The following is a 137,393-nucleotide window of genomic DNA, read 5'->3' on the forward strand; positions in this document are numbered from 1 at the left end:
AATAAAATGTGATGGTCATATGGACAACTATACCATGTGGGCAACTATTGGCATCTCTACCATGTGGGCAACTATTGGCATCTCTACCATGTGGGCAACTATTGCCACCTCTACCATGTGGGCAACTATTGCCACCTCTACCATGTGGGCAACTATTGCCACCTCTACCATGTGGGCAACTATTGCCACCTCTACCATGTGGGCAACTATTGCCACCTCTACCATGTGGGCAACTATTGCCACCTCTACCATGTGGGCAACTATTGCCACCTCTACCATGTGGGCAACTATTGCCACCTCTACCATGTGGGCAACTATTGCCACCTCTACCATGTGGGCAACTATTGCCACCTCTACCATGTGGGCAACTATTGCCACCTCTACCATGTGGGCAACTATTGCCACCTCTACCATGTGGGCAACTATTGCCACCTCTACCATGTGGTTAACTATTGACACCTCTACCATGTGGGCAACTATTGACACCTCTACCATGTGGGCAACTATTGACACCTCTACCATGTGGGCAACTATTGACACCTCTACCATGTGGGCAACTATTGACACCTCTACCATGTGGGCAACTATTGACACCTCTACCATGTGGGCAACTATTGACACCTCTACCATGTGGTTAACTATTGACACCTCTACCATGTGGGCAACTATTGACACCCCTACCATGTGGGCAACTATTGACACCTCTACCATGTGGGCAACTATTGACACCCCTACCATGTGGGCAACTATTGACACCCCTACCACGTGGGCAATTATTGACATCTCTAAAACCTAGTGCCGTATGCCTAGTAGATCGTTCACTCATCCTCTAAGTGCTGGTTAGTGTCTGAGGCGAAACTAAAATTAATTTAATTAAAACCTGAATTAATCTAACCACCTCTGATGTATAATGGGATTCAACACAGACCTAGGCATCTGAAGTGGTAACTTGAGGTGAAAACATCTCAATGAGTGACAGCATGCACAAGTCAACTGCATTAGCCTGCAAGTCCAATTTACCCCGGCAAGTAATAAAGCAATGCTCAGAACAAAAAAAAGGAACAAAATAATTTGAGGACAAAGAAAAGGATCCATGCTCTGGAGCTGGAGAAATGTCACAGAATAACATGTTTGGAATATAGTCTATTATACATGCATTGAAACCAACAATATGTGATGTCAACAGATTGAAATGTATATCTGTTTCAGTTGAATAGCCCAGTATAAACCAAATAAAGGAGGAAACATGACAACCAGGGAAGGTAGTGGTTATAATTCAAATATAATAATCATAATACAATTTTAATATGCAGATAATCAAAACAAATATTACATTCAATGGAATCAAAGGCTATTTATTGATAGATTAAAATAGCCTACTAATATAAAGCAGACTAATCCTGAATAAATTATTTTGTAATTGGATATGACTCCACATTGACTGCCTCTTTGTCAGTTTCCAGCTGTTAGATAGATTCTGTTTTGATAGATTGCCTTGCCATTGATTGCCTCAATTGACAAAATATGCAATCAATCAAAACAAAGGGATACAAGCCTGTGCGTGTCATAGGGAGAAATGTCGCACACAACCTCGATGTAGAGCGCGCACACATTTATCTCCCAGAGGTTTCTCTGGCAACCCTGCCTCCCCTTTGTCTCCATGGCAATGGTTCGCCAGTTTACATCCCGACGAACCGATGCTTTTCTAGAGACATGCAGAGGCCATTTGTCTAGCAATAAGCCATTAGCGCACGAGCTTCCAAAACAAATGGTCTGCTCACGTCATCACTTGGCATGGACCAACCCTGTGTATGATTAGGGTGTGATGTTGAGAGCTTGGCAAATGCAAACTCGCGTAAAAGGTGCAAGAAAGAACAACAGGGGGACATTTCAACTGGATGCCAGTGACATTGTTGTTCACTGCCATCACGTTAAAGCGACAGCACGACCATTCTTCATGTAGGTTGACCAATGCTTATTGTAATGCACTACACTGTTTTATTTTTGTAGTGGTTTTTGGTTTTATACGAATGAATTATTATTTACAGAAATGGTTTAAATAATGAAACCAATAAATAGAATACAGTATGTGCGTAATAATTAGGTTATAACATGTGCTAATTGTAGATGGCTACAGGTCGGGTCTAAAACGAGTCCAGCTAGACACATCTATGGTGTTATGACGCGCCATTCAGTAGCTGGCCTAACTATTGTTTTCCGAAATCTCAAAGGGCGAGCAGAGGATGTGTGGGAGATGAATGAGCGCACGGTCGCTTTAAACCAGTGATTTAGGGGCAGCAATCTGTGCATTGCAAGGCTTGCCTCTTACCCTTGGAAGCATCCTTATCTTCTTTTGGCTTCGCCACTTTTCCGCTCATAGATCCCAGTTTGGACGTGTAATTCCCGATTTAGACAAGAATGGAAATACTTTCAATCGCTTGCAGACCGTTTCTTCAATTAAATCCTTTCCAAAGGTACCAGGTGCTGAGATAAGGGTTCTGTTAGACAATTGGAAAACAGGGCAATTCGTCTTTTTAAGATTCCATTTTGATGAAACATGTTTTATCAAGAGAGGACTACAAACAAAGCAAACCTGTGATGCTATTATGATTCCATGTTTGGCGCAGGCTATCAATGGATGTATCCAGTTATTGATACATTCTAATCACATAGCCTACACAATTGAGTTCACAAAAGCGCATCTGGAAAATTGGAAAAGAAACGCCGTTGTATCCCTGGACCATTAGCATCGTAAAAGCGTTTCAATCATTTGAATACTATCTTTTCTTACCTTATCTCCTCCACGTTTTCTGCTACATCAATGCACATTGATAAAGAAAAACGCTTCCAACCGGAATACCGCTATGCTGCATGCGAAAATAACCACCTCGTCGGCTGTGACAAAGGAACTGACCAAAAAACTACGAAAATAAATGCAAGGCTTCAAAGCGCGTGTCAGTCGACGTCAGAGACAAACCGAATGGGCATCAAATTAAGATTACCTCTAATGAGCAATCGTCTACACATCGAGTATCCGCAAATTCCATCCACTACAACCGACGAAACCTGGCTTTCTAGAAGCCTGTAGTGACTATTCTATTCAACACGAGCTCTTCTAAGGCATCTAACACGCGGGCAAATAGCACACAGATCAACAGGATCCACAAAGTGAGCGCTGTATTCCATCCCTAACGCACATGCACCGTCGATTATGTTAAGTTTAGCTCTATGCGTTTTATAAAAGCAATGCGTTTAGGGCATGGAAATCAATTGTTTAAAGTCCGCTTTCGATCCACGGTTGCACTAAACGCGCGCGTTGGAGTAGCGGTGTTGATCAGCTCGAGGCGTCAAGTAGCCTACTGTAGTTTCAAGAAGAGCGGCCGGGCGGCAGATTAAACAGCATTGACAATAACCATCTATTCAATTGTTCGCTTGTTGTATGCTAGTGTTTACTTATAAAACAGTCTGAAGGAAACCAGTAGCCAAAATAAGCGCGTTGTTTTTTAGCCTACACAGAGCCTAACCAACTTTCACGATTTAAATACATTACATGATATTATGGTTAGCCACATGCTATTGGAATCATGTATAACATTAGAAACAATTCAGCGACCAAGAAAGTAAATAAGCTTTGGCGAAACATTATGTTATTTAGGCTAGAACTTTACGCACAAGTGCCAATTACCGAAACAACAGCCCGCAACAGACGTTCTTCATGTAAAATATCGTTGACATACATTGTTACAGACCAGCCAATTAAGCTGATAACTTACAGTATTAGATGTCTAGTCAAAAGTAGTCCAAGCAAGCATATTGCCTATAAGTAGGAGTCCACGGAAAGTGGAACAAGTCTCAAGCCACTAAAATAAATAACTCACCTTGATACGCGAGATGGCGAAGTAGAAACTGTTGAATCGACAACGAATGTCAGATGACTTGCCCACACAATATGTCTGAAGTGAATGCGTAAATTAAGTGAATGCGTAAACATTCACCCAAAGTTACAGATGTTAACGGATAAATAAATAGTAACGGCTGCATGCAAGATATTGCTTCAATAGGTTATTCCATTTCAAAATTGGTGCCTTTAAAAACCTTTACGTTTTGCTGCGCTGACAGAAACACAGGGGAAGGCAAACATTAGCCAATAGGCCTAGTGTACATGACGATATCTGAGAGAAATAGTTTTTAGGAGAGATGCCAATGCACGCATAATTATAATTGGCTGCACCTTGATTCGCATAAACATGAACGAGTCCTGTGAAGTTATAATTATATTTAGTTGTCTCGTTGATTAATTTGATCAATCATTTAGCAGCAGGTGCAACGAAAAAAATGTACAATCATAATCAATAAAAAAATAGTAGACAAATAAGCCTACACAAACAACTTCCGGAAGCACATATTTTACGCAACACAAACATGAATGGACACTCGTTGGTACACAGACCCCAAGCAACGGAACGATCTAGGCTGAAACCCTCACTACGAATGTATACATCCACAATATATATATATATATATATATATATATATAAGACAGTGGACTAACTAACGGAATTATGGAAATACATGTTTGTTATGGCTGGTGTATGTACACAGTCGTCAACCTTCACATTCCTGTCACTGGGCCAATTACGCAGCGCAAAAACTTCAACACAAAACCAAAAGCCATGGTAATGTGGCTGTCTACAATTTGAAATGTTTAATTTCATAACAAAGATTACATGTACTGATACGGTATAAATTGAGTTTATTAGACTATGTTGCTTGTTTTTAATGTTTAAGATTTGCAAAAAACTCAACAACACCTCATTTATGATTATCTCATTGGGGTTTATAAAACATTTTGCAAAAAGGTAGCCTTACTACCTATAGCTGTAATCACGATACAGTCTACCTGCCAAAATATTTAGGCTGTAATTAGGCCTACATAATTTAAGTGACATTTTGTTATAAAGTGGGAGAGTTTTGTCTTGAATTAGATGAGAACAGTCATCATGCAGAAACTGCGTCCTTACTCACCTTAAACTGAAAGTGAATTGTAGCCTTTGCGGTGGAATATGAGAAAATCAACATAGAAACAGTTACGGTCAGCGTTCACACATAATTTAACACGTGTAAAATGTGTATTCAGTCCTCCTAGACAGACGACCAATGTGTGTTCATCAAATCGAAAGCTCTAGACGCAAAATCCCGAACTGTTCGATAAACAAACCGAGCAACATTGGCTCGTAACACTAACTTGTCCCGCTCTAGCTTGTGTCAAGACGTAGAACTACGAAGTACGGTCCTAGGTCGACCCCTGCATGCGTTGTGTCACATCACCTGGCCTGGCAGAAAAAAGGCTGCGGTTGACGATTACAATATCTATAGGTTTTTTTAAGTGTGTGGAAACTGGACACCTTTTCAGCTTTCTTTTCTCATCCTCAAGTCTGTCAAGTTATTTAAAGTACTACCAACTGTAGATGCCGATGTCGACCTGAGCTTCCCTTCTGCCTCGGGGAGGGAGGAATATGTCGACCTGAGCTTCCCTTCTGCCTCGGGGAGGGAGGAATAGCACTAACTGGCCAATATAGACCTGCGAAATGTAAATAGTGGAATATATGTGTTTTCCCACACGTCATTCTTTCATCATTACATTGTTTTTAGTTGACATCTAAAATAACTCAAATAAAAAAAAACATTCAAGCTGAACATTAACCTTTAGAGTACTCTAAACAATAAAGAGCAGTCTAGACAAAAGGCAAATAAGATCAGAAAATACTGTGTGGAAATGGCTTTAAAAAAAACATTATTTTAGCCAGCTCTTGTTGTTTATAGACATGGCCTTCTGTTTGAGGATGGTTTGTGATTGGGTTTGGGCCATTTTTCTCTATCCTTTTACTTCTTGCAAAACCCCAGCCAAGATATTACTTGCTGCCATAAGTGGGTTTTTTTATGTCACAGGCTTCTCCCCATCAGGAAGCTGAAAAGCAGACCACCAGCTCAGTTGCATGACGCACAGCACAGGTTGTGATGAGGTTAAGTCCACTGAGTAACTGCTCTCTGCTCCCTGACTCAAAGGCCATGAGAAGTTCCATACAGTATCACACCTGTCAGATGAAGTAATACTAATAGTTTTGTTGGAGAGGAAGTGCAGTGCACACTTGTTTAGCTCTGTCTTGATACCCAATATCAATGTTTGTTTATGATACATGAGCCTTCCCCTGTGTGTCACAATTCCCCAAATGAATCCTCAGCATGCTGGGTCACGGTTTCCAGAAACTAACCTAATTCACATTGATCCATAATAGGACTCTCTTCAGGGGAGACCAGGGAAAAGCCTAACATCCCAGGCCAACAGTGTGGACCAGATGAGCATAGTGGGAGTGTTATTAACCTAGTACTTGAAGGTAGCAGTGGTGATGAGATACCTGTTGTCCTGCCCATCAGAATATGGCCCCTCGGAGGTTTGATACACCTAGTTCCTTATTAGTATTCACTGAAACAGAGAGAGGGGTCATACCTAGGGTGAGTATTCACCCATCCTGACTGTCTGAGCAGAGACACAGAGATGGTGGAGACTCGGGATCAACAGGATCTACCCACACTCCGTTAGCCAGGGGTAAGAGAGGTTACCGTGGTCCTGAACAATGCCATGAGGTCAACGACTGGATGTGTCAATACAGGAAACCACTACTACTCAGTTAACCCACAGCCTAGGGCCCTGGACAAATACATGTCTCTACAGGACAACAGGACCATCGGTTACCTAGTACAATACAACACCCCTAACTAGTTGAAAATGATGAACCTTCAACCTGTCATCTTTGTCGATAGTCACATGCATCTCCAACGTTACCCTTTCACAGTCTGTTTGGTGATACAAAATGGTGGCGCAATTGAAGAATGAGAGAGAACATATAATAATGTGTCTGCAGGTTAGTGAAATCCCTCAAGTGCGTCTTTGGCTCTGCAGGTTCCTACTGTATCACTTCTTCCTCAAGTCCAAACATAGGCTTTCACACATTCCCTACCCACAGGACTAGCACACAGCTGCTCCCATTTAACCAACAAAGACAGGGGTCCCAGAACTCAGGCGCATGAGAACACTGTGATGCTGATGATCTAACCCAGAGCCGTGTTCGAGGGACTGTGGATGATGTTCTGTAATTATGTTATCCAGACAGCCACTAACTTCTATGTCTAGGATTTAGACCTATTTTAGGTTGGACTCTGGCCAGCTACCACCAAAGAGGTTATTTCTAATAACCCAAATACAGATGGTGAACTGAGGGGGGGGGGGTGTAAGTGGAACGATTTAATGTCAGTGGTAAACGTTTTAAAGTCAATTATACATCATTTATAACATACTTCTGTCTAGTCACGCTACTCTGTTACACTATCCCATCTGTATAACCAGTTAATGACCCCGGAGAAACTGTAGTGAGCCTTTTAGTAGGAGTCAATAAGTAGTTGGTGACATGGAGTGCTTACTCAGCAGCCTACAGCCTTTGTTCCTGTGCTTGTAAATGTCACTGGGTGGTGTTCGTGCTGTGTCCATGAGCTGTGCTGCCTGGCTGCACGCCCTCTGACCTTTTAGAGCGACGCCTCTCTCCTTCTCCTCTCTCTGTCCCTGTGTAGAGGGGAGACTCCGTCAGAACCATTAAACACTACATTATATACAGTCGCTCATGTGTTCACTCATGTCACTGTCACGTGTCCCTTCCAAGCCATAGTGTTTGTTCACCCATACTCAAGCGTCATGCTAGGTTTTTGTTCCATTGTGTCAGCTTGTGTCAGGAAAATGCACTGTCAACCATGAGCCAAAACACCCACCCCTACACACACACACACACACACACACACACACAGCCAGCCCTTGTCGTCTGTCACTAACCCGTCCTACACGGGGACCTTCCGGTTAGAGCCCAATTGGAGTGAGTGAAGATTACAGTATAACACTGTTATTAGATTGGTCAGTTTATTAAGGTGTGTCCAGGAGTGAATGCCCTTGGAGCGCCGCCTGTCCTTGCTGAAGGGATGGGCAGATGGTGTTCCAGAGAGCGACAGTTATTCATGTGTTGATGTAAAGCCCTTCCCTGACCTCCACCCACTAACCATCATAGTATTCCATGACATGCCATTTCAGGGATTCACAAGTTCAAATGAAAGCGCCGCCCCCGTTAACATCGTAAAGTGTCATGGTCTTATCTGGTTTCCATTAAGAAATAAAAAGCATTCCAACTCCCAGTGTGTGTGTGTGCGTGCACGCTTACATGCATGTGTGTGTTCCTATTGCCCTTGGATTGGTCAGTGTTAACCCCTTCCACCTCACAGTGCTTATACACCACAGCAGTCAATTCAAAATCTATTTCCCATCCCCAGGACAACAGCTCATCTGCACACAGAGCACAGATATGCAGTACATCTGATGGACAGAATAACATGGAGCAAAGCTTGGCTGAGGGCGGCCAGGGAGAGAAGGGTCTGAGGAGAGGGAGAGAAGGGTCTGAGGAGAGAGAGGGGTCTGAGGAGAGGGAGAGAAGGGTCTGAGGAGAGGGAGAGAAGGGTCTGAGGAGAGGGAGAGAAGGGTCTGAGGAGAGGGAGAGAAGGGTCTGAGGAGAGGGAGAGAAGGGTCTGAGGAGAGGGAGAGAAGGGTCTGAGGAGAGGGAGAGAAGGGTCTGAGGAGAGGGAGAGAAGGGTCTGAGGAGAGGGAGAGAAGGGTCTGAGGAGAGGGAGAGAAGGGTCTGAGGAGAGGGAGAGAAGGGTCTGAGGAGAGGGAGAGAAGGGTCTGAGGAGAGGGAGAGAAGGGTCTGAGGAGAGAGAGAGAAGGGGCTGAGGAGAGGGAGAGAAGGGGGGCTGAGGAGAGGGAGAGAGAGGGTCTGAGGAGAGGGAGAGAAGGGTCTGAGGAGAGGGAGAGAAGGGTCTGAGGAGAGGGAGAGAAGGGTCTGAGGAGAGGGAGAGAAGGGTCTGAGGAGAGGGAGAGAAGGGTCTGAGGAGAGGGAGAGAAGGGGCTGAGGAGAGGGAGAGAAGGGGCTGAGGAGAGGGAGAGAAGGGTCTGAGGAGAGGGAGAGAAGGGTCTGAGGAGAGGGAGAGAAGGGTCTGAGGAGAGAAGGGTCTGAGGAGAGAAGGGTCTGAGGAGAGGGAGAGAAGGGTCTGAGGAGAGGGAGAGAAGGGTCTGAGGAGAGGGAGAGAAGGGTCTGAGGAGAGGGAGAGAAGGGTCTGAGGAGAGGGAGAGAAGGGTCTGAGGAGAGAAGGGTCTGAGGAGAGAAGGGTCTGAGGAGAGAAGGGTCTGAGGAGAGAAGGGTCTGAGGAGAGAAGGGTCTGAGGAGAGAAGGGTCTGAGGAGAGAAGGGTCTGAGGAGAGGGAGAGAAGGGTCTGAGGAGAGGGAGAGAAGGGTCTGAGGAGAGGGAGAGAAGGGTCTGAGAGGAGAGGGAGAGAAGGGTCTGAGGAGAGGGAGAGAAGGGTCTGAGGAGAGGGAGAGAAGGGTCTGAGGAGAGGGAGAGAAGGGTCTGAGGAGAGGGAGAGAAGGGTCTGAGGAGAGGGAGAGAAGGGTCTGAGGAGAGGGAGAGAAGGGTCTGAGGAGAGGGAGAGAAGGGTCTGAGGAGAGGGAGAGAAGGGTCTGAGGAGAGGGAGAGAAGGGTCTGAGGAGAGGGAGAGAAGGGTCTGAGGAGAGGGAGAGAAGGGTCTGAGGAGAGGGAGAGAAGGGTCTGAGGAGAGGGAGAGAAGGGTCTGAGGAGAGGGAGAGAGAGGGTCTGAGGAGAGGGAGAGAAGGGGCTGAGGAGAGGGAGAGAAGGGTCTGAGGAGAGGGAGAGAAGGGGCTGAGGAGAGGGAGAGAAGGGGCTGAGGAGAGGGAGAGAAGGGTCTGAGGAGAGGGAGAGAAGGGGCTGAGGAGAGGGAGAGAAGGGTCTGAGGAGAGGGAGAGAAGGGTCTGAGGAGAGGGAGAGAAGGGTCTGAGGAGAGGGAGAGAAGGGTCTGAGGAGAGGGAGAGAAGGGTCTGAGGAGAGGGAGAGAAGGGTCTGAGGAGAGGGAGAGAAGGGTCTGAGGAGAGGGAGAGAAGGGTCTGAGGAGAGGGAGAGAAGGGTCTGAGGAGAGGGAGAGAAGGGTCTGAGGAGAGGGAGAGAAGGGTCTGAGGAGAGGGAGAGAAGGGTCTGAGGAGAGGGAGAGAAGGGTCTGAGGAGAGGGAGAGAAGGGTCTGAGGAGAGGGAGAGAAGGGTCTGAGGAGAGGGAGAGAAGGGGCTGAGGAGAGGGAGAGAAGGGTCTGAGGAGAGGGAGAGAAGGGTCTGAGGAGAGGGGCTGAGGAGGGCAGAGGAGAGGGAGTGGGTTACGCACTGAAACTCACTCATGGTGACGTTGGGGGAGACAGTATTAGAGCTGTCAGGGATTCTTCTTAAAATATATTTCTGGAACAGTCAGGGAGAGAAGAGAGAGAGAGGAGATGGGGGGGAGATTTATGCCCCGGCGTTGCACTGCACTGGGGTGTTTCGTCAGATGCCTTTGTTTGCCGCTGTTGATTTGAGCTGTGCTCTGGGGAAGGCTGATAAGAAAAGTACAACCGCGTTTCTATTACGCTGACACTGATGATGTCAACACATGTCTACGACTGTGTTTAATCTGTGCATATACTTTGGGTGGGCTTTTGTTCCAGAGCAAACTGTGTACTACAGTATACTGTGTTATGTTGTACTGTACGGTAGGCTAGAGCGAGGCTAAGGCACAAGTAAAAGACTTTCTTTTTTTTGCAGCCGTTGCAATAGAGTTCATGGAGTATTTCCTTGTGGCCAGAAGACACAGGCTCAATCAGTTTACTGTGCTTTAGAAATGGAGCTCAGATAATCTTCTGGAATGTACCGCTCTACTTCCAGAACACCCCATACATGTAACGTTATTCCACCTGTTAGTATATATCTGACCCCATGCAGCGCATCACATGAGCAGGGCAACTGACCCCCCTCCTATAGGTCACCGCCGGGTCACCAGTTGTTTCTGCCACTAGAGGTTGGGGTCAAAGTGCGTGAAATGACACTGCATTTCTGTCACATCACCACCATCACATCAAATGACTCCACAGCCGCTCCGGATTACATCTTCAAGCCTCCTGTGTCAGGGAACTAGATATTCTGGCCCCAGGGAATGGGATCTATAGGCATTTGGTGTACAGAAATCACAGAGGATGACAGGCTCCCATTTACCTCTGGTGATGAAGTCTTCGTCAGGCCTGGCTGTCCACACTGAAGTGAGTTACGACCCCTTTAGACCTTCTTTAACTGGTTTACTAGAGGATTTGGGCCGGTCTTGTGGAGGACTATGCTTAGAGCGTCTCTACCTCTCAATGTGACCTTTTATACTGTGTCTAACAAGCCAAATTGTTACACATAAGTAAACATTTTAACGATATCTGATTGTTCCATTCCAATCCATGTGATTGGTTTTGTGCTTTGTTGATGATGCTGTGGCTAATAGATAGACTAATAGTACGGTTTAAAATTATACAAACATGGCTATTTTTTTACATCTGATTCAAACATCAAATTGTTTTAAGATGAAATTGTCTTGAACCCAAATTTGGGAACCTAGGATTTCGTCTCCAGGGAAAGAAGGCACTCAGTGACTCAGATCCACTCTACCTCATTTCTCTCCTCTCTCTCGATCCTCCCTCCATCTCTCAGACACTCTCTCTGTCTTTGAGCTCCTAATAGCTATTTTATTACCTCACCCAAAGGGCCCTTTCACTACCTCACCGACACAGAGTTACCTAAGTACAGTGCATTCGGAAAGTATTCAGTCCCCTTGACTTGTCACATAGTTACAGCCTTATTCTAAAATTGATTAAATCGCTTCCCCCCTCCCTCATCAACCTACACACAATACCCCATAATGACAAAAGCAAAAACAGGTTTTTAGAAATTGTTGCAAATGTATAAAAATCATATCACATTTACATAATTTTTTTGAAGCACCTTTGGCAATGATTAAAGCCTTGAGTCTTCTTGGGTATGACGCTACAAGCTTGGCACACCTGTATTAGGGGAGTTTCTCCCGTTACCTCAAGCTCTGTCAGGTTCGATCGGGAGTATCGCTGCACAGGTATTTTCAGCTCTCTCCATAGATGTTTGATCTGTTCAAGTTCAGGCTCTGGCTCGGCCACTCAAGGACATTCAGAGACTTGTCCCGAAGCCACACCTGCATTGTCTTGGCTGTGTGATTAGGGTCGTTGTCCTTTTAGAAGGTGAACATTTGCCCCAGCGCTCTGGAGCAGGTTTTCATCTAGGATCTATTTACTTTTCTCAGTACATCTTTCATTCGATCCTGACTAGTCTCCCAGTCCCTCCTGCTGAAAAACATCCCCACAACATGATGTTTCCACCACCATGCTTCACCGTAGGGATGGTGCCAGGTTTCTTTCAGATGTAACGTTTGGCATCAGGCCAAAGAGTTCAATCTTGGTTTCATCAGACCAGAGAATATTGTTTCTAATGGTCTGAGAGTCCTTTAGGCTCCTTTTGGCAAACTCCAAGCAGGCTGTCATGTGCCTTTTATTGAGGAGTGGCCACTCTACCATAAAGGCCTGATTGGTGGAGTGCTGCAGAGATGCTTGTCCTTCTGAAAGGTTCTCCCATCTCCACAGAGGAACTGACCATGGGGTTCTTGGTCACCTTCCTGACCAAGGCCCTTCTCCCCCGATTGCTCAGTTCGGCCAGCTCTAGGAAGAGTCTTGGTAGTTCCAAACTTCTTCCATTTAAGAATGATGGAGGCCACTTTGTTCTTGGGGACCATCAATGCTTCAGAAATGTTTTGGTACCCTTCCCCAGATCTGTGCCTAAACAGAATCCTGTCTCGGAGCTCTATGGACAATTCCTTCAACCTCATGGCTTGGTTTTTGCTCTGACATGCTCTGACAACTGTGGGACCTTATATAGACAGATGTGGGCCTTTCCAAATCATGTCCAATCAATTGAATATACCTCAAATGGACTCCAATCAAGTTGTAGAAACATCTCAAGGATGATCAATAGAAACAGGATGCAACTGAGCTCAATTTCGCATCTCAGAGCAAAGGGTCTAAATATTTATGTAAATAAGGCATTTCTGTTTCTTATGTTTAATACATTTACTTTGTCATTATGGGGTATTGTGTGTATATTGATGTTTTTTTCAGATATCATTTTTAGAATAATGCTGGGAACGTAACAAAATGTGTGAAAATGGGTCTGAAAACTTTCTGAATGCACTTTATACATTCCTCAACCATGTCCATGCTATATGTCCTCTCTATGCAAGTCCCCTCTATTTCTCCCTCATCTCCCATCCCTGCCTCTTGCAGCTTTTAGCCGACACATGTCTGACATTCAGTGAGCAAACATTGGGCTTTTCAGCTAGTTCTGTCCAGGAGCGCTAAGAGCTCCAGTTTTAGTTAACCGTGGCTGAACATCGCTGCCCGAGAGCTTCTGTCAGTCCATCCACATCACGAGTCAGCACATGGGGAGGAGAGGGGGCGGGGAGAGTTCTGATATTTCGTCTCTCTTGTTTCTTCTTATCTATTTTTCTTGGGATTATTTGTGTATTAGTATTATTATTAGATATTAGTTGTGTTAGACACTTACCGCACTGCTGGGGCTAGAAACAAGCATTTCGCTGCACCTGCTTTAACATCTGCTAATCTGTGTACGCGAATAAACTTTGAATTGATTGAGATTTTGGGTTGGATTGGATTTGGATTTTGAGCACTTCATTGTAGGCTGTAATTGTTTAATTCCTGTTTTAACAGTAGACCTAAAATCGGACTGAGGAAATCTTGACCATACAATTCCCACACAGCTCTTATGAAATAGAGGTATTATTCTTTTTCATTGTGCCCCTCCTGACCATACGAATAGCTTTCTTAATGGAGGATCTCAGCATTAATGAAGACATTTTCACATTTGAGTCATTTAGCAGACGCTCTTATCCAGGGCGACATCCATTGGAGCATTAATCTTCAGATAGCGAGGTGAGACAGCACCACATCACAATTGTAGCAAGTACGTTTGCTCTCGACCAAGTACTTGTCAGCAAAGTCACTGCTGGTTGGAAAAAACAAGTGCATTTTTTTTTCTTAACGGAGGACCTCAGCATTAATGAAGACTGTAACTTATCCGCATACAGACAGCCTCTGTGCTGGCAGAACTTCCCTCAGAAAACATTTCAACAGGGACTATTCAAGTCAAATGGATTGTGATCACTGTTGTGAGCCAGTTAGAGCGAGTGTTCCTTTTTTCTGTCTTTGGCAAAATATCAAGCAGCTTGTTTAAATGTCAGAGTGTTGGGTTTGGCAGAGACAGGGGTAGGGGGGTGGAGAGAGGGGATGTGGGTGTGAAACATTACCCTTTCAGTCTCAAGAATGACTGTGGCTAATTAACAGAGCGATTCTTTCTCAAATATCACATTAATGTCAATGACCTTATCCAGGGGGCTGGGGTAGAGGGAGGGGACTGAGATTTGAAGGTTGTACAGGCATATAGTGTGTCCTTTGCAAAGATGGTTACTTACTGGTCTATGCTGAACAGTACGTTCCAAACCCAATAATCATATACAACCACAGCCCTGGTGAATCAGTCATGTATGGTAGCAAGTGGGCAGTACCAAACTGTTACAGTCCAAAACTGTGAAAGTACGTGGTTTTCAATACTTTTGGGGTGACAGAACCCTAAATTGCTCCACTGAAAGGCATCTGTTACTTCCCTTGTCGTTGAAGGGAGGAAAAAACTACTTTGTGGAAGATCGAGGACTTTTCACTCTTAAGACCTGAGAAACAAAATGAAGGTTGTTCTCACAGTACTTGCTATTCAGGCTGAGTGATGTAGACTTCTCCCTCCACACCCGCTCGGCTCTGATGTTAATTTCATCCCGCTCTGTGAGGACTGCAGTCGGCCTTTGACTGACCTTGCAGTGGGTTTCCTCATTTTCCTCTACCTGAGGAGTGAGAGTGTGTCATACTGTCGTCTCGCTCCAGACCCCCAAACACAGCTCCAGTGATAAATACACTACAGAAGCTATCGCCACCAAGCAGTACAGCAGAGCAGAGTACTATCCCTCCCTACTCTCCCCCACTCAGAGAGCTGCCTTAATACACACTGACAGGCATTACCTCATCATCTCGACTGTCCTCCTGGGCTGCTTATGTAAGGCCTGTCTGACTGGCTGACGAGGGAGGATGGTGATCAGCAGTGGAAACTAACCTAAAAAGGCTGTGTCCTTGGGATTGACTATATTTCAAGAGCCCCAGGCAGAGTAATGTTAGGCAGGCATTATGATCCAGAGTTGTCCCTAAAGTTCATCCTGGCTATTTCCCTCATGGGAATCTCGGTCCTATGCAATTCCCAATGGCAACCAGAAGCCCATTAAATGTCATTCAATGCCACCCTTGTCCAATGTCAATACAGTCCTCTTGCCCTTAAGTCCATAACTTTGGCACCAAGGCAAAGCTCGGATTCCTTCTACACCAGTCAGATGAGGACAGAGAAGTAATGTGTAGATATCATATATAAAGCTATGCTATCAATGGGATTGTAGATGGAGGCATTACCTCAGAGATGCGTATCCCCACTCAAATTAGTACTCCAATACAGAGAGAGGAGAGCGCTGCGAGGAGCTCCAGAGATGAGAAGTTACACCTAGACAGACAAAGTGAGAGATTCGGCACAGCTTTGCTGCTAAGACCTTTCTGCTGAAAGGAGATTCTGTAGAGGAGCCTTGGGAAGAGCAATTCACTTTCCTCAGTCTCTGCCCTAATCGACACAGACATAGCCAACAGGGCAGCCATGATGGATCGTACAGGGCTACCAGGGCTCTAGGGTTACTTCAGCGAGGCTCCAACCCCTGACTCCTGGCTTCCCCAAGTTAGCGCCCCTCTCCAGGGTGATATGGCTCAATAGGCAGGTAGACACACGAGACATACTGCCTACCTCCGACAGGAACGGTCGTTACTCCTCCCTCCTGGTGGTGGTTCTCAGTCACTGATCAGATCCCGCTACATCAGCAGAACAACATGGGTCTTGATTTCGATCTTGGAAATGCAACTTAAAACAATTAATACTCTTTGATGGTGTTACTTTAGTTTAGTCGCTTGGCCTTGGTCTCTCTATAATTATAACAAATCTGTTGCCTGTTGTAATAGAGCTGCACCCTACAGATCTGTTGACTGTTGTAATAGAGCTGCAACCTACAGATCGGTTGACTGTTGTAATAGAGCTGCAACCTACAGATCGGTTGACTATTGTAATAGAGCTGCACCCTACAGATCGTTTGACTGTTGTAATAGAGCTGCACCCTAGAGATCTGTTGACTGTTGTAATAGAGCTGCACCCTACAGATCTGTTGACTGTTGAAATAGAACTGCACCCTACAGATCTTTTGACTGTTGTAATAGAACTGCACCCTACAGATCTTTTGACTGTTGTAATAGAACTGCACCCTACAGATCTGTTGACTGTTGTAATAGAACTGCACCCTACAGATCTGTTGACTGTTGTAATAGAACTGCACCCTACAGATCTGTTGACTGTTGTAATAGAACTGCACCCTACAGATCTTTTGACTGTTGTAATGGCGCTAGATGAGTGTGTCAACATTCTGAAAGCATTAGCTAATGCTATGTTTGTATACAACTGAATTCCTTGGAAACCATTCAGAGTATATCGAGACATACTACTCCAAGTGTAGATATAACAGGCTCTACTGGAATGGTCTGTAGAGGCACTTCGATTCACAGCCAGCCAGAGGGATGTTTTAACACTTCAAAAATAACCCCTCTACAAATTAGAATCCTTCCCTGCAGCCAATGAAAAGACAACAACATGGGCGTGGGTTGTGTGTGGAATCTATAAAGATACAACCTCAGAGTGCCACATCACTCCTCCCAAGCCAGCATTGCCTTCCCAAAGAGCTACTGTACAATCGATGACACTGAGCAGGCATCAGGGAGTTTATTACATGCTGGGCCCGGCACTGATCCACTATTGTAGCAGATCATCTAATTGAAGCCGGCAACCAATTCCCTGCTGTACTCTGGACGTGTGGCAGCCAGGTGTGAGATACACATCAAGGAACTCAATGGCTTTGGCTTTATACATCCTACTGCTTTTGTCTCCTCCCATCCTAGATTCCTGCGGTCCATCTAACACAGCCTTGTTTAGATGTCAACTAAGCATGCTGAACAGGGCAGTAAGTCAGAGGGCTATAGGACAGACGGAGTAGGTCTATCCACTGTTGAGAAATGACGTTATGCACGGTATGAGTTTCCATGCTTTCGTAGTAATGGGTTGACGCTGTCTTTGGCAGGAGATGCCTGCTTCATCTCAGGGCTGAGGTGATCACATGGAGATATACAGGAGTGCAACCACAGTGCATGAATAAGGTTGTGGAAAGAAGGTGTAGCTGCTGATGGCTATCAAAACAAAGTCAGCATGTTGACTGCACTCGCCCTAACCTCTTTCTCATAAAACCCGGTGCTAATTACTGAAGTATGAATTATTTAGCCGTTTAACGACTCAATGAAATATAAATGGTCTGGATCAATAGGGCGCTCCATCAGAGCACCCCGGGGACTCCCCACAGGGAGGGGGATATGACCAGGGAAGGGCTCCTATTCTCCAGGCCAGACCACATAGTGACACTGGGGTTGGACCACAGACACTGACCCTCAGCAGTATGCTGCATCAGCGCTATCCTCACAGCACCCAGGAGAGCTGCATTAGCCTAGCAATTCACTGGTGTATGGTTAACCTTAGGACCAGGGGCCTCATTTATCAACAGTGCATGAGCACACAAAAAATATTATCCTTGCATGAGGGACTTTTCCCGCAAAGGTTGGCATTTAACTAATCTTAAACTTGACATTAAAGTGTGCATTTCTCCAATAATATTTCAGACCATTTCTAGTGGTTGAAGAACTGTATTACAAGCAAACGGTGTAATTTTGAGGGAAATTGAAGTGTTTGACGAACAGGAATTATAATAATTGTAGGCTAGTAAAAGCATTACAACGTAGGCTACTGATAAAACAAATGCGTTTGCCGTTGGTAAGGTGATCTCATAACAGCATGTAGAGTAAAGTGTTTCTTTGACTTTTATTATCAGGGCCCAAATCATAATAATATTTTCTGACAACATTTTTACTCCCGTTACACAACAAATATTAGGCTACCATTTATCCACCACTCATTTGATAGCCAAGCATGCTCGAAAGTAAATAGACCGGTAACCTACAGTATAGAAGCGGCAATATTGCTGTGACTGAGATAGGAGCGCGACATTATAGCCTCTTTAATCTCAGAGCCTCTACCAAGACAGGAGATAAAAACACAATCATCTATTGACAAACAAAATATTGAACAACCATTATTCTTTTTGCATAGTGTGAGCTGTAGCATTTACTTTTAAATTGTTTGAAAAGGCAATCAATTGTGCATAATGCACAGCCAGTGTTTGGCACTCGGTGTAGGCGATTAGTTTGCTTTTTAGTTTGAAAAAGTCCCTGCAAAAGATCGAAACATTCTGCCCACAACTCTACAGAAATGTGATAAAGTGTGCTATTGCACTTTCCAACATTTCCAAATCATAAAGCAAATGAGGGTGTTTATGTTTTTGTAGCGCTCGTTCACCAGCACACACATATAATATATTATGGATCTGATTTATCAATGAAAACATGCGTATGTTGCGTGCGACAGTTTGATAAATCCCAATCATTTTTGGCGCACACAAATCCTAGAATTTCCACGTACGCCAGAATTTAGTGAGACATTTACGCACGGTTGATAAATTAGGTCCCTGGGGTTTGTACTGGTAATGTGAGCTGGTCAGGGAAACTGCTAACCCCTAGCCATTTCATCTCAGTGGGTGTGTGCGTACAGTATGACGTGAAGTTCAATCAAAGCATTGATCGACATTGTTTAATATACATGTGCGCCATCTAGTGGTATTTTACCTGAAATGCATGTTTTGTTGAAGACGGGGGTTCTCTCCGTTTCTGATTGCAGTCCAAACCTAGAGGAACACCTCAGAGAACGACGAAAAAAATCAGTCATCACAGAGAAAAAAACAAACATGTAAAAACAATCCGTTCACAAAAGGATGTACACGGATACTTACACCAGCCAGCCAACCCATCATTACAAATAAGAAGCTGTTCTTAATTGACCTGCCTGGTCAAAAAGTACAAATAGAAAATTATAAATCCACCACAGTATGTCAATGTTTTGCCTCTAAACAAACTAACAGCAAACATACCCTGCCACTGTGGTTCAAGAGTAAACAGACAGCTGTACTTTGGAGCGGGTGAGAGTGTGTCCATGGTGTGTGTGTGTTTCTCTGCATTGGGCATTGTGATACCAGAGTATCAGATCAGACAGGGATGGCAACAGTTTACCTAATCCTCCTCCTGTGTGTGATGCTGCTCGACTGCCGGCTGGGCTGGGGAGGTAAGTCCTGCTCTGACTGCTGATGGTTTCAGTAGGTTTCTCACGACTAACAATATTACTCTGTCAGTTATGCACCAGCCATGACTGTAACAGCCTTACCATCTCCCTCTGGCCCTCCAGCCCCAGTGTTCCTGTCAGGCCAGGCAGCAGACAGTGTGCTGAGGAGACAGAGGCGCCACAACACAGGGGTGTTCGAGGAGCTGTTATGGGGGAACCTGGAGAGAGAGTGTCTGGAGGAGAGGTGTGACCTGGAGGAGGCCAGGGAAGCATTTGAGAATGAAGAGAAGACGGTGTGTGTGTGTGTGTGTGTGTGTGTGGTGGGGTTAGACTCCACCATGAATCCGGTACTGTGTAATGAATGGGTTAACTTGTGATATTCTGAAGATTCTGTATTTATTTTTCAGATGGAGTTTTGGGTCGCTTATGAAGGTGACTTTGCTTAATGATTAACTGTTGTGTTGGCACAAACAGAGGGGATTAAGCTGTGACTCAGAGCTGTGTGTGCTGTGTGGGTTTAGCAGTGTTTGTGTTTGTATTTATTATGGATCCTCTTCCTGGGGTCCAGCAAAATGAAGGCAGTTTATACAATTTTAAAAACATTACAATATATTCACAGATTTCACAACACACTGTGTGCCCTCAGGCCCCGACTCCACCACTACCACATATCTATAGTACTAAATCCATGTGTATGTATAGTGCATATAGTGCGTATGTGTATGTTATCGTGTGTGTGTGTTTATGAAACTTGGTGTAACGTAAATTGCATCAATAATACTCTGTTATGTATCAGATGGGGACCAGTGTAAGTCGTCCCCCTGTCTAAACCAGGGCTCCTGTAAAGACCAGAAAGGATCCTACTCCTGCATCTGTCTACGAGGCTTCACTGGGACGAACTGTGAGATAGGTACAGTAATAACATCGTAATGGCTTACTTGACTTAAGCCATTGGCTCCTATAAGGGGCATAGGCCTTGACAAATGTCCTCCATTTCAGTCAGTTCGGGGCAGGTTGGTCCAGCTTAAACCAGTTGAGGACGCTCTATGTAAAACTCTGCCTGGACGTCACTCCTATAACATTGCGATAACACGGTTGTAAAACCACCTTGGCCATAACAATCGCAACCATACTTACTTCTATTTGCTATATTATTTAACATGCCTCATCTCTTTAGATGTGGGTAATTGAAGTAGGTTTCTCCCCACAGTAACAGTTAGACAGTGTGCGGTGAATAATGGAGAATGTATGCACTTCTGCGAGAACCTGGACACCTATGGGGCAGAGTGTAGCTGTGCAGAGGGCTACAAGCTGGCGCAGGATCGAGTCAACTGCAATCCTGAAGGTAGCCACAACATTCACACGTCTTGTTATACCTTTACCATAATCTTGCTAAAGTACTGTGTAGCAACATGTCAATGCAGTAGTGTGATTACAACGTTACATCATTGGTGTAGAGTAACTTGATGTAGAGTTACCATCCAGCCCTCCTTAATTTGGATTTGTATACCACCAGTGGAATTTCCTTGTGGCAGAGACAGGCGAACTGTGATCACGGACATGTCTAGATCATTACTCTCCCTTAAGAACACAAGATCAGATGCCAACGTTACTACAACCCCCTCCCTCACCCCAGCCAATACCACCAAGCCCCCTGTCGGAGACCTCAACGTCAGAATACGTATTGTAGGTGGCGACACAGTCACCCCTGGAGATATCCCATGGCAGGTAAGAGAGGGGAAAATACCAATATGCATTATGCACTGGTGAATGTATGTCTAAGCATCTCTGGGTCCTTGAAAAGAGCTACATACAACCCATATATATTATTACCATGTAAGGGCCGATATACAGTACCAGTCAAAAGTTTGGACACACCTATACATTAAAAGGTTTTTATTTTTACTATTTTCTACATTGTAGAATAATAGTGACGACATCAAAACCATAAAATAAAACATATGGAATCCTGTGGTAACCAAAAAAATGGATAAACAAATCAAAATATATTTGAAATTTGAGATTCTTCAAAGTAGCCACCCTTTGCCTTGATGACAGCTTTGCACACTCTTGGCATTCTCTCAACCAGCTTCATGAAGTAGTCACCTGAATTGCATTTCAATTAACAGGTGTGCCTTGTTAAAAGTTAATTTGTGGAATTTCTTTCCTTAATGTGTTTGAGCCAATCAGTTGTGTTGTGCTCATGAAACTGCTTCTCATGAGGACCGCCACAGGAAAGGAAGACCCAGAGTTACCTCTGCTCCAGAGGATAAGTTCATTAGAGTTACCAGCCTCAGAAATGGCATCCCAAATAAATTCTTCAGAGTTCAAGTAACAGACACATCTCAACATCAACTGTTCAGAGGAGACTGCTTGAATCAGGCCTTCATGGTCAAATTGCTGCAAAGAAACCACTACTAAAGGACACCAATAATAAGAAGAGACTTGCTTGGGCCAAGAAACACGAACAATGGACATTAAACCAGTGAAAATCTCTCCTTTGGTCTGATGAGTCCAAATTTGAGATTTATGGTTCCAACCGCCATGTCTTTGTGAGACGCAGAGTAGGTGAACTGATGATATCCGCATGTGTGGTTCCCACCGTAAAGCTTGGAAGAGGTGTGATGGTGCTTTGCTGGTGACACTGTCAGTGATTTATTTAGAATTCAAGGCACACTTAACCAGCATGGATACCACAGCATTCTGCAGCGATACGCCATCCCATCTGGTTTGCGCTTGTCCTCCAGATGCAGGACTACCATTTGTTTTTTAACAGGACAATGACCCAAAACACACCTCCAGGCTATTTGACCAAGGCGGCGAATGATGGAGAGCTGCATCAGATGCCCTGGCCTCCAAAATCACCCAACTTCAACCCAAATTTAGGTGGTTTAGGATGAGATGGACTGCAGAGTGAAGGAAAAGCAGCCAACAAGTGCTCAGCATATGTGGGAACTCCAAGACTGTAGGAAAAGCATTCAAGGTGAAGCTGGTTGAGAGAATGCCAAGAGTGTGCAAAGCTGTCATCAAGGCAAAGGATGGCTACTTTGAAGAATCTCAAATTTCAAATATATTTTGATTTGTTAACACTTTTTGGTTACTACATGATTTCTTTGGTGTTATTTCATAGTTGTGATGTATTTATTCACTATCATTCTACAATGTAGAAAATAGTTAAAATTAAGAAAAACTCTCGAGTAGGTGTCCAAACTTTAGACTGGTACTGTATGTAACGGGCTCTCCCTACTCTCTACTCCCCCAGGCTGCTCTGGTGCAGAGGCCCAGTGGTCAGGTTTTCTGTGGGGGCTCTATCCTCAGTCAGTTGTGGGTCATCACTGCTGCCCACTGTCTGGTGGAAGGACAGCAGGGATCTTTTTTCGTCAGAGTGGGTAAGGCACAATTCCGGTTATTTTTTTTTAGCTCAGCTACGGTACATTCTCACTACTATACACAGGAGCGTGTTCATAGGTGCATGATTTGCATCTATTTCATTGCATCTATGACTAAAACTAAAATTCTCTACTAGGACGATTCATATTGATTACAGATGGATTACTTAATTTAGTTATTGTACCTCTCCAGGGGAGCATAACATCAATGACAAAGAGGGCACGGAACAGGACCACGAGGTGTCGAAGCAGTACAAACATCCACTCTACGACTCCCAGCAGAGTCTGTACAACCACGATATCGCCCTGCTGCGCCTGCACAACCCCATCACATTCTCCTCCCACGCCAGACCCATCTGCCTGGGGCCCAAGGTCTTCACCGAGGACCTGGTGAAGGATCAGTCCCCGGCTACGGTCAGTGGCTGGGGCCGCACACGCTTCCAGGGGGCCACGTCTCACTTACTACAGAAGGTAGAGGTGCCATTTACAGAGAGGACGTCGTGTAAGGATAGCAGTAGTGCCCGTATCACCAAGTATATGTTCTGTGCCGGCTATGCTCACGTGGCTAAAGACTCGTGCCAGGGGGACAGCGGGGGTCCCCATACCAACCGTTACCATGACACCTGGTTCCTGACAGGGATAGTGAGCTGGGGGGAGGAGTGTGCCAAGGATGGGAAGTATGGGGTATACACCAGAGTGTCGCATTACTATAGATGGATACGTCACGTTATGTCAGTGACCAAGCGCATGCTGCATGACGTTCTGGATGACTAACCCCTGACCTTTGACCCTCAGGGCCCACGCTGGCTTTTTTTGTTCCAGGTCTTTTGGGGGTTGAGGAGATGTGTCTGTTTTGTATTCAAATAGAGAGTGTCTTCTTGTAGCTGGTGAAGATCAGCTTTACATGATAGAGACCTGTATGGCGAACAGATGCTTGTGCCTACTGAACATTTATTATGCTTATTCAGAAAACAAACTATAATTTACTGGCAAATGGCTGTATGCAAGCAACTAACACTGCTTTATTGTATTCTAATATAGAAAAAAAACATTAAACTCTGAGGCGCAGAAGAAACCTGTATTATTTCAATAAATACTTTATTTGGTCTATATACAATAGTGAAGCTGTATAAAAAAGCAGCCAATCAACAACGATGACTGAAGAACAATAATAAAAACCTGAAACCTGCCACGTTCGGTCAATATTCAGTTAGCCATGCTATGTTCTCTTATGAGAAACACTTAGCAACAAGCTTACAGCGCTTGTCAAAGACGCACAGCATTTTCAAGCATATTTCTGTCTCTATTTTTGAACATCACAGTTCAGTGCAAAATGTGCAGCATTTTGGAGCCCCAAAAAAAGAAAACCCAGCTAATTCTGCCATATGAGGAGAGAAACCCATTGATGCGACGCGCAGCAGTCAAGCAGGGTTCCGTTAAGGGTAGATAGACAATTTTACTGGGCTGCACAGCTGCTTACCGCCGCGAAGGAACAACTTGATAGCAAAATTAATTAATTAATTAATAAGAAGACATTAGTAGTGTGGCGCTGTGCTCCCGCTGTTTTCCTGGCTCATTTCCACATCAAACGCAGCATATGAAAGGCAGGCCTCCGACTGGGGCCTTGATTTGATGTAGTAAATTCATATAAGTCCGCAATCAATATTTAATTAAGCGTTCGACATAGCGGGTATATTTCATGTTTGCTGTATGATCCTGTTTAATGGGATGCCTAAGATTAATTGCAAGGCCGTGGAGGAGACGAGTAGAGGAAGAGAGAGTGGCACATTTCTCCCTCTCGCTCCATTTTGTGCTGTCACAGGCAGAGGGCTGCTCACACCGGGGAGACAGAGTGAAATCCTGAGGAGAATGACATCAGTCTTTGCCGGCGCCACGCGGGTAGAAGCTTTTCCCCATATCACTATAGACCTGAGGAGTACCCCTCTATCAGTCACCATCACCTCAAAAGATGTTGGAATTTACCATCCGTGACATCTTAACAACTTTATGTATATTGGTGGTGGGGGGGGGGGTCTACTTGCCATTGACACACATTGAGCTTCGGGAATAAAATGGAAAAATAATAGGTATGAATCAAGAAAATATGAAGGAGGTATTGCGTTCATGGAGAGCTCAATTTCTCTAGAGCCTTTGAAAATATAGTAAAGCTTTCCGCTTGTTTTCTTTCAGCTTGCATTTCGCTTATAAGCATTAATAAAGTGCCAGTTGAGTATAGGTCTGATGTGAGGTAGAAGCAAGACTGCGTTTGATATTGCAGAGCAAACAGTACATTTATCAAAAGAGGAGCTCCGATTCCAACATTGCAGGAATAAAAAGGCATTATGGCACGGCACGTTTTGGCATTTCAAGCTTGGAGAGCTAAGAGAAGGGTGCCTTAAGGAATAAGACAGGATGGATACCTAAACAACATGAGCATGTCGAATAAATGAACAACCACAAACAATAGACCAACATTCAAGTATACACATCCAAAATGAATGACATAGCTATATACAAAAGTATCTTTTTAAGAAATGTTTCAGGCGAAAACCCAGATTATTATGATGCATAAGAACACACATAAACGTACAAACACCAACTGCATTCTCACTGATTAGCAATGACGGTTAAGAATCCCTCAGAGAGCGAGAGTCCATGGATGTAATCCAGCTACAGCAGCCCAACAGAAAATCCCATTGGCTGGGTCTAAGAGGAGGTGGGGGATTGAATTTTAAGTCCCAAACCTTTTCACATGTCCCTTGTGCTTCACCAAACCGTGTGCCTTTGTGCTGGTAAAACCCTGTGCTGTCTAAAGTGTTTGGAGGGTAACATTCATAAAGTGTATCCACTGTCCATCGTGGTGGGCAAAAAAAACAACAGGTCCTCATGTTACTGGCCCAGAAAAATGTCAATCAAAAACCCAGACCTAAAACTCCTACATCCTTCTTAAATTGGCTAGTTGTCTCTAATCGTGGCCAATTAGAGCACTTTGAGGAAGCAGAGTTCAAGATATTCCATCGGTCATGACCTCACAATGTCTAATGGAAAACAGTCTGTCTTTTCAGTCTGTCAATCTTTGTAAAGGTCCAACAAAAGGTGTTGCTGCCTCCAATGCTCCTCCGAAGTGGGAAATACGAGGTTCCGACTAACTACTTTCACAGGTCCCGCGAGCACTTGAAGACAGCATTTTCCCTCTAAGGGGAGCTGAGCTTTCTGGCCTTCAGATTCCCTGGATCTGCATAAAAGATAGGAGACACAAATGATTCAAAGAAACCCTAACTCTAATGAGCTACATGTCAGAGAGGAGGATTGAGAGTACAAATGGCTTTAGAAACTTCTTCCTCTGTACTGTAACACTAACCTTACCTCCTAGTCTGGTGGACTGTCCTCTACTGCCGTTTCCCAGAATCATGTGCAGGTTGGGGACTGGGATGATACCCTCTTGTCTGCGACTCAGGTTCTTCACCAGCCTGGAGATGGAGTGAGGGAGGGAGGCTTTAGAGGAGTTAAAGGCCCAGTACAGTCAAAAACGTGATATTACTATTTCTCATTTAAAACAAACATTAAAAAAAAAAAGTCACACTGTGGTTTGAATATTACTGAGAAATTGTGAAAATTATGAGAAGGCCATTTTAGTGTTAGAGCTGTTTGAAAAGAAACATGACATTTCAACCTGTTTTGGTGGAATGGGAGTTTTGGCCTGCCTGGTGACAACACCAGGGGGTCAATTAGTTAATAGACCAATAAGAAATAGAGTTCCAAGCCTTTCAGTTGTCCCCTCCCCACTCAGAGCACTCTCAGACAGTCCTAGCAACATTCTTGCTTGAGAAATTGCTCACTGTTAGGAAGCAAATGTATTTCTTTGACCATCTTAATTGAAAAAAATCACAGTAATTACTGATTTAATATTGAGATACAAACAGCTGCATTGGACCTTTAAGGTGAAGGGCAGGACACACGATAATGAAATTGGCGGAGCGCCACAGTGTGCAGAAGATAACCTGCTGGGTGTTGCCGAATAGTGGCCACTCAACATGTAGAATTGTTGTGAAATGAAAATAAAATGGTAGCCGATATGACTGCCACACGCCACTTTTAACCATTCTCCTACGCTGTCTGTTTTGTCCTTAAGTCTTTACACCTGCTATATTAGGCTCCAGTCAGCCCAGAGCCCATGTCAAACCCGTGTCAAATAAGGTTCTGCCAACTTTACCACCAGACAACTGTCGACACTCACCAGTGGCCTTCGCTGTCCTCGTGCTGCAGCTGGATGACATCACCGCTCTTGATGGTGAGGTCATCTGGGCCATATCGTGAACATTCAGCCAAGGCCTTATATCTGCCTGGAGCCTGGGAGAACAGACACAATTCTGTTAAGACTAGGAGAAGGATTTGTAGAACTGTAGCCTACTAGAGTATGCCTTTTAAACGTGTAGTGTCCACTTTCAACGTAGGGAGTTTGAAGAGGTTCCTTTAACCTTTCTGATAAGCATATTTAAGGTCCTGGGTAAGGAACGAGGCCACAGTGTGTTAGTGTTTAAATATAAATGAGTGGTTGTATTGATGTTGTAGAGAACCCATCTCACCAGCTGAGCAGCGTCCTCCTCCTCGGTGTCTGAAGGCTGAGAGGGGTCCTCACCTCCACCCCACTCCTCCAGACCCTCACAGATGTCTACTGAGTGAGGTGCACCGGGCCAGCCTGGAAATGACACATTTTAGTTTTGAGTTACATTTTGCTTGTCTCTCCTTATATAGTGCCTTAATGAAGTACCAGAAATACCCGAAGTAAATACGTGGGAACTATAGCGATAAATTACAATTAAAAACGGAGTTATTGACAATCAAATTATATTTTTTCAAGGGATAGGGGGGGGGGGGATCTATACTGTAGAGTATTGCGTTATTATTTTTGCAGATTTTATATCAATACTGCCTCCCAAGTATTGACTTGCAATGTTAGCTAGTGCACTGTACCAGCGATAAAACCGTAGGATTAATCATCCTATCCTTTTCGCCATATTAGCATACAGGTGACATAAGTCAAAACACCTCAAAACAAGACATGGTATCAATAACAAAATGCAACTAGCTGAAACAAGAGACATCCTATTCCCCGCATGGCAGCCTCTTGTTGCTAGCTATCAGACCGTTTAAAAATCATAACACCACGAGACCCTGTGCCCCATTGATGCGAGTGCATCATTTTGGTGAAGTTGTCTGGCAACCAGTCTACTGTACATGCATGGGGTAGTGGTGTACTCACTGCGTCGGTTGCGTCGGTGTTGAGGGGAGTGGGACTGGGGGTCTGGACTGCTCCTCCCTGACTCAGTGTCCTCGGAGCTGATCGACGCCCTCTGCTGTTTGCTGTGGGAGAGACAACACGACACAATCAATTTGTATACATTTTATTTAACCTTTATTTAACTAGACTTAATCAATGAACGAACTCATGCTCCAGGTAGAAGCTGCCCTTAGCCACAGATCTAACCTTTACTCATTTCAGAGGAACATCTGATCCTTGATCTGTGTTTAAGGACAACTTCTCACCTCACATCACCATGATGACCTTTCAGCCTCCAGCCAAACAGCCCACAGAGCAGCAAAACAGAGTACAGCTTATAGCAACCATGTGACCAAGTGCAACCAAGTTCACACTGAGGCACATGCTGGCGCATGGAAAGATCTGGTCTCCATTTAACAAGATTCTAGTTCGTCAGTGTATTAGGAAGTCCATATTTCTTGGGTTTGAAATAACTACTATAATTTAGCGACATTTCAGTTATATTCAATCTCAAAAAGAGAACCCCATCTTAGAAGCAGTTCTGGTGCTGGAAACATGAGGAAATCAATACGTTTTTTGTTTATTTGTTTTGCATTCCATGCTAAATTGAAAATCCCATGCAAAGATGGGTGCAGTCATTTGGGGTAAGATGTCTGAGATGGAAGGCCTGTTGGGACATTGGTCTCTCAAGACATGAAAAGTCCATCTGGCGATTTATGAGCCGAATGGAGTCTGCTATTAAATGGGTTGCAGATGACGGTCAGTATGCAAACACAGCAGCCCTGTGGGTGTTTTAGGTCCCCAAGCTGGGCCATGCCGAGCCTGGCCGAGGCATGCAGAGCTGGGCTGAGTTTACCACTGAGCGTCAGGGCGGGTCAGTGGCGCTGGGGGCGGGGTCGGTTGGGGGGGCGGGGCCGGGGGCGTTGCCGGGGGCTTCGAGGGTGTGGACTCCGGGAGCGCAGACACTGAAAGACATTGGCGGACAGCGAGACAAAGTCCAGCCCCGGCAGACAGCCCTTAGGAGCCCCTCCGGACGGCCGCACACCCCTGCAGGGGGAGGGGAGGAGGGGGAGGACAGCAACCAGACAGCAAAGGAGAGAGGGGAGCATTCACACACATCTTCTCTTCACACATCAGCTCCTTAACCTTCTTCTCCTCATTTTCTATTTCCCAGCTTTATACCTGCTTGTTGATATGCTCCCCAACACCACATATCATAACCGTCTCAACAGGTCACATAACTGCCTGCCACTGCCACCTGCTGTGTCTTTTACACCCAACATACCTCTCAGACAAGGGCGGAGACAGTTGAATGTGTTCTGGCATCTGGTTGTTGACACAATGCTCATCTGAGAGAAAAAGAGAAGCAGAGAGAGGATGTCTGAAATGGTTTAAACCAACTCTTTGTTGGGTGTGTTTGGAGAGTGATGTGAGTGACATCCGAAACCTTTAAGGAGTTTCTGCTGGTTGGTGAGGATCCTTCGCAGATCATTGAGCCAAGCCATCTTAACCTCCACTGTGGGGGCCTGGGAGATAAGAATAGAACACAATCAATATATGGTAACAAAACACAATGACAAGATAGACAGAATACTTATTTTTTTGTGAAGATATTTTATTTGCATCTTACAGGCATGATTTCAAAATGGCACCACAGTAACATAACACATATTTCACTATAACAATACATAACAAATCATAACATGGCATGAAGTTGACAAAGAAGGCACAACAAAGAACAGAACAACACGCAGATGACAAACAAGTCAGTGGGTGGTGGTTATTGTCTAGAGTGCTTGTGTGGTGAACATACGCTGCTTCTGGGTGGCATGAATAATTTCAACAGTCACTTCACAGAGTAGAGGTAGTTCTTACCTGAACTAAGTACACCTCCTCCCTGCCACTGTACCAGATCTCAAACTTTTTCACATCTCCCTTGACGTTCTCTGTAATCCCCACCGCACTCATCTGTCAGGACACACACACACAGACTGTTACACACACACATACTGATTGAACCTGGGGCCTACAAGCACATGTCATGCGTCACACATCAGCCAGACGTCAGCTACACGCTACTCGGCTGGCCCGCTGGCCCAAACACCTCCGTGTGATGGCAGGAAGCTCAGGGGCTCAATAATAAATCAAGAGGAGAACATCAGGTGGTGTGACACCATCCGCCATGCCCTGTGCATATTAACACACACACTCGCCTTGACACACAAACCAAAACAAACATCCCACTGGAGACAGTTCCGAAAGGCAGCACGTGTCAGAGTTCCGCCTTCACATACACACCTTGAGACAGTGCTTGAAGCTGTAGGAGGGGGTCTTGTCTGCACCCTCTCCATGCTCCTCCCTGCGCTTGCAGAAGAGCAGGGCTCTCTCGTACAGGAACAGGTGTCTCTGCATGGGCTTGAAGCGGGCCAGCTCCTTCATACGGGTGGGGCCTTTCTTATGGCTGATCCACACACTGAAGGAGCCCTGCATCAGCACCCGGCCAAGGTCAGACAACTCTCCCTGGGTGGACAATACACAGACAGGGTCAGAGACTGGCTCATACACAATTCAACACATAGGGACTGGTTTAGTTCATGCTACACATACTGACAGAATTGTATAAATTGCCAATATACTGTATGCTATGATCAGATTCGACCACTTTGCTGTACAGTTTCAGCAGCACCAGGAGGCCCCACCTGGTAGCCCGTGATGGCGATCTGATGCATGGAGTCATTGACTGACTTGAGGAGGTCCAGCATGGCTGCTAGTGCCCCCTGTAGCTCCGAGGTCCCCTCACAGCCTCCTGGACTGTACTTTAGTAGCTCCTAGCACACACACACACCACCCACACACACACCACCCACCCACACAAATCAATGTCTGGTACACATCAATATCTGATAAAAGTTGAAATCCCAAATTCTCCAGCTGTACTATAAAATAATAGTTGCGTGTAAGATTTTCCTTATTTTGTCATTTAACAGGGACTAACACAGGAAAGAAAATTGGTAGCAGTCCCCATTAACCAGATGGGAATTCTCTGTAATTTAATCTGTAATCCCTAATGTTATGCATTCAATTCATTGAAACGAATGTCCCTCTGTAGAGCTAGGTTATGTAAGAGTGCTGTTACCATTTACAGGATTTTGGGACATTGAATTATGATAAAAGGTTCCACATGGTTTTATCTACTATAGAGACACTGTAATAGTGGCATGGTGTGCTGGGTAGAGGTGTGTGTGTCATACCTTCAGTAGTAGCTGGTACTTGGTAAGGCGTTGTACTGGTTTCAGCAGGTAAGAATCCAGGCCCAGTTTGTGTTCCAGCTTCTTCTGACACTCCTGTAGAATATGTCGAGGAGGGACAAGATTGGGAAGGCTTTAACACTGCTTTACCACAACCGTGAATCTATTTAAAGTAATATGTCATTTTGTGCCATTAAAAAAAATGGATATTATGGCTAAGTATCAATAGGGAGCAGTAGTGGGCTGACAGACAGAAACAGGCTTCACCTGGAAAAAGGCACAGTCGGAGAATTGCCTCCACAAGGACTCAGAGCGAGACTTATTCTGACAGTAACACTCATACACCTGGAAATTCTCCTTCTGGAAATACACACAAACATTTCCAATGACCAACCATCCATGTAGGTTAAGACATTGCTCAGAAACAACCACAGACATGTACACACACACACACACACTATAGACTTTCCTCACCCGCTCCAGAAAGCAGGCCCCTACTCCCTCTGGGGTCTCCAGGCAGCCCTCCAGGTCCTGCAGGAACACCCTGTCGAAGCAAGAGATCATGAGTCAGAGGTCACAGACATGTTAAGTCAATAGGTCATACCCAAACCACACACAGCAGCAACCATCACCACACAGTCAGCCTCACAGTAGGCCCCATGTCCTGCCCTCATCCATAGTTAATGACTGGGGTCACCCACACAGCTGTGCCACTGAGCCCCCTGTGTCTGCAAGTTTCCTCTCTCGTTTGCATAATCAAATGCTTGTTTGAGCAACTCACATTTAACACCAGTTAGAGAGGCTCTAATTGGCTTAGGGCCTCGTGCAGTCATTCAATTAAGCCATTCAGCCCAGCAGGGGAGCAGGACCAGCAGACAGGATATAGAGAATGCAGATCACAGGAGGCGGCTCATAATAATAATGTCCGTAATGGAGCGAATGGAATGGCATCAAACACATGGAAACCATGTCTGATGCATGATACCATTCCGCTAATTCTACTCCCGTTACTACCACGAGCCCATCCTCCCCAATTAAGGTGCCACCAACCTCCTGTGATACAGACAGAGCCACTAATAAACACTTGAACTAACTCACACAGCTGGATAGAGGAAACTGGCTTGTATACTGAACAAATTTAAACACACCATGCAACAATTTCAAAGATTTTACTGAGTTACAGTTCATATAAGGAAGTTAAATAAATAAATTAGGCTCTAATCTATGGATTTCACATGACTGGGAAAACACATACAGTTTGCATCTGTTGGTCACAGATACTTTAAGAGACATGGGCCTCACAATGGGCCTCACAATGGGCCTCACAATGGGCCTCACAATGGGCCTCACAATGGGCCTCACAATGGGCCTCACAATGGGCCTCACAATGGGCCTCACAATGGGCCTCACAATGGGCCTCACAATGGGCCTCACAATGGGCCTCACAATGGGCCTCACAATTCCATCACGGTATTTCTGTGCATTTCAATTGCCATCGATAAAATGCAATTGTGTTCGTTGTCTATAGTTTATGCCTGCCCATATCATAACCCTACCGCCACCACTCTGTTCACAATGTTGACATCAACAAACCGCTCGCCCACACGATGCCATGCACGTGGTCCGCGGTTGAGAGGCCGGTTGTACGGACTCCCAAATTCTCTAAAACGACGTTGGTGGCGGCTTATGGTAGAGAAATTAACAATCTCTGGCAGCACCTCTGGTGGACATTCCTGCAGTCAGCATGCCAATTGCAACCTCCCTCAAAGTGTGAGAAATCTGTGGCATTGTGTTGTGTGACAAAACAGCACCTGTGTAATGATCATGCTGTTTAATCAGCTTCTTGATATGCCACACCTGTTAAGTGGATGGATTATCTTGGCAAAGTAGAAATGCTCACTAACAGGGATGTAAACCAATTTGTGCACAACATTTGAGAGAAATACGCTTTTCTTGTGTGAATGGAACGTTTCTGGGATTTTTTTTATTTCAGCTCATGAAACATGGGACCAACACTTACATGTTGCATTGATATTTTTGCTCAGTGTAGCTAGTGTACAGGAGACAGGAGATCCTTCCTCTAAACCACAGGATATATGTGTGCGTGCATGTGTGTCCTTGCCTGCTGTGGAAGTTGTAGATCTCAGACATGTTTCCAAACAGGATGTCTTTCTTACTTTGCAGGATAGGAGGCAGGAGCCCTGAAAGGCCTGGATTCTCCATCTCTCCCCTGTATCCCTACACACACACACACACACATCAGCATAGAGAATTCTGAAGTAATCCAGAAATGGTGAAACGCTGCTGTGTATCTTCTCACCAGCAGCACTGACAGCAGCTCCTCCACATAGACTCTCTCTGTCTCGATTAGCTCCCTCATCACGTGACTGTTGAGGTGACAGGGCCAGAGGGCCTCATTAGTATTAGGTCTGAACATAAGGAATCAGGAAGACTGCAGAGGGATTATAAAGAGGATGAGTAGACAGACCGTTTGAGAAGGTCTGGGCTGTCCTCTCCCTCCAGGCTGGAGAGCAGGGAGCTCCTATTCTCCTGGTAGTCGTGCATCACCTCAATCTGAGACACGGGTCAAAACAGAGACAACCAGGATTAACATCCTCAGATAACAGATGAAAGAAGGAAATCCTCAAGCCTTTATGACTACCGAAAGATTACTAACTGTAATGTAAACATCACCGCTGTACTGTTGCCACGGTGACATTCATAGTGAGGTGTGTGAACTGCGGCAGCGTTTAAAGTCCTTTCTCCACTGTGGTTATTCACTTTCTTTAATTTCTCCACGTTTACGTCATCCTTTCCTCCATCTCACCTTTCTGGAGCCGGGGCTTTTCCGTGACGTTCTCTTCCCAGGAAGTGATAGATCGAAGGAGAACTTCAAACCGTCGACCCCTGCAAAAGATGACCTCTCAGCTGAAGTTGATAATGATGTACGTTTCTATGTGTTTTGATAAAACCCAAGACCTGTCTGGATAACACGTTAATAATGGTGATAAAACACAAGACCTGTCTGGATAACATGTTAATAATTGTGATAAAACACAAGACCTGTCTGGATAACACGTTAATAATGGTGATAAAACACAAGACCTGTCTGGATAACACGTTAATAATGGTGATAAAACACAAGACCTGTCTGGATAACATGTTAATAATGGTGATAAAACACAAGACCTGTCTGGATAACATGTTAATAATGGTGATAAAACACAAGACCTGTCTGGATAACATGTTAATAATGGTGATAAAACACAAGACCTGTCTGGATAACATGTTAATAATGGTGATAAAACACAAGACCTGTCTGGATAACACGCTAATAATGGTGATAAAACACAAGACCTGTCTGGATAACACGTTAATAATGGTGATAAAACACAAGACCTGTCTGGATAACATGTTAATAATGGTGATAAAACACAAGACCTGTCTGGATAACATGTTAATAATGGTGATAAAACACAAGACCTGTCTGGATAACACGTTAATAATGGTGATAAAACACAACACCTGTCTGGATAACATGTTAATAATGAGTATAGTATATGTGCTTTGATGAAGCCATGACGATACAGCAGTTGACACTACCTAACACTACATTACCCAATAGCGCCATCACTACAAAGAGCAGTTGCATGTGGCGATATGACAATGTAGTGGTTTGATAGGTCCTGTGGGACCTGGATGTCCTATCCTCACTTTTTTATTTTTTTATTTAACCTTTATTTAACTAGGCAAGTCAGTTAAGAACAAATTCTTATTTACAATGACGGCCTATGAACAGTGGGTGCACTGCCTTGTTCAGGGGCAGAACAACAGATTTTTTACCTTGTCAGCTCGGGGATTCAATCTAGCAACCTTTCGGTTACTGGCCCAACGCTCTAACCACGAGGCTACCTGCCGCCCCAGTATCCCTAAGGACTGATTATACTGCTGGGCCAAAACAAGTAGATCTTTAACTCAGGTCGAGCACAAACACTGTGGGCTTCCTCATTACTGGATCCTGTAGTTAGCTGCTTTGACTACTTCACTGCAGGGCTGGAGGGACATGTGTGAAGCCCTGGGCTGTGGACAGCTGGATGATGAAACATGTACTGTAAACCTCTCTAGCCCGAAGCAGTCAGCTATACAGTCTGATGTTGTTTAATCTACTGTGACAAATGTCCTGAATATCAAGTGCGTGTGTGTCCACTACCTCCTCTTACCATGTTTGGGGGAGAATAGTGGGGACTTGGAACGGGGTGGGTTCTCCGGCCGGGGGGCCACCAGTTGAATGGGACGGACATGTTTATCAGCCAGCTTCCTCAGACAGACCTGTCTGTTGTGGATCATCTCCTGCACTGCTGTGTGCTTCTCAAATGTCTTCCCTATCTGGACCTGTGGAGGATGAAGAAAGAAGGGGGGGGGCTTAGAGGATTTATAAGGAGCCAGAACGTGCAGTGTGTCAGCAAAACAGTGTTATAGTGGAACAGTGTTCACTAAATAGGCTTTTATAGTTATGTAATGTATTATGTGTATAGAACGCCTTATGATGGATTATACACGGATGGTTCATGAGAAGCATTAGAGGGCTTTTCTCTTTAAACCATAGAGCTGTTTGTGAATGAGAGACACTGGTTGGTGTTTAACCTGTATCTCTGGGGTGAGGACAGACTCAAACTCCACGGCCAGGAGGTCAGGTCCTGAGCTGAGGAGAGACGGAGCCCCCTCCAGGAATCTGTCTATGTCCTTCAGAGCAGCCTGGGCCCCCTCCTTAGACTGGAACTTTTCCACCAGCTGCTGGGCCAACAAGTAGGCCCCGTCGTCACACCAACTCTGGGCCTATGGTGGGGACGAGACAATGTCATGCACACTGACCAATCATAATCAGATATGCGTCAGCACTTGACAGAGAATAAAGGTAACCAAATGTATTTCAGTGCATGGTTTTGTGCCAGCACTTCATCTACGCAGATCAGCAGCTAAATACTCAAATCAAATGGTATTTGTCACATACACGTGTTTAGCAGATGTTATTGCGAGTGTAACGAAATGCTTGTTTGTGTTTGTGTGTGTTCTCACCTGTGTGTATTAGTGTAAATAAATGTGTGTGTGTCCTCTACCTGATCCAAGCGTAGCATCAGCTGGTAGGCCTGGGAGAGGTGTGTGTGTTTGGCCCTCAGAGCCTTACTGAGCGTGTCACAGCGGTGACGTAGCTCGTTGCAGCGCTGCACGATCAGGGCCATGGCGTAGTGGTGACAGGCTGCCAGCTGGTGACCATGGAGGATGATGGTCTGGGCACGGGCCATCTCCTCCTAGCAACACCCAGGACACCACTGTCAATTACATACAATAACATGCAGGAGGTCTACACACATACAGTATCACCATAGAAAATACAATTCAATCCTAGCTCCACAGCCAATGCTGTTACCAAAAGCAAGTGAGACCCAGAGAAGACGATCTCTGCCAACCACCATTTGTAGGTCAGGTCTTGAGACTGAAGTATACACTAAGTGTAGTCCTGGTGTCCTTGATCTGATGAGGGAGCGTGTAAAAGGTCAATACTGACCTGTGCGTGAGCCTCCAGGCTGTCCAGGTCCCTGAGTGTCTGTTCTGTCTGAGTCAGCGTCTCCCCTGACAACGACACCTCCCTCTCCTGGGTCGCCAGACGCTCCAGAGACAACTCCATCTGACCACAAGAGGAGAGAGAGACATTAGTTCCATACATATGCACATCCCAACTTCAAAACACCTCATCCAATATCCAATCGAGCTGTACACCCCATGGGTATCGTCAAGAGTTGCCTCTCGGCATAGGCCAATTCATCAACAATCCATCCATGACGTAAACGGTCGGTCTCACCTCCTGGAAGCTGTGTTCATATCTGAGCAGCTGGATGTACTGTTGGAGCTTTAGATGATGCTTCTCGAAGAAGCCGTCAAAGGCTGCCTCCATGTCCCTCAGCTGGGCTAGTAGCCTGAAGACCAGCGAGAGATAGGTTGTACTATATGGCCACTCTATAACATTTAGGCAGACGGTAGCATGATTATCCCTCTGAGGTTATATACCTCTGCACAGTCTCCCAGTCCAGCCTGATATCCCATAGTGAATCCTCCTCTCTCCCAGAGGCCTCCAGGCTAGCCAGCAGGTGACGACCCTCCTTTGATACAGACCATATTGCCTCCTGTACAAGACAGACAAGAAAAATGGCAATAAAACATCAGTGGGTCAATGTAGACTAGATTTCAGTTAGTCTGCCGCTGATACGAGACTGTCACACATTATCATAGAGCCTAGCGTAAAAGGTGTGTGAAACGGAGTGCTGCAGTTATACCTTGAGTTTCCTGTATTTGTCAGTGTGGGTTGAGAGGAGGTGTACAATGGCGGTGCCCTCATCTGGCAGCTCTGTCTCTGCCAGCTTTGTGCCAAACGCCTGCAGCATCTGAGCTATGTCCTTAACTGTCACCGCAAAGCTCTCTATGGCCTGGAGGGGAGCCAGAGAGCACACACAGGGACGTCATCACAGTGTTTCTACATTTATACTCTGACGTCATCACTCAGAACGGTGCAGACATACAGGCCAAGTTTGAATGTGTCTCGCCACATCAGACATGTTGTAACATTTGTGCTGGGGTTCTGAGTCGCTGCATGATTGATGGTATGTAAGTTTAAAGTATGTATGTACTGTTCTCAGGACGATCCAGTCACTGTGGCAGTAATCCAGGGTTCCACCAAACTCTGAGGTCAATTGATTCTCATCAATGTATCTCAGTAGGTCTGTCACAGAGCTCAGCATCACCACCTAATAGAGGAGAGATATAATAATGGACACATTATTGACTGCGTTTAGTACTATGTACATGTGTGGTGAAGTGTTGGATTTGGTAAATAATCTGCCGTACTGGCATCTTGAGCATGAAGTCCTCCTGGCTGAAGCGGAAGCCCAGGTCTGTGACAGTGCGCTGGAAGAAGCTGGTGGGTCTCAGCACCAGCACCAGGTGGAGGTTCCCAGGGAAGGAGGCCTGGAAACAGGGGGGGAAAGAGGGACACCATCACTGATGGACAGTGAGCCCTGATCTAGAGCTCTGACAAACCCTGGACCCTGCCTTTTACCCAAAACCAGGCCAATCTGTTCACTATGAAAGGAAGGGACTTCTGGATGCATAGCCATCATCTGTTCACCCTGAATGGACATATTGACAGCACTAACAAGCAATCCGGCTCAGGCAGACAAAGCCTCTCAGTCTGACCCACTGTCCATTAAAGGAGGAAAGCTGGACCTATCCTGCCTATCACAGGTGTATTGAAGTTGTTGTCAATAGAAAATGGCTTCACTAACCAAGAAGAGACAGTAGGTAGGCTGAATTCTATTTAGGGATGAGGCTTTGATTGAACTTCAGAGCGATTTTCAGCAGCAGACATCACAAGTAGAGCATTTAGGATGACAATCTTATTAGCTCAATTTGAAAAATAATTCACACCCATTTTTATCACATGACTGTGGTGATGCAGGTCTAGCCTTACTAACATATGGGTTTGGTATAATTCAAGATGCCAGCCGTTAAAACTTAAATATGCATAGGACATCGACATAAAACAGTGGGAAATGTTCATTATTCCACAAAGAGCTCTGATATTCATTTGACGTCGCCATCTAAATCTCGCTTTAGGTTACTTCAAACATGCACACTGCCCTTCAAGCTCAACATGCTAAATATTGCAGTCGGGTTTGCATTCACATAAGCGAGCCATCGTTCTCTGTCTTGCTGCATCAATTGCATGACTAGGCTAAAATCAGGCTCTGCACCGCAGTGCTAATGCTTCAGCTGCAGCCAGTGAGCGATGCCGCATTCACCCTGCGCCCACCCAAACTTGACCACAACTCTTTAATCAATAAATCAAACTATTTAAAAAGCGTGTTACCGGGCTCCTCCGTATCCTGGGCAATCCTCGGCGCTGGTAACTCACAGCCATTGTGTTTACAGCCATTTATACGATCATGCTATCATTCTAAATGGCGCCGTCTCGAAGCTTATTAATCGGTGCCAATGTCGGCTACTGGTTCCCTTTACTTGGCTGCGGGGCCACAGCCGCAGCATCAACGCTGCTGAGACGATGAGGGTGGCAGCGCTGTCTGCAATCTCTTCCTCTCATTGTGCGCCGTAATATAGCGTCATCAGGTAATATCCACGTAATTGAGTGCTGGCTAATGCATCTTCATTCCCTTGCCACGGTACTCAAGTTTCATACAGTGAGTACAGAACATTTTATTTGAAAACTATTCATGAGCAATAATAAACAGTGACAAAGCAACTGCAGTATTTGACAGATATCGTCACGACGAAGTATTTTAATTAATGAACTTAAGACCGAGAGACGAGACCATCACAAAACAGCAGGAACTGAGCGCTGGGCAATTCAGCACCATGGACAGCTCCCCACTGACGTCCAGTCTGTCGAGTGCTGAAATTCTGAACTGGATTTTTGTTTTTTTGCCATAGCAGCAAATCATATGTTCAATTGCTCACCGCAATTCTGGCAAGTGCTGTTTTGATTGAGGTCCAAGTATCCAGTCGTCTGTCTAAAATGATGATGAATTTTACACCTGGTTGTCGTGCTCTGCAAACACAAGCAATAAAAGTATTATTTGAACACATATACTTTTCACTTAACAAATGTATACTTTTACTAGTCAAATATAATATACTAAGTTGATTTGACAGCTAACTACAGCCAAAGACAATTTGTATTTTTTGGTGCAGAAAGAAAGCCTGCAGTGAATACATTAGATCTGTTTACAGGGATGTTCATCGACTCTGTTGACCTGAACCCAAACTCCCCTTTTGGTCCACGTCCAATGATACGATCCCTCCTCCCTAGGATATACCTGCTCTGAGCTGGCACAGAGGACATCAAAATAGATGAGGGACAAAGAGCATCTAGTGCCATATCTGCAAAGAATACTAACTCTGGACTAAAGCAGGCACACACTGCATTGCAGAGAAAGTTATGAGGCGAGAGAGGGAGGGCTAGAGAGATGAATAGTAGGAGGTAGTTTATTGTGTTGGTTCACCCACCGAGGTATAAGAGTGAGGTATGTTAAGACTTTAGCTAAAGACTCCTCCGGAATGTCGCTGAAAGCAGAGTATTCTGGGAGGGTGATAATCACGCTGGAGTCCTCACCACGCCCACCTGGGAAGAAAAACAGTTTCATATGAACTATCACACTCAACAGTGTACTAAACAATTATATTATGTTCTTTGCTGACCCCTCATTTAAGTAGTCTGTAAAATGTTGGATGAACTGAGAACAGCTTTGTCAGTGTTAGTTTCTACATGTCACTCCTACTTTTACAGGTCATAGACACCGCCTGAATCTACACAGCCAATGTTAACACAGGTCAGAGGTTATGAACCCAAAATAGATATTCCTGAGTAAAGACGTCCCACCTGACAGGTAGGCCACCTGCTTTTCAATGTAGCCGTCCACCTCCTTCATACTCATAGGGACTGACACCTCTGCGGGAAGGAGGAGAAGGAGAGAGCGATAGAAAGAGGGAGATATTAGAACAATGGAGTCAGAGGCCTCTTTGAAAGTGTCAACCCATGGTGATCTTACATAACATGATGATTTAACAGAGGGATTTACTGCCACCCAGTGGTCGTATGTAAAAACATCAACATTAGTGATAAGGTATCAGACTCTCAGCTGTGTGGTTCAAGTCAGTCAATCATTCGGAGGCGGGTCTGGACAACATCTTTCCACTGTGACATCCAGGCTAGCACAGCAGGAGGCCGTCATTATACCTCTCCACTCCCTTCTCCTGTCACCAGGGGAGAGGCAGCATGGAGTCATATACTGTATCCAGCCCGCTGTGGTGGCAGGCAGCATTACTCTCTCCTCTCATAACATTACACATTCAACACAGTTCACAGGACTAAAACACTGCCCGTAATATACTGTACATATACAATCAAATAGTGGTATGAGTGAAGCCACAGTGAAGACTGAGTTCACCTCTGTCACGTTGGCATGAAGGATCGGGAGAAAGACACAGGAATGCGTAATAGTTTTTTTATTGTACACAAATTATGGCGTGCAGTGTAAAGGCACGGGGACGAACACTATACAAAACACAGGGTTGAAACCCAAACAAAAGATTGAGAACTACCTCGAAACAATAACACACGCGCACAATGATACCACATGGGACGAGATCCGTAATTATCTGCGCAATACAAGCGGCACGAAAGCCAAAACAAAGCACAGGTACTCACATGACCAACGGACATTGGAACAATAATCGACAGCCCAATGGAAACCAAAGGGCACACTTATACAAGTACTCATCAGTGGGAACAGGGGACAGGTGTGCGTAATAAGTTCCAGAGGGATCCGTGACAACCTCGAGTAACGAGGATTACATAGCCCTAAAGTAGACATGTTAAAAGTAATTTCTAGTCATATAGAGTTCTCTGCTGTTGACAAGTTTATGCAACCGATCAACAGACCACTTGATTCCCATGAACCAACCATCCCTTATGAATAATGTACATTATCAAGATTATGAAGCGATTCCCAAACATTCCATAACAAAGCCATCACCTACAGAGAGATGAACCTGGAGAAGAGTCCCCTAAGCAAGCTGGTCCTGGGGCTCTGTTCACAAACAGCACAATTAGACCCAACAAAATCCTGAGAAAACAAAAAGATAATTACTTGACAGATTGGAAAGAAAAAAACAAAAAACTTTAGCAAACTAGAATGCTATTTGGCCCTAAACAGAGAGTACACAGTGGCAGAATACCTGATCCCTGTGACTGACCCAACTTAAGGAAAGATTTGACTATGTACAGACTCAGTGAGCATAGCCTTGCTATTGAGAAAGGCCACTGTAGACAGACCCCTCAAGAGAAGACAGGCTACAGTGTCCTTTTCCACGTTGTCGTCGGGGGTAACTGTGTCAGGCAGGGGGTCGGCGTGGGTAGCAGTAATGAGTTCCGCTGATCTCTTGTCAATATTTCATGAGTGTTACTGACACACACAGAGGCATTGGCTGGACCAAGTCAGGCTGGGCCGGGCCATTCACACGCACACAGAGATATGGGCTGGGCTGGGCCAAGCCAGGCTGGGCTGGGCCATTCACACACAGAGGCATGATCTGGGCCAAGCCAGGCTGGGCTGGGCCATTCACACACAGAGACATGGGCTGGGCCATTCACACACCGCCATCGAGTAGGGTTACTGTCAGGTACTGGTTAGTGTCAGGTTCAAAATGGATATCCTGGACTGGCTGTGTAATAATTAATGTTTCCATGGCCAGGAAAGGCCACATGTGGTATGTATAAGCAGTTTATAAATGATTGATAAGGGGTTCATAGTGTGTACTTCTGTATAAATTGTAGCTCCTGTACAGCCTACATCAACAACAACTACTAGGCTAAGTACTTTTACCTTTGTTTAACTAGGCAAGTCAGTTAAGAACAAATTCTTATTTACAATTACTGCCTACCCGGACGACGCTGGGCCAATTATGTGCCGCCCTCTGGGACAGCCAATCACGGCCGGATGTGATACAGCCTTTATAATCATTCACATTGTCATCTCTTCATCTCTCAACTATTCATGTTGACACAAGATACGATTTATTCATATTAATATACCATATTACTCCAGTGCTAGCCTGGCTTCCTGTTAAGAAGAGGGATGATTTCAACATTTTTTCTGCTAACCTACAAAGCATTACATGGACTTGCTCCTACCCATCTCTCCTATTTGGTCCTGCCCTACATACCTACATGTGTGCTACGGTCACAAGACATAGGCCTCCTTATTGTCCCTAGAAAGTAAGCAGGGCTTTCTCCTATAGAGCTCTATTTTTATGGAACGGTCTGCCTACCCATGTCAGAGACACAGACTCTGAGACCTTGAAGTATTTACTGAAGACTCATCTCTTCAGTAGGAACTATAATTGAGTGTATTCTGGCACAGGAGTACAAAGGTGAATGGCAGGGCACTGGAGCAACGAACCGCCCTTGCCGTCTCTGCCTGGCCGGCTCCCCTCTCTCCACTGGGATACTCTGCCTCTGACCATATTACGGCGGCTGAGTCACTGGCTTACTGGTGCTCTTCCATGCTGTCCCTAGGAAGGGTGCATCACATCGTGCCAAGATTTTTCACTTTACCCGACTTGAGTGTGTTGAGTCACCGATGTGATCTTGTCCTGTTTTGCGACCCCTCGGGCTTGTGCGTTGGAGGACATCTTTGTGAGCTATACTCAGCCTTGTCTCAGGGTAGTAAGTTGGTCTGTTGACATCCCTCTAGTGGTGTGGGGGCTGTGCTTTGGTAAAGTGGGTGGGGTTATATCCTGCCTTGTTGGCCCGGTCCAGTGGTATCGTCGGACAGGGCCACAGAGCCACTCCCCAGACTCTAGTTTCTATCCTCCCTACCGCACCTGCTGTCTCGTCCTCTGAATGCTCGGCTATGAAAATTCAACTGACATTTACTCCTGAGGTACTGACCTGCTGCACCCTCTACAACCACTGATTATTTGACCCTGCTGGTCATCTATGAATGTTTTAACATCTTGAAGAACTCTTTCCACCCGGCATAGCCAGAAGAGGATTGGCCACCCCTCAGAGCCTGGTTCCTCTCTAGGTTTCTTCCTCGGTTCCTGCCTTTCTAGGGAGTGTTTCCTAACAACTGTGCTTCTACATCTGCTGTTTGGGGTTTTAGGCTGGGTTTCTATATAAGTACTTTGTGACCTCTGCTGATGTAAAAAAGGGTTTTATAAATACATTTGATTTAATTTAATGAGAAAAGGGGCAATATCCGTCATCTAGATATGATGACAAGCAATCGAAACAATACAGATAAACATAACAGCAAACACACTACAGTCGCCTGTCCTGCATAACTTCAGACAGTATAGTGTTAGATCAGAGGGAGAATGCTTGTGCTGCAGGCAGGCTGAAGTGTTTTGGAAATGCGTGCTCGTCTGTGATCCCAGGAAGTATCCACCAAGGCCCCTCTCCGATTACAATCTGCATTCTGTACCACACATTACATGACGTAAATCACTCTGTCTCTGCCTGGCCTGCTAAACAAGATGCACAACACACCGAACCTACAAATTATGCTTTCTACTTGGCAGCCCCACAGATAGGAAACAATTATTCCCACTGACTCAATTCGTCAAAGCATCCAAGCACCAAAGCCTAGAGTCAGGTGAGTTCACTGAGTAGTGTTTGCTAAGCATGGCTGGGTCCTGCGATAGACTCCCAGGCAGCCAGACAGATTAAAGGCCCAGGGTAAAGCAGGGCTGGCCTTAGCAGGTGATCTGTGATAGCGTCTGTTTACTGAGCAGGGTGATAGGAGTCCTGGTGGATTAAAGCCGAAGTGAGGCAGCCATGTGTTTTTTGCTCAACATCATCATTAGCCAACCGGTTGAAGCTGGCTCAAATGCATGCAATAGTCTTCCAACAAGACTCTGGTTATTTTACTCCATGACTTCAAAAGCCTCACAGATCTTATCTTATTGCTGGAAAAAAGTGTTATGTATATACATCCTGTTTTATAATGAATTAGGAGTTCTCCATCTAATAGAACAGAGGTTTGTCTTTAAAACCAGTTGGATATAGGGGTCGCTATTTTAATTTTTGGATGAAAAACGTTCCCGTTTTAAACAAGATATTTTGTCACGAAAAGATGCTCGACTATGCATATAATTGACAGCTTTGGATAGAAAACACTGACGTTTCCAAAACTGTAAAGATATTGTCTGTGAGTGCCACAGAACTGATGTTACAGAAAAAACCCAGATAAAAATCCAATCAGGAAGTGACGCATTTTTTGAAACCGCCTCATGGCAAGGACTCCTTATATGGCTGTGGAGGAACTAGGAGTCAGCAGCATTGTGACGTATTTGTAGGCATATCATTGGAAGATTGACCATAAGAAACTACATTTACCAGGTGGTCGCGTGGTGTCCTCCGTTGCAATTATTGCGTAATCTCCAGCTGCAGTACTTTTCCGTTTGCTACTGAGGAGAAACCCAACTGCCACGAATGATTTCTCATCGAATAGATATGTGAAAAACACCTTGAGGATGATTCTAAACAACGTTTGCCATGTTTCTGTCGATATTATGGAGTTCATTTGGAAAAAAATTTGGCATTGTAGTGAATGAATTTTCTTTTGTTTCTTATCCAAAAGTGATGAACAAAACGGAGCGATTTCTCCTACACAAATAATCTTTTTGGACAAAATGAACATTTGCTATCTAACTGAGAGTCTCCTCATTGAAAACATCCGAAGTTCTTCAAAGGTAAATGATTTTATTTGAATGCTTTTCTTGTTTTTGTGAAAATGTTGCCTGCTGCCAGCACAGCCTAGCATAGCATTATGCCATGCTAAACTTACACAAATGCTTGTCTAGCGTTGGCTGTAACGCATATTTTGAAAATCTGAAATGACAGTGTTGTTAACAAAAGGCTAAGCTTGTGTTTGAATACATTTATTTCATTTCATTTGCGATTTTCATGAATAGGAACCGTTGCGTTATGGTAATGCGCTTGAGGCTATGATTACGCTCCCGGATACGGGATTGCTCGTTGCTAGAGGTTAATGGAAGCCTCTCTAATGCAAATTTGGTTGAGTGTGGTTTGATTCCAGGCTATATCACAACTGGCCATGATTGGAAGTCCCATAGGGCGGAGCACAATTGGCCCAGCGTTGTCCGGGTTAGGGTTTGGCCGGGGTCGGCAGTCATTGTAAATATGAATTTGTTCATAACTGGCTTGCCTAGTTAAATAAAATGTTTTTAAAAAAATAGGCTGGTGCTAAATATCTCAAACTAACAGCATTGTTTTTGGGACAAATCACTCACTCAATCCTAAACCATATCTAGATCTATTACTGAATAATGTGGTGATTGACATGACATGATGACTCCTTGCTGTCCCCAGTCCACCTGGCCATGCTGCTGCTCCAGTTTCAACTGTTCTGCCTTATTATTATTCGACCATGCTGGTCATTTATGAACATTTGATCATCTTGGCCATGTTCTGGTATAATCTCCACCCGGCACAGCCAGAAGAGGACTGGCCACCCCACATAGCCTGGTTCCTCTCTAGGTTTCTTCCTAGGTTTTGGCCTTTCTAGGGAGTTTTTCTAGCCACCGTGCTTCTACACCTGCATTGCGTGCTGTTTGGGGTTTTAGGCTGGGTTTCTGTACAGCACTTTGAGATATCAGCTGATGTACAAAGGGCTATATAAATACATTTGATTTGAGGAAGTTGAGGAGACTGAACTGATGGGGGATTTCTCCCTGCTCTGCTGACAAGTTCTTTTGATCCGCTCATAGAAGAGTAATAAAGGAATAGTGCACTAATTTGGTTTAAAAAAAATCTGTGTGTGTATATTTATTATTCTTTAATTGTGATTTACCAGGGGGTGCTGCAGCAGTGCTCAGGGCACTCCTTCAGCAACGGGATTGTGTCTTTTTGGGGCGAACAGTACACATTTGACTAGATAAGACCATACCAAGAAGGGTGCCACTCAACTTCGGTGATATCACACATGACTGGCACTGCCTAGATGGCAGGCTGTGGGCCTACTGGGTGGGCTGAGGAGGGTAGAAGCTTCTTCAGCCAACAGTCACTGTGATGTCTCATAGAAGCTACATTGTGTGAAGAGGGAGAGTAATATACTGCACATGGACAAATCTCTTGAGACAGGCACAGACATGCAATAATCCCACACATGCAGTCCCTCAAATTTACCTACACACATTACACAAAGGGCCATGGCTTAGACTGTTTTGAGGTCAGCAGATATTTTTACCAAACAGGGATTTCAGTGCTAAGGAGATTATAGTGGTGGGCTTGGTAGAGGCAAAGTGTTGGAGGAAATGTCACACATCTAGGCTCGTGTTCTGTGACTTGTTTACCTGATTTATAATTTGGGATGTTTCAAGCTGCTTCTTTTGAGTAGCGATGTGCAGCAAAGCTAATACATTTTTTGTGATATTCTGTTGTGATGTGGGACAGATAATGAATGTGTATAGCGCAACATCTGCAGACAGACAACTATTTCTATGAAAAACACCTCTTAGTAATTGGAGTCTGTTTGTCAGGGGTTGACAGGTTTAACTGAAGAGGTTTGGTATGGGGTCTTTAGGCTACATTTAGGGCTACATTCATTTTTTTCACTCATTTGTCTTTTGACCAATCAGATTAGCTCTGAAAAATATCTGATATGAAAAGACCTGATGTGATTGGTCGAAAGACGAATTAGTGGAATGAATATCAGAATTAGGCTGCCTGCCTACTGTGTGGCACAGAGGTCTAAGGCAGTGCATCCCAGTGCTGTAGCGTCACTACAGACTGGGGTTCGATCCCAGGCTGTGTCACAGCCAGCAGTGATAGGGAGTCCCATAGGGAGGCTCACAATTGGCCCAGCATCGGTTCGGATTAGGGTAGGGTTTGGCAGGGGGGCTCTTCCTTGGCTCATCACGCTCTAGCAACTCCTTGGGTGGGCCGGGCCACATCATTTACTGTGTAGGCCAGGGGAGGTCCATCCTCAGTGAATTTCATAAAAAGTGAAACATTATTAAAGTTATCCTTTTTAGCTAAAACTATGTTAAATATATTCACATGTAAATCATTTATTAAAACACACTGTTTTGCAATACAGTAGCCTCAGTAGCACCATGGTGTAGCTGGAGGACAGCTAGCTTCTGTCCTCCTCTGAGTACATTGACTTCAATAGAAAACCTAGGAGGCTCATGGTTCTCACCCCCTTCCATATACTTACCCAGTAATTATGACAACTTCCAGAGGAAGTTCTCTAACCTAGAGCTCTTGCAGCATGAATTGACATGTTGTCCACCCAATCAATTAAATATATATATAGTACTTAATTAAAGCATAAGCTACAGCTAGCTAGCACTGCTGTGAATACAATATGGTGAGTAGTTGACTCCAAGAAAGATAGTTGAACAGTTTTGAAAAACATTTATTCCAAAATAAGAAGCAATAGAGAGAGAGAGAGCTATACTTAGTTGTATTATTATTTTTATTTTATTTTTTAAACTGAGCTAGTGAATGCAGCTAGCTAGTTCAGCCTACTCAAACACCTGCCTCAAACAGAGAGGGGTGCTATGTTAGCTAGCTGGCTATGGTGAACCAACACTGGAACTCTTTCAAGTCAAGGTAAGTCAAGGCTTTTGGTTTTATTGATTTATTGCCATCGGGGCCCGCTGGTGTAACTGCTAAACTGCTTGCTGACTGTACTGCATGATTGTAGAGGGTTTACTAACACGTTAGTTTTAGTAGCTATGTTGACTAGGATGTGATAATGTAGGCTGTGTAGCGGTTAGGATATGAAGGTATGAAAAGGTTTCTTAAACAGAAGCAAATGGAATAAAACAAGGATAAACATACCTGAATTCATCCAATAGAAACTCTCATTTGGAACTGTTGGACTAATGATTACAGCCTATATCAGCTAGATGCAGGCAAGAGCGTACAAGGCAGTATTACTCAAAATTCTCTCAAACTGTGCACCTACGTTGTAAACTTTCATTCATAGGCTAGGTTGTAGCAACCTCATGATGGGTATAAGGAAAGAGTATAAGTTGTATAAGGAAAGAGTTGACAACTCCATTGTGTCCTCCTCCCAGAGCGCTAAGAACCTTGGCGTGATCCTGGACAACACCCTGTCGTTCTCAACTAACATCAAGGCGGTGGCCCGTTCCTGTAGGTTTATGCTCTACAACATCCGCAGAGTACGACCCTGCCTCACACAGGAAGCGGCGCAAGTCCTAATCCAGGCACTTGTCATCTCCCGTCTGGATTACTGCAACTCGCTGTTGGCTGGGCTCCCTGCCTGTGCCATTAAACCCCTACAACTCATCCAGAACGCCGCAGCCCGTCTGGTGTTCAACCTTCCCAAGTTCTCTCACGTCACCCCGCTCCTCCGCTCTCTCCACTGGCTTCCAGTTGAAGCTCGCATCCGCTACAAGACCATGGTGCTTGCCTACGGAGCTGTGAGGGGAACGGCACCGCAGTACCTCCAGGCTCTGATCAGGCCCTACACCCAAACAAGGGCACTGCGTTCATCCACCTCTGGCCTGCTCGCCTCCCTACCACTGAGGAAGTACAGTTCCCGCTCAGCCCAGTCAAAACTGTTCGCTGCTCTGGCCCCCCAATGGTGGAAAACAAACTCCCTCACGACGCCAGGACAGAGGAGTCAATCACCACCTTCCGGAGACACCTGAAACCCCACCTCTTCAAGGAATACCTAGGATAGGATAAAGTAATCCTTCTCACCCCCCCTTAAATGATTTAGATGCACTATTGTAAAGTGGCTGTTCCACTGGATGTCAGAAGGTGAATTCACCAATTTGTAAGTCGCTCTGGATAAGAGCGTCTGCTAAATGACTTAAATGTAAATGTAAAATGTATAATGTAGTAGCCTAAAACTATCGCTGTTACATTGAACTGGGTGAATGGAATATGAATGACAGTCACCCAATATGCTGTAATCGAAACAAGGCCATGCTCATAAAAAAATATATTATCCTCACTCATCTTAAAACGGCACCGACCGCCAGTGGTGTTGGCTGTGTGTAAGTTCAGGATTAACTGCAGGAAGCGTGATGGGGCTTCAAAATGACCCATTCTTCACACAACTCATAGGTAAGCAGTTTGTTAAACCCTGTCTGCCATGTTCCTTCACACACAGAGGTAAATGATATTGACAGGTCAAAATACAACCAGGTGGAGGCAGGTGAAGACTTACAGGTAACTGATCTGTAGTGTGTGTGTGTGTGTATAAAGGTTTTTCCATATACTACAGTGTCTCCTTGTTCTCTTGGCAGATCCAGCCCAACCCACGGAACGTAGCTCACATTACACACACATTATTACACTGAAACAACTCCGCCTGGTAAAAATAGAAAGTCCGGGGCAGAGCCTTTTCCCCAATGTCCCCATTACCTTCACACACAGGCCAGCCTGTGGACAGGGACAACACCCCCACACAGAGGAAGTACAAGGGCACAGGTCAGTAACCAAGGTGACAACGGAACAACAACAACAAAGCAGTGCCAAAAGTCACCAACACAATCATGTTAGTCCTCTATAGAGAAGACAATGCAATATACTAGAGCAGGTATTCCCAAACTGGGGTATCAATGCCGTCAGGAGTACACCAAATAAATATGTGATCACATTTAAAAAATATAAAAAATTCAACATATTACATTTTTTTTCTTCACCTTTTCTAACAGTCCATGCATTTTTTCCAACGGGGCTGTACATTTGGGTGAGGTTTTTCTCTCTCGCCTGAGTAGCCTCTTTTCACTGCCAAAAATAGCGAAATAATAACACAATGTCATAAATAGGCAGCCTAGTCAAATGATTAACATGAACTCACATTAACCGTTACTCTCTCACGGGAATTCAACCAAAGGGCCGTATGTAGCCAAATGTAGCTGCTGCTCATTCTGTTTGCTCAAAAATGGATAAATGGTTAAAAAAAGTAAGGCTTGTCCATAGACACATACCAGCTCTACTGGTAGTACTGCTACAACCAGCAGTACTACACCTGCACCTGGATATTATATTTTTAAAGTACTCGACAGCTTTGTGACATCAAATGGACTTTGTTGGTCAAGATGTGTTGGTATCTGTACTGATGGTGCAAAAGCCATGACAGGGAGACATAGTGGAGTGATAACACGCCTGCAAGCAGTTGCTTCCGACGCCACTTGGGTACACTGCAGCATCCACCGAGAGGCTCTTGCTGCCAGCTGTCTGACAGCTTGAAAGACGTTTTGGACACTACAGTGAAAATGGTTAACTTTGTTAAAGCAAGGCCTCTGAACTTGTGTATTTTCTGCACTATGCAATGATATGGGCAGCGACCATGTAACGCTTTTACAACATACAGAAGTGCAATGGTTATCAAGGGGCAAAGTATTGACATGTTCTTTTAAATTGAGAGACGAGTTTAAAGTTTTTACTGACCATAATTTTCTCTTATCTGACCGCTTGCATGATGACGAGTTTCTCACACGACTGGCCTATCTGGGTGACGTTTTTTCTCATCTGAACGATTGGAATCTAGAATTACAGGGACTCTCCACAACTATATTCAATGTGCGGGACAAAATTGAGGCTATGATCAAGAAGTTAGAGCTCTTCTATGTCTGCATTAACAAGGACAACACACAGGTCTTTCCATCATTGTATGATTTTTTTGTGTGCAAATGAACAAGCTTACGGACAATGTCAAATGTGATATAGCGAAGCACCTGAGTGAGTTGGGTGCTCAATTTACGCAGATACTTTTCCGAAACGGATGACACAAACTGGATTCGTTATCCCTTTCATGCCCTGCCTCCAGTCCACTTGCCGATATGTGAACAAGAGAGCCTCATCGAAATTGCAACAAGCGGTTCTGTGAAAATTGAATTTAATCAGAAGCCACTGACAGATTTCTGGATTGGCCTGCACTCAGAGTATCCTGCCTTGGCAAATCGCACTGTTAAGACACTGATGCCCTTTGTGTACCTATGTGAGAGTGGATTCTCGGCCCTCACTAGCATGAAAACTAAATACAGGCACAGACTGTGTGGAAAAGGATTTAAGACAGACTCTTTCCAATACAACCCAACATTGCTGAGTGATGTGCATCCTTTCATAACCTTCTCATTAACCTGTGCTGAGTTATTCACCAGCCATGTAAGATGGTTAAATAAAGAGCTAAATTATTTATTATTATTTGTGCTCTTTGTCACTTCCTACGATTTGGGTTGTGACAAACTCACTCATTCTTATGTTTAATAAATGGTATCGTATTGTGTGTGGCAGGCTTACAATGATGGCAAAAAATAACATTTGAGAGTGCGCTGACCCTGGTGCTAGAGGGGGTACGCAGCTGGAGGTTGAATGTTTGAAGGAGTACGGGACAATAAAACGTTTGGGAACCACTGTACTAGAGGTACAAACCACCACTGTCCAGGAGCTGTACTGTAACTGAAGTCCAATAAACTGTCGTCACAGTTGGAAATGAATCAACACTGATGAGAAACTAGCCCTTCTTCATTGGATTTGTATTTGAATCAACATTGATGAGAAACTAGCCCTTTCTTCTTCATTGGATTTGCATTTGAATCAACACTGATGAGAAACTAGCCCTTTCTTCTTCATTGGATTTGCATTTCAATCAACACTGATGAGAAACTAGCCCATTCTTCTTCTTTGGATTTGTATATGAAACAAAATAGATATTAAAAGGACAGAAGAGAATGTGTAGGGGATATGGTTTCTTGGGCACTATTTATCACATCTACTGTAGCATCTGGACCATGGCAAGGATGCAGCACTACTCCTCTTCATCATTTAATTGTCAGATCTGCCCAACTGGCTGCTCTTACAGGATTCCTATTCCTCCCCCTATAGAGGATTTATTTTTTTATCATTCAACTTGAAAAAGCTGCAAGCAACCATTCAGAACTGGACCTTGATATGTTCCCCGGGAAAGTTCTAATCAATTCAGTGTCACAAAATGTATAATAAATCTATTGTTTATTAATTTCACTGACGGAATGCTTTGTTCGGCCTTTCTCCAAACACACCCAGATGTGGCGTGTACTTACAAATATCTCCTCTACACATGATCGCTATGGATAAAAACCATCCCCGCAGGGTTTAGAAATAGCACATTAATCCCTGCATGGCTACGTCATGACCACTGCTTGAGTACAGCAGCAACCATCCCATCAATAGACCTAAAGCTACCCTGTGAGTTTTAATATTGTCCATGTATTATGACGGTGTTACGTCTCCATACAGAATATTTCACTGTGTAGGCTACCATGATATTTAAGACAGTTATGTCCCCATATGCCAGTGATTGGGCAGTACAGGAGAGGTACTTACGCTGCAGTGTGTTCTCTAGCTGAGAGCCAGCCTGCAGAAGGCTGTGGTAGCACTCCATTTCTCCCCCTGGCTCCTGCTCGGTCTCCTCCTGCAGTGAAACTGGGCCCATTCCCTTCCCCCTTATCCACATCCACAGGGCTGGACAGAACACAAGCAGGCCCGGTAGTGGGTAATGGCTGGTGTCAAGGCCTCACATCTTTATTATCTTACGGTCCTATCCCCTTCCAGGGGGGTAGAGAGGAAGCTTCAACCCACTTTTCCCTGTAGATCCAGGGACCCAGTCAGGAGGCTCCCAGGGGCTGGATCGGATCCTGAGTCACCTTGAGCCGCATGCAGAAGAACCCAGTACAGCAGAGGAGGAAGTGTGCAGTCCACACAGAAAATCAAATGGTAGGTTTTCCGGCTGCTGTGGCCAAGACAGTCCTGATTCAACGATGCACTTCTCCCTCACACTCACTAATATTCAGTCCAGTGAGGGACTATCTTGTTCTCAGCTACAGCCACTAACCCTTAATGAACACCAGTCTGCCACTTCAAAACAAACACTGCACCCTCCATCTGGCCACACTCTTTTTCCCTCTGTGCCCTCCCTTTATCCCCCTCTTGCCCTCAGTCTGGATTTTAGTGCGTCAGCTCTGCCGCTGCTGGAGGCACAGTGGCTCCCATCCTGACACACTGCCAACTCCCTCCCAACTTTTAAGACTCCTCCTTCTCTCCGCTTTCCTCTGTCTTAGTGGTCACTATTCCTGTAGCAGATTGTGGGCTGATTCCACACAGCGCTGCCTGGCTGACCTACCGCATACAGCACTGCTGGGCTATCTGACACGAGTGTTACTGCTTCCTCCTACTCAATATTCTGGGACACACACAGAGAACCGTGTGCTACACATTTAAGTGTCAATAGAGCCATTGTAAACGGTACATTATTCGCCCGTTCTTGTCTAAGCCAACAAATTGTTCTGCCCATGCAAGTGCACACACATTAACACACAACGGACACATTCAAACGAAGGCACAGGAACATGAACGAGTGTCATTGTACAAAATAGACACAGCTTCACTCATCTCCACTCCCCCAGTTACTCTGCCTACATCTCCCCTCAACCGACCAGGACTCAGACACACGTGAATCCACAGAAGGATATGAACATACATTAACACAGTGTCGGGTGGTGCTGTGGTGGCAGGTTGAGTGGCGTGCTACAGGGCCACTCAGCCAGTGGTATGTCTGAACTCTGCTGTGGAGCTCCAGCCTTCAGCAGCCCCGTTGATCCAGATAAGCCTCTCAGCCACCTCATTACCGCAGAGCATCTGCTTGGTGTGGCCAGGCGTACACGCACAGTCCACAGGCGGCTGGTGGTGCATTAATTGGGGAGGATGGGCTCATTGTAATTTCTGCAACATAATAAATGGTACCAAATACATCAAAACACATGGTTTCCCTGAGTTTGATACCATTTCATTCACTCCACCCCAGCAATTGTAATGAGCCATCCTCCTATCAGCAGCCTCCTGTGGTACACACACGTGCAGTCCTGCAAAGCCCACACTAACAGACCATGCTAAGCATAAGACACAAGTTCACTCAAGCATACCACAAGTTCATAAATAAAAACAAGACATTCATAATATTGTGATTTATTACAGAAAAACTGTGTTGAACAAACTGGTCTTAAAGTGCTACATTCAGGTCGGAGGTTCAGAGTGCCAAGGCTGGAGCCCCAGGGGCCAGATGTGGGGTGGTCCTGGGGCCAGACATGGGGTGGTCCTGGGGCCAGGGTGAGGTGCCCATTTTGTGCCCATCACCCCACGGCACCCCACCCCAGGGCCATTCTCCACATTCATCCAGCCGCTCGTGCTTTTTTTTTTTGGGACGTTTCGATTATTCTTACAAAAATGGCTGGAAAAAGGATTGCATTAAAAATACAATCATTCTTTTTTTTTTTTTGGTCAGGCAAAACACGAGAAACCAATACATTTTGTAAGCTTTTGAAAACAGCATCTGTAATGCCCCCCCCAACCCCCCTCATATAGTAAGTCCTACTCCTACCCCGACCTAGCACACAGCCCAGGCAGGTGAGAGTCCAGCGGTATCTCCACGCTAGTCTGAGCACAGCCCATACTCAGCCCCCTGATAGCTTTAGTGTTTCAAAAGGAAACGTTACATAGAGTCCTCCGTAATATCTCCATCTGGTGTACACAACCCTCTGGGCACTCCAGACCCTTGAAGTCAAGAAAAATATATACATTTCACCCATATGAAAGTATGGTAAATCACATTTGGCATGGAGGGGACACCAGGTTGCATATGCTCAGTATCATGTACAGCCAGCATGTAGATGTTACAGTATCTCCAACCACTAAGGATCTGGAATGAAGTCCATCTGAACTGAAGCTACTGAACTTAGGAACTACAGCCATCATTATCAAATATTTGATAGTTATGGCATTTTTTTAAAGGACAAGACATACCCCTCTGTGCCAGAAATACCTGAAGCTCCATTCAAAGCCTAGATATGGCTTGATTGACCTCTAACCAGTGCTCTGTAATCTGACCTGCGACCAGAACGGTGGAGGGAACAGGATATGGTGTAAGGTAGGACATACGGGTTGGCACAGGGGCACACATCTCATCTGAAGTAACGCAGGCATACTGAAATTGCACAATAAAACGAATACGTAATAAAAATATAACATTTGTGGGTAAAATTACACAGAACAATAAATATGTCAAATAGATTCTTACACGTTCCAAAACCAAAATCCTCCCGTAGTATCTAAAAGTGATTCAAATCATGGCATGTAGAAACGGAATGTATGAAGCACTAACACCAGAGGTCAGTAAGAAACCCTTCTCAGATATCCTAAATAGATATGGATGTTGATGTAAGGTCAGCAGGTGGTCACATTACCTGATGAGCAAGTCTGGAGTTGGGATCGTTACCTTTGACAAACACTAAGTGGTAATGGGACATAGATACCTCATTTTAGGCCTTTAGTGCATGTGCGTATTAGTGAATGCGGAGGTGTGTGCGCATCATGCGTGTGTTTAGGCATATGACAAAATGTGCCTTTCTGACCGCGTGCCCAAAGGAAAATCCTCAGAACTCCTGATGTCCTTTAGAGGACAGGTCATGACAACCACGTGCTAATCTACAGGGAAGCTACAGGTATTCCTATGAAAACACTGTATGTGTCTCAATGAAACACACAGGTTGCTTTTTAGGCCATGGATCCCATCCAGTACAGCTGGGTAACCAATGTATGAGAAACACATTCACACATAAACAACTTGCTCACACTCTGCAACATATTTTGCAATATTTGGACGGTGCTGGGCATGACATGCATCCCCCCAGGTCAGATACATTTTTGGCTTCAAGCACGAGGCATTCAAACAGGTTCAGATCTATAGCTACAGCACATGTAATAATTTACACAATCCAAATAGGGATTTTCTTATATTATCACCGGCCTTCTGCTTGGAAGATACATGTCACGCTCCAGACACGGAACCTGGTAGAAACGTTGGCAAGCACAAGTCATTACCGGTCATTTTGATTAACTCACATACACTTTTTGGGAAGATGGGAAAATGGAGAATTAAACCAGTAGGGGGCTGTGCCTCTAAACCCTCCCTTAACCCAGTAGGGGGCTGTGCCTCTAAACCCTCCCTTAACCCAGTAGGGGGCTGTGCCTCTAAACCCTCCCTTAACCCAGTAGGGGTGTGTCTCTAAACCCTCCCTTAACCCAGTAGGGGGCTGTGCCTCTAAACCCTCCCATTTTGTTTAAGATATTCAGTAACTCGTGTGCAGCGTCGTCTGTATTGAGCGAACATGCTTTCTTGATCCCTGGACTGGAATCATGTAACTTACAGTACCAGTCAAAAGTTTAGACACCAACTCATTCAAGGGTTTTTCTTTATTTCTTACCATTTTCTACTTTCTAGAATAATAGTGAACCCATCAAAACTATGAAATAACACATGAAATAACATAGTAACCAAAAAAAGTTACATCAAAATTAATTTTATATTCTTCAAAGTAGCCACCCTTTGCCATCATGAGGTAGTCACTTGGAATGCATTTCAATTAACAATCTGTGCCTTGTTAAACGTTAATTTATGGAATTTCTTTCCTTCTTAATGTGTTTGAGCCAATCAGTTGTGTCGTGACAAGGTAGGTGTTGGAAACAGAAGATAGCCCTATTTGGTAAAAGACCAAGTCCATATTATGGCAAGAACAGCTCAAATAAGCAAAGAGAAACAACAGTCCATCATCACTTTAAGACATGAAGGTCAGTCAATCCAGAAAATGTCAAGAACTTTGAAAGTTTCTTCAAGTGCAGTCGCAAAAACCACCAAGAGCTATGATGAAACTGGCTGTCATGAGGACCACCACAATAAAGAAAGACCCAGAGTTACCTCTGCTGCAGAGGATACGTTCATTAGAGTTAACTGCACCTCAAATGAGGGCCCAAATAAATGCTTCAGGGTTCAAGTAAGACACATCAACATCAACTGTTCAGAGGAGATTGCGTGAATCAGGCCTTCATGGTCGAATTGCTGCAAAGTAACCACTATTAAAGGACACCAATAAGAAGAGACCTGCTTGGGCCAAAAAACACGAGCAATTGACATTAGACCGCAGAAATCTGTCCTTTGGTCTGATGAGTCCAAATTTGAGATTTTTGGTTCCAACCTAGGTGAATGGATGATCTCCACATGTGTGGTTGCCACCATGAAGCTTGGAAGAGGTGTGATGGTGCTTTGCTGGTGACATGTTCTGTGATTTATTTAGAATTCAAGGCACACTTAACCAGCATGGCTACCGCAGCATTCTGCAGCGATACACCATCCCACCTGGTTTGCGTATATTGGGACGTATCATTTGTTTTTCAACCTCCAGGCTGTGTAAGGGCTATTTGACCAAGGAGAGTGATGGAGTGCTGCATCAGATGACCTGGCGTCCACAATCACTCAACCTCAACCCAATTGAGACGGTTTGGGACGAATTGGACCGCACGCAGAGTGAAGGAAAAGCAACCAACAAGTGCTCAGCATACGTAGGAACTCATTCAAGATTTTTGGAAAAGCATTCCTTACAAAGCTGGTTGAGAGAATGCCAAGAGTGTGGAAAGCTGTCATCAAGGCAAAGGGTGGCTACTTTGAAGAATATCAAATAGATCTTGATTTTTTTAACAGTTTTTTGGTTACTACATGATTCCATGTGTGTTATTTCAGAATTTTGACATCTTCACAATTATTCTACAACGTAGAAAACAACAGAAAGAAAAGAGAAGCCCTTGAATGAGAAGGTGTTCTAAAACTTGACTGGTACTGTACAAACTATTTGGGCCTGGAACTGTGGAATCTGTTTCAGAAAGTTAAGTAACATTTTTGTTTTAACAAACCTTGACCTAAACACACAAGTAATAACAAGTGGAATGTGGCATTCATGGAGCCTCCTTCGTTTCATGCAGATGAATCATTCTGGGTCCGTGGAGGTGTGGCTGCATGTTAGAACACAGCAGATCATAGTAGTACTACTGACAAGGCAGCCGTGTACGCATTCATTTAGATGTTTTAAGAAAGAAAAAGAAACTGCGGAAACTCATGCCTCCTGTCTGAATAGTGCAGTAAAGCTGTTGTAAAAAACGGCCTGTGCTGCGTGGGCCAGTGGTGCAGTACTCTGCAGACATGCAGAGGGAAACAGGAAGAGGGTGACAGGAGTCCATCCCTGGCTCTTCTAGCATCTTTTCTATTTTCTTTTTGTCAATTTCCATTTTCTTTTTAGATCAGGCAAAAGTGCTGGCAGCCAGCTTGACTGCCATGGGGGCCTGAAAGACATTGGCCGCAGTATAGTTAACCCTCCTTTCTGCCCTTCACTCCTGCCCGATCAGGTGCTTGTAGGACAAGGGCGTGACAGCAGCGATCTGGAGAGGACAAACACAGAGACAGAAGTCAGTCCACCACCATAGACAGAATCCTGCTCCTGCCAAATGCCAACCACTGGAAGGTGGCAACAAAGAGCAGCACTATGACAGACACCATTAAATGTTGACCCCAAAAATCAGATAGAATTGACCACATACCCCCAAATAAAATTGATTGGACACACCTCCCCTGAAAAGAGATTAACCCAAATCAAATCATAGAATAATCTACTGCTCTGATATCATGTGATCATCCCTGATGATTCTAGAAGTGTATGGAACCCAAGAAGACCATGAGGTGATAGCCGAGGATTAAGACATGAGAGATCAGCCCTCGTTTTACCTGGATGTTTTTAGGAGGGAGTCCTCTGAAGGCTGGGAAGAATAGAGAAGCAGGTTAAATACAGGCGATGGATGGGAGCGTAAAGCCTGGTGTTAACCCAGACTTGCCAATAAACAGAACCAGGGCTCCCAATTAGCATTTTACATCGGTAGCACTGTTGCACCCAAATTATTTTAAAGTTAGGAGCACCACATAAAATTTAGGAGCACCAGGAAATGTCATTTTAAAACCGATTGAGATATACAGACTTTATTGGGCTTATATGAATTCTATGTACTTTTGAAGCACATTTTGTACCCTAGGAAGTAAAATCGAACACTGTTAAGACATTTGTTTATTATCTCCACCAATGGAGATGCATCCAGCAAAACCGTAGCGCCGGTAACATGGTGACAACTGTCCAACGGTCCTGGCTACAGACGGGCGGTTCTCTCTGTAGTAATGGTGCAACCACCACCGTCAGGAATCTGCACTCACTTTCTTATCTAGGGTACTCGGAAACAGCAAAGGGGTGGCAGGTCGTCTAGCCGTTTGAGCTGTTAAATCGTTCTGCCCTTGAGAAAGGCAGTTAAACACCCCCCCCCCCCCCAAGAACTGCTCCCCGGCGCCAATGACGTGGACGTCGATTAAGGCAGCCCCCCCGCACCTCTCTGATTCAGAGGTCTTGGGTTGAATGCCTTCAGCCGTGCAACTGACTAGGTATCCCCTTTCCCTTAATCATTAAAACAATGATCATCTGTCAGATATGTTTGTAGTCACACTGGTGCTCCCAAATTAAAACGGCAGGTCACACAGCAAAAATATTTGACCAATACAATTTTATTTTATTTATTTGACACATTGACTCCAGGCAACGGTCAGTTCATTTTGATGTAGGAAGAGCAACATACAATCAGGCAAAGGAAAGGGGTAACAAAACGTAGTACTTGCAAATGGAGAATACAAGACGCCAGTAACACACAAGTAGTACATTGCACATGCAACCAGGAGGGACACCACAACCACCATATAAATGACAACTCCATAAGGGGAGAAATGAAAAGGGCAGATGACGAGGTCTGCAATATTTCATTAGGAATAAAGAGGAAAAAGAAAAACAGACACTCACATTCACACACTGATGAGACAGACGAATCCCCGATCCTCAACGGAGTCCATACTTAGTCAAAAAGGTAACTGGGAATCCTTAAAGACCACATGCAAGGCCACAATGAGCCGGTCGTCTACTGGGAGGCTGAAGAGAGCATCGACTGTCCTGGCTTAGTGGATCATATTGGAAAAGGCTCCCCTTCTGACATTAACTTATACATTCGGACACAGTTAAATGTTTATCCAAATCTTTGTCCATAAGAATGTATGTACATATTTCACAAGCAAAAATATGACGCAGCCATTATGAACAATACACTTTTCAGCCAACCAGTCAGAGCTCAACACACAGGAAGTATGGGTTACAGTAGCCATGAGAGGACTGAACCAACTTCTTAAAAGAAGATGCTGAAGGCACGGGAAGCAGGATTCTGGTTACATTTAAAGAGCACTGGGTCTCGGCAGATCTTGACAGCTAAAGGGTTTCTTTTGGGGGGGTATTTGATTGTTTTAACTAAGGGGCAGAGCTGGGGGTCGGTACCTGTTCATAGGATAGTATTGGACTCGTCTGAAAAGGTTTTCATGAGCAGGGGCCTGGCTGAAGACCGGGGAGACTGGGTTTCCCCCTCGCCAGACTGAACCACCGGCTTCTTCTGGAAGGGTGAAGCAAGAGACACTAATGGCACCTCGTGCTGACAGACAGACACTTACACACTTGAGACAGAAGTTGGACAATGTAATGTAGTTTAAAACACACACACTCTCCTTGGTGAATTCTCTCTCCTCTACCCAGGAGGGTCAATGTTTTAGAAAGCTTGCGTCGTTCTTAATGTCGCATTATTTAAAGGTCAACACAAAGCCATCTTAAATAGACTAATACACATTATTGGTACAGCTATCCAAATACCCTTTGGGGCATTTGGGTGACTTTAACTAGAAAGTTATGATTAAAAAGACACATTCATAGCAACACACAAGCACCCAGAAATGTCTGTAGTGGCCCACTGTGATTGTGGTGGGGTCCAGGGTTGGCTGGAGTCTGGAGCACGCTGGCATGCAGGTAAATCTCATTTGTTTGCGTGCTGCATTCACCTGGACAGGCATGCAGAGACAGCAGGCACAGTGGCAGCACGGGCAGGAAAGACACACTGACTGATGCACTCAGACATACTGAATTAGACATAGGACCAACGCTGCAGCAACAAACGAAAAACCACAATTGCTGGGGAAGTGAGATGGCTGGGCATTGGGCAACCCAGCATTTACAGAAGCATTCTCAAATGATTCTGAAATAACAAAAAAATGTACCACCCAGTCTAGACAGTGGTTAGAAAGGTAGCTTCTCTTTAACCTCATCATAACCTGAACAGGGAACCTCTAGAATGGTCAATCAAGGCCAACTGGATGTTAAAGGAAGGAGGGGACAAATCTGACAAGAAGGACAGGACAGATGGGTGGGGGAACGAGGAGGAGAGTGGGTGGGGGAACGAGGAGGAGAGTGGGTGGGGGAACAAGGAGGAGAGAAAAGAAGAGGCAGTAAAGGGAAAGAGAGAGACCTCAGTCACTCCAGGAGAAGCTGTGAGTACTGGCGGTCTGTGACAGCATGAAGATAGTGGACGTCCCCGACGAAGGAAGCCGTTGCTTGATCTGCAGCAAAGCAGGCAGGACAGAAAGGAAGAAACAGAAGAGGCAATAAGGGGAAGTGAGAGAAGGGGAGAGAGACTGTAGAGCATGTATTAACACAAAGCAGCAGGGTTAGAGAGACAGCATTTAGTTAGGATGGGGCAGAGTCTTATATAGGGTGCGGCAAGATAGCCTCAAGGTTAGAGCGTTCGGCCTGTAACCGAAAGGTCGCTGGTTTGAATACCGGAGCCGGTAAGGTGAAAACTCCCTGTGCACTTGCACAAGGCACTTAAATCCTAATTGCTCCAGGGGCGCCGTGCAATGGTAACCCTGGCAGTGACCCCACTCCCAGCGGGTGTCTCAAGAGGAGGTGGGATACGCAAGAAACGCACAAGTGTGTAACAGGACAAATATAAGCATTCCCTAAACTATTAACACATTAACACTCCAGATTCATCCGTCGGAATGCCAGATGGTGAAGCGTGATTCATCACTCCAGAGAACGCATGGTGATCTTAGGCTTGTGTGCGGCTGCTAGGCCTCAGAAACCCATTTCTTGAAGCTCCCGACAAACAGTTCTTGTTGCTGACGCTGCTTCCAGAGGCAGTTTGGAACTCGGTAGTGAGTGTTGCAACAGAGGACAGATCTAGCAGGGCGGAAAGGTGGCATCCAATGACGGTGCCACATTGAAAGTCACTGATCTCTTCAGTAAGGCCATTCTAGTGCCAATGTTTGTCTATGGAGATTGCATGGCTGTGTGCTTGATTTCATACACCTCTCAGCGACCGGTGAGGCTGAAATAGCCAAACACACTAATTTGAAGGGGTGGGCAGATAATTTTGTATGTATGCACGTACAGTTGAAGTCGGACGTTTACATACACTTAGGTTGGAGTCATTAAAACACGTTTTTCAACCACTCCACAAATTTCTTAACAAACTATAGTTTTGGCAAGTCGGTTAGGACATCTACTTTGTACATGACAAGTATTTTTTCCAACAATTGTTTACAGACAGATTATTTAACTTATAATTCACTGTATCACAATTCCAGTGGTTCAGAAGTTTACATATACTAAGCTGACTGCGCCTTTAAAAAAGCTTGGAAAATTACAGAAAATTATATCATGGCTTTAGAAGCTTCTGATAGACTAATTGACATCATTTGAGTCAATTGGAGGTGTAACTGTGGATGTATTTCAAGGACTATCTTCAAACTCAGTGCCTCTTTGCTTAACATCAAGGGAAATCAAAAGAAAATCAGGTCTCAATGTTATATCAAACCCTTTTTTGAGGTTACCTGAGAGCAAAAACAACCTAAATATAAATTACATTTAATTAAATGTATTTGAACCACAGAACTGATTGACAATGAGTTCTACGGTGCACAAATAGCTGCCCACCCAGTGTCCGACACCTTTTAATCTGATCTCATGAAAATTCTGAAAATCAATATGAGGTTGTTAAACATTTACCAGCCATACACACACACACACACACACACACAAAAACATTTGTAAGGGGATATTTAGTTGAAAAATCAAATAACTTGAAATTAATAACCATACGAGTCATCACACCATTCTTAATACCTTGAAGGAAAACTAATTTGACTCATGGGGAATTAATTGAGTGACAGACAATACCAGGGGATTCTGGCCTCAGAAGAGAGACTGGGGCAAATTTGATTATTCCTGTGATCTCCATCCATATCAACAACACAAATCAGACCGCTATGGAGGAACTACAGGATCCATGTCCCGACCTCAGGACGGTTGAGCTAACGTAGGCTAATGTGATTAGCATGAGGTTGTAAAAAAAAAAAAAGAAATGATATGGGCAGAAAGCTTAAATTCTTGTTAATCTAACTGCACTGTCCATTTTACAGTAGCTATTCGAGTGAAAGAAAACCATGCTATTGTTTAAGGAGAGTACACAATTATGAACTTGAAAATATATAAATAAACAAAATAGGCACATTTGGGCAGTCTTGATACAACATTTTGAATAGATATGCAATAGTTCATTGGAACAGTCTAAATCTTTGCACATACACTGCTGCCATCTAGTGGCCAAAGTCAAAATTGTGCCTGGGCTTGAATAATTCATAATGGCCTCTTGCATTTCAAAGATGACAGCAGAAAAAAATGTTTTTTTTCTTTGTATTATCTTATACCAGATCTAATGTGTTATATTCTCCTACATTTATTTCACATTCCACAAACTTCAAAGTGTTCCCTTTCAAATGGTATCAAGAACATGCATATCCTTGCTTCAGGTCCTGAGCTACAGGAAGTTAGATGTGTGCATGTCATTTTAGATGAAAATGAAAAAAAATGGGCGGATCCTTAAATGTGTTTAGAGCAATGGGCTCCGTCAAGCATGACCAAGTCTTCTTGGAGACACAAATGGATACTTTCAAGGACAAAATGTTAACCATCTTTGTTTAAATTTAGAATTATGTATAAACAGAAATACAGGGATGTCTGAACGCCTCCTCATTCCACTGACGCATAAAGGACAAGTCATAGCCCATAGAAATTATGAAAGATACGAATACAGGAAAACTACTATGAAGTGTTTTGAAGAGTTGTTACCCCTTTTAACATTTAAACGATATGGTATCACTGTATGTGGACAGTACCTGTCGTGAGTGGGGCCCGCGGGGCTTTCGGAGGACCAGCAGCAGGATCTCAGGCAGCAGGCTCAGCAGGATGAGCAGGATGATGATCAGCCAGGCTGACACAGAGCTCAGCATATTAGCAAACACAAAGTAGAGACGCTGCTGCCGAAGGAAAGGCCTGACGGGGGGGAGAGGGTTTACAACATTCACATAGGTCAGCCCAAATTCAGCAGTCACACGGTGCTACATGGCGTGCTGGCTTTTGCTCCAGCCCATCACTAACCTTAAAAAAAAATATTGGCCGACCAAGAGCCATCTGTTCTTTCGACCAATCGATTGGTCTCAATTCAAAAATGTGTATTTTTCCATATATAGACACATCCTATGTGTTTTAATCAAATCAACTATATGCACTGAGCTTGTCTGAAGCTTTAAGTGCACTGATGAAATAATTAAGGAACGACTAGAGGGAGTCCGACCGCAATTGATTTGATTGTGCTGTGCCTGCCTCACTCGCTGCGCTGTCACCAAACAAATAAAGACAGCGAGTGACTGACTAGCACGCATTGTCTCACTCTCCTCCCTGCTGCAGCGACCACCACAGAACATCAAAAGGTGTTTATGGTACTGTCTGTGTTGCTGAAGCTGCAACAATTACAGCCATTTCTGACTGAAAAGTTGTTATCGAAGTCCTTAATTTGTTTAGGAAAAATATTCCCTATTCGCTTGGCCTCGACCCTTGCTCTTGTTAAGTCACACGTATGCACCACATGCACATGACCAATAGGGCCTGACCTACAACATATCATAATCACGTCAATAAATTGGTTAGAAACTCTGAACAAAGTAACAGCAAAAAAAGTGACAAATTTGAAACAGGGGGTATGTTTACTGTTTGCTCAGGAGGTAAAGGGGAAGTCAGATTAGTAGAATAAATTTGTCTACAAAATACTGAAGATCAAGAAAAATAAGGTAAGGAGCAAATGCTGCATGCATATTATGTGTGCCAAACAGATGGTGCTACATTACAATAACTTTTTCTGACAGTTTGGAACAATGTAAACACAAATTATAAACGAGTCGGTTGAAAAACAAATACGTAAAGCCTTTATTACAGCAAAGACTAAAAACAGATGCATTCATTTAGGCCTATTTATTGTTTACGTTGATTATGCATTTGTCACTATTTTAAAACTAAAATGCTTGATTGCATTTCAAATCATGAATGACTTGAATGCTGTGATGACAAGAACGAATAAACGATTGATACAGTAGCCTATATACAGTGCATTCGGAAAGTATTCAGACCCCTTGACTTTCTCCACATTGTTAGGTTACAGCCTTATTCTAAAATTGATTAAATCGTTTTCCCCCTCAATCTACACACAACAACCCATAATGACGAAGCAAAAACAAGTGTTTAGAAATGTGTACTAATATATATCAAATATATATATCAAATATATATATATATATATATATGAATATATATACATTTATATTTATTTTTATGAAATATCACATTTACTTAAGTATCCAGACCCTTTACTCAGTACTTTGTTGAAACACTGTTAGAGGAAATTATAGTTGAAATGATTAATTATGTATACATTATTGATTAGAACCATTTATTCTGATACTATTATGTTATGATATGAAAAGTATGAGTTTTTGGTTAAGCTGTTACTGAAAATGTAAGCAGAACGAATTAATTGTCTGTGCCTCTTGGGAAGTTTAAGGGGGAGAGATGATATAGCTTTTCAGACAAGATAAGAATGTTTGGGTTATATTCCATTAGTGGAGAGAAGTATATCCTTTAGACTGGTTGGAATGTAGTTTATGAGGGGAGTGAAACTATCTCCAGGACCGAATACTACGCCATTGTAAGGCTGGGAGAGGGTGTGAAACTGATGACGTCATTTTATGTCTTCTTTCTTTAAAATGTAATGTTCTTTGTATTTTGGGTCAGTACTCTCTTGTAATAAACGCTGTTACCTTTGGCTTTTAAGACTGGTATCGATCTACTTCATGCATAATTAATGAACTTACAACTCATTAATGAATTAGAAATGAGTGCGAATTGGTTTTGGCAATAAAACATACAGGAATTTAGAATTCCTCTATCAAACACCTTTGGCAGCGATTACAGCCTCTAGTCTTCTTGGGTTCTACGGGCTCTGGCTGGGCCATTCAAGAACATTGAGACTTGTCCCGAAGCCACTCCTGCATTGTCTTGGCTGTGTGCTTAGGGTCTTTCTCCTGTTGGAAGGTGAACCGTCACACCACAATCCTGTCTCTGAGCTCTAAAGACAATTCCTTAAACCTCATGGCTTGGTTTTTGCTCTGACATGCACTGTCAACTGTGGTACCTTATATAGACAGGTGTGGGCCTTTCCAAATCATGTCTAATCAATTGAATTTACCTCAAATGGACTCCAATCAAGTTGTAGAAACATCTCAAGGATGATCAATGGAAACAGGATGCACCTGAGCTCAATTTCGAGTCTCATAGCAAATGATCTAAATACTTATGTAAATAAGGCATCTTTTTTTTTGCAAATCTCTCTAAAAACATGTTTTTGCTTTGTCATTATGGGGTATTGTGTGTAGATTGCTGAGGGAATATACTTGAAAAAAGTCAAGTTTAGATTAAAGCTGTAACGTAAAATGTGGAAAAGATCAAGGGGTCTGAAAACTTTCCGAAGGCACTAAGTATTAAAATATAGGCCTAAGTAAGTTACGGTATTGACTAAACAGGATGCTATACTAAGACTACTAATAACAATGATATTACTTAATATAACAATGATAATAACAACAACGACGAGATCAATTTGTAAGTCGCTCTGGATAAGAGCGTCTGCTAAATGACTTAAATGTAATGTAAATGTAATCAAGGAAGGTTATTATTATTATTTTCAATATACAAATTCGGACAATTTGGAACAGTTAAACGCAAAGCTGTCATCAAGGCAAAGGGTGGCCATTTGAAGAACCTCAAAGATAAAATAAATATTTTGGATTTTTTTAAACACTTTTTTGGTTACTAAATCATTCCACGTGTGTTATTTCATAGTTTATGTCCGCTATTATTCTACAATGTAGAAAATAGTAAAAATAAAGCAAAATTAGTAGGTGTTCTAAAACTTTTAACCGGTAGTGTATGTGGGTGATGTATAAAGCCAGGCACATTTAACAGTTAGGCTATTGATTATAGACCAAATTAAGTTGTGGTTTCTGCTCTCCTCACTTTTCTTAGACAATTAAGGTGAATGCTGTTTCCTCATCTCCTAACTCCACTGCTGCTTCCACCACATTGTTCTCAACACCAACATCTGTGTTACACCATTGTTTTTAAATATAACCACATACAATTTCAGTAGCACGTCTTAGAATGGACTGTGCCATCCCCGCAATGGATCAGTCCACTCGGCGCGAATCAGACAGCTGTCTTGTACACCATGATTATCATTTTAATTTTTTGCGACTGCTCGACTAAAGAAATCTCAGACGACCAACAGCCTATCGACCAGTCGACTAAATGGGGTCTGCCATAATTGAAGTACGCACCAGAAAATCCACTACTCACCATATGATCCCACCCCAGAAGAAGCTGAAGAACATGTAGAAGGCCAGCGAGCCCCAGATGACAAAGTGATTGATCCACGTCCAATGGCGAGTGTCCATAGCCAGCTAGAACCACAAAGAGAAGACAAGTGTTATCGTTGGTCTAAAAATGTACTTAAAATAACACAATTGAGTTAAAACGTGCTTTACCTTCAGCGTCACAGTGAAAACGAGGACAGTAAAAACAATCGTTCCGTACGACCAATTCCCAAACACCTGGCCATTATCCTGCAGGGCGGGGTTACTAAAGAGAAAGCGGACCCCGAAGAAAAATAAGAGGCCCTGGTAGACCCCCAGTAGTGTCCAGTACAGGAAGGGCCCCCAACCCAACATGGCATTCTTTGCTACGTCCCTAAGGAGAGAGGGAGAAAAGAGGGCAGGAAGGGAGGATGGGGAGACCATAAGAATACAAAGACTTTGAAAACACTTACCTGGCTAGTCCTAATCACACGAGAAGCCTGTGCATTCTCTACGAAGGTGCAGAATGAATAGTTTAGTTCCCGGTCCTACCTGTAGAGGGCGGCGTTGTCCATCAGGACCTCCATACAGATGTGCTGCTCCAAGAGGCTGTTGGCCAGGATAGGCATTGAGGTGAAACAGATGTTGTACATCGTCAGATAGGCTGCGTCGTAGAGAGGCTGGGGAGGACGGGAGGGAGGGGGAAGGGAGTGGAGGGATTGGGAACCAAGGGGTTAATTACACGGAGAGGAGAGCGCACACACACTAGCTATACAGCAAGAGCGCTCTATAGCCTCAAGCCCGTTGCCGTGTGGCCACATGCAACAACCCATACATACATATATATATATATACACACACACACAGATGGACCTGAGAGAGCAGGTCTGAGATGAGGGGCATATTTTTCACAGAGCTACTGAGAGACTACTTATATACCAGAAGTTAGCTGTGTATACTCAGATGTGAAAATGTGGATCACCTCCTGCTAGAGTTAAACATGTGCCAAATTAATGAATCATTTGGCACATTGGCTAATACGGCCAATAATTACTTGGTGTATCCAAGGCAATGTACTAGTCACACTGTATATAATGTGAATTTCACATGTATATACTAATTTAGTCAATGCGCGTCTTAATATTTAAACATTTCTTAATTCCATTCTTTTACTTTTAGATTTGTGTGTATTATTGTGAATTGTTAGATACTACTGCACTGTTGGAGCTAGGAACACAAGCATTTCGCTACATCTGTAATAAGATCTGCTAAATATGTGTATGTGACCAATACAATTTGATATGTACTATATGTCATATATATATATCATACTGCAGCCACTCCAGGAGATCGAGGAGAGGGGGGTCATTCCAACCAGAGGGGAAGAGTATGGGCGTAGACTGGAGAAGGTGCTGCGGTTCAATGTGATACTCTGTCGTTTCATGTTTAGAGCATCTTTGAACTTCAGAGAGGGGGAGCCCCAGCAGGGCCCAGACCAATACTCACTTGCTGGGAGTATCCACAGAAAAACTGGTACAAGAACTGAGGTAAGATGAAGCAGAGGTTCTGTAAACAGTGGGAGAAAGAGCCCGAGGTTATAGGCAATAGACATCAGAAGGCAACGGACATCATTGGAGGCTGCTGAATGGAGGACGGCTCATAAGTGGCTGGAATGGAGTGGAACGGAGCGGATGGAATGAAATCAAACGCATGAAAACCGTGTGTTTGATACCATTCCCTTGACTCCATTCTGGTCATTTTTATGAGCAGTCCTCTCCTCAGCAGCCTGCACTGACAGGTATGTCCTGTGGTGAAGAGTGTCCGGGTGTCAGCTAAATCACATGAGCTTGATCACAGTCCTTTGTCGACATCAGAACACTTGGCTGTGTACAGTTGTAGTCGGAAATTTACATACACTTAGGTTGGAGTCATTAAAACTTGTTTTTCAACCACTCCACAAATTTCTTGTTAACAAACTAAAGTTACATTTACATTACATTTAAGTCATTTGGCAGACGCTCTTATCCAGAGCGACTTACAAATTGGTGAATTCACCTTAAGTTCTGGCAAGTCGGTTAGGACATCTACTTTGTGCCTGACACAAGTTAGTTTTCCAACAATTGTTTATAGACAGATTATTTCACTGTATCAAAATTCCAGTGGGTCAGAAGTTTACATATACTAAGCTGACTGCACCTTTAAAAAGCTTGGAAAATTCCAGAAAATGATATCATGGCTTTAGAAGCTTCTGATAGACTAATTGACATCATTTGAATCAATTGGAGGTGTAACTGTGGATGTATTTCAAGGCCTATCTTCAAACTCTGTGCCTCTTTGCTTGACATTATGGGAAATTCAGAAGAAATCAGCCAAGACCTCAGATAAAACATTGTAGACCTCCACAAGTCTGGTTCATCCTTGGGAGTAATTTCCAAACGCTCAGCAAGGAAGAAGCCATTGCTCCAAAACCTCCATAAAAAAGCCAGACTACAGTTTGCAACTGCACATGGGGACAAGGATTGTACTTTTTGTATGGCCAAACAGTTACATTTTTGTTTCATCAGACCTTGCTGTCCTCTGGTCTGATGAAACAAAAATATAACTGTTTGGCCATAATGACCATTGTTATGTTTGGAGGAAAAAAGGGGAAGATTTGCAAGCCCAAGAACACCATCCCAACTGCGAAACACAGGGGTGGCAGCATGTTGTGGGGGTGCTAGCATGTTGTGGGGGTGCTTTGCTGCAGGAGGGACTGGTGCACTTCACAAAATAGATGGCTTCATGAGGATGGAAAATTATGTGGATATATTGAAGCAACATCTCAAGACATCTGTCAGGAAGTTAAAGCTTGGTCGCAAATGGGTCTTCCAAATGGACAATGACCCCAAGCATATTTCCAAAGTTGTGGCAAAGTGGCTTAAGGACAACAAAGTCAAGGTATTGGAGTGGCCATCACAAAGCCCTGACCTCAATTCTATAGAACATGTGAGGGCAGAACTGAAAAAGTGCGTGCGAGCAAAGAGGCCTACAAACCTGACTCAGTTACACCAACTCTGTCAGGAGGAATGGGCCAAAATCCACCCAACTTATTGTGGGAAGCTTGTAGAAGGCTACCTGAAACATTTGACCCAAGTTAAACAATTTAAAAGGCAATTGCTACCAAATACTAATTGAGTGTATGTAAACTTCTGACCCACTGGGAATGCGATGAAAGAAATAAAAGCTGAAATAAATCGCTCTACTATTATTCTGACATGTCACATTCTTTAAATAAAGTGGGGATCCTAGCTGACCTAAGACAGGGAATTTATACTAGGATTAATTGTCAGGAATTGTGAAAAACGGAGTTAAATGTATTGTACACCTCACTCCCGCATATCTACTGCTCTTTGGTTGGCAGCAACAGGCTTCCGTGTCACAGCTCCAAACCATGATCTCATCATGACCCTCAGTAACCAGCACAGTACTGTTATGGCGCTCAAATATCTGTGCTGCCCCCTACCTTGTAGAAGAAGTATTGCACCAGGTGGGCAATACGAACGTAGTAGAGGTGCCCGTGTCCCAGTAACAGTTTCTTCAGGTGCTTGAGCTTAGGGATGGCATAGTCACTGTTCCTCACTGCCTGACGACCCTCCCTACCCTTTATACCTGAGACAGGGAGGACAGGGGAAAATATTACAATGTAATATGTGATGTTACATAGAAAAGGCACTGCCTAATGCCTTTGGTGGTCTACCGAGGTCCCGAGTCGTACCGATGCCAACGTGTGCCTCCAGGATCATACTGACATCGTTGGCCCCATCTCCGATGGAGAGGGTGATGGGGCTGCCTTTACAGTTCTTCACCATCTTTACTATCTACAGGAGAGAGAGCGGAAAAGGAATGACAGAGTTTCAATTAAATCCCACTCGGTTCTGCATTCAAAATTAAAATGCACAGATCACAGATGCAGACATTTGTCATATTATTACCAGGTGTAATGTGTTGAATTACAGAGTGGTTTTTGAGGACACGATAACCTTTGCGCGAGACCTTAACTGTCACACTGGTTAGCCTTTAACTACAATAGCCATTTGCAGTTAATCTACTTAATCTAACAGCAAGCGCCTATGACATCACTCACCTGGGCCTTCTGTAGGGGAGCCATGCGGCAGCACAGCACAGTGGTACAGTTCTGACAGATCTGGAGGAAGAGACTCTTGTAGCAGCTGGAGTTGGAGTCAGGAGAGGAGTTAAGCACCAAGGACAGAGTGGCTCCGTCTATGATGAAGCCGTAGTCTTGGTTCGCTGAAGACCAGCTCCTGGGAGGGACAGAGAATGCAGAGACGGGTTTAGATTTGACCCAAGAACACGAACTAGAGCAAAACCAGACTGCAAATCCAGTCCAGGTACACAGCTGTGTTCACGTCATCAATTAGAATTCTATGAGAGGAGTAGGTCTGACCTTCGCATTCAAATCATCATTTACTACCAATTGTTATAAATTGACAACTAGCAGGAGTGGCAACAAACTCCTTTCAACCTCCAACACTGGACTGACCTGGTGACCCCAGCCTTGATCGGTGGAGCGTCCTGTACTGCCCTCTTGTGGTAGTCTAGCAGCAGCTCGTGCAGGCGCTCCTCTCTCTTCCTCCCCAGGTCCACCAGGGTTCGCACCGTCAGCTCCAGCAGCTCTGTGCTCCTCTGGAACAGCCGGCAGGCGTAGCACGTGGACTTGGCCGTCTCCATCTTGTCCCCCGTCAGCACCCACACCTTCATGCCTGCTCCCTGCAGGGCCTCCATGGTCTCGGCTGCCTCCTCCTGCAACCTGGCGTAAGAGGGAGGAGGAGGAAAGGGGGGAGTGATAAGGGTTGTGTATCAGAATGGGTGATGGAACGAGAGGGATGAGGAAGTAAGACAGAGTGTGTGTGACAGACGGTGAAGCAGTAACCGAAGAGGTGGATCAGACAGTGAGGAGACAGGATGTTCTGGTGCTCACCTCCCTTAGAGGCTTTCATTTACAATATTTAACAGGTACAGGACTAATTGGCCAATAAACTTTGTACAGAAAACAGGACATTGACAAAGACTTGAATAAATCAAACCCACAAATGCTGATGCCCCAGATACTCAACTAGTCTAAAGGAGGCCAGTTTTATTGCTTCTTTAAATCAGGACAACAGTTTTCAGCTGTGCTAACATAATTGCAAAAGGGTTTTCTAACGATCAATTAGCCTTTTAAAATGATAAACCTGGATCAGCTAACACAACGTGGCATTGGAATACAGGAGTGATGGTTGCTGATAATGGGCCTCTGTACGCCTATGTAGATATTACATAAAAAAATCTGCCGTTTCAAGCTACATTAGTAATTTAAAACATTAACAATGTCATGTTCCTCGATGACATGTAGACTAATTTTCCACCTGCGTAATGCACACAGGCACTTCAACAAGTAAACAGCGCGGCACTTCAGACAGAGGTAGGTTACATGATATGATTATACTCTACCAATACTTTGATCGTTGTCTAATAATATATTTCACATTGCTAGAGCATGTACTTTTAAAATGGGCAGCTTTATACACGGTAGAAACGTTGGTAACAAGTTACCAAAACAATGTAACTGGCGTGCGCAACAAAATACTCAACTCGTGTCAAAACGGAATGCGCCACTCAATCCTACATTTCCTACATTCTCTTTGGTTTCAGGAACTCTTGACTTTACATTGAAGAAATACAATTGAGAGTCTCTTCAACCAATCATTTGTTTCAGTGTCATGCGCTCCATGACAGTCGGGTGTGCGCATGCGCCTGTATGACAGCTCATATTGTAGAGAAAATATATACAACTCCCACCGCACACGCAGGGTTTTACCACAACACATTATGGCTTCACTTCTAAAGGCTGTGCCCCCAATTGGCCTCCTATTCAGTCCACTACTTTAGACCAGAGCCCTTGGGGTTAGTGCACTACATGAGTAATAGGGAGACGTTTGGGACGCAGAATGAGTTGACCCTGACGTGACCGTGTCCGCCCACCTGTCCTCCACGGCGGTAGCTCCGATCAGGCTCATCCCGGTCTCCACCTGGTTGTAGACAGCCATGAGTTTCTCCTCTCGGTCCTGCAGGGCCAGCTTGGCTTCCCTCAGCCCCGTGTCTGCCTGGTCATACTCCTCCCTGCTCAGCAGCTTGTAGGCTACACACAGTGTCCGGTAGCCCTCCTGGCGCGTAGCACAAACACACACAGTAAGTTAACACACACACACACACACACTCGCTGTTGATAATGTGGTTTCTGAACGTGAGAACAATACATTTCCAATGTGCCTATTGCAAATAAACGGGAACATGAACCTTAGATGAACACAAAACGGCAGCCTCCCTGGGTACTGTGAGACATAAGCGCGCGGACATACACAGACTATTAACATTGTATGAACACAAGTTAGTGAAACAGGTGGGGTGGCTGTGACCCACCGTAGCGTTGCGTTCCACGTGCATGCGTATCCTGTCCACCTCCTCCTGCCTGACACGGGGGAAGATAGAGGAGTCGGCCCCCTTACAGAACAGCATGGTGTCCCCTGAGCAACCAACACAGCCAGGCAGGTTAGGGGCAGGAGTCAACACAGGGCAGAGACAAGGCAGCGACGTGGGAAGTAATTGCAGCCTTACCTGATTTGGTTCGGACTATCACACTCATACGCCTTCGCACCGGGTCAAAGTTCAACACGTGAAGCAGTTCGTACCTGCAAGTTCAGAGGCCAATGTGAAGCCAACAAATGAGAACTTTCTACATGACAAAAAAAAAGACTAGTAAAACTGACGTATTTAACTCGTCATACGATGACTTACGTTTCAACGTCGTTGTTTCTGTTCATCACTCTCATGTTCTTGCTCTCCATACCAAGGAATTTGAAACCGTACCTGTAGATGGCGACAAAGTGAGACGTTCTGATTCAACAAACCAAGTCCCCTTATAAAAGTTGATTGCCTTATTTGATGGATTGACTAATTAATAAAAGTTGATTTGATTGCTCAGGCCCTGCCCCTTACTTCATGGCTCCCTTGACCAGTGCCACCTCGTCGGGTGAGGAGGCAATGAAGCCGCCGAGGTCCGCAGGCCCGACCGTCTCTCCATCCAGCCCCATGACGCCATCCACCTGGTCCTCTACACCGTCTGCTACTCCATCCCCCGGACCCGTAGCCTCCTTCACCTGCACCGTGTGGCACAGACACAGAGCCCGCAGGAACAGCTCCTCCTTCTCCTGAAAAACACAGTCATACTTACCAGGGGTGTGTTCATTAAGAACCAATTGCAAACAGGCTGAAACAGGGATGGACATCCCTTAACTTTTCGCTGTTGCAAAATGCTTTTCAATGAATATAATAAATGAATACACCACTGGGATTTACTTTGACATGACCCAGTAACAGCTAACACTACCTTACAACATCCATCTCTATGGGATTCAATGACACCGGTAGCAGACGACAGTACAAACTGCCGGACCCATTAAATCACACTGGTTCTGGAACAGGTTGGGTAGCACCCACAACGTGTTCTCAGGCCAGAGTACACACGTGTGGCGCTTGTTATCATGTCAACACGGCGTGATCTCCGTGGTTTAACCAGCAATCTGGGCCATCTGATACCCATATATGTTGGCCTCCCTGACTGGAATAACTGAGGGTGCAGACAACCAGTTCGTGACAGTCACCCACCCTGCCAGCCTTCTGCTGCAGAATGTTCACGGATCCATCTGTGACACAGAAGCCGTCCAGCTCGGTGCCCGAGTCGGCGTACTTGTACTGGAAGCCGTCGATGCAGCACTCGATGAACTCCATGTTGTTCTGGGTCAGCGTGCCCGTCTTGTCCGTGAACACGTACTCCACCTATGGGAGACAAGGTGAACCTGCAGGGTCAGACTAATACCAGTCTCACACGACTGAGCCGAGCCATGACGGAGAGGCATCAACCACAGTCGCTGGAAGCATGCTGGAAAAGAAGACATCTTAGCCAGCACAGTACGACTCGGTTCTGGCCCTGTAGTGAGAATCAAGCATGAGACTCTCTTCCAGGGTCGTAAAAAAACAACAACAAACACTTGCTGCAATTAATGGCTGCGAAAAATAACAATGGGCAATTAATCCCTGACAGTTACACCGCATAAATCTAGTTTAACGAATCACCGCCTTTAATTGAAGTAATCATCTGGCAAGCGAACGTGACTGATCTACGACGCCACTGTTTGGCGGTTCAGTGAAAAGACATCAGGAAGGCAGTCAGTCCTATCAGGCACAGTTAGACCATTTCATATTGTCAATTTGAGGTGTTGTTCATTTGGGTTTAGGGTCATCTCACGCCACCAAAGACAGAGGCTAAGAGCAAAGAAGCCCTGGACCACTATAGCAGCGTTTACACAGGCAGCACAATTCTGATCTTTTGCCCAATTATTGGCAAGAAAATATAATCAGATTGGTTAAAAGACCAATTAGTCAGGGGGGGAAAAATCTGGTCTTTTAAACAATCCGATTTAATTTTCTTGCCAATAATTGTGCAAATGATCAGAATTGTGCTGCCTGTGTAAACGCTGCTATAGTGGTCCAGGGCTTCTTTGCTCTTAGCCTCTGTCTTTGGTGGCGTGAGATGACCCTAAACCCAAATGAGCAACACCTCAAATTTGACTACGGCCTTGTTTGTACCTCTTCCCCTTGAGGTAATCACTGATCTAACATGACTGGGTAACTGATACATTACAGTACATTACATAGGATGCCTTTTCAAAGTATTCATACAGGGTGGATATCTGGCCAAATGAATGTAACACTTCAGTGGGAGTTTGGCATGTAAACTAGGGTAACCATGACCAAAGACCGCTCCTTCGGGGAAGTGGTTATGGTCTTATCGACACATGCTTAACCCCTGACCTGTCCCAGCTCCTCATTGAGGTCGGATGTGTTGACCAGAGCCCCTTCCTGGATCTCGGGGTCAAAGAAGTCCTTGTCCCAGGAGATGAAGAAGGAGCCCAGGAACTTCTGCATCTCCACCGTCACGTACATGGACACGGGGATGATGAAGTTGAACAGAACCATGAACGACAGGAAGTCAGTAAACATCTTCAGGTACTGGGGGGAGAGAGGAGGGAACACATGGAACCTCGGGTTAAAACACTTCCACAGACCATTGAGGAAAAAAACAGGCTCACACTGTTAATGCTGTGCTGAATGCCATTGGTGTATTATGACTCTTGGTCAATGAACTAGGCTCATAAGGTGTTATACCATGAAATGCTTGCTAACAAATCCAACAACACAGTTCAATAAGTACAGTTAAGAAAATATTTAAATAAACAAGGTAAAAAAATAAAATAAAAAATAAAATAAAAAGTAATGCAAAATAACAATAACGAGCATACAGTAGGGCAAGAAAGTTTTTAGTCAGCCACCAATTGTGCAAGTTCTCCCACTTAAAAAGATGAGGTCTGTAATTGTCATCATAGGTACACTTCAACCATGACAGACAAAATGAGAGAGAAAAAAAATCCAGAAAATCACATTGTAGGATTTTTAATTAATTTGCAAATTATGGTGGAAAATAAGTATTTGGTCAATAACAAAAGTTTCTCAATACTTTGTTATATACCCTTTGTTGGCAATGACAGAGGTCAAAAAAAAAAAATTCTGTAAGTCTTCACAAGGTTTTCACACACTGTTGCTGGTATTTTGGCCCTTTCCTCCATGCAGATCTCCTCTAGAGCAGTGATGTTTTGGGGCTGTTGCTGGGCAACACGGACCTTCAACTCCCTCCAAAGATTTTCTATGGGTTTGAGATCTGGAGACTGGCTAGGCCACTCCATGACCTTGAAATGCTTCTTACGAAGCCACTCCTTCGTTCCACGGGCGGTGTGTTTGGGATCATTGTCATGCTGAAAGACCCAGCCACGTTTCATCTTCAATGCACTTGCTGATGGAAGGAGGTTTTCACTCAATCTCACGACACATGGCCCCATTCATTCTTTCCTTTACACGGATCAATCGTCCTGGTCCTGTTGCAGAAAAACAACCCCAAAGCATGATGTTTCCACCCCCATGCTTCACAGTAGGTATGGTGTTCTTTGGATGAAACTCAGCATTCTTTGTCCTCCAAACACGACGAGTTACATTTTTTCCAAAAAGTTATATTTTGGTTTCATCTGACCATATGACATTCTCCCAATCATCTTCTGGATCATCCAAATGCTCTCTAGCAAACTTCAGACGGGCCTGGACATCTACTGGCTTAAGCAGGGGGACACGTCTGGCACTGCAGGATTTGAGTCACTGGCGTAGTGTGTTACTGATGGTAGGCTTTGTTACTTTGGTCCCAGCTCTCTGCAGGTCATTCACAGCCTGGTGCAGGTCTGCAATTTTGTTTCTGGTGTCCTTTGACAGCTCTTTGGTCTTGGCCTTAGTGGAGTTTGGAGTGTGACTGTTTGAGGTTGTGGACAGACAGGTGTCTTTTATACTGATAACAAGTTCAAACAGGTGCCATTAATACAGGTAACGAGTGGAGGACAGAGGAGCCTCTTAAAGAAGTTACAGGTCTGTGAGAGCCAGAAATCTTGCTTGTTTGTAGGTGACCAAATACTTATTTTCCACCATAATTTGCAAATAAATTCATTAAAAATCCTACAATGTGATTTTCTGGATTTTTTCTCTCTCATTTTGTCTGTCATAGTTGAAGTGTACCTATGATGAAAATTACAGGCCTCTCATCTGAAAAGGTGTTGTCGTGCCCCCTGCACGACTGTCTTGGTGTGTTTGGACCATGACAGTTTGCTGGTGATGTGGACGCCAAGGAACTTGAAACTCTCGACCCGCTTCACTGCAGCCCCGTCGATGTTAATGGGGGCCTGTTTGGCTCTCCTTTTCCTGTAGTCCACATTCATCTCCTTTGTCTTGCTCACATTGAGGTAGAGGTTGTTGTCCAGGCACCACACTGCCCAGTCTCTGATCAGGCATACCACTGTTGTGTCATCAGCAAACTTAATGATGGTGTTTGGCCACGCAGTCGTGGGTGAACAGGGAGTACAGGAGGGGACTAAGCATCCACCCGAGGGGCCACAGTGTTGAGGATCAGCGTGGCAGATGTGTTGTTACCTACCCTTACCACCTGGGGGCGGGCCATCAGGAAGTCCGGGATCCAGTTGCAGAGTGAGGTGTTTAGTCCCAGTGTCCTTAGCTTAGTGATGAGCTTTGTGGGTACTATGATGTTGAACATTGAGCTGTAGTCAATGAACAGCATTCTCACATAGGTGTTCCTCTTGTCCAGGTGGGAAAGGGCAGTGTGGAGTGTGATTGCATCATCTGTGGATCTGTTGGGGCGGTATGCGAATTGGAGTGGGTCTAGGGTTTCTGGGATAATGGTGTTGATGTGAGCCATTTAAAGCACTTCATGGCTACAGATGTGAGTGCTATCGGTCTGTAGTCATTTAGGCAGGTTACCTTAGTGTTCTTGGGCACAGGGACTATGGCAGTCTGCCTGAAATATGTTGGTACTACAGACTCGGACAGAGAGGTCAAAAATGTCAGTGAAGACACTTGCCAGTTGGTCAGCGCATGCTCGGAGTACATATCCTGGTAATCCGTCTGGCCCCGCGGCCTTGTGAATATTGACCCGTTTAAAGGTCCCGCTCACATCGGCTACGAAAAGCGTGATCACACAGAAGTCCGGAACAGCTGGTGCCCTCATGCATTGTAATTGAGTGTGCGTTACAAACTGCTAAACTGTATTTGAGTGTCTGCGTAAAGTCTGACTAGCAGAGAGAAGGCCTCACCAGGTTGGTATCTTTCTCCTTTTGCGTCTTCTGGTTGTACCAGGGCTCGTCCTGGCCTGGTCGGTTCTGCCACACATACTTGAGCGTGGTGCACACCAGGGCCTTGCTCACCAGGATGCACAGGTACACCAGCAGGAAGGCATTGATAGACCTGAAACAGGAGTCATAACCAATCTTCCATGAGCAACACAGAATATACATCCACTGAGAAACAGTTAGTATATATCCATCTCAATATCCACCTGATATCAATGTGAATGGACTTTAACTACCCCAGCATCATACAATCGATCATTGTTCCCCTGTGGCTAAACTGAAAATATAGCCCCTCCTTCAATGATCTGCTTCTCCTTTAGTGTAATTCTCTTTGACTCTCCTTACTTCTCCACCGCAGAGCGCTTCTGGGACTTCCCCTGGTAGTTCAGGGCCATCTTGGTCTCCATGCCTGAGTAAACTGCCACACCTAGAGAGACACAGACACAGCAGAGAGAGATAGAGAGAGACAGCAGAGAGAGAGAGACAGCAGAGAGAGAGAGACAGCAGAGAGAGAGAGACAGACAGACAGCAGAAAGAGAGACAAACAGACAGCAGAAAGAGAGAGAGCAGTCAGGATAGTCTCATACACTGACACCAGCACTGAGGGTCAATCAAACCCTCAATTGCATTAAACAATGTCCTGTAACTCACCATATATCTTCTGGGTGTTCTTCAAGGTAGCACCTTTCAGGAGGAGATTCTCTGGACCCAAAGACCTAAAGAACACCACACATTGACAAAATACGATCACAAAGCTAAAAACACCCAGACCATTCCGTTCTCTTAGTGGCACACTAGCACTCTCTAAAATGACTACTACTCTTAACGGACAGGACACAAAACATTTTTTATAAAGACCATTACAAACCGGCCCGGTGACAAATGCTTCCGAGAGCGCTTTCGAAGCACTGCCCGGAGTCTGTGCCAGGTTCAGCTTTACTTTAATGCCCGTTTGGCATTATGGATCAATGAAATAATGATTTGATGGTAATGCAAAGGGAAAAGACAGAGTGCTTAAGAGACTGTTTTGAGTTGGGGTTTTTTAGACTGGTGTACGGGAGGAGGGGGGAGGTAGGGCTGAGAGGAACCAATAGGGGGAGTGGTGAGTACTTACCTCACAGCGGGTTCCTGGTTGTTCCTGTAGATGTGCATACGCCCCACAAATCTACAGACACAGACACGCATGAGTGCACTGCCCCACCCAATAGCAGGAACATACATGTACATCACAGGAGGCTGCTGAGAGGAGGTGGCTCATAATGTCTGGAACGGAGCGAATGGAATGGCACCAAACACATGGAAAGCATGTTGATGTATTTGATACCATTCCCCCTATTCCGCTCCAGCCATTAACATGAGCCCGTCCTCCCCAATTAAGGTGCCACCAACCTCCTGTGATGTACATCTCATGATGGACCTGAATTTAATTAACTTTGGAATGGGCTAGAAAAATACTTTCTAATATTAAAAACACAGTGATGACTAATACCACCAGGAAGCACAGGAACTAGTTAGACGTCAATCTAATCTCAACCCCATATGTTGACCACCAGGTCTTTGCAGGGACTGCAACAATGAACGAATGCACGCTGGCACCACCACTCTATTTTATTGATTGTGAAAAGGAGCAGCATCTGGCGTCTTCTGCTCCTTAGGACGTCTGAAACGGCATTGATGTCTGGAGCCCAACTGTCCTGTAATGGCAGCTCCTTGGCCATAGGTGGCGCCAAACCACTAGGTTTATGGATTGGATACAGCTGTGCAAACAACTGGGTCTGTTCCTCAGCTTGGGCCAAATCTAACTGAACTTTCCCTTCAATTCCTGGCCAGTCTCATCCACAAATCAGGTTTACTAACAGTCTAACATCTCTCATAACAATATGTCAGAGAGATAGATGTAGCGTATAGCCTGCCAACACTCAACGTAATGACACTGCAGCTATCAAAATGGCATCCTAATTGACAGTTGATTAAACTGCAAACCCCTAAAGTAAAACCAGTGTGCTTTTACGGTCCAGGGACCAGATTCACAAGCGATCGGTCAACGATCAGTTGTAGCTTTTTTTGTATGGACGGGGGGGACGGGAGAAACGTGCAACAAGGATTCATAGCCTACTTGTAGAGGTCAGGCTGCGGCTGCTCGCACTCGATGGTGGCGCTGAGAGACTCCAGGATCCTCTCCGTGTCTGGCACTGTGTAGTGTGTCTGAGACAGATCCAGGAGAGAGTGAGTGCCAAATATTTCAGGTCATCACTGCAGCTCTCTAAAAACACCCCCCCATAATGGCAGACACAAGCACGCGCAGGCACACACACACGCGAGCAGGCAGGCACGCGAGCAGGCAGGCAGGCACACGAGCAGGCAGGCAGGCACACGAGCAGGCAGGCACGCACGCACACGAGCAGGCAGGCACACGAGCAGGCAGGCAGGCAGGCACGCACGCGAGCAGGCAGGCAGGCACGCACACGAGCAGGCAGGCAGGCACGCACGCGAGCAGGCAGGCAGGCACGCGAGCAGGCAGGCAGGCACACGAGCAGGCAGGCAGGCACACGAGCAGGCAGGCAGGCACACGAGCAGGCAGGCAGGCACACGAGCAGGCAGGCAGGCACACGAGCAGGCAGGCAGGCACACGAGCAGGCAGGCACGCACACGAGCAGGCAGGCAGGCACACGAGCAGGCAGGCACGCACACGAGCAGGCAGGCACGCACACGAGCAGGCAGGCACGCACACGAGCAGGCAGGCACGCACACGAGCAGGCAGGCACGCACACGAGCAGGCAGGCACGCACACGAGCAGGCAGGCACGCACACGAGCAGGCAGGCACGCACACGAGCAGGCAGGCACGCACACGAGCAGGCAGGCACGCACACGAGCAGGCAGGCACGCACACGAGCAGGCAGGCACGCACACGAGCAGGCAGGCACACACACGAGCAGGCAGGCACACACACGAGCAGGCAGGCACACACACGAGCAGGCACACACACGAGCAGGCAGGCACACACACGAGCAGGCAGGCACACACACGAGCAGGCAGGCACACACACGAGCAGGCAGGCACACACACGAGCAGGCAGGCACACACACGAGCAGGCAGGCACACACACGAGCAGGCAGGCACACACACGAGCAGGCAGGCACACACACGAGCAGGCAGGCACACACACGAGCAGGCAGGCACACACACGAGCAGGCAGGCACACACACGAGCAGGCAGGCACACACACGAGCAGGCAGGCACACACACGAGCAGGCAGGCACACACACGAGCAGGCAGGCACACACACGAGCAGGCAGGCACACACACGAGCAGGCAGGCACACACACGAGCAGGCAGGCACACACACGAGCAGGCAGGCACACACACGAGCAGGCAGGCACACACACGAGCAGGCAGGCACACACACGAGCAGGCAGGCACACACACGAGCAGGCAGGCACACACACGAGCAGGCAGGCACACACACGAGCAGGCAGGCACACACACGAGCAGGCAGGCACACACACGAGCAGGCAGGCACACACACGAGCAGGCAGGCACACACACGGCAGGCACACACACACGAGCAGGCAGGCACACACACGAGCAGGCAGGCACACACACGAGCAGGCAGGCACACACACGAGCAGGCAGGCACACACACGAGCAGGCAGGCACACACACGAGCAGGCAGGCACACACACGAGCAGGCAGGCACACACACGAGCAGGCAGGCACACACACGAGCAGGCAGGCACACACACGAGCAGGCAGGCACACACACGAGCAGGCAGGCACACACACGAGCAGGCAGGCACACACACGAGCAGGCAGGCACACACACGAGCAGGCAGGCACACACACGAGCAGGCAGGCACACACACGAGCAGGCAGGCACACACACGAGCAGGCAGGCACACACACGAGCAGGCAGGCACACACACGAGCAGGCAGGCACACACACGAGCAGGCAGGCACACACACGGCAGGCAGGCAGGCACACACACGAGCAGGCAGGCACACACACGAGCAGGCAGGCACACACACGAGCAGGCAGGCACACACACGAGCAGGCAGGCACACACACGAGCAGGCAGGCACACACACGAGCAGGCAGGCACACACACGAGCAGGCAGGCACACACACGAGCAGGCAGGCACACACACGAGCAGGCAGGCACACACACGAGCAGGCAGGCACACACACGAGCAGGCAGGCACACACACGAGCAGGCACGCACACACACGAGCAGGCACACACACACGAGCAGGCACACACACGAGCAGGCACACACACGAGCAGGCACACACACGAGCAGGCACACACACGAGCAGGCACACACACGAGCAGGCACACACACGAGCAGGCACACACACGAGCAGGCACACACACGAGCAGGCACACACACGAGCAGGCACACACACGAGCAGGCACACACACGAGCAGGCACACACACGAGCAGGCACACACACGAGCAGGCACACACACGAGCAGGCACACACACCGTCGATGGATTTGAGTGAAGGGTGATGGAGAGGAAGGGAGTGATGGCAGATTGGAAGCGATGCCAAAGCCCCCCACGTCTGCCATGATGATACGTCTCAATGACACAGTGATTCTAGCGTTACTGTAGCAGCACTCCACCTTATGGTTGGACTCCCCGTCCAGACTGGCCGTGGTGACAAAGCAGGTCTCGTCCTCCCGGCTGGACTGCAGCAGGATGAGGTCACAGGGAAAGGTCTCATCCTCAACCACCTCCACCACATCCCCAACCTAGAGGAACATAATACATCAGATCCATACAGAGGACCATGCCAATTCTACCCATAGTCCCTAGGCCCTTGTGGATTTGTTTGGTATAAACAAATGGTGACACTTCCACCATCCTAGCCTATCAGAGGGCACGTTGGAGCTGTAACCAAGTTGCTTAAACCTGTCATATCTTCTCAGATCTACAAAAGTGCCTAGGGAGGTCTAGGGGTTGATTTGGGTTTTTTAAGCTACACTCAGTGTACAAAACATTAAAAACACCTTCCTAATATTGGGTTGCACCCCCTTTCATTTTTACAGGTGAAGACGGAAGCTCACACCGGTCTGGTTCAAATTCCCTGTCTTGGTTCAGTTAGGATCACCACTTTAATTTAAGAATGTGAAATGTCAGAATAATAGTAGAGAGAATGATTTATTTCAGCTTTTATTTCTTTCATCACATTCCCAGTGGGTCAGAAGTTTACATACACTAAATTAGTATTTGGTATCATTGCCTTTTAAATTGTTGGGTCAAACGTTTCAGGTAGCCTCCCACAAGGTTCCCACAATAATTTGGGTGAATTTTGGCCCATTCCTCCTGACAGAGCTGGTGTAACTGAGTCAAGTTTGTCGGCCTCCTTGCTCGCACATGTTTTTCAGTTCTGCACACAAATCTTCTATAGAATTGAGGTCAGGGCTTTGTGATGGCCACTAATACCTAGACCTTGCTGTCCTTAAGCCATTTTGGCACAACTTTGGAAGTATGCTTGGGGTCATTGCGACCAAGCTTTCCTGACAGATGTCTTGAGATGTTGCTTCAATATATCCACATAATTTTCCAGCCTCATGATGCCATCTATTTTGCTAAGTGCACCAGTCCCTCCTGCAGCAAAGCACCCCCACAACATGATGCTGCCACCCCCGTGCTTCAAGGTTGGGATGGTGTTCTTCGGCTTGCAAACCTTCCTCTTTTTCCTCCAAACATAAACAATGGTCATTAGGGCCAAACAGTTATATTTTTGGTTCATCAGACCAGAGAACATTTCTCCAAAAAGTGTGATCTTTGTCCCCATGTGCAGTTGCAAACCGTAGTCTGGCTTTTATAATGGCGGTTTTGGAGCAGTGGCTTCTTCATTTCTGAGAGGCCGTTCAGGTTATGTCAATATAGGACTCATTTTACTGTGGATATAGATACTTTTGTACCCGCTTCCTCCAGCATCTTCACAAGGTCCTTTGCTGTTGTTCTGGTATTGATTTGCACTTAACGCACCAAAGTACGCGCATCTCTTGGAGACAGAACGCGTCACCTTCCTGAGCGGTATGACGACTGTGTGGTCCCATGGTGTTTATACTTGCGTACTATTGTTTGTACAGAGGAACGTGGTACCTTCATGAATTTGGAAATTGCTCCCAAGGATGAACCAGACTTGTGGAGGTCTACAATGTTTTATCTGAGGTCTTGGCAGATATCAAGCTGTTTAAAAGGCACAGTCAACTTAGTGTATGTAAACTTCTGACCCACTGGAATTGTGATACAGTGAATTATAAGTGAAATAATCTGTCTGTAAACAATTGTTGGAAAACTAACTTGTGTCATGCACACAGTAGATGTCCTAAACAACTTGCCAAAACTATAGCCTGTTAACAAGACATTTGTGGAGTGGCTGAAAAACTAGTTAATGACTCCAACCTAAGTGAACGTAAACTTCCAACTTCAACTGTATCTTGCCGATTCACCCACTGAATGGCACACACACAATCCATGTCGAAAGGCTTAAAAAGCCTTCTATAACCAGTCTCCTCCACTTCATCTAGACCTCCTCCCAGAGCGCTAAGAACCTTGGCGTGATCCTGGACAACACCCTGTCGTTCTCAACTAACATCATGGCGGTGGCCCGTTCCTGTAGGTTCATGCTCTACAACATCCGCAGAGTACGACCCTGCCTCACACAGGAAGCGGCCAGGTCCTAATCCAGGCACTTGTCATCTCCCGTCTGGATTACTGCAACTCGCTGTTGGCTGGGCTCCCTGCCTGTGCCATTAAACCCCTACAACTCATCCAGAACGCCGCAGCCCGTCTGGTGTTCAACCTTCCCAAGTTCTCTCACGTCACCCCGCTCCTCCGCTCTCTCCACTGGCTTCCAGTTGAAGCTCGCATCCGCTACAAGACCACGGTGCTTGCCTACGGAGCTGTGAGGGGAACGGCACCGCAGTACCTCCAGGCTCTGATCGGGGCCTACACCCAAACAAGGGCACTGCGTTCATCCACCTCTGGCCTGCTCGCCTCCCTACCACTGAGGAAGTACAGTTCCCGCTCAGCCCAGTCAAAACTGTTCGCTGCTCTGGCCCCCCAATGGTGGAACAAACTCCCTCACGACGCCAGGACAGAGGAGTCAATCACCACCTTCCGGAGACACCTGAAACCCCACCTCCAAGGAATACCTAGGATAGGATAAAGTAATCCTTCTCACCCCCCCCTTAAATGATTTAGATGCACTATTGTAAAGTGGCTGTTCCACTGGATGTCAGAAGGTGAATTCACCAATTTGTAAGTCGCTCTGGATAAGAGCGTCTGCTAAATGACTTAAATGTAATGTAATGTAATGATTGAAGTGGATTTAACAAGTGACCTCAATAAGGGATCATAGCTTTCACCGGGATTCACCTCTGTCACGGAAAGAGCAGGTGTCCTCAATGTTTTGACTCAAATGTATCATCTTCCTCCATTCTGCATCACCTACTTGGGATTACCATACCATAGAGCCATACAAGAACCTCTCCCTCCCGACCCCCATGTACCTAAGGGGATATTTATTTCCGGGGAACTTGACCGGTGCGCAGCTTGCTAAAAGGTACCTTGATCTTCTCGCTCTCCTTGCATGCTCTCCGGCCGTCCTCCAGCACTGTCACCAGGTACTTATTCACCTCATTATCTGCCTTGTGCCGCAGCCAGTCCTCATAGCCCTGAGAGAGCGAGAGAGAGCGAGAGAGCGAGAAAGAAAGATGGGGAGAAGAGAGAGCAGAAGATGGAGAGGGAGGGAAAGAGGGTAAGCAAGAGTGAAATGGGACATGAAGAGAGGGCCAATAGATATTCAGTGTCAGAGGTCAGGGTAACAGGGATAAGAGGGATAGAGGAAGAAAGATGCCAGAGGGAGGGAGGGAGGGATTTTATCAAGTCAGTTAAGAACAAATTCTTATTTACAATGACAGCCTACCCCGGCCAAACCCTAACGACACGGGGCCAATTTTGCGCCGCCCTATGGGACTCCCCAATCACGGCCAGTTGTGATACAGCCTAGAAACAAACCAGGGTCTGTAGTTACACCCCGAGAACTGAGATGGAGTGCCTTAGACTGTTGCGCCACTCGGGAGCTCGGGATGATGCAGGGATGAAACAGGAAGAGGAAAGAGTGGGTGGTAGATGGATGGACAGAGAGAACGGAGCGACAATGTCCTTTTAGTAAGGGACTGACTGCAGGGCTCACCTAACCCAGTCTACAGAGCCTCCCCTTGTGTCCCACTTCAAAGCCTGGCTAAATGCAGCATCGCTAGCCGCTATCAGTCTGTCCCATATATATTTTTGGAAGGAAGTCCACCCTCCATTGTGCATTTCAAAAAGCCCTAGCAGCAGGCCACCAGAAAAGCCAATTCCTAAAACAATACATCTAAAAGCTTGGACACGCTTCCACAGAAAAGAGACTCCTCTGATCATTTGTTTCTATACGAGCGACTATAGTACCATTTGGTCATGTTCCAAGACAACGTTCCCCTTCTCTTTAAAAAAAATCACCATCTCATAGCCAGCATTACCTTGGCTATGACAAAACCATAGGCAACGATTCCATACTTCACACCCCAAAAATAAACTTTTACAGAAAGGGAAAACAAATGTTTAACATGGAAGAGAGGTGGTGTAGACGCATGGAGAGCCACAGAAATAGAGTTACTAGAATGTGAAAGGCCCCTCAGAATGGGGATGCCGGTTCTAGTAATTCTACATCTATTTGGGGGGGTTGGGGGGGGGGTCAAAGGGGACAGTGCTGCCATTTCTTACCTGTTTGATGGCTGTGACAGTGATGACAAAGAACAGGGGTAGGCCACTAGTGACTGGGCTGGTGGGGGTGTCTACGATCACCTGTAGGAGAGAACACCAGAAACTTTACGGACTATACAATCCCGTTCATGAAGTCTTATGATAAAATTAGACGAATTTACTACTAGCTCTAATAACTAGTCGACTAATTGTAATGGTAGCATATATACTAAAAATGTAGATAGTCGTTAACACTGACTAGGTCATAAGTCCTATCTCGACTACAACGTAGGGAATGCAGACAACTCCGTCTCGGGAGTTGTTCAGTACAGGAGTCATTTCCAAGACCATTTCTTAAATGAAAATACACTGAATGGGAAAATGACATTGGACAAGTTATGACAGATTCCTCAATTACATGTTGCAATGTGGTTAAGGTTCAGCAAGCACTCCCACATCAATACAGGTTGTATTGTGTGTGTGTGTGTGTGTGTGTGTGTGTGTGTGTGTGTGTGTGCGCGCACCTGCCTAATCTCTCCGGTCCAACAGAGGGGCATGAGACATTTCATACCGAGACAGAGTGGGAGGAGAACCCAAGCAGCTTGGACCTGCAGGACATCTAATCAAGTGGGCCAGGGCCACGGTGGTATTTAATCTGCACACACGGGGGCTGGTGCCTGCCGCCTGCTTGGTTCTGGTGCCAACGTCTCAGACCACTGAGCAAGCTCTCCTCTCCTGCTGGGCTGCTGAGAGCAGTCCTCCACCGCAGGCCGGGGGCTGTACAGGAATCTGGTGTGTGTGGGTGTGTGTACATACAGGAACCTGAACCACTAATGATCCTAAAGAGCATGCCTGCACAGGGCCAATCAGGTAATCCCAAACAACCAGTGGCTCAGGAACACCGCCTGACTGGAGCTACGAGGCAAAAGCTTACCAGCAAAACAGCCCCCAACAACATGCAACGATTGTGTAATTATGTGTGTGAGAGAGAATGTGTTGTGTAGCCTCAATGCTGTCACAAGACAGATTTTACCCCCTCTGCCCTGATCCTGCAGCACGCAAAAGGCTCTCACCACCGGGGCTTCCACTGAGCAAGTGGCCTGTGTTATGGAACACACACACACACCAGTGCGCACAGAGTGGCTCTTATTTGTCATTCGGAGCATGAGCTGTACAAGCTGTCAGATAGGCATCCTCTGAGGCAGCAGCAGGAGACATGTTGTGAGCCCTCTCGGTCTGGTGTTCTCCTGCTTTCCTGTGAGAGGACTGACAATGAGGAACATGCTGCTTCCCCACTAACACAGCCTCTCTCTTCCGCTCACATACGCAGGGCAGCAGTTAGCCTAGAGGTTAAAGCATTGGGCCAGTAACCGAAAGGTCGCGGCTTCGAATACCTGAGGCGACAAAGTGGAAAATCTGTCAATGTGCCCTTGAGCAAGGCACTTAACTCCAATTTGCTCCAGGGGCCCTGTACTACTATGGTCTACCCTGTAAAACCACATCTTTCACTGAACCTATCCGGTGTATGTAACAACTAAAATCGATGTAATGGTAACAGTGCCATTGTTTTTGACCGGGCATATTCGTTTTTGGTTCACATTACTGTGAATGCCCGTGTGTGTGTGTGCAGTGCGCGTAGGGAATGTATATGTCTACAGTACCACTTTGTATAGCCGTTAGAGATGCTAATGATAGCCTAACTGTCTTCAGGTAGATGGAAAGGCAATTAAAAGGTAACTACAAAGTAGCCTATGCCTACATGGCAGAATCATGATTATTTGCATAAATGAAAACTCCATCAAATGCACTACAGAGATAGGCGGCGTGTCCATAACCTACAAGTACATTGAATTGTCAAATTATCGCAGTCTCACAGGAATTTGGGACTTCACTACTTTTCTAATGCCGAAACCAGATTAGATGCATGCCATAAGATAATCAGAGTTAAATGCCAAAAATATGATATGCAATATACTAAGCGCAAAAAAAAAGCAAAAAACAACCACAACATAGCCGATACAATGTCAAAACATGATTTTGTCTTGAGCTCAGTACCATTTGCTTGATTTTTAGCTAGCTAGCTAGTCTAAAAGAAACTGATGCAACCCTGCTGGCTAAGCGGCTAGCTAGATGAGCAGTGGTGACAGTGACGTCCCTATGAGATTCAAGGCTTTAATAAGTGCCATCGTGCAGAAATGACAAAGAAAATACTGGTTGATGAGCTAGCTAAGTTTGCAACGCACAAAAGTCAACAAGGCATGCAGAATGGACTGCCTTTCTGGGACGGGACTGCCCCCATCTCACTACATAGTAGAGGGGTACAAAAACACCAGAACAGAGATGCATCACATAGGTCATACAATTATATGTTTCAGGTCAAAGAAAATAGATGTTGTAAAGTATAAATGGAGAAAAATGTCAATTCCTGAATCTCCAATACAGGAATGCTAACAAAAATAATTTGCAGAAACTCGTTACTGAAAACGGAGTCATCTATGATTCTCTGAATGATATTTTAAAAGAGGAAGCTAATTATTTGAGGCAGATGTTTCTCTTTTCCGTCTCATCCTTTCCCACTGAATAAAGATTATGGTAAGGAATTATTTCCAAATAATATAAAAAATGGAAAATTAACAAATGTACAGAAAGATCAGTGTGAAGGCCAAATTACAGAGGAAGAACTTTGAGGCTATTAAATCCTTTCAGTCTGGAAACCCCCCAGGGCTGTATGGGTTTTTTACATGGACAATACATTGGAAATAATATACGACAGCTACTAGAAATAAAAGAACATCATGAAACATAAGAAGCCAGGAATGGTATTTATAGCAGATTTTGAAAAGGCATTTGATAAAGTAATAATGGATTTGATTTATAAATGCCTGGATTTTTTTCAAGTTCGGTAATTCTCTTAAAAAATGGGTAAAAAATAATGTATAGCAACCCCAGGTGTAAAATAGTAAATAACGGCTACTTCTCAGAGAGTTTTGAAGTGTCAAGAGGAGTTAAAAAAGGGTGTCTGCTGTCATCATATCTATTCGTTATGGCCATCAAAATGCTAGCTATTAAAATCAGATCCAATAACATTAGAGGATTAGAAATCCAAGGCTTAAAAACAAATGTGTCCATGTATGCCGATGACTCACGTTTTATATTAAGTCCGCAAGCTACATCCCTGCAATGTCTCATTAAAGATCTAGATAACTTTTCTGTACTCTCTGGACTAAAACCTAATTATGATAAATGTACAATATTACTTATTGGATACTTAAAAAAGTACAACTTTTACATTACCCTGCAGTTTAACTTTAAAATGGGCTGATAGTGAAGTAGACATACTCGGTATTCATATCACAAAAGATAAATAGCTCTCCACAATGAATTTCAATAGAAAACTTGTAAAAGAATATAGACAAGATCCTGCAACCATGGAGTGGTAAATATCTGTCTGTTTATGGAAAAATTGTCCCGATTAACTCCTTAGTCATATCTCAGTTTACGCACTTACTTATGGCGCTGCCTACTCCTGATGATTCATTTTTCAAATCATATGAGCATAAAATATTTCACTTAATCTTGGACGCTAAACCAGACAAAATAAAACGTGCATATCTATATAATGAAAAGGAATTGAGTGGGTTGAGATGATTAAATATAAAAGCACGAAAGCTCCCTCAAAGCTTCACTCATTCCAAAAAATGTATTTGAACCCTAAATGGTTCTCAAGTAGATTACTAAGAAAAGCTCAACCATTGTTTAAAATTGGCCTTTTTGCCTTTGTGCAGATTGCCATGTTTCATTTTCGATTAATTGAAAATGATACTTAAAAAAAAGTATCATTTTCAAACGAGCATTGCAGAGCTGGCTACAATTTCATCCCCCTGAAAAGTTAGAACAAATATTCCAATAAATATTATGGCTGAACTCAAATGTGCTGGTTGATAAAATACCTGTATTTATGGGAAAGTTGTTTGAAAAGGGTATTTTGTTCTTAAATTATATTGTAAATTGGAATGGTAGAGTTATCAGAATTGTACTGGAAGGTCTGCTCAATCCAAGAGTTCACAACCAATTGATTGCAGAATTGCCCCAAAAATGGAGGCGGGTGGCAGCGGGAGGAGGTAGAAAACTGGTCTGTCTGCCCAATTTAAAGGATCAAAACTGGCAGAGGAATAAGAATAGCATAATTAGGAAAGTATACCAGTTTAATTTGAGGACCAGGATGTTGACAACTGTGCCATACAGAATACAAAATAGTTGGGAAGAGATTTTTGATGTACCGATTCCATGGTACAGAGTGTATGAGTTGATATATAAAACAACGCAAGATTCAAGACTTCAAGCTTTTCAGCTAAAATTATATAGAATTCTTGCCACCAACAATATGTTGAATATTTGGGGCATAAAATCATCGAAACTCTGCAGATTTCGTTGTGAGGATACGGAATCAATAGACCATTTATTTTGGTATTGGCCTCAGGTAGCCTGTTTCCGGTCACAGGTTCAGGAATGGCTCAAAATGCATAGCATTGATCTAAAATTGACCCTAGAAATAGTACTGTTAGGAGATCTGGAGAGACAGGGTCAGTCAATTACTAATACTCTTAGTAAAAGTATTTATCTTCAACTCGCAATTTGTGGATTCTATTCGATTAGATAGATTGAAATTGTAGATTAAACATCACAGTATAGTTGAAAGATATGTGTTGCGTAGAAACCCGAAGTAGGTGGCCAGCAGACATAGATGGGATGGCCTGAGGGAAGCTGAGGGTTGATATGTGGAATTGGCGACAAGTGGGAGTGGAGTTGCTGTGTGAGAGATTGACCATCGTGCTAAGATAAAAGTGTATGTATGTATGTATGTATGTATGTATGTATGTATGTATGTATGTATGTATTTATTTTTTTAAGTCTAAATAAATCATAATAAAAAGTACATTTGAATGACACTAAGTGGCAGTGTTTTTACAACTAATGTCTTGGAGGGTTCGGGTTCACGTTTTCTGGCCTGGTGGTAGATCGGTCAACATGCCCTTGAGCAGGGCATTGACCCTGGATGATTGTGTGTAGCTCTGAATGGGAATCTGTTGAATGACTGGTATGATGTAGTTATTGAGCGGCTTCACTGCAAGTATATTGTATATTTTGAATATTCAATAAATAATGTAAAAACTAAATAACCCAGATATGTTAATATACAAATCATATACAATAGTGACATTTTACACCAGTGCAGCATGGTAGTGGACTGTACTGTTGAAATTAATTTGATCTGTGGGGATACGATGACACCTTATGCACGTAAACCCAAGACACTCCATTTAGTAGGTTATTTCACGTTTCATTTGATCTGTATTCATCTGGGAATGTCCATCAACCATTTCGTATGATATTACAATTCATATTACCTGTTACGAATTAGCAAAAAGTACAATATTTTACCAATTTGCTAGACATTACATTTTACAAATTCTAGCTAGCATGCTAACATTAGCTAGGCTAGGAGTTAGTCTTCACTATTATTATACAATGTAGAAAATAGTAAAAAAGAAAAAGCCTTCAATGACTAGGTGTGTCCAAACCTTTGACTGATACTGTACGTACAATAGAGCTGGGACGATAAACCGAAAATGACTGACACCGATATTGCCCTCTTTCGAAGCAAGTTTGCTTCGGTAGGTAGGAGTGGCTTCCATCTGGCCACTCTACTATAAAAGGACAGACATTTAATAAATGTAGGCCACGGTGTTCTTGGGGACCTTCAAATGCTACAGATATTTTTTGGTACCCTTCCCCAGATCTGTGCCTTGAAACAATCCTGTCTCTGAGCTCTATGGACAAATTCCTTCAACCTCATGGCTTGGTTTTTTCTCTGACATGCACTGTCAACTGTGGGACCTTACATAGACAGGTGTGTGCCTTTCCAAATCATGTCCAATCACCTTTAATTTACCACAGGTGGACTCCAATCAAGTTGTAGAAACATCTCAAGGATGATCACACGGGCAACCAGTGAAGAACAAACACTATTGTAAATAAATATGGGTTGTATGTGCACATCACTACAACACTGTTTATAGACAGACATTCTTCACGTTCTTATTATGGGGTATTGTGTGTAGATTGAATAATTTAAAAAAAATATATTTTTTTTTAAATAAGGCTGAACTTAACAGAATGTGGAAAAGGGGCTGCATACTTTCCGAATGCACTGCAGCCATCTAACAACAATATCATATTACAGTTGACAATCTAGCTAACGTGTTTTGAGTTCCCACTTCCTCAGGTTGTAAATTATGTAGCATGTAGGCTAGGCTAATATCCACACAAAACATGCAGGCAGATTCATTTCTAAATAAATCTGATCATCCATGATTCAATTTTGACTGATATGTTGCACATCAAAATATTTATCATGCATTCCCTGAATATGCTTGATGAAATATCTAACTTATTTAATGTCTTACTTGGCACTGGAGAGTCAGTCTAGAGCCCTGCCGCTAATGTAATGCAACTGTGCATGACATTTTTATTTATTTATCGTTAGAGCAAAATGGGTCTATTTATTGAGATTAACGTACACACACCACCAGGCTAAGCGCTAAAGCATCTGAGACTGCTGTGATTACAGTTAAGAAATCTATTATAAAAAAAAGGCAGAGATGGACTGGGGCACATTGAACCTTCAGCCAGAATGCAGAATCAGGAAAAACAGGGAACAGACTCTGCATTGTTTCTCTCCCTGGGACTCAAAAGAAGAGAGAAACAGTGAAACCACCCTTCCCTCTTCTACAGCTCCAGGTGTTTCCAGACAGAAAGAGAAAACACTTTAATAGAATACGTGGAGCTGTGTGGACCCAGGTGTTAAAGACTCCTCAGTGGACCTGCCGGTTCCACCTGATGAAGTGTTATTGAATATCTCCCACCGATCCACTCTCCTATCCCGGCCAAGCCCTGACCCTCACCACACTCAGTAAAAGTCTATTCAGGTCTATTCAGCAGAAAGCAGCTGGAACTAATGCTGCCTCCCGGCCCCATAGGTGATGGATGTTGGGTGGGAGCGGGCGGAGGAGCACATTGTTTTTCGATCTAATAAATTGATAAAAGCCAGTAGGGAGAGGGGCTAGATGCATCTGAAAGTGCTGAGGACAGTATTGTCCCCGACCGGTACACGGTCAGTCCCACCACAGTACTGCAGAGAGAGTCCACTACAGAGGGCACTATATCACACAAACATTCCACACCCATGCACTTAGTACAATACATTAAGTGAGCACCACTCCAATGTTCTCCCTAGCATTACCTAGGTGGGGCAGGCCATTTTCCCCTCAGCCTCATTAGTTTGGTGGAGTCTAGAAAATGTACGAGGGAAGGAGAGGTAATGTCACATGAATCACACAACTAGACCGTATCCCACCCGAATATCCACAAAACACCAGGCCCATTCCTCAAACTCGCCTCCTCCACACTGCACCAAAAACACTCAGACCTAGTCAGTCAAGAAGACGACTCCACAGAACTGATGTGAGATCTGACACTGAAAAACAAGGAAGAAGTGTGTCAGAGTGAGTGACTCACGTCCCAGGGCAGGGGAGGAAATGGCCCTCTCATCCTCCCTCTCTCCCTCCATCTCCTGCCCCTGATCTGCTCCCATTCGATCAGGAGTCAGGCAGCAAAAGGCATGCCGGGCTATTTATAGGCGAGTGGTGCTTTTCTTATAAAAAAGGCAGCCAGAGTCTATTTGAGGCTCTCAGAAGTACAGCGGGCTCCCTGGCTGCTGACGTCAGCGGTGCAGCTTTCGCTGCAGAGAGCGAGACTCACCAACAGAGAGATAGAGACCATCACTAAACGGGGAGAGACCTGCTGAGAGAAAGAGACCGTCACTAAACGGGGAGAGAGAAACGTGCTGAGATGGAGACCAACACTAACTGGGATGGATGGAGAGATACCTGCTAATGGAGAGGGAAAGGGAGACTTGTTAACAGAGAGATGGAGAGAAAAGGAAAAGCTCAATAAGAGAGTGAGAGACTAAGAGAGCAAGACATTGAACGGAGACTCACTCACTGAGAAAGAGGGGGAAAGAGGGGGGGGGGGGGGTTATGTGAGGTTTGGATTCTGGTAATTGAAAGGGTTTATTTTTGGTTGTGATGTGAATGCAGGTTGTGTGTGCTACACCATGTGATTATAATGGTAGGCTGCGTGGGGGGGAACTGGACAGTTAGGCTCTCTTCCAGAGAGGTTGGATTAGTGGAGAAATGGCATGCCACGCGACAGGCTGGGTAAACATGTGAGCACAGCCCATACCACCCCAAAACACACCCACACACAACACACGCACGATTACAAGATCATGACTCACGTTTACGCTGCACTTAAACCTTTCATCTTAAATCAAACACACTATGCACATTTAGTTAACCTTTATCTCCCTCACCAACTTCAAACATCAGCTATCTGAGCAGCTAACCGATCGCTGCAGCTGTACATAATCTATTGGTAAATAGCCCACCCATTTTCACCTACCTCATCCCCACAGTTTTTATTTATTTACTTTTCTGCTCTTTTGCACACCAATATCTCTACCTGTACATGATCATCTGATCATTTATCACTCCAGTGTTAATCTGCAATATTGTAATTATTCGCCTACCTCCTCATGCCTTTTGCACACTTTGTATAGAGACTCCCTTTTCTTTCTCTTTTTTTTTCTACTGTGTTATTGACTTGTTAATTGTTTACTCCATGTGTAACTCTGTGTTGTCTGTTCACACTGCTATGCTTTATCTTGGCCAGGTCGCAGTTGTAAATGAGAACTTGTTCTCAACTAGCCTACCTGGTTAAATAAAGGTGAAATAAATAAAATAAAATAAAAAAAACTGCACACTCCAGTACATGTACTGCACACACAATACACTAAGATAAACCCACTGATAGAGATTCAAAACAGGTAAAGAATACTGATGGAGGAGGCTGTGCTGTTGGCTGGGGACATCAAATAACCAATGAACAGAGTTCAAGACCAACGCATCTTTTCAACCTTGTTGGGGTAGGGCTGGACGAAATGGCAAAAAATGTAAACAAATGGGCGATTCACGAGCTCCGACAGTGACATGTTTTGGCTCTGTAAATCCAGCACTTTGGATGTGAAATTATGCAATGACTGAGGTTAAATTGCAGGTGTTCAGCTTTAATTTGAGGGTATTTCCATCCATTCCATACACACTTTTTGTGCATACTCCCCCTACTGCTGGGCGGTATACGTGTTTTGCGATATACCAGTATTGATGAACCTTCTATGCCGGTATTTGAATGTTTGGTTTGTTAAATGTGATACGCAGTGTGTGACGTCCATCTTTATAGTTTTACTTCGCTACCTGAGTCATCCCTCTCCACTCCCTCTATGCCGCTGTCCACACAGACCTAGCTAAGCCCCGTCACTAATGGAGCGCATTTGATGTTCCTCAACCACGAGACACTTGCACTCAGTCTGCATGGTCAATGCAGCATATGCAACACTGTAGTTGTCACTTTGCATCTTAATATAAATACTAGCATTCTATAATGACACTAAGCTTGTGTTTCTTACATCTGCAAACAGCTAGTTTGTCTTTTTTTAGCAAGTTGGGCCTAAATCTTGTTAGCTGCTAATCACTTGCTAGCTAGCTAATACACGTACTGAGTAAGGGCAAGCGTAATTAGCTATACAGCCTGATAATACCAGTGATTGTGTAGACCTAAATCAACATGTTTGTGCAACAGTGTCTTCTAAATTAAAGTTGTAAACGCAAAGCAAGAATAATGTTAGCTACATGAAGTAGCTAAAAGCTACATGAAGTAGCTAAGAGAAAACATTCAACGTAGCCAAAGATTATAGGAAACACATATCAACACTTTAGTTCCTATCCTGTCACAATAACTCCTCCCTGGCATTCTCATTCGATGTCACGTCAAACACTGTATTAAAAGTGCCCACTATTATATTCTAACTACATAATTAGAATACACATTATAGTCCCATGATTCCAAGTGTTTTGCTCTAAATCACAAGTCAAATTGCAACATTGTTAAAAATAAGGCCCCGATTACTTGGCCATATCGTTCAGCCCTACATGGCAGTGTAGAAAGGATCTCAAATGCAGAAATGGCTGACAATTGACTTTTTGGGGGTTGAAGTTGAATTGAACAGTATAAAACAAATCAGAAAGGAGAAAGACCCATTGAAATCACTTAGAATGTATGTGTTGCCACCCTGGGGTCACGCACGACGCAAAGCAAATTTACAACTTTTAATTGTTAAAAAACAAAAAACTGTCAATAAAAAAATAAAAAAGTGATATTATTTTGGGCATATCGCCCAGCCCAAACTCCCCCTTATTTTAGTGGACCTAAAGTACTGTGACAAATGCAATTATTTATGTATTAATGTAATAAAAAGTTAAGTATTTGGTCCTATATTCATAGCACGCAATGACTATCAAGCTTGTGACTACAAATGTTGGATGCATTTGCTGTTTCAGATTATTTTGTGCCCAATAGAAATGAATGCTAAATAATCTAGTGTGTCATTTGAGTAACTTTTATTGGTAATAATAGAATCTTTCTAAACACTTCTACATTAATGGGAATGTTACCATGATTACACATCCTGAATGAGTAATGAGTGAGAAAATTAGATGCTCAAGTCATACTGCAATGCCGAACAATAGACTGAGCATTAAAAGGAAATTTCACCGCATAGTCAATTCGTAAAGTATTCAGACCCCTTTCCTTTTTTCACATTATATCCTTATTCTAAAATTGATTAGTTCCCCCCACCCCTCACCCCATAACGGCAAAGCAAAAACAGATTTTTAGTAATAGCACATTTAAAAATAATCACAAGTACTCAGTACTTTGAAGCACATTTGATAGCAATTACAGCCTCGAGTCTTCTTGGGTATGACGCTACAAGCTTGGCACACTTGAATTTGGGGAATTCCTCCCATTCTTCTCTGCAGATCCTTTCAAGCTCTGTCAGGCTGGATGGGAAGCGTAGCTGCACAGCTTTTTTCAGGTCTCTGCAGAGACGTTTGATTGGGTTCAAATCCGGGCTCTGGCTGGGCCACATGGACATTCAGAGACTTGTCCCAAAGCCCCTCTTATCTTGGCTGTGTGCTTAGGGTTGCTGTCCTGTTGGAAGGTGAACCAGTCAGGTCCTGTGCGAGTTTTCATCACGGATCTCTGTAGTTTGCTCCATTCATATTTCCCTTGATCCTGACTAGTCCCCCAGACCCTGCAGCATGATGCTGCCACCACGTTTCACTGTAAGGATGGTGTCAGTTTTCCTCCAGAAGTAAAGTTTGGCATTCAGGCCAAAGAGTAGAGTCTTGGTTTCATCAGACCAGAGAATCTGGTTTCTCATGGTCTGAGTGTCTTTAGGTTCCTTTTGCCAAACTCCAAGCAGGCTTTCATGTGCTTGTACTGGGGAGTGGCATCCGTCTGGCCACTACCATAAAGGCCTGATTGGTGGAGTGCTGTAGAGATGGGAGAATCTTCCAGAAGGACAACCATCTCCAAACAGAAACTCTGGATCTATGTCAGAGTGACCATCGGGTTCTTGGTCCCCTCCCTGACCAAGGCCCTTCTCCCCGATCAGTTTTCCAAGAGTTAGCCGCCCGGCCAGAGGCTTGGTGGTTCTAAACTTCTTCCATTTAAGAATGGAGGCCACTGTGTTTGTGGGGACCTTCAAATGGTGCAGATTTCTTTTGCCACCCTTTCACAGCTCTGTGCCTGAACACAATCCTGTCTCGGAGCTCTGCGAACAATTCCTTCAACCGCATGGTTTGTTTATTTTTTCTGTGGGACCTTAAAATAGACAGGTGTGTAGCTTTTCAAATCATGTCCAATCAAGGGAATTTACCACAGGTGGAATAAAGTTGTAGAAGCGTCAAGGATGATTCATGGAAACAGGATGCACCTGAGCTCAATTTTCAGTGCCATAGCAAAGGGTCTGAATACTTACGCAAATAAGGTATATCCGTTTTATACATTTGCAAAAAAATCCAAATACCTATTTTCGCTTTGCCAATATGGGGTAGTGTGTGTAGAATTTGATTTAATCAATTTTGGAATAAGGCTGTAACGTAACAACATGGAAGAAAAAGGGAAGGGGTCTGAATAATTTACGAATGCACTGTATTTGCATTAATAAGCTATGAGCATGTCACAAAAATGTCAGATTTCCTCACTACATGCAAATACGAGCATTTATGCATCTCACCGGTAGAAACGGGCAGCTACATTGCAATGCCTATCAGCAAACCACAAATACATAGCAATTTCAGCACATGGAGCGCCCTGAAAAATATTAAAGTCTAGGCCAGTAGTTTCAGCCAGAGGATTTAGAAACGGAACTGAAGTCTCAACTGATAGGGCTGCCATGTCGTTGAACGTTAAAAAGGGATGCTATCAAAGAGATGTTCCCCTTCACTTCAAAGTGGAAGAAAAGCAGAAGAAAAGTCAAGCCGAGATAACGTAGCTAAAAGTTACCTAGCAAGCAAACTACATTTGTTTATGCTAAACCAAAATCTAGCTGGTTTTCATAATATGCTCGCTAGAAATTCCAAAGAACATCAAACATATAAATGGAACATGTAAAGTGTTTCATGAACTGAAATAAAAAAAGCTGAAATAAAAAAATCCCCGAAATGTTCCACACAAAAAATAAAATACATTTGCTTACATCCCAGTTAGTGAGCATTTCTCCGTTGCCAAGATATGCTACACCTGTCAGGTGGATTGATTTATCAAGAAGCTGATTAAACAACAGGGACACAGGTGCCCCTTGTGCTGGGGACAGTAAATGGCCGTTCTAAAATGTACTGTTTTGTCACAACACAATGCCACAGACGTCGCAAGTTGAGGGAGGGTGCAATTGGCATGCTGACTGTAAAGTCCCCCAGAGCTGTTGCCAGACAATTTAATATTATTTTCTCTACCATAAGCCGCCCCAAGCATTATTTTAGAGAATTTGGCAGTACGTCCAATTCGCCTCAAATGCAGAACACGTGAATGGCGTTGTGTGGACGAGCGGTTTGCGGAAGTCAACGTTGTGAACAGAGTGCCCCATGGTGGTGGTTGGGTTATGGTATGGGCAGGAACAAGCTACGGACAACGAGCATTTTATCAATGCAATTTGAATGCACAGAAATATCGTGACCAGATCCTGAGGGCTATTGTGAGGCCCATTTTTTTAATGCATCTGTGACCAACAGATTCATATCTGTATTCCCAGTCATGTGAAATCCATAGATTAGGGGCTAATTAATTTATTTCAATTTGACCGATTCTCATTTGAACTGTAACTAAGGCTGACCCCAATTAGTCAACTGGTTGATTGTTTGGGCCAGAAACGGTTGGTCGCCCAATATTTTCTTTAGGTTGAGCAACAGCAAATATATATTTCTTTCTTTATGGCACACAAGACACCTGTCTGATTCGCGGCCATCTCAGTGAACTAATCCATTGCAGACGATGAGAGTGAACCATTGCGGAGGCCACGTGGATGGCACTGTCCAAGAAGGGGAGGGTGGCCAAAATGCACGTCTCTCTCCAGAATGTGCCCATTCATCATGTGAATTGTTTGCCTTGATTGTTGGTGTCTATCAATTCCCCATTACATACATCACCAGCAGTACCCTACATGTACCTTTAATTCCTAATCTACAATGTTTGGTTATGGTCATTTCTGTAAATGCATTCAATATATTATTATTCCAGTCATTTACCATGGTCAAAGTAGACATGTAGTTTGCAGTGCGCACAACCTATGCAACACTTGTGATAAGTTAGTTTATTTCATTCCATTTATGAGCTGTCAATTTAGGTCATTGTCTTTTGTTTGGAGAGCTACAGTCATTGTGGAGTAAGGATGCGCACCCGATTACAGATTGAAGTAGGCCTATAGGCTACTTGGCCTGTGGGCATATAAAAATGTGCCCATTTGAGAATATGAGAGTATTTCAGATTGGCTTAACGCACCCCCATAATGTTGTGGAGCTTCTCAAAGTAATATTTTCTTCCCCTCAAACAAAGTATATTTTTTACATCCATTGAGGACAGTAGTTCAATGTATTTTTAAAATCTTTCCAGCTCTCTCCCTTTTGATAACCACTCCGTGTGAATGGGAAAAATGTCATGCCCTGATCCAGTGGAAACATAAAATAAGTCTAGCTGATGAGCTCTTAACCCTTGGACAAATGGCCTGCAGCGTGTCTGGCTCACTGGCACTGGGAAACTGAGGAGCCCAGAATATTTTATACGTTTGAAGTTAAATTTGCAGACAAGCCATGCGTAACCAATGTGATTTATAGGATATTTATTTTTCAGGGTATGTTCTACCTGTTCTACCTATGTTTTATTTGTTGGCTTTATGTAGGCTACTTTTACATAAATTAAATGAAACTGTTACACAAAATGTCCATATGAAAACCATAACTGGCACGAAATAGTCAGATAAATTGGCATTCCACATGAAAGGTTGCAGACTCCTCGTGTAGCCAATTGCCGAAAACTTCAGGAGAGTAATAGCAGAATCTGGTAAAGCCAGCAGGAGGATGGTCGGGGCAAGTTCTCTTCTGGTTATCTTGATCTTTGGCTCCCTCTTGAGTCAATGGTCTTATTTAAATCAAACAGCATCAACCAAGCATATAGTTGATCTTATTAAAATACATGGGTGCGTATATTGAAAAATTCACGTTTAAAATTTCTACCAATCAATTGGTCGACAGAACAGACCACTTTCGGTCAACCAAGATTAATTTTAGTCGGGGACAGCCTTTACTTAAATCTTTGAAATTGTTGCCAGTTGTGTTATATTATTGTTCATTATAATTAGGCAGGTGCTGTCTGATGATGTGATTTGTAACTTCTCAAGCTAATGTTTTCATTGGGTTACGTTTAGCTAACCATTATGCTAGCTAGCTACCGCAGATGCCAACGTGACTGTTCTATTTAGAGTCTAATCAATAACTGCAGAGGCACGAACATCAAGCTCAGTACCGGGAACTAGCGTAAGTTACCTAAAATCTATTAAATCTTTCCATGACGAGAAAATAGATATACTGGAGCTAGGCATGCACACGGTCCGCGGCAGGTAGCCTACCGGTTAAGATCTTTGGGCCGAAAGGTTGTTGGTTCGAATCCCGGAGCCGGCACGGTGGAAAAATCTGTCAATCTGCCCTTGAGCAAAGCAGTTAACCCTCAACAACTCCTCCTCCCTGGGCATCGATTAAGGCAGCAACCTGCACCTCTCTTATTCAGAAAGGTTGGGATAGATGCAGAACACACATTTCGGTTGTTTAACTGACTAGTTATTCCTTTTCACTGTCGTGTCGTCATGGTTGGTGTGTTTATAAGTAGGCTACAACTACTGTAGTTATTAGGAAGCAAGTTGATTGTTAATGCAGTCACCGACTGGTGTCTGTTGGGAAAAGGTATTCTGTGTGAAGGTTAGTATGCATGATCCATTGCCATGAGGGCGGTGGGTGGACAAAGTTGTTGTTTGAGTGTGTATTGATGGGGGCAAAGTGTAAAATGTTGGCTAAAGCACTGACTACGTGTCCTACAGACTAACCATGCTGCTGCTGCTGACCTTGACATATGCTTCAGTAGTACAGAGCCTGTAAACCCATTTGATGAAAGGTTTCAGCCTGGAAAAAGCTCAAGCTCAACAGCGGACTTTGAAACAAGCCAGGACAGCCAAAAGTATTTATGAAAACAGACTACCCGGTTGAGAAAGCAAACATCACCAATAACACTAAACTGTCCACAAGACAAGTGCTGCTCAAACTTTTACAATATTTGCTAAAAGCCCCATTGACTCAGAGTAACAAAACACCATTCCACAGTACCCTTTTTAATTCATTGTATGGTTACACATCTTCATGACCAGTCAACATGTCATTCCATGAAATCTTCTCCAAGAGGTTGAAGCAGTGGGTGGAGAAGAAAGTGGACAAGAGGCTTGTCCACCTGGCTGTGGAGTTCAGAAAGGGCCAGACGGTGGTCTACAAGGAGCCAGAGCCACAGTTCCCCAAACACAACATCACCAAAGCCTGCTAAACCAGCTGCCATTCCCCAACACAGGAAGTTCACCAGATGAAGAACATTCTGGAACGATCAACCAAAAACATCCATATTCAGTTAGATTGATGTAGTATAATATTGAATGCCAAGTATGCTCACAACTGCATTGTGGTCCAGATATTGCTAGCTATTGTACATATGCATATAAGTGTTTTATATAAAATGTTTTACTAGTACTGACAAGTGGCTAAATGATTCCAGCTTTATCAGAAACCTATAACGTGTTGATTTCAACTTATTGATCAATTCATTGTGATATTCATTAAATGTATTTGGATAAACTCGCTTCAATCTTCGTGCTAAAACAAATGATGCAGGGAGTTGGTGTATCATTTAAACTAATTGGTTGCCAAGTAAACATGTTTCAATAAAACAGTAGGTTAGTCTGTCAATATGGCAAATAAATAGACATGGCTTGTATTCAAGACAACGTTTAATTGCTCTGAAGACCGAGGTGAGTTTACACAGCAGTACGGAGGAACAGTTATGGCAATGTATGACATATACAGTAGAATAAATATGCCAATAACGCTTAGAATAAATACTAGAGTTCTACAAAGGGAATACTTGGGTATGATGCAGTGAAGTGTTCGGAATCACTGTGATGCAAGGGGAGATATGTGAAAGGTCCCGTAACTCTTGAGATTCAACCTCTTCGTATCCAAGCAGTTTTGTCTGAGAGAAAAAGGCAAACGACATTACACATTCATGGCCAATCATCGTGTACTGTCTGTATTCCTACTGCAGCAGCATGGTGTAGAATGAGACATCGCAGACACACGTTAGCTAGCTACAACACAGGTATAGTTGCTCCAAGAGTAATATGAGTCAAAACATTTAGCCAGTTTTGCTCATAATGAGAGGCACTGAGGCTAGCTAAGCTAGTTAGCAAGCTATAACGTTACACTAAAGAAGTACATTTGAGGTATAACAATCACAGCTAGCTAGCATAAGCCTAGCTATTCATATACATTTGTTTTTTGCTTTCATTTGTTTGGGAATACGTGTGGGGTTCTCTCATCACCATGCCCTGTCCGAAACGATCACAATATTATACTGTGCTGAACAACACTGCCTCGGTTAAAAGAGAGAGGTTATAGCGCTAGCTAGCTACTGACAGCAAAACAACTTACTTGTTTGTCATTGACCCTCCTGAGTCCTGGTCCAGCTGGTCTCGAAATCATTTCTCTCACAGTCTCAGCACGTCTTCAGTGTATTCCGGCTCAAATACATAGGTCTATACGGAAAAGAACATCCAACAATGGTTTCGCCGTCCAGCTCTTCTTGGAAAGCGGAAGCAGCCATTGCAGCTACTTATTTAGCAGTCTCGGATAGACAGTGCACGGTTAACATAGCTCCAGTGAACCTGTAAACTAGTACCGCCTGTTTTGAAAAGACTGCCTTCAAGGGTGAGACGAAGAAAGAAATGATGGCTCCTGTCTGGCTGTAGTCTTACAAAGCCAAGGAAAATAAGTCAGCCTAGAGATCCTGCAACGTCCCGGAAGATAGGAACATCGTTGAGACAAGTCCAACGGCTCTATTGAACTACCACAACCATATCTACTCATTTGATCGTGCAATCGGCGAAACACAAAAAGGCCGCAATAATAGCTACAAACGTCTCCGTTAATTTTTAAATCACAACAAGCTTAATCAACCGATGGCGTCATTGGTTGAGGTCTCCCGGCACGAAAAGTAAAAAAAAAACTACAGCTATAGTCTATAATGTCTGAAACACCTCATCACTCAAAATTAAGCAGGGAGACCGGAAAAACACCCAAATAGAGTCTAGTGGTGAAGTTTCCCTTTAATTTACGAAAATCAATGTTAATTGATGGTACCACTTTTTGTTGGTACTTTTACCCCTTTTTCTCCCGAATTTAGTGATTTCCAATTGGTAGTTAGTCTTGTCCCATCACTGCAACTCCCGTACAGACTCAGGAGAGACAAAGGTTGAGAGCCATACATCCTCCGAAACACGACCCTGCCAAGCCGCACTGCTTCTTGACACACTGATTGCTTAACCCGCACCAATGTGTTGGAGGAAACAGCATACAACAGGCCCGCCACAAGGAGTCGCTAGAGCGTGATGGGACAAGGACATCCCGACCAGCCAAACCCTAACCTAAACCGGACCAATTGTCTCTCTCAACGGCCACGGCCGGTTGTGAGAGAACACGGGGCTGTAGGGACACTGTGTGAAGCAGTGCCTTAAACTGCTGTGCCACGCAGGAGCCATAACTTGAGAGGTTGAGAAACATTGTTAGAAAGGTTAACTTTCCAATTCTAGTAAAAATCCTGTCAATGTGTTTCGGTGTCCCTATGACCAATTCTGTTGGACAAAATGCAAATAGCGAGTTGAAACCACTTGTCAGAGAGGAAGAAGTGATCTATCATCGTTGTTGTGTACGTGGCAGGGGAGGGGCTTGGTGTGTGTGTGTGTGTAAACAGAGAGGAGGCGGCGAAGCGAGAGGTTTCACTCTTATGACAAAGCCTTTCTTATTTTGGACATAAGCTTGTCACTTGCTTTCCCGCCTTTGGTACAAGGACTCCCAATGTTAGGGGGGAGAAATTGCACTGTCATATACTGATCTCTAGTTTAAATGGGAATGTAAACAAGGCACTGAAGAAGATATTTAATAAAAAAAACATGAGAACAAGCAGACAAACGCTCATATAAGCGGGGGGAAAAAAATCCTTGATTCTTGCGAAACTGGCATTTGAAATAGTACAAAAACATAAGATTGAAATAAAATCGATATCGCCCAGCCCTACTATGAGGTTTCTAGACTAGTTCTTTGACACGAGCATGATGACAACTGGTAGGCTACTCTATTTATACCAGCGAGCCACTCCATGATCTTATCCTCCCAGAATGTTATCCATCCAGCTATTCATCTCCCAGAAGAATCTCCCTGACGCTCAATACACTGAGCCAGATTACACTGGGGACAGGCTGTTTAGACCTTTAGTTTAGGTTACGGTTGTTATAGAGAGAGGTGGTTAGTTTCCATCTCCTTGGGTTAGAGGGAGGGCGACAGAGAAATTGTAGATTTTTTAAAATCATCGCTGGGCCGATCTATTTCTTACAGAAGAGATGTGGAGAGGTAGAGAAAGGGACCTAACGCAGCAGAGGTGAAAAACCTCTGAGGTGCATTTTTCTTTCTGTAAAGGTTCATTTCTGACAAAATCGGAAGTTGCTCAGTCTCTTTTCATTTCCCCTGAAAACCGGATGCATCCGTTTGATGCCCCACACAGGGTGGGAATGGTGTGGTTCAGCTGTGAGCACTGACCCGACGGATAAACATGTCACCCAGTGCTTTGACTCTGGCTCAGCCCTCACTCTCTCAGTCCACTCACACTTTCCACTGAGCAGTGGAGGAAAGGCTTACCCACACAAACCCAGTTTCACAACTGCCATAAATAGGTTAAACTCGCAAAACACATAAAGAGGATGACATGCAAATACACACAGGCCTGACCACAGGAAGTCAAATTGACTGTTTTACACGTGCTACAAACACGCATTCAGTGACAAATGCATAGCTATACCCCACAAAAAAATAACACACACACACATTTTAAAATAAGGCTGTAACACACATTTTAAAATGAGGCTGTAACGTAACAAAATGTGGAAAAGGTCAAGGGGTCTGAATACTTTCTGAATGCACTGTGTGTGTACATATATACACACACACAGTTGAAGTCGGAAGATTACATACACTTAGGTTGGAGTCATTAAAACTCATTTTTCAACCACTCCATAGATGTCTTGTTAACAAACTATAGTTTTGGCAATTTGGTTAGGACATCTACTTTGTGCATGACAAAAGTCACTTTCCAACAATTGTTTACAGACAGATTTAAATTATAATTCACTGTATCACAATTCCAGTGGGTCAAAAGTTTACATACACTGAGTTGACTGTGCCTTTAAACAGCTAGGAAAATTCCGGAAAATGATGTCATGGCTTTAGAAGCTTCTGATTGGCTAATTAAAATCATTGGCGGTGTACCTGTAGATGTATTTCAAGGCCTACCTTCAAACTCAGTGCCTCTTTGCTTGACATCATGGGAAAATCAGAAGATATCAGCCAAGACTTTAGAAAAAAAATGGTAGACCTCCACAAGTCTGGTTCATCCTTGAGAGCAATTTCCCAACGCCTGAAGGTACCACGTTCATCTGTACGAACAATAGTACGCAAGTATAAACGCCATGGGACCACGCAGCCGTCATACCGCTCAGGAAGGAGAAGCGTTCTGTCTCTTAGAGATGAATGTACTTGGTGCAAAAAGTGCAAATCAATCCCAGAAAAATAGCAAAGGACCTTGTGGAGATGCTGGAGGAAACAGGTACAAAAGTATCTATATCCACGGTAAAACGAGTCCTATATCAACATAACCTGAAAGGCCGCTCAGCAAGGAAGAAGCCAATGCTCCAAAACCACCATAAAAAAGCCAGACTATGGTTTACAACTGCACACCGGGACAAAGATCGTACTTTTTGGAGAAATGTCCTCTGGTCTGATGAAACAAAAATAGAAAAGTTTGGCCATAATGAACATCGTTATGTTTGGAGGAAAAAGGGGGAGGCTTGCAAGCCGAAGAACACCATCCCAACCGTGAAGCACTGGGGTGGCAGCATCATGTTGTGGGGGTGCTTTGCTGCAGGAGGGACTTGAGCACTTCACAAAATAGATGGCATCATGAGGCAGAAAAACAATGTGGATATATTGAAGCAACATCTCAAGACATCAGTCAGGAAGTTAAAGCTTGGTCGTAAATGGGTCTTCCAAATGGACAATGACCCCAAGCATACTTACAAAGTTGTGGCAAAATGGCCTAAAGACAACAAAGTTAAAGTACTGGTGTGGCCATTACGAAGCCCTGAACTCAATCCTATAGAAAATGTGTGGACAGAACTGAAAAACTGTGTGCGAGCAAGGAGGCCTTCAAACCTGACTCAGTTACACCAGCTCTGTCAGGAGGAATGGGCCAACATTCACCCAACTTATTGTGGGAAGCTTGTGGAAGGCTACCTGAAACATTTGACCCAAGTTTAAATTGTTTAAGGCAATAATACCAAATACTAATTGAGTTTGTAACCTTCTGACCAACTGGGAATGTGATGAAAGAAATAAAAGCTGAAATAAATCACTACTTTTATTCTGACATTTCACATTCTTAAAATGAAGTGGTGATCCTAACTGACCAAAGAGGGAATTTTTACTAGGGTTAAATGTCAAGAACTGTGAAAAACTGAGTTTAAATGTACTTGGCTAGGGTGTATGTAAACTTCCGACTTCAACTGTGAATTGGTATAAAAATATTAAATACATATCAGGGCTGGGTTTGGCTAACATAATAGGGCTTGGAATTGCCAGGGACCTCACAGTACGATATAGCACCATACTTCTGTGCCGATATGCTATGCATGATGATGCTCACAATTCTATATGTATTACAATTCAATACTGTGATTTGATTGAGATTTGAGACGTTCCAAACATATTACTTACTATATGCTGCAGAGAGACGAAAGAGCATGAGAAATGTCATTTTAAAATCAGTCAGGGAATTAAAAAAGTGCTGAAAACATGTTGGCTCACTATTACAAAAGATGGAGAACAAGCTATAGCAGCGTTTCCCCAAACTAGGGGACAGATACTGAGAAAAAATAAAAAAAGAGTTGGTTCACAGAACCAGGGTTGTCAGTAACTTCTGCTAGCCGCTAGATGTGGTTGCAATAAACTAAGTGGTTTCTGTTTTCTTCCTACAAATATTGCACTATCTTTTGAACGGTCTAAGCTACATACTATGACCCCATCACTGAAAGGTTAGACTCCCAGGAACACATATGGGTCTTCTGTTTCTCTTTACAAAACCTAACAAGCCATTTTAACATTAGCGCATACAAACAAGTCACAGACGCATAAACACAACTCACCTGCACCAAAAAGATGATGAGGAAGTAGAAATTGGCGATTCTTCTGAACTGCTCAAACAGATTCTTTGGCAGAAAGTTCCACACCGTGTACTGGAAAGACAAAGAGAGAGAGAGAGAAGGCACCAATGAAATCACATGAGAAAAACAATCTAAGCCTCCCCACTGGATCCTGGGTCTCTGTAAACCACTATTTTACAGTTCTCTGACATCCCTGTTTTTCAACGTCTTTACAGTAGAGGACTAGTAGGACATATTAAATCATTTCCATCCTGTGCGCGTGTTTTCCCAGTGAGTTGGTGCTGCCCTCTGAACCACCTGAGACCCAGGGAGCCAGACTGCCCTCAGTCCCTGGGGGGGCCTGCAAATATTCCAATGATTTGGATTAGCGACGTCTCTCCTTAAATTTGCCCAGCCCTGAAAGGAGAGACGATTACCTTAAGTTGACAGCAGATCCTACATTTTTCGCTCTTTCTTTTAAGTGGGCATGACTGCGGATACTCCACACAGAAGCTGAACGAGATACTCTTATGTTGACAATTCCCCGCGAGACAGCCCAACAACACCCGGTGGCACCTTAAACCACACAACAGGCTAATTCAGGTGGAGGAAAACAGTGACACACACCACTGTTGAGAGGGGAGTGTAGAGGAACGTATTTGCATGGAGACAGAGTGCTGAAATGCAAACGGTAGCAGAAAGGGATCATTTCATTTTGCCAGAGAGAAGAGAGTAGTAATAAGAGGAGGAGCGTGAGGGGGGAGGGCAGGAGAGAGTGAGGAGAGAATGAGGAAGGGGAATGAGGGAGGATAGAGTGAGGGAAGATAGTTCAGGGAGAGAAGGAACTGCGAGGGAGTTGTAAGGAACAGGATAATGGGAAGCAGGTGCATGGTAGAAGTGTAAACACCACAGCCAGGGTAATTAACGACTGTTTACACGGTCACACTGGAGGACGAGAGACATTGATTGGCCCATTCCCAGTGGGACCCTCTGCACCACTATAAAAATCCCCTTCCTCTCTCTTCCCCTGCATCCTCATATACATGAATCTAAACCCCCAGCCAGCCCTCCTTCTCAGACCCACACCCTTAGCCCTGACAGGGGGGAGAGATTTAGGGGGGCTCAGAGAACCAGAAGGGCAGCTTGAATCGCCACCCCTGCCTGCTGGTACATCAATAGTAGCAGTGTATTTTACCACCACAGACGGAGCTCTCCTGACAGACAAATAATGGCCTTCCATTGGGGAGGAAGACGGGCATGCGGGGAGCCAGTGGGAGGAGGGGAAAAGAGAACATGCTAGAGAAGAGGACACTTAGAACTCAAGAGGTGGAGGGAGAGAGGGTCATCCACCAAGATGAAACATCACTGCGTAAGCGAACACTGAGTGGAGAGCGCAGAGTGGTCGAGCGAGCAGAGGATGGGTCCCACAAGCAAACGTGGCCTTCCATTGGGGGGGGGGAGCATGAAAATATACACGCATGGTACGAAACATCCACTCGTTTTAAGGTGTTGTGCAGACCACAGGTCGACGGTGTAAAACATGGCAGTATATCTTACCTTGGAAGAGACAATCCTGTTGTCACAGAACTTGGGGGGATTAAAGCTTCGGTGGCGGGACAGGGCCGGTGGCCTACGTAGATGGTCCTGCTGTCTACCTTCCTCTCGTCCCTACCAAACTGTAGAGAGAGATGAACAGACAGAATTAGAAGACATTCAGAGCCATGTATACAAGGTGTAAATATATGGCTTTAGCTGACATTTAGACAACACCGGAACACCCCAGGAGACCTTAGAAATGTAAACAGTAGCCTAATGCCGTGAACCAGCAGACTAAACCCTGGGGGAAATTATACGATTCAACTCCACGTTTTACGATGGAGTTTAGCAGCGACTAGTGTGGGAGGACTGGAGCTCCGACGTCACATAAAATTAAAACATTGTTCTATATAACTTTGGGCTACTCTTTGGTTGCTAAAATCTGTATTTAAAAAAACAAATACCTATGCGATGGCGCTCCAGTCCGCCGAGTTCAGTCGGCAAGGGGGGAAATGTTATTCAAGTCCACTGCAAAGATGGCTTGTGCATAACTCCCACGGTCAGTAAATGAAGATGTAGTCCACATTAACACATGGGGAACGAAACAAATCAACGATACTGCTCTCACCTCTACCACAGTGCAAAATCAGTGACAACGATACTGCTCTCACCTCTACCACAGTGCAAAATCAGTGACAACGATACTGCTCTCACCTCTACCACAGTGCAAAATCAGTGACAACGATACTGCTCTCACCTCTACCACAGTGCAAAATCAGTGACAACTATACTGCTCTCACCTCTACAACAGCGCAAATCGGGTCGTGGAAAACCGTTTTCCTTTCTTTAACGTCAAAGTCCTAAGTCTTTCAGGTCCATAATATAAATTCAAATCAAGGCCATGAACCATAATATAATACCATCCAGTCGGAGGTGCAGAAAATAATTACAAAAGCTCTTTGCAAACGTCAAAAGCAACGGCGCACCGGAAAAAGCTGTTGAACGCAAGCTGAGGTTTCACGGGGGACAAAGGAAAGTATTACATGGGTCAACGGGCCAAAATGGAGGGTGGACCAGTTCAGTAATGAGTTTCATTTCTTCCCTCCAAGGTGGACAGTCGATGATTAGTCAGTTATAAAGCGCTGCCTCTGGGGAGAAGAGGCTGCTAACACCAGATTTATGGGCTCCGTTATCGCTTGTTCAGATGTAGACTGAGGAGGCGGCGGAGGAGGCAAGGCCAAGTCACTTCAATGCACTGTGCTCTGCTGACCAAGGCCCTCTCACATGACCAGAGAGAAGACAGAGCAAGGATGGTAGACAGGGTCAGCAGGCAGAACCAGACTCCCGGTTTCCCCCAGCACAAGGTCACCTGTACTCAAAGCACAATTCTTTCATCTTCCTTAAAATGGCAATCTGGGTGAAACACAGGGTAAGAGCTTGAGTGTAAGGATGACTTTCTCCCCCACAGCTGAGGCCCATCTCTAGGTTCAGGAAGAACACTGTTAGACTGAGTCAATATCTTTCCCGTATCCTGTCAAGTGGGAGTATCAAATGTATCCCTCTAGCTCTCCCCTGGTCTGGGGCACCACCTTCTCCTCAAGAGAACAGATGAGACGGGGAGGAAAGACGCACTAACACCCCCCCCCCTCCCCATCCCTTAACCTCTTGAACCTCTGGGGTCAGTATTTCATTTTTGGATGACAAACGTTCCCGTTTTAAACAAGATATTTTGTCACGAAAAGATGCTCGACTATGCATATAATTGACAGCTTTGGAAAGAAAACACTGACGTCTCCAAAACTGCAAAGATATTGTCTGAGTGGCCCAGAACTAATGATATAGGCGAAACCAAGATGAAATTTCATACAGGAAGTCAGCCAGATTTTGGATGAGCTGTCTTCCAATGTCTCCTTATATGGCTGTGAATGCGCAAGGAATGAGCCTACACTTTGTCGTTTCCCCAAGGTGTTTGCAGCATTGTGACGTATTTGTAGGCATATCATTGGAAAATTGACCATAAGAGACTACATTTACCAGGTGTCCGCTCGGTGTCCTCCGTCGAAACTATTGCGTAATCTCCAGGTGCATGCATGTTTCCATTTGGTTCAGAAGAGAAAGTCAACTGCCCCAAATTATTTATCATTGAAAGATGTGAAAAAAACCTTGAGGATTGATTCTAAACAAAATTTGCCATGTCGATATTTGGAAAAAGGTTTGCGTTGTAATGACTGAATTTTCAGGGTTTTTTCTTAGCCAAACGTGATTAACAAAACGGAGCGATTTCTCCTACACAAATAATCTTTTTGGAAAAACTGAACATTTGCTATCTAACTGAAAGTCTCCTCATTGAAAACATCCGAAGTTCTTCAAAGGTAAATTATTTTATTTGAATGCTTTTCTTGTTTTTTGTGAAAATGTTGCATGCTGAATGCTAGGCTTAATGCTATGCTAGCTATCAATACTCTTACACAAATGCTTGTGTAGCTATGGTTGAAAAGCATTTTTTGAAAATCTGTGATGACAGTGTTGTTAACAAAAGGCTAAGCTTGTGAGCCAATATATTTATTTCATTTAATTTGCGATTTTCATGAATAGTTAACGTTGCGTTATGGTAATGAGCTTGCGGCTATAATTACGCTCCCGGATACAGGATTGCTCGACGCTAGAGGTTAACTGGAAAGGACACCCATGATTTCAGAACTACTCTCTCTTATGCACCTTCACTCAACACCAGCCCCCCCCCCAAGCCACAGAGCCTATATGAGGTGCTTCTGCCTGGTTAAAAGCACAAGCTCCACAGCCATTACGGAGGAAGTGAATTATTAAGGTTCTCCAGCTAAACGATCTGTAGACCTAATACACTGGGGCCATGTGTGGCGTTGACAGCCGTCGGTCAGAGACGCTACCGACAGACAGCTGATCTGATCATGGACCAAACGCCACAGTGCCTGTGAAGTGTGAACAAAAGCCAGCTAGACACTGAGGTGTCCACCGACTGTACTGGGGACAGCTTAGATCAAAGCACAGACTCGAGTCTAGGGCGCCTCATTAGCTACGCATATGAGGAACAACATGCTTCTCGTTAAAGGCGGAGTGAGATTTCAAAAGGCAAATGTCTCCCTGTGCAGAAATTGAGATGCAGACAGTCCTGTTGTCTCCCAGTCTGGGAAGAGCCAAGTGATTGCATAATGCTCCGTCAGGCATGAGAGAGAGGAAGCGTTGTTCACACCTCAGTGTAGCTGTCAAACCTGTAATGCACTGCCCACCAAGCACAGCATAGCGCTCCTCCAACAGGACAGACCGGATGGACCGGCGTGGCAGGGAGATGAGGGGAGAGAGTGAGGGCGGCGTGCCAGGGCGATGAGGGGAGAGAGTGAGGGAGAGGAAGCACAACCAGTTCCAAGGACAAAACACATACAGGTTTTTCTATTTCAAAACAGAAAATAGGTCTCGTAACCTGTAGCCCACACTACAGAGTGGGACCGACCAAAAGAAGTGCATCTTATTCTCAACCGTTCTCCCTCCGAGGGACCCTCCACTCGGATCATTTTCTCCCCAAGGTACTCAGTGAAGTACACTTCAAAAATGCCTGCTTCCGTCAGAATAACACCATTAGAGATTGAGAAAGCTGTGAACAAGACAACACATAATGCATCCCTAATGACAGAATATTGGGTAAAAGCAGGCAGCACAGAAACTAAGTGATCACACACACACAACTCACCCTCCCTGGACAATGCAAATTTCACACTGCCAATAAAGAAACAATTTACAAAAATGAGCCTTGAAGCAGAGAATACAAATATTCTCAGTGCCTTTGGCTTTGACTGTATACCCGTTTCCCCATTCAGACCACTGTGGGTTAGTTATTACCCATTGCTACCCTACTTTTCATCTGAGACAGTCTCTCTCTATGGGAGTCATTAACCGCGAGAGCGACGACATTGCAATGCTGCCTCAAGGTTAGAGCCACAGTAAGCAAACACTGACTGGGGATTTTAAACAAATGAAGAAGTTATTGAACAACCAGACACAAACTAGATTTCATGGAAGCGGACATTTGGGACCGTTTTCAACAGAAACATAAGACACTTCAGAGGATACAAATCATGCCTTAAATTAAACTGCATATTAAAAAGAGGAAGAGGTCCAATGAAAACTCCCTGGGGTCCAATAGATAAGAACAGCTGTGTTGAATGGTCATCGATTTAGGAGGGAATGTCAGTGTAAAATAATGAGGGTCAGACCATAGGGCCAAATTCATTTTTGCACCGTTACGTGATGGCAATAATCATCTCCAAAAACAGTGCAGCCGAGGCCAAGCTATATAAGGAAAGGCTAATGTAAGGAAAAAGTCAAATTGATGGAATTATCTTTGCCTCTTAGTCAAAGGACAAACTAGGCAGATCAAAGCCAATAATGAAAGGCCGCAAAAGCAAAATTATAGAGGAAGTGCCAGGACGTCAAAGTTTGACAGTGGATTCCTGCTCGATGAAAATGCATTAGCTACAGAGAGATGCGGATCAATAAAACAAACATGGAACACTCAATTGAGCCGAGACCCAACTGCTGGGAAATAAACAGTGCATTAGAGGATTGACTAGAGCTCCCAACTTTACATTATTAGATTATGCTTTAAAGGAAATTAGGCACACATTGTTAAACAGGAAGAGGTACGGAGACGAAAAACGCATGGTATTCAAGGTGGAGGCAACAGAATGCTGCATTCAGCCATTACCAAACCCCGGATGAAGACATCACAGTCTGACGACACCGTGTCCCGTCTCTTTTCCAAGACCTACAACGGGCAAAACATCTAGGAACTGACATCTAGGAACTGACTGGTACCGAGTTCTGGTTTCTCTCAAAACATGAACTGGCGAGATAAACCACCATCCTGTTTACCAACAGGATGGTGCAACCATGACAAAATTCAATTAGAATAGCTTCCATCATGTCTGGTTGGAATTTTGTCCACCTTTATAATGCCGATTACAATATAGGTGTACAATACAGTACATTCTCTAAAGACACCTCCATCTCCATCATGTGCAGCAACACCCTCCCCCCTCCCTTCCTGAAAACCCATCTCTGCTTGGCAGCCGGCCACCACCACAATGCAAAACACACAGGGGTGAGCTACTCCTGGAGAACCAGCAGACAACAGTGGCATGGTGCATATCACAGCCATACTGCAATCCACAAAGCCAACAGCAACCTGGGTGTCCAGGTGAAGGGGCAGGCAAGCCCTCTTCGAGCCAAACTGACAACACACACAAAAACAATACACAGGCACACAGTTACCCTCGCACAAAAACAACACAGGCACAGTTACCCCCATACACCAAAAAAAATACAGGCAGTTACCCAGATACACAAAAACAATACAGGCATAGTTACCCTCACACAAAATAATAATTAGCACTGAAGGAGATACTTTATATTATACATCAACTGGCCAGAGAAAAAAAGGGGCTTGGTGCTTTTGAGGCCTGAATCTCCAAGTGAAATTGACAGACAAGGCTGGTTGGTGGGTGCTGGGTTGCTCAACTCAGGTGAAGAGAGGAAGCAGAAGCAATGAGCACCTGAACATAATCTCAAAGTGGATACTGGCTGTTGTCACTTGGTTTCTGTGAGTGAACACGACAAGTGGCTTGTGGAGCTCGGGGCTGAGTGGGCCCTGATATCATGATGTATGCTAACAAAATAAATGCCTGTGACTGCAGGTGCTGTCGAGGTCAGCTCGGTCAAAGCATATTCTGTGGGAACAGAGGGCGTCTCTGAATTTGTGTTTGCATACCACATGCCTGGACACGGCAAATCTGATTTTGCAGTCAAATGAGCAAAGCAGTGTGGATGCGAGTTGTGGGTCTGTTGGAAGAAATTCAAAAGGAGACATAATACAGCTGGTCCTCCCTTGTAAAATGAAGTCCTAAGCTTGTTGCTGTATGAGCCTCATAAGGAAATCTCCTACTTGCTGGTTTCATGAGGTGTGAAGTGCAGGGCATGGAGAAAGGGAACACTGGAGACTACAGTACCTCTTCATGCCCTGCACGTGCCCCAACGACACCCGCTTTTGACCGCCCTGCACATGCCCCAACGAGTCAACGACACCTGATTTTGACCGCCCTGCACGTGCCCCAACGACACCCGCTTTTGACCGCCCTGCACATGCCCCAAAGAGTCAACGACACCTGATTTTGACCGCCCTGCACGTGCCCCAACGACACCCGCTTTTGACCGCCCTGCACATGCCCCAACGAGTCAACGACACCCGATTTTGACCGCCCTGCACGTGCCCCAACGAGTCAACGACACCCGATTTTGACCGCCCTGCACGTGCCCCAACGAGTCAACGACACCCGATTTTGACCGCCCTGCACGTGCCCCAACGAGTCAACGACACCTGATTTTGACCGCCCTGCACGGGCCCCAACGAGTCAACGACACCCGATTTTGACCGCCCTGCACGTGCCCCAACGAGTCAACGACACCCGCTTTTGACCGCCTGCACGGGCCCCAACGAGTCAACGACACCCGCTTTTGACCGCCCTGCACGGGCCCCAACGAGTCAACGACACCCGCTTTTGACCTCCCTGCACGTGCACCAACGAGTCAACGACACCCGCTTTTGACCGCCCTGCACGGGCCCCAACGAGTCAACGACACCCGCTTTTGACCTCCCTGCACGTGGCCCAACGAGTCAACGACACCGCTTTTGACATCCCTGCACGTGCACCAACGAGTCAACGACACCGCTTTTGACATCCCTGCACGTGCACCAACGAGTCAACGACACCCGCTTTTGACATCCCTGCACGTACACCAACATCTGATTTTGACTACTCTGAGGGCAAATGTAGCAACGCAGGGCCATGTTATTATTTCAAATCAGAGCATCCGTTTCAAATAGTTCTCCGGGCAGAAGAGAAAATGAAGTAGATTAAAGGGCCAACTTCCCCATAAAGGGGAACTGGAGGAGAGCCGTAAGCTCCAGTACAGTAGCTCCACTGATAACACAACACAACAGGCAATATCAACAAACATGTAGGCCTGTTTGTGTGGTGGTAGGGGGGCTGTGAATTGTCAGGGACCTCAAGATACGATATTAGCACGATACTTACTTGGCCTCAGCCACAGGAGCACACAGGGAAACCCCAGTAGGAACCAGATGGAAACGATGCAATGAGCACACATCAATGGACCAACCAAAAACTGCCAAGAGCACACAAACGGACTGAACTGTGTAGATTTTGGGAACACAAGTAGCTTATCGATTTCAATGCTCCAGATGTGATGCCAACAGACATTCATCAAGACAATCAGGATGACCAACAGCAAAAACTGCTATATAAAGCTAATCTGCTAGTTAACAGTGAGCGCATAACAGACCACATACAAAACACCAATGCAGTTTGTCACTGCAGTGCTGGCACTCTCCTCTCTCCCTCCATCTTGTCTGCTTGCACTCTTATTAACTCAGTTACAATCTCACATTCACCTAGTCACAGAACCTACCAGCTGCAGTCAATGGTTCCCACCAGTGACTGCAGTCGACTTCAAACTTCACATCTAAAATTAGCCAACAGCTCAGACTGTCGTGACTTTAAGAGACATCGTACCATCATGACAGTATGGTGGCACCTCTATCACTGGTTCACACACAAAGACCCATTGTAGTTCTCAAAGTGCTCCTGACTGCCATTCACAGACCGTACCGAGTAGCACCATAGTTCATTAATAGGACAACAGCAACTTGAATTGAGGACTGGTTAGTCCTAAGGAGCTACTGTTGAATGGGAAAGGCCCATTGTTCCAGTAGCAGACAGTGTTCCGTACCATTCGTGTACTGTGGACTGGCCTGCATTACACTTGGGAGGCGGAGACAGCTTGTTACTTTGGGATCCATCTGGAGCTGAATACAGTAGGCTAGTAAAGCAAGCTATTGACAGAAGTGCTAAGTGACGATTTTGGGAATGTTTTTCCAAGACCAGAGACGTCCGCGTTCCGCGTTGAGAGATGAAGGCCCTAACAGGTGTCCGCGTTGAGAGATGAAGGCCCTAACAGGTGTCCGCGTTGAGAGATGAAGGCCCTAACAGGTGTCCGCGTTGAGAGATGAAGGCCCTAACAGGTGGCCATACTCAATAAATGCTTTTTCTTGATTCATTCATCATTCACTGTCCATACAGGGTATGAATACAAATGAGACGCTGCGTACTTCAAGTGCCACTGTGTAAAAGCAATGCAGTCTCCTGCCTCGGGCATCGCCTAAAATGAGGGTTGTGAAAATGTTTACAACTCGCAGAAAAACTGTGGGAAGGTGTTAAAGTGTTTTTTTTTTTAAACAGGAAATACATAAGTGTTTTTTGAACAATGCTGACCAAAGCCTGTGGTCGTCCAGTCTGCAATGGGACTTATTGTTCCTCAAAAACATGTCCAAGATTGTCACAGCAAGTAGAACAAGGAACATATAGCCACTTACAAAAGACAAACACACTGTAGGTGAAAGTGGGAAAACTTACTGTAGCTTGCGATACACCAAGTCTTGGTTTTGCATTTTAACACAGTGAATGCATTGAGTCAATACTTGAGTCAATCCTTGAGTCAATATCTACGGCTCCATGGAAATCGAATTTGCATAATAAACAAAAACAAAATCTGTCTGTTGGTTTTCTTTGATGGTTTTCTTTGTTGTATGGGCTGCGTCTCAATCCACCTCATCCGCCAAATGGCGGCCCTCCGCATCTGTGGTGAAAGGGGGCAGAGACCACAACGGTGTTTGTCAGACCGTGAGTCATCTCGAAAATCGGGCTTCTCACAAAATTGTCTGTAGCATCAGAATGGTTTGGCCTACAACACTAATATGACCACCCTATGGAAAGGTGACTCACCTAGGGCTGTTGCGGGGACCGTATCACCGCCACACCGGCGGTCACGAGTCATGAAGGCAGTGAACTTCCATGTGACCGTTTAGTCACTAATTAAGCTTCTCCAAGCTCTGATGCTGCTGCTGGTGGTGGTCCTTAGTAGCCTACCGAAGTTGCTAACTGCCTGGTACTCAGCACTCTATTGTTTCTCTAATCACTCAATGCAAGTGCCGTCGAAAATCTAATCAAACACTTCATGAGAGCCCATTTCTATAGGCTATGCAACTGCGGAATAAAAGTGATCTACTAAAAAGAGCATAACATCAGCATTCTATAGGTTAGGCCGACTATATTTATTTCTCAACTTTCCTAATATTAAGCACATTGCTTATCTTTACAACAAGAGCATAACCTGGCATGAAAATGAACCACGGAAAAAAGCGTCCTCCATTTGCTATTTAAGTGCATAGATGTACATTGTTCCCGCTGCCCCGATAAAGGGGAATTCGATTATTTAATATATGTAAAGACAAGATTATCCTATCACTTATATATAACCACTTGTGAACGATACCCAGCATAAGAAGCAATGCCTTGTTATTTTAGAGTCTCACGAACATGTTGGTGGTTTTGACCTACGATCCACACAAGTGTCACGGGACACTTCTGATGTCGGTACCGCCGATCTGCCAACTTCTGACTGAGGAGTCCAAACAGTTTGAGCTACACACTAATATGACCCCCCTCTATGGAAAGGTGTGTATCTCAAGAACATGTACAAGCCTCAATTCTCAACCTGCAGGCAGCCCTGTGTCTGTTTTTTAAAATTAAGTATACCAATCATTCCGAACATTAGACACAGAGAGGCGGGTGGTTCTTGCAGCACCAAGACAACGACTGGTTCAGGTGCCTGTAGTACTGCTGCTGTACGTAGATCCCTTCTCGTTTGCATACGTGTACTGTATGGCTGTGACTAAACTAACCTGGACTTAGCGTGCTACGCACTGGCTTTCATCCCGTCGCCACGTCAGGTGCAGGGAGCCATCCGATATGGCGGGAGGAGCTTCAAATTTGTAAATATTTTTTTATCTAATAATCTGCATCTCAGCTGCAGTACTTCTGATGTCCTCTTTCATGATTCAAGATACTGACTAACTGCCATTCAAACATGCAGGCAATGATTGGTGTGAATGGGGCCGCTCCTTCCTTCCCTCCCAGTCATTCGTGACCCGGGTTAAGAGTCTCATTTTTCTACCAGCTGCCGGTTAACTGGGATGGCAAAACATTGGTACTTTGATTACCCTCCCCGCTCACCCTCCGTCTCTCTGACTCAGACAAAAACATAACCACACTTCAACATTCTCTTCAAAGCTCACTGCGAACGCTCTTTGGGTAATGCTGGCGATGGAGCGCAACAGGGATTCTCTGGTTGTTCTTTATAAATATATGGATGACGAGAACGCATTTTAAGTGCTGCTACCGAAGCAACGATACGCAGGCCAGAAGAGGAGGAGCGTTGTGAGAATTTAAAATAAATCAAGTGGATTGAATTATTTAGAAGTACAAACTGAGAATTCAACCTGGCTTTTAGATGGGAGATGGAACACCGCCACAAAAAGCAACGGTGCACCCGTGGCACCCTTATTTAACACCAGATCACCTCTCCCCATCGCCCTCAGCCCCTGAAAGCCTGTCCATTAGGTGCAGTGAGAGGAGGAGTGCAGGTAAACCTACTGTATGCCCCTCCATATCCCCAGGTTCAGTCACGCAGGGCCAGGCTCTGTGCTCCATCAGCCTGTCCAAAACCCTGCTACCGTTTATCCCCCACCTCACCATGCTAAATGTATTTATTGTCCTGCTGTGTGGTGCAGATGAGCTCCAGCGGCTGAGTTTTCATTATTGGGTGGAGAGGGGAGCGTGGAGAAAAGAGAAAAGTCCAGAGTAAGCATTTCTGTCCGCCAGCCAGTCCGGGGCGCAAGACTGATGGCGGCAAAACGGAGCACAGCTCTAATCAATACGCAGCTCTCCTGATTGAAAACGGCCACCCAGACCTTGTAAGGACTGTGGCCTCTATGCACTCTTACCCTCAGAGAACTCAACCCAAAAATCCCTCCCAAGGAGCACCCCAGTCTGTCCAGCCAGGTCTCACTCAACACTTGAAAAGCTACCCCCATCTCTTCCCCAATAGGTGTTTAGGATCATAAGTAAGGATCCTGGGCCTCTCTATGGTTAGTCACAGTGTAGACTGTGATACTTCAAAACAACCAATGAACGCACCAGCTGAAACAAAACACCATCGCTATCAGAAGAAGCAGAACTGAGAAGCTACGGTCCAGCTGAAACAAAACACCATCGCTATCAGTAGAAGCAGAACTGAGAAGCTACGGTCCAGCTGAAACAAAACACCATCGCTATCAGTAGAAGCAGAACTGAGAAGCTCATCTTACACACAAGAGACTGTCTGTCAAGCCACAGAAGTCAACAATGTTTGTTTAGGTGGGAGGGGAATTGGATCAGGAGAGAATCCTTGTGTGTGTTGACTGTGCACTGCCGCGGCGTGAGGCTCTTCTCTCTTTGAGGTCACAGCAGAGTAGAGGCTGGGCGATATATTAAATTAATACAAAATGTATGTTTCAGTGAATTTAAAAAATAATTTACGTTAAGGTCCGCATGTTGTCTTTTTTTAAGCCTGCAAAGCCCTGATACGAGACAACATCCCCTGCCAGGCAAGGGCCTGCTTGTTATTTTTAGTATTACATTGTTATCGATTACTGCATTGTTTGGTTAGATCTTGCAAGAAAGACATTTCACTGTACTTGTGCATGTGACATTACAACTTGAACGCCCTCAGAGGGTGCAGCCGACCCTGCTGAAAACACCCAAGACTGCAGCAGCTCATTCAATTAGATGGACCTCACATCACAACAGAGAAATAGAGAGAGAGGAGGCCGGGAGAACAACAATCCTGAAATGCTCAGCCCCTCAAACATTTGCGGTCCTGTTTTGATCAGAGCCACTGTTGGTTAACACAGCCCCACAGTGAGCCCCACAGTGAGCCCCACAGTGAGCCCCACAGTGAGCCCCACAGTGAGCCCCACAGTGAGCCCCACAGTGAGCCCCACAGTGAGCCCCACAGTGAGCCCCACAGTGAGCCCCACAGTGAGCCCCACAGTGAGCCCCACAGTGAGCCCCCACAGTGTCCACCACAGTGTCCACCTTTAGTTCTGTCCGGGGCTGGACTTCAAACGACTGACTGTGTCACCATCATGATCCCTTAAGGCATGCACACATTGCACTGAACGCAGATGTAGTGTTCGTCTGCCGATCGTTCAGCATGCTGTGTTTCAAGGGCCACCGGTTGAAGACGCCTGACATGCGATCCTACATGTAAAATTGGTACTCAGCACTCAGTTCGCAAATTACGTTCAGAGGTGCCAAGTACTCTCAGCCAGCAAACTCTACTGGTGTGTCAAAGCCAAAGTTGTCAACATTTTCTATTTTGACAAAATATTGATAATCATCATAATGTATCTAGGGCAGAAAGTATTATAAGTTCAAATAATGCAGATTCTCTCCATAATAAAAAAGACACTTAATTTCATAGGCTAATTGCTAGAAATGTGTTTAATGAGTATAAACTGAAATAAGACAGAGCGCAGGAAGGATAATGGCTTTAGAATGCACCATTGAGAAAACAGCTGGATCTTAAACCTGCACATTATCCTGAACTCACTTCTCATGTGCTGTCCTTTGAAGTGCTTGTACAGATAAACAGCAAAACAAATGTCCTCATGTAAGCCATGTTGTCCTCATGTAAGCCATGTACTTGAACTGAGTGACCGGACTGCATGGACAGAACGCAGAAAGAAACATTAGCATTGTCCACTCCAGTTACCCAGGAGGAGGTTAGGAGGACTGGCTACCAAGGAACAGGACAGGTAGCTACAGTACTAGGGAACAGAGACTGGGCGATGGAATGCCGTGATGTGTTCGTGCTCTTCCCTTTGAGGAAAGGAAGGAGTTTCCAAATTGAAGACTATAACATTTCCGCCAGGCTTCACCTCTTCACAGATCTAGCTGCTACCTTCAATGCCTTGAGAGAACATGAAAGGCAGCTCTGGGATTCTGCATTCCTGTCAGAGCATTACAACCTCTGGAGCTTCCGTCTGACGTAAAGCACAGCACCACTCGTTCTGTTCCCACAGCCATCTTTAATTCATTTGTGAAGACACTGGGCTTTAGCGCATCATAGAGGCAAGTCAAGCTCCCGATTCCTCCTCAGATTGAGTCTCTCTCCGTATCTCCCTCCCTCCTGTAAAGTACCACAACCCCCCCCCCCCCCTTCCGAGCAAATGCGAGGGTGGTGTGAATTACAAGGCAGAAAGCCAGAGCTCGAGATTAGAGCACAATGCGCATCAATGAAAGTGTGGCTGGTTGCTACACACAAAATGTTATTTACAGCTCACACAAAAAATAAATTACAGGAGCAAACAGCTCAGGAGGCAGAATTATACGCTGACCTGGCAACACTTAAAAGGGAAGCTGGAAAAGGGTCAGACTGCATAATTATTATATTGCTTTTCCTCCTCCACCACCAGTATCTAAGCAGCTCACATTGACTCTGGGGATAAAACCTAATAGTGACAACAGGTTATTGGAGGACTATAAAAAGGAAGTAGAGCGTTCTTTAACAGGGACTTGTGACTGTGCACGTGAATAAAGGGCTTGATCCATGCTCCCTTCTTTGATGACCATCAACAACCAATGATTTAAAAACTATAAAACGTGTATTGAGCAGAATTAAACGTATGGTTTACATTTGCTGACAACAGTGAAATTCAACCCAGACAGATACTGAGTAACTTTTAGTTCCAACAGAACCCAATGATGATTTTACGAGGCTTCTTTAAAATACAGGACCATATGAAACAGGGTAACAGTCATTTCACCACTGAAAATTATAATTTAACATCACATTCAAGTGGAATGGTAATGACAACCTGCTCTGAGATCAGTTGTTAAACATGACCATCTGAGGAGACGGCGTTATCACAAAGTTGATAACTTGTAACGTTCTCCCCTAGGGATGCATTACTGTCTACTCTCTGTCAAAAAGATCCATGTAAATGAGGAAACTTCGTAGTAATATGGTAGCCAATAAGCTACCGTTAACCTTTGGTAAAAATAGCCAGCATACTTTCACGGGTAGCAAAGAAGCATCACTGCTGACAGAGTATATTATCCTGATAATTGCTTGACAGAATAGCAAGAGGCGGTTGGCTAGCTATATTCTCGATTAGCTATATTCGGCTAACGTTAGCTGGCTATAGCTACCTACCAAACATGCCGCATAAACTTGAGTGCCGGGTGGCTGCCTAGCCATGTGTATTGCTGTCATACATACCAAACGGTTCAGTCTTCTCCGTAGCATATTTCAGTATTTTCTTCAGTCTTCTTTGGTGACTGGGGACACCAACGAACTAATAGTTTCAACCAACTTACTATAGGCTCTGTTTGAGCTTTTCTGATATGTAACTTCGCATGTATATTAGTTCATAACTAGCTCTCTATCCAGCTATGTTCTACCCTAGTAGTCCTTCTGGCTACATGGAATGCCGCAGCGATTCTAAATTGTTTCCATTTTGTTTGAATTCGAGCTCTTCTAACCATTCGCATTATACCTTTTAAATATGAATCGCGTTGCGGTGTTACTGTGCTAGTCGTGCTTCCCGGTGCAAAACGTTGAAATGATCCGCGACATCCTGTAGTACTATGCGCTGTTGCTGTCTTCCACAAATGAATCGTCGCATACAAATCAACTCGCCGCGCGGTGTGGCCGACATACAAAAAGTAAGTTCAATGTTGATTCGTACACACGTCGGACTCGCTTACTACCGCCCCCTTGTCTTCTTTTAGCCAAACCCTGTCAAACATTATTTTTTTACAACCCCCACAACCATCCCACGTTTTAAGGCCGGGTTCAAGTGCTAGTCTGAAATAGGAAACTTGGAAATGTCCGACTTCCAAACTGGTTGTAGTTATACACGTGCCGCGTTCAACGAATAAGCAAGTCGGAAATATCAGAGTTTCCTAGTTACTACTAGTATATGAACGCAGCCATAAACCCTGCCCATTGAAGGTACGACAGTGAGGGGTTTGCTGGGATTTGTAGTCAGAAGTCTTTTGGTGAACAACTTTAGCTATTTCCTTTTCATAAAATCTTATCTATCCTGTATCAGTGTCAACAGTAAAGATGACCCAAATATAATATCCAATAATCAGTTCAGTAGTCCCAGCACAAAGCAAAAAGTTGAGTTAAAGATGTGTATATACAGAATATGAGCTATGATGCTTACCCCGAAAAGTATTGTAGACTGTGAAAAAAAATAAGTCGTTTTTTTTGTATCTGTACTTTACTTTACTGTTTATATTTTAGACAACTTATACTTTTACTTCACTACATTCCTAAAGAAAATAATGTACTTTTAACTCATACATTTCCCCTGACACCTGAAAGTACTCATTCTATTTTGAATGCTAAGCAGCACAGGGAAATGGTCCAATTCACTCACTTATCAAAAGATCATCCCTGGTCATCGCCACTGCATCTGATCTGGCGGACTCATTAAACACAAATGCTTTATTTGTAATTCACGTCTGAGTATTGGAGTGGGCCCCTGGCTATCCATAAATAAATAAGAAATGGTGACTTCTGGTTTGCTTGAATTAATAAGAAATGATTTATACTTTTACATTTTTTATTTCAGCAATTACATTTACTTTTGATACTTAAGTATATTTAATAAGAGATACTTTTAGACTTTAACTCAAGTAATATTTTACCGGGTGACTAACGTTTACTTGAGTCATTTTCTATTAAGGTATCTTTACTTTTACTCAAATATGACAATTGAGTACTTTGTCCACCGCTGGCCGTTTGTGTAGACTGCTATACCTAATGTACTTGTGGGCTGCTGTTGATGAGCAGATCATGATGGTGAGCAATGGTGTAAAGTACTTAAGTAAAAATACTTTGAAGTACAACTTAAGTAGATTTTTGGAGTATCTGTACTTTACTTTACTATTTATATTTTTGACAACTTTTACTTTTACTTCACTATATTCCTAAAGAAAATACTGTATATTTTACTCCATACATTTTCCCTGACAACCAAAAGTACTCTTTACATTTTGAAAGCTTAGCAGGACAGGAGAATTGTCATATTTTGACTCTGGCCTGGCAGACTCAATAAAAACAAATGCATCTTTTAATGTCTGAGTGTTGGAGTTTGCCCCTGGCTATACATACATTTTTTTTAAATAAGAAAATTATGCCTTCTGCTTTGCTTAATATCAGGGATTTTCAATTATTTATAGTTTTACTTTTCATGCTTAAGTATATTTGAGCAATTACATTTACTTGATACTTAAGTATATTTTAATCCAAATACTTTTAGTCTTTTACTCAAGTTGTATTTTACTGACTGACTCACTTTTACTTGAGTAACTTTCCATTACGGTATCTATACTTTTACTTAAGTAGGAAAATTGGGTACTTTTTCCACCACTGATGTTGAGATCCATATGCTTGACTCTATCTCCTCCATGTGGCTTTATAGTGAACTGCAAACAGTTTTTCTCAAAAACTTGAAAGTGTTTATTGAAACAATTGAAAACAGAAAAAGCTTATTTCCTGTCTTCAATATCAACATAGCACATCTACAATGGAAGAGAAATGTATTTATATTTAATCGCAAGTGATCACAATGAAACATAAGCATAATAAAGTAGGTAGCTTCCATAAATGTGATGTTTATTTTCTATTTAACACATAGGCCTAAGTGTAGGATCCATTGATCAGTTGTCTTCCCTCATCTCATCTTCCTCTCAGGCCTAGAGGTTGAAAAAAAGGGAGCTATCCTGGCATCTCACAGAGCTGGAATCCCTGGTCCTCTTCCTGGACACCTTTGGCCCTTTAGGGGCCACAGGTCAGGTAGGCCTAAAGTGGGTCCTCCAGGTATGGCATTTACATACCTCAAGTAGTCCACGTACTGCTCTAGGTCCACTCTGTTAAAATAGCTTGCAACCACAGTGACAGTTGCATTGTTTCCTCCCATCTCTTTCACAAAGCATCCAACTTCTCCTTCCTGTTCTTCTTTCTGTCTCTCAGCCGGTGTCCATTTCTGCCAACGTTCCATATACTTAGGGTGCGTTCGTAAATTCAATCTGGAGTGCCAGAGTGTGCTCAAATTGCCTTCTGGGTGTTCATAAATTGAGAGCATGGTCAGATTGTCCGTTCGTAAATTCGGAGTGTTTCGCTCTCAGAGAATTCAGAGTGCACACTGGACGCTGTGGCCGAGGAGTAAGGTTGATCAGATTGTTCTGGTCTTACAACTGCAGTCAAGCACGCAAGCTAACTGGCTAACGTTGGCTAGCTTGCTAGCTACTTTGAGACACAAATGAGAAAACACCTCACTCTGACCATTTTACTCCCCTTAGCAGAGCTGGTTAGGCTGTTTTCATGTTATCTCGTGAGTTGGTGACTGTAACTGTGCAGCTGGCAACAATTTCATTATTATTTTTGCCAACGTTTACTGTCACCAGCCATATTCAACAGCCGTTCGTAAATTCATAAATTATTCTGCTCTCTGGCACACTCAGATGAGAGTGGTCCGAAATCAGAGTAGATCACCAGAGGGAATTTACGAACGCACCCTTAGCCAGAGCCTGCAGCTATTCCTCTTCTACTTTCTTCATCTCAGCATTTGTCATCAGTCCCTTTAGAGCACCATACACGCATCACTAGCCACTTTAACTATGCCACTTTTTTTACATACTCATCTCATATGTATATACTGTACTCGATACCATCTACTGTATCTTGCCTATGCTGCTCTGTACCATCACTCATTCATATATCTTTATGTACATATTCTTTATCCCCTTACACTTGTGTATAAGACAGTAGTTTTGGAATTGTTAGTTAGATTACTCGTTGGTTATTACTGCATTGTCGGAACTAGAAGCACAAGCATTTCGCTACACTCGCATTAACATCTGCTAACCATGTGTATGTGACAAATAAAATGTGATTTGATTTGATTTGACCAACATTCAGTATCCATTCCTGACACTCATCGTTAAGTTCAGCCTTATGCTGTGTACCAGTGTATGTACCACTTTCTGACAGTCAGTCAGTTCCTGTGCCTTCTTGCGAAGATCAGCCACTTGACATGCTACGTCCTCTTCTTTAGCCTTTGCCCCAGTTTGAGCAACTACTAGTTGCTGAACCCGTAACTTGACCGGTCTCTTAGCTAGTTTCCATTTTATTATCTTTCCGAGTCTCTGAGCCTCAGTCTGAATCTGTACCTGGGTTTGGGCTTGGGAAGAATAAACTGACCTCTCTTCCTGACCTCTCTCCCTGACAACTCTTCCCGACCTCTCCCCCCGACAACTCTCCCCGACCACCCAAACTCTCTCCGCGACAACTCTCCCAACCTCTCTCCCCGACAACTCTCCCCGACCACCCAACCTCTCTCCTCGACAACTCTCCCAACCTCTCTCCCCGACAACTCTCCCCGACCTCTCTCCCCGACCTCTCTCCCTGTCCTCTCTCCCTGACCTCTTGAACTGACTTGAGATTTAAACAAATTAGTAATCGTATTGTTAGCTTGAGTGCATTTACATAATTGGTACTCTTCTCTAATATCTCAATTTACAAATCCCTTTTTAATTCCTCCTCTTTTTCATTTTGTAAACTAACAAAATTTTGTACACTAACATTTTGTACACTAACAAAAGCAAGACTTGCTTGATCGACTTGGTGAGTAGGGTCAGGTAACATTCTCCATTCATGTTACATTCATGTTACATGTTACAGTCAACTGGAAGTGTCAGTTCACAAAAGGCTTTTATATTTACATGGGAGTGAGATATTCGTTGAAAAGACAGGGTTTCAGATGTTTTCAGAAGATGGGCAAGGACTCTGCTGTCCTTGCTTCATGGGGAAGCTGGTTCCACCACTGGGGTGCCAGCACAGAGAAGACCTTTGACTGGGCTGAGCAGAGCAGGAGCTGCTCTCCCTTAGTGGTGTGAGGGCCAAGAGACCAGAAGACGCAGAACAGAGTACACGGTTTGGGCTGTAGGGTTTGAGCGTAGCCTGATGGTAGAGAGGGGAGGAGCAGGGTGACATGGGAGAACTTGGGACGGTTGAACACCAGGCAGGATGCAGCATTCTGGATAAGTTGCAGGGGTTTGATGGCACAAGCGGGGTGCCCAGCTAAAAGCAAACATTTCACACATACATTTTATTCATTAAGCAGACACTCTTATCCAGAGCAATTTACAGTAGTGCAGTGTTTCCTAAACTCGGTCCCCAGGACCCCGAAGAGTGCACATTTTGATTTTTGCCCTAACACTACAGAGCTGATTCAAATGATCAACGCTTGATGATTAGTTGGTTATTTGAATCAGCTGTGTAGTGCTAAGACGAAAAACAAAATGTGCACCCCTTTGGACTTGAGGACTGAGTTTGGGAAACGCTGCAGTAAGTGAGTTCATTTTCGTGCTGCAACTTTAAATCAATTGCAATTTTAAAACTTTAAATCATAATAGGCATATGGATGAATTTATTCAACTTCTAAGCTATTCAACTTACCTCTTTGCCAAATATTCCATTATGCGTCAACACATTTATTCAACAATGTATATTTTCGTGAGATACATTTATTCAATAGTGGTCAAATTATTCCAAAGGGTTCAATCTCATATTTCCTAGATCAAACACTACACCATTAGGTCAATCTAATAGAATCACAACCGCAATGGTTTTAGAGCACACAAATCAACAAGTTGTACGTAGGTGTCAACATCATTTTGGGGCCTAAAATATCAAATGGAGTTTCGGTCATTCCAAATATCTCCACACGACGGCAGCGCAGTAAAGCCAATGGAACGGCTACTCGCTGTTGGCAGGCACAGCTATATTTCCGTTGTCTCACATTACTGTCTCCATGAAACTGAATAAGTAGCCTAACTAATAATGTACTCTGCTGTAAAACTAGCTATCAAACTAGAAGAGCTTGAGAAAAAGTAGCAAATAATGTTTTGTCTCTTCACACTGTGTTCCATATGGTGTATGGCTGTAACCTAGATTATGTGTGTTATCAGGTTGCACAGCAGTTGATTGCTGTGTGTAGTGTATCAGGTTGAACAGCAGTTGATTGTTGTGTGTGGTGTATCATGTTGAACAGCAGTTGATTGTTGTGTGTAGTGTATCAGGTTGAACAGCAGTTGATTGTTGTGTGTAGCGTATCAGGTTGAACAGCAGTTGATTGTTGTGTGTAGTGTATCAGGTTGAACAGCAGTTGATTGGTGTGTGTAGTGTCAGGTTGCACATTAAAACAACCCAGAAGCCTAAATTGGTTTCTTACTCTACAAATGTTACTTACCCGGCTATTGTTTATTCTGTTACTAAAAGATTATTTTTGAATATTTTACTTTCATAATGCTCTAACAATAAAGAGGGGGTGCTAATTTATGTTGCAATTTTTTCTCCAACACACACTATATATACAAAGTATGTCCTTCAAATTAGAGGAATTTGCTATTTCAGCCACAACAGTTGCTGACAGATGTATAAAATTGAGCACACAGCCATGCAATCTCCATAGTTTAACATTGGCAGTAGAATGGCCTTATTGAAGAGCTCAGTGACTTTTAATGTGGCACCGTCATAGGATGCCACTTTTACAAGTCAGTTCGTCAAAGTTCTGCCCTGCCAGAGCTGCCCCGGTCAACTGTAAGTGCTATTATTGTGAAGTGGAAACATCTTGGAGCAACAACGACTCAGCCGCGAAGTGGTAGGCCACACAAGCTCACAGAACGGGCCACACGAGTGCTGAACTGGTATCACGTAAAAATCATCTGTCCGCGGTTGCAACACTCACTACCGAGTTCCAAACTGTCTCTGGAAGCAACGTCAGCCCAATAACTGTTTGTCGGGAGCTTCATGAAATGGTTTTCCATAGCCGAGCAGCCGCAAACTAGCCTAAGATCACCATGTGCAATGCCAAGCGTCGGCTAGAGTGGTGTAAAGCTCGCTGTCATTGAACTTTGGAGCAATGGAGTGAAGAATCACGCTTCACCATCTACTTTCCGAATGCATAGTGCCAACTGTAAAGTTTGGTGGAGGAGGAATAATGGTCTGGAGCTGTTTTTCGTGGTTGTGGCTAGGCAACTTATTTCCAGTGGAGGGAAGTCTTAACGCTACAGCATACAATGACATTCTCGATGATTCTGTGCTTCCAACTTTGTAGTAACAGTTTGGGGAAGGCACTTTCCTGTTTCAGGATAACAATGCCCCCGTGAACAAAGCAAGGTCCATACAGAAATTGTTTGTTGAGATAGGTGTGGAGCAACTTGACTGGCCTGCATAGAGCCCCGGCTTCAACTCCATCAAACACCTTTGGGATGAATTGGAACACCGACTGCGAGCCAGGCCTAATCTCCCAACATCAGTCCCGACCTCACTAACAATCTTGTGGCTGAATGGAAGCAAGTCCCTGCTGCAATGTTCCAGCATCTAGTGGAAAGCCTTCCCAGAAGATGGGAGGTTGTTATAGCAGCAAAGGAGGAACCAACTCAACATTAATGCCCATGATATTGGAATGAGATGTTCAACGAGCAGGTGTACACATACTTTTGGTCATGTAGTGTATGTGTACATATGAAATATTAGTGTGACCAGGCTTAGTCTTTGGGATGTAGTAGTGCTTGTAGATTTTTTTTATAGCATTTAACCTTTTACTGAAATAGGCTAAATCAGGGTCACACAGAGTGTTTCTTGGTAGTCTTAAACAAATCTACTCCGAAACAAAATTTTACACCTCACACACAAGGTTATGCCTTAAAAAAAGAAGACACCTGTACCATGTCAGATATAGAGTTGAAATGTATTACATTATGAGTTTGCATCCCAATATTACACTTAATATATATCACAGAAGACTGAAATATAACAACACGGTTTGACATAAAAACACCAGATATTTTGCAGTTTAATTTTTGCTTTTGTTTATTGATGATGAAATTATGAAAAATATGAATAACATTCCACACGAGGCCATTAGGTCATTTGAATGCAGGAAAGGGCTACAGCAATGTCTGTTCCTCTGCTACCATTTTAACATGACCTGTATGCTACTTGGGATACATGTTATGGATCCAAATAGCACTTTTGTAATGTTGATAAATGTAGTATTGTAATGAAATGAGTTATACAAGAGGAATGGCTGTGATATTTAAAGTACTGCCCTACTCCTCATATGTAATCCCTAAAGGGAACCCACTTGGCAATAACTGATTGAATCAACGTTGTTTCCATGTTGAAAAAAGACATACAGTACCAGTCAAAAGTTTGGACACACCTACTCATTCAAGGGTTTTTCTTTATTTTTTACTACTTTCCACATTGTAGAATAATAGTGAAGACGTCATAACTATGAAATAACATCATGTAGTAACCAAAAAAGTGTTAAACAAATCAAAATATATTTTATATTTGAGATTCTTCAAATAGCCACCCTTTGCCTTGCTGACAGCTTTGCACACTCCTGGCAATCTCTCAACCAACTTCATGAGGTAGTCACCTGGAATGCATTCCAATTAACAGGTTGTTAATTGTTAAAAGTTAATGTGTGGAATTTCTTTCCTTTTTAATGTATTTGAGCCAATCAGTCGTGTTGTGACAAGGTAGGGGTGGTATACAGAAGATAGCCCTATTTGGTAAAATAGGGTCCATATTAGGGTAAAGTCCATATTGGCAAAAACATCTCAAATAAGCAAAGAAAAACAAAATCCAGAAAATTTCAAGAACTTTCTTGACAGTTTCTTGAAGTGCAGTCGCAAAAACCATCAAGCGCTATGATGAAACTGCTTCTCATGAGGACCGCCATAGGAAAGGAAGACCCAGAGTTACCTCTTCTGCAGAGGATAAGTTCATTGGAGTTACCAGCCTCAGAAATTGCAGCCAAAATAAATGCTTCACAGAGTTCAAGTAACCGACACATCTCAACATCAACTGTTCAGAGGAGACTGTGTGAATCAAGCCTTCATGGTAGAATTGATGCAAAGAAACCACTACTAAAGGACACCAATAATGAGAAGAGACTTGCTTGGGCCAAGAAACACGAGCAAAGGACATTAAACCGGTGGAAATCTGATGAGTCCAAATTTAAGATTTTTGGTTCCAACTGATGTCTTGGAGATGCAGATTAGGTGAACGGATGATCTCCACATGTGTGGTTCCCACCGTGAAGCATGGAGGAGGAGGTGTGTTGGTGCTTTACTGGTGACACTGTCAGTGATTAATTTAGAATTCAAGGCACACTTAACCAGCATGGCTACCACAGCATTCTGCAGCGATATGCCATCCCATCTGGTTTGGGCTTAGTGGGACTATCATTTGTTTTTCAACAGGACAATGACCCAACACACCTCCAGGCTGTGTAAGGGCTATTTGACCAATAAGGAGCATGATGGAGTGGTGCATCAGATGACCTGGCCTCCACAATCACCCGAACCTCAACCCAATTAAGATGGTTTGGCATTAGTTGGACCGCGGAGTGAAGGAAAAGCAGCCAACAAGTGCTCAGAATATATAATTCCTTCAAGACTGTTGGAAAAGCATTACTCATAAAGCTGGTTGAGAGAATGCCAAGAGTGTGTAAAGCTGTCATCAAGGCAAAGGGTGGCTACTTAAATATATTTAGATTTGTTTAACACTTTTTTGGTTACTACATGATTCCATATGTGTTATTTCATAGTTTTGATGTCTTCACTATTGTTCGACAATGTAGAAAATAGTAAATAAATAAAAACCCTTGAATGAGTAGGTGTGTCCAAACTTTTGACTGATACTGTACATGTGATGACGTTGTATCAACGTTCAAAACTGATCGGACTTGCAAAAAGTGGGAATTTTGTATTTTATAATCTAACTTTTCAACTAAATCCAATGACATGGTGAATTTTAAGTTGAATTGATGTTAGCTGACAAAATGACAACTAGTTGACAATGTTGAAATAATGTCTGTGCCCAGTGGGAAGTACAGTGGTGACTATAGCGCCCCCCTTCCCTCCACAGTTTAGAAGGCATTCCTCCACTGCCTCTTCCCCTGTGTGTAACAGTCTTGTGAATCCAAACTGACAGTCCCCATGGAGGAGCCTTGGCTTGGTGGAGTTGGGAAACTTCCCCAGCCATCTGTCCTAGAGAAGCCCCCCTCCCTCCACGCATCCCTCATTCCCACACTGGGCCTTTGTCAGCAGCTCCTGTCCCTGGACTAGGCGTGGTGTACGCGGAGGCTGGGGCGACCATGGGTGCTTTCACAGGCACCTGCAGATGGGACAAAGGGCCAAGGGTGCTGGGCCTGAAGACAGATTGATGCTTTGTGCGTTGAGGCAAGAGAGAGTGTGTGCGTGTGTGTGTGTGTGTGTGTGTGTGTGTGTGTGTGTGTGTGTGTGTGTGTGTGTGTGTGTGTGTGTGTGTGTGTGTGTGTGTGTGTGTGTGTGTGTGTGTGAAGGGTATTGGGAGGTAGTGTACTTAGCTAGCTGAGAAGTTTTGGGGGAGAGGGTTAGGGGTGGCGGGTGCGGGGGGGTTGGTGGTCTGTCACTCCAGTCTGTGTGAGTCCAAGCTTTAGAGGACCCGGCGAGATTGACAGCTTTTGTGGGCTGCGTCTCCACACAATGGTGGTGCTTTAATGGGCGGTAAAGCTGGAGTAGAGCTTTGGGGAAGGATTGAGGGGAGGTGGTGGTTGG

At 44.4% G+C, this 137,393-nt stretch overlaps 4 protein-coding genes across 7 annotated transcripts in view; 1 reads left to right on the forward strand and 3 right to left on the reverse strand.

The window, feature by feature from the left end:
* Positions 1-3,983, reverse strand: part of LOC135545831 (fibroblast growth factor 13-like) — a 191,415-nt gene extending 187,432 nt beyond the window's left edge. For 2 of the 3 annotated variants that reach the window (XM_064973755.1, XM_064973752.1), the window contains exons 1-2: positions 2,792-3,327; positions 2,330-2,498 (exon numbers count right to left, since the gene is read on the reverse strand). In XM_064973755.1, coding sequence (XP_064829827.1) covers positions 2,330-2,378 — 49 coding nt within the window. In that variant the 5' untranslated portion in view covers positions 2,379-2,498; positions 2,792-3,327. Of the gene's footprint in view, positions 1-2,329; positions 2,499-2,791; positions 3,328-3,878 lie in introns of those variants that run through there. The other variant, XM_064973753.1, reaches the window with a different exon arrangement.
* Positions 3,984-19,291: 15,308 nt separating this feature from the next.
* LOC135545834 (coagulation factor IX-like) lies at positions 19,292-24,020 on the forward strand. Its single transcript, XM_064973759.1, has 8 exons — positions 19,292-19,445; positions 19,566-19,735; positions 19,850-19,874; positions 20,239-20,352; positions 20,653-20,787; positions 20,959-21,170; positions 22,705-22,831; positions 23,025-24,020. The coding sequence occupies exons 1-8, from the start codon at positions 19,379-19,381 to the stop codon at positions 23,603-23,605; spliced, it is 1,431 nt and encodes a 476-aa protein (XP_064829831.1). The 5' UTR covers positions 19,292-19,378; the 3' UTR covers positions 23,606-24,020.
* Positions 23,905-53,423, reverse strand: mcf2a (MCF.2 cell line derived transforming sequence a). 2 transcript variants are annotated; one of them, XM_064973757.1, is made up of 30 exons: positions 53,310-53,423; positions 40,809-40,877; positions 40,436-40,550; positions 39,887-39,977; positions 38,261-38,380; positions 38,044-38,160; positions 37,693-37,842; positions 37,427-37,542; positions 37,221-37,335; positions 36,927-37,046; positions 36,478-36,669; positions 36,005-36,196; positions 35,581-35,752; positions 34,188-34,267; positions 33,849-33,934; positions 33,681-33,747; positions 33,483-33,598; positions 31,835-31,904; positions 31,628-31,720; positions 31,364-31,456; positions 30,812-30,940; positions 30,411-30,632; positions 29,988-30,080; positions 29,560-29,638; positions 29,398-29,461; positions 28,095-28,195; positions 27,418-27,530; positions 27,069-27,181; positions 26,198-26,301; positions 23,905-26,066 (listed from the first exon to the last, which is right to left on the reverse strand). In XM_064973757.1, exons 1-30 carry the CDS (start codon positions 53,416-53,418, stop codon positions 26,026-26,028), a joined length of 3,342 nt encoding a protein of 1,113 aa, XP_064829829.1. In that variant the 5' UTR covers positions 53,419-53,423; the 3' UTR covers positions 23,905-26,025. The 2 variants fall into 2 exon arrangements, with proteins under 2 accessions (XP_064829829.1, XP_064829830.1); XM_064973758.1 differs by lacking the exons at positions 39,887-39,977; positions 40,436-40,550; positions 40,809-40,877; positions 53,310-53,423 and adding an exon at positions 39,282-39,332.
* Positions 53,424-54,931: 1,508 nt separating this feature from the next.
* Positions 54,932-121,653, reverse strand: LOC135544989 (phospholipid-transporting ATPase IG-like). Its single transcript, XM_064972665.1, is given in 32 exon segments — positions 54,932-59,243; positions 64,942-65,098; positions 68,510-68,613; positions 68,698-68,899; positions 69,058-69,185; positions 70,012-70,071; positions 72,008-72,153; positions 72,260-72,362; positions 72,629-72,806; positions 73,046-73,312; positions 74,527-74,708; positions 74,965-75,068; positions 75,160-75,233; positions 75,340-75,411; positions 75,541-75,752; positions 76,210-76,380; positions 77,416-77,613; positions 80,304-80,454; positions 80,685-80,766; positions 80,991-81,055; positions 81,454-81,504; positions 82,456-82,544; positions 84,965-85,093; positions 87,926-88,033; positions 89,124-89,204; positions 111,178-111,267; positions 112,732-112,766; positions 112,769-112,850; positions 117,449-117,508; positions 117,854-117,973; positions 121,427-121,455; positions 121,602-121,653. Coding segments are annotated over 32 exon segments (3,633 nt in total). The 3' UTR covers positions 54,932-59,192.
* Positions 121,654-137,393: the final 15,740 nt, after the last annotated feature.

The sequence above is a fragment of the Oncorhynchus masou genome, chromosome 9, assembly GCF_036934945.1.
Source record: "Oncorhynchus masou masou isolate Uvic2021 chromosome 9, UVic_Omas_1.1, whole genome shotgun sequence".
Classification (NCBI taxonomy): Eukaryota; Metazoa; Chordata; class Actinopteri; order Salmoniformes; family Salmonidae; genus Oncorhynchus; species Oncorhynchus masou.

Excerpts from the sequence above, each read along its gene's own strand:
- LOC135545834 (XM_064973759.1), top strand. The coding sequence starts at position 19,379 with ATGGCAACAGTTTACCTAATCCTCCTCCTGTGTGTGATGCTGCTCGAC. Across the intron at positions 20,788-20,958 it reads AGTCAACTGCAATCCTGAAG|TGGAATTTCCTTGTGGCAGA; the intron begins GTAGCCACAACA and ends GTATACCACCAG. Across the intron at positions 21,171-22,704 it reads CTGGAGATATCCCATGGCAG|GCTGCTCTGGTGCAGAGGCC; the intron begins GTAAGAGAGGGG and ends CTACTCCCCCAG.
- mcf2a (XM_064973757.1), bottom strand. The coding sequence starts at position 53,418 with ATGGGCCCAGTTTCACTGCAGGAGGAGACCGAGCAGGAGCCAGGGGGA. Across the intron at positions 36,197-36,477 it reads TGATGCTACGCTTGGATCAG|GCCCAGAGTTGGTGTGACGA; the intron begins GTAGAGGACACA and ends TCCCCACCATAG. Across the intron at positions 33,935-34,187 it reads AAAGCCCCGGCTCCAGAAAG|ATTGAGGTGATGCACGACTA; the intron begins GTGAGATGGAGG and ends CCCGTGTCTCAG.